The sequence below is a fragment of the Podarcis vaucheri genome (assembly GCF_965113315.1).
Source record: "Podarcis vaucheri genome assembly, chromosome: 2".
In the NCBI taxonomy this organism is placed as follows: Eukaryota; Metazoa; Chordata; class Lepidosauria; order Squamata; family Lacertidae; genus Podarcis; species Podarcis vaucheri.
The window spans coordinates 79014390-79156860 of NC_138760.1; the positions used below are offsets into that span (position 1 = coordinate 79014390).

The following is a 142471-nucleotide window of genomic DNA, read 5'->3' on the forward strand; positions in this document are numbered from 1 at the left end:
TGCATATAAATGTACACCTCCATCCACATCACGGTGCTCATCCATATCCCACCAGCCCATTTCGGTGCATGCATCCCCACTGAGGACCACCAGCAGTTGTGAGCTACGTTGCCTGAGCCTGGAGCTGGATGCATGCCAATTCTCCTACTTGATGGTTCCACCTGGTAGCTGATCATTTCTAAAGGGAGATGGCAGAATTAAATCTGAGATCGTATGCATGCAAGGCAAGTACCCATGAGCTGTGGTTGTTTTCTTTCTGAGTTCTTGGAGCCCTGCTTCAGTTTCAGCTGCAGGGTGGGGGAAGCAGTTGTCCATGGCTGGAAAGAAGGGCTGTGGCTGAATTTGAGAAAGGATCTCCACAAGCTCTCAGGAGACTAGAAAGGGGTGTGAGTGGGCATACTAATAACATTAATGAAAGAAGGTAACCTACGCAGGTTCTTCAGCCTTAGGACACACATGATTTTTCTCCCGTCCCCCATCTCCTGCCCAGTCGAGGGAAGATGGGCAACTAGAAAACAGGCCCAACTTTCCCTTGCAAGGCTGCTTTGGGCCCATCTCATGCTGAAGTCCCTTCTCCCAGGGGATGGAAAAGAGAGCCGGTGTGGTGTAGTCGTTAGGAGCGGTAGACTCGTAATCTGGTGAACCGGGTTCACATCTCCGCTCCTCCACATGCAGCTGCTGGGTGACCTTGGGCAAGTCACACTTCTCTGAAGTCTCTCAGTCCCACCCACCTCACAGGGTGTCTGTTGTGGGGGAGGAAGGGAAAGGAGATTGTGAGCCGCTTTGAGACTCCTTCGGGTAGTGATAAAGCGGGATATCAAATCCAAACTCCTCCTCTTCTTCTTTCCACCACATGCAACATGTCATAACTATGGGGGGGGGAGCTAGCAGGCCCCTTAATTAGACCCACAGACTCCTTCTCCCCATTTCAGTCAAAGAATGCCCCCAAACCGATATAGAAACACTTGCTAATGGGGCCAACTCCCTGTAAATTCAAAGATGGCATGTAGAAGAAGTCTATGTGGGGGAAATGGTTGAAGATGCTGTGACTTTGCTCAGGGGTGGACTATGTTACTACACTGCTGTGCCCAAACCGACTGACCCACCTCACTTTGCTTCATTATGGAGATTTTCTCTGAATGTTGTTTTTTTAAAAAATGGAAATCTGATTTCTGTAATTTGTTGGATCCAGCAAGCAAAAAAATAAATAAATCCAAAACAAAACTCCAACTGTTGTAAAAACAAATAAAGCATTAAATGGCTGCTGGTGGGTGATTTTTCAATGACACTTTACCTCACTCTCTTGTCTCACTTACATGATTTGGGGACATGTACCCAAATGGAAAGCCCTCTCTGGCACAGCTGAATCACTGTAACTCCACTGCTTCCATTAGTATTTGATTAAGGAGAGATTAGGCTAACAAAGCATGGCTTATCTTTGGACAGCTAAATCTGTCCAAAGTCAGATGTGTGTGGTGACTGGAAAAAAAATAAAGCAAGCTACAGTAGTTTATGGTACTTTCATTTAAAGCACGCATGGGGCCCTCCAGATGTTGCTGGATTACAATTCCCATCAACCCCGACCATTGGTCATGCTAGCTGGGGGTGATGGGAGATGGAGTTCAACAATATGGGGTGGCCCCAGGACCTCCACTCCTGCTTTAAAGCTCCTTCACTGGGAATTACACAGCCTCCCAGCCAGAGAGAGGAGGGGGACGATCCAATGAGTGACAGCTAGCAGAAACTCCCAGCAGAATATCAGATCATGCAAAGTTCTTCTATGTGTGAACTGCCAGAGCCCCATTGCAAAGAACATGGTGTCATTCTTGTCAAAATGCTGTCTCATATTATGAGTACCCAAACAAAATATGTATTTGTGGAAACAGTAAAGCTAGATTAAAAGTGGGGTCAGGAAGGGAGAATATGGAACAGTATTTCGATGAGGGTGTCATGTGGACACTGAGGGAAAAATTGCCTACATGAGGTGCACTGAGTCCACCATTGACTGTCATGTGCAAGAGCCCTGGGTGCCCAAATTCACTAACCAGGAGCCTTCCAATACACAGGCCCACCTTTCACTCATCTATCATAATCATGGGTATTCTGCCAATCTAGTTTCCTTCACAGGATCTATATTTTAACAATATTCTCTTCATTTCCCCCCCAACAGTCACCTTTGAATCAGAAGATGTGCATTGTATTATAATTGCAGCCCTTTGTAGAGATACAATTTCACCCATCAAGCTAACAAGGTCGCACTGATTATAGTAAGCCCCATATTCATAACCTTGGTCCGGTTTTGACACACTGCCCAAGAAAGGGGTTGTCTATTTATCCACTACTAGCAGCCTACGTAGCAAGATGCTTAATAATACAACAGCTGGAGAGAACATGGCCTTCAGAGGTGCCCTCTCACTTTACTTTATTATATCATTTCTTGAGCCACAGAATTTCACTTGTCTATCAGTTCTATGGAGCAATATCTTGTAAAATTCTCATGCCAAAGTTTTTGTGGATTTTTTTTTTTACTGCAATAGCCTACAGTCTTTTAGGAGTCCTGAAAGACACTTTTGGCCGGTTTATTGTCCCAGTACAGACTGCATATAGTATGGAAGTAAGTCATACTAATTTCAGATCCATTCAGATCCTGAGTGGATAAACTATTCACATGGGGATGCATAGGAGCAAGTCCCACACTTGTACCTATCCTTCTCAAATGATGCTGAATGTTCTCTTGAACTGGGTGTGTACGTGCATGCAATCTGCCCGCCCATTTTTGTTGTGGATATGCATATGGAGATGGAGAATCGTGCATGAACATAGCTGATTGCGCTCCATGTTCCAAATGCATAGGTAGGGGATGAGCTCAAGGCTTACATCTGCTGCCTCCTGCTTTGCTTTCACAGAATGTGCTTTAGGTTTAGGGGTGTGAGGAAGATAAAAGGCAGTAGTTCTTCAGATCCATGCCATCTTGCAGATCCTGTCCCCTTGTCACCCCGGATAACTCTAGAGGAATGCAATGATGCCACATACCCTTTGACCACTTTACTCCTTCCTATGATGTCCCGCCATCTGGAGATGTCGTGCTGGAGGCAGCAAGATATTTTCCCCTTCGCCTTTGACCCTGTAAATAACCGAAGCTACATTCTCGATTCCTTGCTGCTCAAAGGGCTTCAGCCAGTGCTAGTGGTTTGATCAAAGAGGTGCCTGGCTTTCATTGTCTCAGCCTCTGCTGGCACATTTATTAAAGCAGAAAGGCAGCGCACGCGAATAAAAGCTGGCTAGATGAGCACGTCCCAAGGCAAACACTGCAGAAGGCCTCTGAGTTAATAATATACAGCGTTGCAGGAAGGATTCAATTTTCCATAGCACAGTTGCAATTCAACAGCTCTGCCCTCTTCTCACCTGGGAGAGATGTGGCTGAGCAAGCAGCTTTTGGAGGACAAAAGCACATCCGTAATATCTCAGGGCCAGCTCCCCACATTACTTTTTTATACAAGCAGGCCCACCTGAGGACACAGGCATTTTTGTCACGTTGGAAGTTTTTCTAGTTTGGAAGACCAGAAGTATAACGTTGTGAGAGCCTTCTGGACTATTTTTGGGACAGAGGGGATGACAACACCCCCGAGCAGCCATTCCCATTTATTATTATTCTTTCCACAGTAGCTACATTGTACAGCTCATCCCTGTTACTATGACCGGCTATTAGCAATGAGTGGTACAGCTATGGCACAGGGATCACAGTGGTTATTGAAAGCATTCCACAGCATGTTAATGGCAGCGAACATCTATACTGGCAGAACAGCTCCATTACTACAGATATTATTTCTCTTGTAGTTTGGTTCTTGCAGCGTGATGTTGAATTTCATGTGCATGGTGCTATCTGCTCAGTGGGAGTCCCACCATCCACCCCCAGGATTTCCCTCAAGCAGAACCCACAATCAACGCATCTGCCAGGAAAGTACATCAACAAATTTGTGAAAGACTTTGCAATCTTGCTTTTTTCTTTCCACCTCTACCCCGGTCCTGTATCCTTCCCTCCCATTCTATCTGCTTGTTTGTTCATCTAAATTATATTTAGCCCCGCTTTTCATTGTTCAACAATCTCAGAGAGACGAAAAACATTAAAATAGAAAAAAAACCCAAATTTAATTTAGATTCAACTTAAAAAACAAAATCAGACAGTATATCAACACCACCAGCCAGGTAATGACAAAACTTTGGCAAATGCTAGGGTGAATAGCCATACATTGTTTCTTATTGCTGAAATGACTCCCTCAAAGTTGGTGCCATTCCCACTTGAGAGGGGAGGGCATTCTAGACATAGGACTCAGCTACATTAGTAAAGAAAAAGCATTTTATATGTGTTATAACCCTGTGACATCAGATGGCGCTGTGGAGTTCCATCTTTCGCCAATGTGATTCCCGACTTTGAGGTTTACAACACGTTTTCCTTAGGGTACTTTTGCATGCCATTCTTTCCCTGATCTGATTATTCCTGTGTCTGTTGCAGGTAGCCTGTTGATCACTATTTGTTTAGTTGCTTTTAGTTGTTTTATTAGTGATAACTTTTAGTTTGCGTTATGAGTGTAGTTACTAGGATAGACCATTCGGCAGCTGCATTCTAGTTTGAAAGGAATAAGCATTTCCTGATTATTTCCTCAAATACTGCACACACCTACAGTGAGTGGATAGTGGCAGGAAAATATATATAATGAAGCAGGAATAGCTAACCTGTGGGGCCTCTAGGTATTGCTGGACTCCAGCCCCCATCATCCATGTTGGTTGGGTCTGAAAGGAGTTGCAGCCCAGCATCATCTTACGGGCTGCAGGTTCCCCATCACATTTCTCAGCCATCTCTACTCACCACTGACCTAGCAGAAAGGAAGGCCCTGCAATTTATATCCATGCAAGTACCAAATAGTTCCAGCAGGGGATGGTTGGTCCACACTGAAGCCGCCTTCTGGCAATAGGCAGTTTTTGCAAGCTCTGGTCCACCCATGAAAACGCAGCATTCCTCTATAGCAGTGTGCGACATTATCATTTCACTCTGTCGGTTACACATGTCTGCAGCTGGCCCCATGAGCCCAACATGCTGGCAAGTAAACACCCCTTCTGCGGTTGCTGTGGCAACGGAGAGCATAAGGCAAGGGAGGGTTCCCATGTCTCTCATCCACATAGCAACAGGCTGCCCTCACTGAAGATGGCCTGGCTTAGGGCGCACTAGACACTGGCCTGCTATGCCAAATGCTCTCCCAATAAGGCAGCTGCCATTCCTCCCTTTTGCCACCTCTCCTCTCCTCCTGCTCCCACATTTCCTTTGGCACATCCATCATGGGCAAGTTATTGAGATGGTCTAAGACAGGTGGCGTGGTGCTGAAATGAGAGGAAGGTGGCACTGGCGTACGTTGGCAGAGGCTCCATAGGCAGCGTTAGGAACGTGGCAGCAACCTTGGAAGTGGTGGCCCCAGCTCCCGCACCACTACAGAACTGTTTCAAGGGGCCAGTGCAGCTTTGTGGACAGAATGTCAGACTGAGAAGACGAGGCTCAAATCCCCATTCAGCTGCTGATGTCGCTGGGTCACTCTGGGGCAGTCCACTGCCTAACTTAGTCTGTGGATCCTAAACCTACTAAACAAGGGAGGAAATCTCATTGAAAACAGTGGGACTCGCATCCAAGGGAACACAAGAAGGATTGTAGTGAGAATAACATGCGGGAACCTCCATGCATGCTCCCACAAGGTTCTTTGAGGGAGGGAGGGAGCAGTAGTAAGATGATATATAAACCAGGCCCTGTTCATTAACCATGGCATACTGGGGTTTGTGTCGATAGAGTCCTGATACGTGGATGATCCTGCTATGCTTCAGTCGCAATGGTGAGAGCCAGTGGAGCAAATAGGGAACCTTCCCACCAACACATCAGCTTGCCTTCGACCAGCCCCAGCTGTCTGCCTTCTTAGAACCAGGTTGTGCACACACCACACATTTAAAACACATGACTTTCCCCAAAAGAATCCTAGGAAGCATGGTTTGCCTTTCTCAAGAGCTACAGTCCCCAGCACCCTCAACCAACTACAGTTCCCAGGATACTTTGGGGGAAGTCATGCACTTTGAATGTATGATGTGCACACAGCATTAGGTCTCAGCGTTGCCCTTGTAGAATCCAGCAGGAGGGAGGAGGAAGAAGAGGAGGAGGACAAAATGAGAATTGGCTGACTATGGGCTCATTCAGATTTCTGTTTGTGCTGCAATTTCTGGGCATAGGTTTGGGACTTTCAGGCACAGGGCTGAGCAGGATTCTTTTCCCCCCACTGCTTTCCCTGGGAAAACCCGCAATTCACCGCTAAATTGTTGAAATTTCAATCAACAGAAAATTGTTGGGACATGTCCACTGGGTGGTAATTATTCTGAATCAATTAAAAAGTAGGAATCTGAATCATACTCCACAGTTGCTTCCCCCCCTTCCCCAAATAAGGATTCTGATTCCTCCACAACAAACAGAAATACAGTAAGTGACGTTTTCTTCAGCATTCAGTGTTAAGAGCAGAACACGTTTCACCTGCCTTTTCTTTGCTCACTGTCTTGCATCTGGTTGAAAGGCCAGGTGCCCAGCCACCAGTTGAGATGGGGGCAAGAATCTAGCTACCGCTGCTTCTTAGGCAAAACACTGAATAAGCCTTTTCTTTCCCTTTTTATTCAGTCATGCAAATAGCCGGAGGGGTGCGTGTGCATTTGCTTTGCCTAATTCAAATGTATACAAAATCCTAATCACATTACCCTCTGAGTTGACAAAGTTTGCATTTTTATTAAATCAATCATAAGTTACAAAGGAGGAAAAAATATAGAATTATATGTACAGCATTTTCAAAGACAAGCCAAAGAGGATCATGGGATAGGAGGTGGGGCATTCCTTGGAGCAGCCGAAAATAAAAAATAAAAAGGGTTAAAAAGAGATAGAAGCTTCTTTTTGCCAGTGAGTGATGCAGGGAAGTGAGAGAGATTGGGACCAGCCAGGGAACAAGGCGAAATGGACAACTGGTTAGATTGGTTTGTAGGAATAGGAAATTTTGGCTCCATTCCCCTGTGTTTTTGTGGAAACCAAATACTGGGATGCCTCAGTGCTGAATTACACCACCTGAGAATTTGACGCATTCAATGAGCATTCCCCAGCTTGGTTGCCTCTGGCAAGAATTCCTGTCAGCCCCAGCCATGATGGGAACTGTAGTTCAAAGCACCCGGAGGGCACCAGCTTGAGGAAAGGCTGCAATAAATACATGAATCTGCTGAAACTATTTAATCAGTGCCTAAACAGGCATAGATAGTCTACTCTATGCTACCAAATCAATGTGTAACTGAGGGCAAATCTGAGATCCTGTTGCTTCTTGAGATTGTAAAGATACTACTACACCAAATCAACCTCAATTGTCTCCTTTTTGCAGCCTGTTTGGCTTCTTTTTTCCCTCCCCTGACAGCTTTGGTTCAGTAAACCAGTCCCAACATAATCAGGGCTGAGTGTAGCCTGTGATTCCTGAAGGAGCACAGAGGAAGCATTGGCTATGCTGCAAAGACGTGCTTCTCATGATGAGTCCCCTGCACAAGATTCCCAGGCAGTGGGGTTTGGGTGAGGCTTCCGTACTTTTGCCCCTGCCATGTTTAGCAAATCCAGTATTATTTATTTACTCATTCATACCATTTATACCCTGCCCTTCCTCCCAAAGGAGGATTTATTTTATTGCCAAATAGCAAACAATATTATACAAAAATAGGAGAAGTATATGCACATTTGTATGATTTATGCTGGTCATAGAAAAGAGCTTTCCAGGATTTGCATCGACCGCATGCAGAATTTCAATGTTTCGTTTTTGGTATGCATTTCCTCCACACAGGCCTGTGACTACTAACCTTTGCTTATCATGAGCCAACTACTTCATGGCTACAAGCAGGGCCAGAGCCAAGTTGAGTTTTGCTGTGTTCGTCTCATCCGTTTTCTCCAGGTCTGTTCAACAATCACCTTCCACTTAATGCCTTATAAAGTGTTGACAGTGAATTGTGCAATCTTTTGACAACCTGTCAATTAGCCAACAATCCGACCCAATTTGGTGAAGCCATGCCAATTTGCAAACCAACTAAGAAATTAGCCATGGAATCCTTGGCTATATGGTACATTTAATCCATGGGGATAATTTTTGGGGTGTGGTTTGGATGAATTATATGTTGTTGTGATGGCCATCTGTTTAGGACGCAAGTGCTAGTGCCAGACATGCATGTTGGTAACTTTAACCAGAAATCACCAAGATGGGCATCTGCTTCAACCTGAGGTCTCAGGGCGCCACCTCTTGACTCTCATGGGCATGTTCTGACTAGACAAGTGCCCTTACAATACTGATACAAAGAGAGAAGGGCTGACAAGAGAACAAAATGTGGCAGAATTTACTAAGGCTGCAGTCCTATATCCACTAATGAGTGACGGAAGGGGTAGGGGCTTATTTCTGGAGCAAATATGCTTGGGATTGCACTGCAAGAGATGAGAGCAAAATTAGAAAGCACTTATTGGAGATGTCATCCCATGACAGCAAGAGATAAACCCGAAGATGAGTGGCATGGCAAGATATCGCAAATCCTGCCAGATATATATGAGGACAGATTTCTGCCATAAAGTTAAATGAGGGGAGATGTCGCCCACATACGATAAGGTGACCAGCTGGAAGCTCTTACCTTGTAACAGATAGGGAATATTTATAAAGAACTGCTCTGTTTCTCAGTGAGGAAAGACAACTATATGCCGCTGGTCTTCCCATGGGCATCTGAGTTGGCCAATGGGTGAACATAATGTTGGGGTGGATGGGGCTCTGGTCTGATCCAGCAAATTCTTGCATACACTGTGCCAGTTCATGCTAAATATTAGAGGGATGTCGGTGAAAACTAATTCCCTTCAACCACTTGTAGGTAGTCAGGGGCCAAGCTGAACAGCCATGAAAACCCCATCCTGTATTCTAATCCAGCTAAAATGGAACTCACAGCCAGCTTCATATATTAGGAGAGAAGTGCTAGGCAAAAAACAAAACAAAAAAACACTGCAGAATTTCCTTTTTGGTACATTCTGTGATTTCTAGGACATGCACAGCTTCCAGTTCTATAGAAATCAGAACCCTTTTCCAGTTCTGCTCTTGGAAATGTAACCCATGAGTGAGAGTAGCATAGCATGTTCTCTGTTAGGATCACCAAAGGTCTAACAAGCTCTAGCCAGTGCCACAGTCGAGATGGGACCTTTCCCAAGACCTCCAGCTCTATCAATACAGTACAAAGAATTTGAGTGGGGTTCCAATTATCTTTAAGTAACATGTTTTCCTTAAAAAAGAAAACATGTCAAGAAACCAGATGGAGAGAGAACCTCTTCATCTTCATTGCTGAAAGCCATCAGGAAGGTTTATGGAAGGTAAAGGATAATAACACCTTATAGTGTGGGGCAGAGATTTGTTCCACAGAAGCAAAACTATGAGGCTTGATTGCTCTTACCCATGATAGACATATCTTTAGCCAGGATCGGGTGGGAGCTCTGCAGACGCACCACTTCCCTGACTGTCTCATGGCCAGCACTGCTTTCAAGAGCTGTCTCGGTTATCCTCTCCCACATACACTTCCTTTCCTGCACATTTGGCTCCCCCCCCCTCACCTCTTTCCCCAGGTAGTCTCGCTTTGGAGCGGCCCGACGCTGATGCCATCTAACAAAGCGTGTGAGGGTCCTCCTAAGGTTTCCCCTCCCTGCCCCACCTTCCTGTTTCAGTATGGGGAGAACTTCTGCCTCTCAGCCTTCTTGCTGGCATTGGCTGTCGAGATCTTGGTCGTGTAGGTGGCAAGGCTGCCATTGTGCCCCGCGGCTGAGGAAGGCAGCGTCAAGAAGGGGACGGGTTTCAGGCCAATGAAGTTGGAGAGGGAGATGGCATAGGGGGCACCAAGCAAGGCTGGGGGAGGCGCGGCCACTGCTGTCAGCGTTGGGGCTGGCGAAGGGGTGAGGGGCTGGGAGAAAGTCATGCCGAGGTCAACGGGGGGCGTCTGGGAGGTAGATTTGGCCGTCTCTAAACTGAAGAACAAGAAGGGAGAAAGAATGAGACTCGTGCCTGCATGCACAATTTACACATACAAATGCAGCGTGTGAGGACATATACTTGGACGTATATGTGCTGTTATATGCATGTACAAGCTTGCACATGGAAAAATATGCATAGGTGTGGGCAGATATGTGCAGTTTGTATAATACATACATACAAGTATGGATATGCACACGCGTGCGCGCGTGCACACACACACACACACACACACAGGCAAGTGTTTGAGCTGACATGTGCAAAGGAATAGGTACACACAAAGAATGGAGCTAGTGAACAAGGTACTCTAAATCGCTTTTGCTTCCAGATAATGTCTTCTCCAGAGTCCTCTCCCTCTGGGACTACATTCATGTGGAGAACCTCCAGTATGACACAGGGCTTGTTTGGAACTCAGAAGTGGCTATGTTAAGGATGTTATAGCTTGTCATGGTCCCTATTTAAACAATCATGGAATTGCAAAGCATTCCAGCCACATATCCTTCTTGGCTTTTTCAGGTCATTGACAGACCACTGTGTTTTTCTGGGGAAATGAGAACCTCTTCCACGTGAGATGCATGGCACTGTTTATATATTAACTTCTCCCAGGAGGAAAAGAATGGAGATGGGGGGGCTGTTAATTCTCCTTCAACACACAAATGCAACAAAAGTTGAAATGAGTTCTGGGGTCATCACCACAGGGAAAACTGATTACGAAAACGCTTACATGCATCTGTCAATGATGGGCTCCACGCCTTGAAAACTTGCACCCTATAGTGGTGGTGATCCCTGAACCATGAATGGCTATTTCCTGCTCTAAATCTTGAAGCATCCCAAATGCCAGGTCACAACAGCGACCAATGACAAATGTTGCTCTGTTTAAGTGAGGTTATCTTTTGGACAGGACGGGAGAATTCCCTGCTGTGACACAGCAGTTCTTCCTGCACTGAACTAAGGTCACATCCACACTTGACATTTAACGCACTCTTATGTTACCTTTAAGCATAATGGCTTCCCCCGAAGAATTCTGGGAACTGTAGTTTGTTAAGGGTGTCGGGAGTTGTTAGGAGACTCTTAACATACCACTGTTCCCAGGATTCTTTGGGGGAAGCCATGATGCTTAAAGTGGTATAAGAGTGCTTTGCAGCTGCAAAGGGAACATTGATGCCCAACATATTGTAGGCAAGGATATTAGAAATCACGGTGGCTCCTGAGAAACTCAAGGCCTGGTTACTCTCATGTGTGTCAGAGACAGGCAGGCATTAGTGTGAAAGACAGACAACAAAGCAATGAGAACACTTCGTGGTGCTATGCTTAGCACTCCTGTCTCTTGAGCAGAGGGCCAAGTGTTTGCAAACCGGCAAATTCAGCCATGACAGCAAGGCACTGTCACTTGCTCTCCGCAAAGCTGTCCATCTAAGAGGCCACAGGCTTGGGCACAGCAGGAAGAAGCTGCAACGAGACGGCTGCGCAAGTGCTGCGTTACTCCCCACTTGACCTGCCCAGCAGTCCTAATGGCTCTTACCAGGCTGTGATGAGGTACTGAGCCAAAGTGATGCTGACTGGGGTGCCGGTGATGGTCACGTGACGCTCAGCAGAGCCCTCGGTCTGGTTCCCAATCTTGATGTGTGCTCCGGACATCTGCCGGATCTCGCTGATCTTGCTGCCCTGGCGGCCAATGATGCAGCCAATGAGCTAGGAGGGGAAAGGAAGGATCAGTCTTTGGAGTGGAACCGCGCTGGAAACCTCATTGCCTAAGAACTGGACAGGACTGGACAAAGCGAACAGAGAGCGCTACTCATTTTAGGCAACTCTTGAGTGAGTGGATGAGTGAACCTTCCCAAGCCTGACCTATAGTACACAATGGTCTGCTTGATTTATTGTTGTTCAGTATTGGATGAGTCTGAGCCAGAACCCATCAAGGCTTCAGGCTTATCTACACTTTACCTTTCCAAGCCTGAGATTTAGCCATTTTTATTCACTCTCAAGGGAGTGGAAAACACGAACTGAGCCATGCAGTTCAGGGTTCCTACCACACTGTGGCAGGAATTGGCCTATTTAAAAAATAAAACAGTCCAGATAGTTTCATGAGGCTTGTTCCATAAACAAAAACTTCAGAAAGAGCTACTTGTCCCCACACAGGGTCAGGGGGCAGAAGTAAAGGTCAGCGTTGCCCTCCTGCCCACTCGTTTCCTGCCTTCTGAGACGCTACAACGGCCTGCTGTGTGCCCAGCAACACATGCTGACATCTGCAGAGCAGGCCTGGGACACTGGCAGCCGGGCTGGCAAGTGGGTGGGCACAAGAAATGCTGGCGCATTCCTCTCTTATCATATTCACCCCTTCTGGGCTTCAGCTTCCACAGAAACACACAGAGAGAGCGAAGGACAGCTCACAAGGGAGTGATGGCGAAGAAGTCGGAGGAAGTTAACCTTTCCCACGGCTGATGCTCCTCTCTCTCAGAGGACTGTTTATCGCTGCCCCTTCTTTTCCCACCATTTATCTCTGGGCCATGATAAGCTTCACCTGCTTAATGTCTCTCCATGCCAGGCTGCTGTTAAAGCACAGGAGCATAAACATGTCTGTGTACATACTAATAATCTTGGGAACTGTACTTGGGAATCGTAGCTCTGATAGTTCCCAAGATTCTCTTGGGGAAGACTTTCCTTTAATGTGTTTTGAAGGTACAATGGCAATTGTGTGGAGGAGAGAAGGCTTGTGAGGGATGAACTTGAGACAGTAGCCCTTGATTCTGGAATTTGTGTGAGAGTGAGGATAGATAAAACAACCCGGGACTTTGCTGAACTTATCTTCCTTTCAAGGACCATGGCTGAGCGGCAGATCACATGCTTTGATGAAACACTGAACTTTTGCAAGCTAGGTAACAGTACTGGCAGGAGGGTTCACAGCTTGCTAGGAAACTCTACTCCAAGACTGTTCCTAAATGGTCTCTCACCAAATGAGGGAGCTTCATGGAGGGTGTCCTGATGCAAAAGTTCAAGAGTTGTACAGTGGTACCTCGGGTTAAGAACTTAATTCGTTCTGGAGGTCCGTTCTTAACCTGAAACTGTTCTTAACCTGAGGCACCACTTTAGCTAATGAGGCCTCCCGCTGCCGCCGTCGCACGATTTCTGTTCTCATCCTGAAGCAAAGTTCTTAACCCAAGGTACAATTTCTGGGTTAGCAGAGTCTGAAGCATCTGTAACCTGAGGTACCACTGTAGTTTGCATGACAAGCTACACCTGGTGAAATTTCCTCTTCTACACAACAGTTGAAACTGCAAGAGCCCTGTCCCCTTTTCCAACCTAGTTTTGACTGAGAAAGAAGCCAAAGGACTCTGCAGCAAAATATTTAGGGCTGTTCAACTTTTGTTTGAATGGAATCACTCTCTGAAGATCTCCATAAAGAGTGGAATGGGTTTGGCTCTGATTATAACCTTTTGGGGCCCATGCACACATTTGCAAACCGGGGGAACTATAATGGGCACAACGCACACAACTCAACACACACCACAACTTATTCCCTTTGGCTGCAATACAAACCTTCTTTCAAGCACCAATTGGGATGGGGAGGACCCTATGAGCACCAAGGAATACCTCTGTGGACACGTGTGTGAGCTTACTAAATGTACACCATACATTTAAAGCACGTGACTACCCCCAAAATATATTTGGGAACTGTAGTTTGTAGAGGCAAACTTACATCGTTAGGAACCAGGAACTCCTGAGAGCTATTTTGAGCGTTCGTGTCCAGTGCTGAAAAGGAAGAAAAGAAGCACAACGTTACTGGGGCTGTTCTGTCCTGGCTCTTTCTTGCCTTCCTAAAAGGAGGAGCGCTAGGATGACCACATCACAAGGCTACAGAAGAAGGGAAACCCAAAGAATCCTTTCCAGGCACTGCACGGTGCAAAGAGCAGGAGGCACGTAAACAGGACTGGACCGTTTCCCAGCTACTGCAAAGCCATCAGAAGCTCCAAGAAGAGGCTTTTGTTTTATGCCACTTTGCTTGGGTCACATTACACCGGACTAATTTTAGACTAAGGGAGACTGTGCTGCCCTCCTCCTGTCTGATGCAGACTCCCATTGGTTAATGCTGTTCTTTTAACATAATAAGAAAAAATCCTAGGTGGAAAATCTTTGGATTATTTTTCATAATGAATTAAAAAAAATCCTGTTGACAAGTATGGTGGGGTGAGAGAGAGGGGGGGGTATGTCTACATCTTTCCCCTGGCAATCGTAAGTACGTATGCGTGAATCCACATTCCCTTATACAAAAAAGTACACTTGCCTTCAGATTCTTTTGTTGTTTTTGTAACCAAGAGTTCGAGATTCTCAGAAAAAAATCATACCCACCTCCCTTATTTATGTGTGTGCACATGCCAGAGAGTGCACTCCCGTTTTTAGTCTTGTATTTATCCAGTGTTGTGCTTTTTTAAAAAATAAAATAAAAATAAAATACAGAGCAGGGATGCAGAACATGTGACCTTCCAGATACCGTTGGACTGACATGCGCATTATCCCCAAACAGTGTGGCTAATGGTCAGGGACGATGGGCTTTGTAGTCCAGCAATATCTGGATGGCCACTGCTTTTCCTGAGTCAGAAGATAAGTGCTCCAGTTCTCCTTCTGGTATCCCACTCTAGCATAGGAGTACTGATCCAGCCTTTGAAAAAAGACCAAGTGGTAGGTTCCAACAAAGCTAACCCCCTCCCTTACCTAGCAATTCTCCATCATTTCATGAGCATTTTGCTAATTTATTTAGCAATTTGAAGGTCCTGCATTCCCCACTCTAGGGCCAATTATTCGTGCACCATGTTCTTTCTGTGGAGACCTGTTGCCTAAAGGCAGCTGGAGCACAGGCTCACTGTTCATCTGAGTAAGCCCCTAGGGCCATAGTCTGCCACAGAGGATTGTGGGAGTTTAAGTGGCTTCATAGCTCTTAAGGGTTCCTCACCTGCTACTATTGACGGAGATTGTCCCAAGGAAGCGAATGAGACAGGCTGCCCAGAAAGCTGCTGCAACTTCGACACCTAGATGAGAGGAAGAAGTCAGTGGAATGACAGCAAAACCTGCGTTCCCATCTACCTGCTCACATTAGGAAGTAGATGGGTCAGCCATACACCTAGAATACAAGTGTTGGCTACTCCTGAGGTATAGTACTGAGGATGTGAAATTTAATTACCATATATTTTCATGTATAAGATGCGCCCATGTATAAGACGCCCCCTATTTTTTTTAACCCAAAATTAAGTTTAGCTGGGGGGGAGGTCACTTCCACCAATCGCTCACCCGCCTGCCTGCCATTGCCGATTACTTGCCACAGCCACTGCTGATCACACACCTCACCATGGCCGCCAATTGTCTGTCCACTCACCGCCACCAAAAGTCCACCCGTCCACTTGCCATAGCGGCCAATTGCCTGCCCAATTGCTGCAGCCACAGCCAATCACCTGCCCAATCACCGCTGCCAATTTCCTGCTTGCTGCTGCCATTAATCACACGTCCCCCCTCTGCATTCACTATACATGTATAAGATGACATCCAATTTTTGCCTTTTTCTTTTCTTTGCAAAAGGCATCATTTTATACATGGAAAAATATGGTATATGAAATGGAATAAAGTGAAAGTTACCAGTGGCGCTGCCTGCTGTCATAAATTATTACCCAACAAGGTACTCTCCAAACGTTGCTGGATTACAGCTCCCATCATCCATAGCCTAGCCATTGGCCATGCCTGTTGGGGCTGATGGGAGTTGGAGCCCAGCCTATGTCTGGAAGCAAAGATCACCAGTGTCGAAGCAATGATTCTTCAACTTTGTTGGACTGGTCGTATTGTGTGGAAGTCTGATTATCGTCTTCTAATGGAACTACTCTATTCTGAACTTTAAAATGGTAAGCGTAATCCTGGTGGTCAACAAAAGAGTTTCAAAGACTCTATTAAGGCAAATCCAAAAAATGTAGTATAAACACTGACAATTGGGAAACACTGGCCTGTGAGCGCTCCAATTGGAGAACAGCCTTTACCAAAGGTGTCATGAGCTTTGAAGATGCTCAAACTCAGGAGCGTGCTAAGAGGAAGGCACGCTTGGCAAACCCTCACCGTGATCAACTCCCGCCAGGAAACCTATGTCCCCCACTGTGGAAGGACGCGTTGATCCAGAATTGGCCTCCACAGTCACTTACAGACTCACTGTTAAAACAGTGTTCATTGAAGACAATCTTACTTGGCTATGAGTGATCGCCAAAGAAAGATGTCTGGAGGTACCAGGATTTGCCATCTGGATGCCAGGAGGGACAGAATGGGGAGGCAGAATGGCAAGTCCGGAACAGGCAAGCAGCACAACAAGACATGGGGAACAATGGCAGGTGAAGGCTTGAAGAAGCTGGTCCTAGCCATACACTGAACTACTTGGAAGTGTGAATTCAAAATGGAGCCTCCTTTTAGTTTGTAAAGCTTGACTTACCTCTGCTTGAGACATACCACTGTACTGTCCTTGCATGGAGAATCCCTGAAAAAAGGATGACAAAGGAGAACAGCGCTATCAAAAATGTAAGAGAATGAATAGGCCCAGTTCCAGATTTTGGAAGGGGGCTGGGGAAACTACCCTTGCTGCCTGCCAGTGCTTGCCACCACTCTGACCCTCTGGTAAAGGTAGCACAGTTATTAGCCACCAGCCTCCCACTCCCCCTTGTGCAGGCTCGTGAGGCATTGCTGGCAGGTAAGCGCGCATGTTTGTGAGCACTAGGCAGCTGCCAGATTCCCCCTTGCGCTTGTCCATAAGAGTGGGCTTACCCTCACAGTGCTGGTACTGAAATGAACTGGAAGCAGAGCGGCCATGTGGCTCCTGGCTCATTACAGCACAGGATAAGTCAGCTCACAAGTTAGCAAGCAAGAGAGTGGGGTTGCAGGAACACTGGTGCTGCCAGGGGCTCAAGGGCCAGCAAGAGCTCAGGGAGCCAAGGCAAGGCATCAGCCCCAGGGGGCCTTGCTGCTGTAAACGATCCTTGGCAAATGCCTACCTACACTGGGTGCTGGCGCCAGAACTGGGAATAGGAATGGATGGGCTTACTTGTCATTTGTATTTTGTTGATGGTAAATCTCAAAGGACTTAAATAAATAAGAAATTGGGCGGCGGGGAGAGAAGCTCGCGAGAAAGTAGACTTCCTGAGAACTACTGTTGTTACTGAAATGTCAGTTTTAAGGTGAGGAAAGGACTAAGACCAGTCAGAAAGAGGCTGTAGAAATTCCATAAGCAGTTTCATCACTGAGATAAATTATTCTTATACAGTTGTAATTTTATTTTATTCAGCCAATCAGCGCTTTTCAGCCTCAATTTTTGGTCATCTGGTAAATAAGTTCTGCTTTTTACTGGCTGTCAATACTCAGATGTGCTTGAGTGGCAACATTTGTTAAACCTGACTGTGTGCATCGCAGCAGGGCAGAATTTTGCAAGGATAAACAACTTTTAACAAAATAGCAGATGCTATTTTAGGCATATAGCAAAATATCCATGTTAAATCCCCACGTCCTATAAACTGGTTCACCGTAACATAGATTCTCCTTTTTCTCTGTAAACTTTAAAAGATTCCATTGCGCTATTGCTGGTTTAAGCATACAAAAAATTAACAGCAACAACAGCAACACCTCCCCGCCCCCCCTAGCCCACAAAACCCCCTATCAATACCAAGAGTCTGTTCAGCAGCCTCAGCTTTTGCAGCTGGAGTCAGTCAGGGCCCCGCCCTCCCAGGCCAGATGGGGAAAAGCCTGCAAGGCAGGGAGCAAGTTTCCTAGGACTCACAGCCAAGGTGGTCCTTGTATATATGGTCTCTGAGGGATCTGACAGCAAGTGCTTGGTCACATGACACGGAAGAAGCCAGAAGTCAAAGTGGAAAGGTAAAATCAATACCCATTAAGTCATTCTGATACTTTCTAATCTGGCTTGCTATTTGATGTGGTGGTGAATGTAGGCGTGGGGAAAACCAGTGGCTCTCCAGATGTTGTTGAACTCCAACTCTCATCAGCCCCAGCCAGCATGGCCAATGGGCAGTGAAGAAAGGAGTTGTCATTGCACAACAACATCTGGCAGGCCGCAGTCTTACCCACCCTTTGATTACAGAGTAACAAGAGAACCAAAGCCTAACGGTTCTCTCTCTTTTTAACCTCAACCGAAAAATGGTCTCCTGTGAATTTATGAGTCCCTTACCTGATTGGCTGAAAGAAGAACTGATCCCAAGGACAGGCTGGGGTGGTAGGGAATAGTGGCGCCTTTTGGTGGAGACTGAAGGAAACCAAAGGAGGAATCACTGTACCATATACACAATACCACTTCCATCCCATCCCATCAGTATCCTAATGGCCATGGTACTCTTGTTACTTCCTGTGCATTCCGATGGATTTCTTTGAGTTGCAAAATAGGCACTGGCTGGGATTATCTTTAACTAACTCCTGTTTGGTATGATATGATATGAGTAGTGCCTAGGGATGCCTGGTTCAGAGGAGAACAATAAAGGTGGCATGCAGTTTTTTTAAAAAAAACAGTCCCATGAGGAAAAGGTTGAAGGGACTAGGTATGTTCTTTCAGTCTTTCCTCATGAGCTGGTATGTTTATTTTGGAGAAGAGAAGACTGAGAGGGGGACATGATGGCACTTCTCAAATTCTTGGAAGGGCTGCCACACAGAAGAAGGCAAAATCTGGTTCTCAGTTCCTCCAGAGAGCGGTACTAGATCTAATAACTTTCAGTTTCAGGAGGGGAAATTTCAGATGGAGAAGCACCAGATTTAAATTGTTGTGGGTGGTTCTCCCGCAGAGGGCGCTGATCCAAGGGGGAACAAAATACTACTACTACTACTACTACTACTACCTATATTTACACAGGTACCTACTAAGAAGATCTATTAAAAAGCAACTGTACCAAAATAAATAATTGTGAAAATAGGAAATATTGGGGGAGTGCCAAATTTTGTCCTTGCTCAGGACACCATATTACCAAAATCTGGCCCTGATAACAGCAATTCTGCCATGGAACCAGTGACCTCGAGGGATGGTGCACCCTCCTTTTGCTGGAGATTTTCAGAGGATATTATCTGATTCTGTGATTTCACATGCATTGTGTTAAGGAGCAATGTGTGACTTCATGACACTAACAGCAAGGAAAGGGTGATATATATTCCACTGATGGAACCAACTTTTGACAGGGCTATCAGATTTACTGCAGGTGCCATTCATGCGGACTGAAGCTACCATGAGACATCTAGGGCAGAATTCATCTTCAGCTCTGCAAACAGTGTTCACTATGGGCCAAACTAGATCTGACATGTGAGCAGCCACTGAAGGAAAGGAGTGTAGGTAAGTGGCAGAGCATCCGTTCTGCATGTAGAAGGTCCCAAGTTTGATTCTCCAGGCATCTCTAGGCAGGGCCAGGAAAGATCCCAATCTGAAGTGCTGGAGAGCTGCTGGCAGCCAGTGAAGACAACAGAGATAGATGGAGCAAAGTTCAGACTTGGTGCAAGGTAGCTTCCTATATCCCACCTCCTTCCTTCCTTCCTCTTTCTTTCTTTCTTTCTTTCTGATTCAACAGTAGCATAGTAGGGAAAGTATGTTTAACCCTTTCCCCATGGACGCTTTTTTTGTAATCAAAACACCCACCCAGCTGTTCTTCATCTCCTTACAGGGGAAAAGTTACAGGGATCCGGTACATTTTCCCCTTAGAGTAGAAAGGCAGATAGGTAGGAGGATATTGGTGCTTGCAGGTATACACCCCTTCTTTGGTCAGATTTACAATGATATAAATGAATTATATTGGGCAATATCCAGCTGTTAAGGATTTACACTAGCAAAACGGAACTCCCCCCCCCCACACACACCATATGCACCCCCTCCCCAAATGTGCTTTGGAGGGTTGAAAAAATCAAAGGGGAATATCACTAATTTCTTCTGCTTTAAGGGGGGGGAGCCAATGTGACTTATGTTTGTGACATCAGCACCCATAGCACCAATCCCCATTCTCAACTGTGTCCTAACAAAGGGGGCAATGATAGTTGAGAGTGCTGATTGGTGCAATGGCAGCCGATGTCACAAAGGCAGTACTGTTCCTTACGCTAGATATGGCTGATAACCCCGGTCTCTGAACAAAGCCACAGTGATGGGCTCCAGCTGAAAGAGAAGTGCAGGAAAAGGAAGCAGGGACCCAAGATACAGAAGCATCAGATCCGTGGAAAGAAAGGTACAGCAAAACCAGCTGGGAAGGGGTGCAGCCAGCTTATAAGTATTATCACCAGTGGGGTGGCATTTTCTAACAATTCTCCATGCATGTTTGGAAGGAAATGTAGGACTGTCTAATTTGGAGATGTAGATACCCAGCCTTGTGTTGTCCTTGCCTGATGAGGTGGACCCAATGACCCATACCTCCAAGATGACAGCGCAGATCTGTCGCACACACTGGATGATGGCATCTGGTACTCCAGAGACTGTCACAGCCCTCTCGGTGGAGTTGGGGAGGAGGTCTCCAGCCACTTGGACTTGTGCTCCTGTGGTCTGTGTTAGGGGCCAAAAGCAAATTCTCAGTCTTTCTGGGCATTCTGATGAACCCTGCCCACCCAGAGAAGAGCCAGGTCAGAAACAGCACATGGATCACTAGAAGGGAAGTATTTCAGAGTCTTCTTCTAATGATTTCCTAAGCAGGGATTAATCTACATGCAATTAAAAGAATTCATGAGACCCTCTCAAAGAAATGTTTGTAGTTTAGCTCAAAATTTTGTTTATTACTATTATTTCTTATTTATTAAATTTGTATACCACCTCTTCTATTTCTCTAAAACTGTTTATTTTAAAAAAAATAATCAACTCCTCAATGTCTCTATATCCCTGCTTTCCTCAAACCTCTGCTGTTGTTTAAAACCAGTTTTCATTTCTATGACCCTCCATCTCTGCTTTACTCAAATTTCTGCCGCTGTTTGAGTACAGTGGGAAAGGACAGACAGTGAAAGGGGGGGAAATGGCAGTTTCAGATTTTTTACTCTTTCATTCGTGCCTCACGAGGGGCACCAAACCCCATTAATCAGTCTCCCCTGGGTCAGTCTCCAACCCTCCACCACACACTCATTAAGAGTCCCTGACAATATGTTATTAACAACCAACCACACACACACACACACACCACCCATCCATTTAATTCTCCCTAACTGAGCAAGCCAAATGACAGCTTTGCTCTTAAAGATGCAGTAACATATATCAGCTTTGCATACACACCCCATGCTGATAGGAGACTGCAGAACAGGAGAGAGGAAAAGGCATGAAAATGTGGGAGGTCTGTGGGGAAGGGAGATTTGTAAGTAGGAAGTAGGAAACGGGGGACAAAGGTGATGATGTTGTGTGTGCGCAAAAATGGCTGCACAATAGGAGAGCGCATAAGGCAGGGGCTGGCAAACTACAGACCGGGGGGCCGGATGCGCCTCCCCAGGCTCATAAATCCAGCCCACGGACCCTGCTGCCCTCTCGGTCAGTCCCTGTGCGCTGCGGATGCCTCGCCACGCGGGGACTGACTTCCGCGACGCTGGCACGGCTTCTGGGCAGGCGGCAATGCTAGTGCAGCTTCGGATTGGCTGTAGGAAGTTCCTGCAGCCAATCTGAAGTCTTGCCACCCGCGGCTGAGGTAAACCTGCCACAGCCATGGACAGAGGGGCCAGCTAGCCGACAGCGGGTCTGGGCCACACCATGGGCATCGTGACAGGCATGTTGCAGGACCCCTGGCATAAGGCATGGAAATGCGGGGGGGGTGATCTATGTGCAAGAAAGAATTGAGAAAAGTAAGGAGGCAGGTGGAGGGGGAAAAGGAGTAAAGGAGAGAAGGGGGCAAGGAAATGGGGTTGAAGAGAAAAGCATGAGCATGCAAGACTGCAGAATAGGCGGAGATGGTGGCTTCAGAACTAGACAGAAGGTAAAAAGGGTGCTTCATATTTGCAATGTGTGGGTGGAGGAAGAAGCAGGAGGTTCCCATGGGGGTGGTTTGTGTACAAGGGGGGGTTGAACAAAAGGAGGGGGAGGCGTGGACATGGGGGTGGAGATGCAAACAGGTGTGAAGTGGAGCTGCAGAACAGATGAGAGAAGCCTAGAAATGGGGTTGGGAAGGTGAAAAGTGAGCTTAGAACCTGCATGGGGTGAGAAGAGGAAGTTCTGGGGAGTTAATGCAGGGGAATGGCAGACCCTAGTTTTATAAAAAGTTCACTCGGGTAGTTTAGGATGAGTAGCAAATATGAAAACTAGGAAGGAAAATGGTTCAGGTACAGAAAACAAACGTAGAAGAAACAGGTGTTCTTGTCTATGGAATGGAAAGGAATGAAGGAATAGGAGAAGACCTCAGATAACTGATTTCCAAAGTTTTCACCTCTCGGATCTCCTTGATTTTGGCTCCTGCTTTGCCAATGAGTGAGCCACATTGGCTGGCTGGAATGACCAGCCTCAGTGTGACAGGTGGCCTGGAGACAGTTCCTCCATTGGCAGCTCCTGTTCCCAGATCCTGAAACAAAACCATGAGGTTCAAGATTCAGTGGGTTCCTTCAGAATCACCTTTTTGGTAGTAGTGTGCATAGGACCATTCCGGATACACCACTGCTGTTGTGACACTCAGATGGTCTGATACCAACACCTGACCAATGAGGAGTTTGTCAGCAAATGGCAGAAAACCATGGATAGAAAAGCCACCTCTATTGGTCTGTCACCCCCCCCAACTTTATTACCTGGGTTATGAAGGCACCCTAAAGACGTCAAAGCAAAGATTATGGGATAATACACACAGTGACTTGTGATCTCGATCACACACAGTCTGTATTCCGTTGGCAGTAGGAGTACAATATGGGCATGTCTTTAAGTTGACACCTTACATTAAAAACCTGACAGTACCAAATTATCGAAGGTTATTCACCAAAGCCAGACTAAATGTCTTTCCTTCTGCAGTGTTGGATGGCAGGTTGAGAGGAGTTCCCTACCAGGACAGACTTTGCTCGTGTGCTCAAGACATCGATTCTATAAAACATATTTTGCTGCACTGTGTAAATACGAGCAAGCCAGGGCTGAGCTGATATTACCCTTGCTGGTACCTTTCCTGGGAAAATCAGAAGCTCACTATGTCAGGTTCCTACTGGAAGACCAGACAAACGCTAGAACAGCAGTGGCAAAGTTTTTATCGGTGGTTGCAAGAACCAATGATCCCTATCTTTAAGTCTGAACAAAATGCTTGTTTAACCTGGAGGTAGGCTGTCTGAATTGTGCATTGCTTTGTAATGATTTGTTGGGTCTCTGGACCATAATAAAGATTGATTGATTGATTGATTGATTATTTCTTTTGGTACCACATCCTCCAGTTTCATCTGTACAAGGCACTGAAACTGAGGAGGAGACACCGCCATGTGGAGGTAGAACTGAGTGACCACCTTACCTCCTCCAGCTTGAAAGCAATCATGGAAACAGCTCTAAAAACTGCATCAGTGGATCCTGTGATAGTGGTGATCCGTTCTGGACAGGATCCCTCTGAAATTGTGATCCTGGCTGTACTCTAAGAAAGCAAACCACGAGTAATGTCATTAATAATAATTTAACATTGCTACCAAGTGCTTAGAATGCTTTGTTGATATAAGAATCCTGTAAGATGGGTTCCATATTACAGACATGCAGCTGAGAGAGAGGGAGAGAGAGAGAGAGACGCTTGCCTCTCTAAGGAACACAGGAAGCTGCCTCACACTGTGCACACATGACCATTGAGATAGCTGTTGCACATGCACAGACACTTCACTGAATAGGTGTTCAGGGGATTAAAAACACAGAGAAACAAATCAGGGAGTTTGCACCAGGCAAAGACATCCCTGCCCCCTCTCTGGTGTGTACAGCAATGCAAAAATGTGTCTTGAAAAGCAGTGAGGGAGTGGGGTGGTGGAGGAATCTCCCTGCATCTCAAGTCACTGATTTGCATCTCACCTTTGTCAGATAACAGATCGATCTAACTCTATTGTTGACAATAGTTCACAGTGGCTCCCTCTCCCAGGTTTCAGAGGAAAAAAGCCTTTCCCAAATCACAGTCCTCCCTGGAGAACCCCAGGGACTGAACCTGGAGTTTTCTGCATCCACAAAATGTTATCTACCAGAGCTATGGTATTTCCCCTCAGTAGAATAATCATGTAACTTTAAACTTCATCTGAATTTTAAAGAAATGCTGACAAACAAGGCTTGTGCACGCTGCTCCCCTCCCCTGCCTTGTGCCTCTTCACATTTCTCTGCATACTCTTCTCAATTCTCATTCAGGATACCCACTTTCCTCACAAAAAAACCTTTTACCAGATAAAATGTCCAGAATCGTATAGGCATTCTACACCATTCCATGTTTGACCGGCAGCCAATTCCAATCTAGAATGGAATTACTTCCACACTTACTTGTTCCCGTATCCTCTTCACAGTCTCTCCTTTCTGTTGGATTAAGGACAACAAAGTTCGTCAGACTTCCGCAGCTTCACAGATGCAACAAAGAAACAGCCGCCACACACAAGAGCCTACATCAATCTTACCTTGCCTATGATACTGCCAACTTCCTGCAGAAACACAAAAGACATGAGAAGTTGAATTAAGGGAGATTTACAAATCAGCAGGAGTTTGGCAATGTCTGTATACTTTCTGCCACAAAATGAGAAGGCAGCACTTTTCTCCCCCCCGCCCCCCAAGGGAAAACATGGGTCTTTCAGGATTTGACAGCTTAAATGAGAGGGATATCCCTCTTCCCAGGCATTGGCAATCTCAAGACCTTCCTTGTTGGAGCCTTTACAAATAAAAAATGTTACGGTGAATTTACATGTTAATCCAGACACCTTGGCAACGTCTTCTGCTGAGCCTATTTTGTAATTCCAGCTCAAGATTCCCCACACAGAAAAGGTATTGTGTGTAGGAAAGAATCACATCCACACGATACATTTAAAGCACATGGCTTCCCCCAAAGAATCCTGGGAACTGTAGTTTACCTATAAAAGAACTACAACTCCCAGCACCCTTAACTAAGTTGGAGGGAGAATCGTGTACATTAAATATATGGTGTGTATGTGACTAGTATTTCAAGATGCCCTCCTGATTTAGAAATAGGGTAGTGGCTCACTGAGTTTGGGGACTTAGGTTTGCATCATGGCCAATGTTCCCCCCGCCAAGGCAAACAGCAAATCTGATCCAATGAGAGGTCTGCTATGGACCCTAACAAAATCAGGACCACAACCTAATACGGGAGTCTCTTTTTACTTACCTTTCCATGCATAAGCATTCGAAGGGTGAGAGTGATGCTGAGTTCTGCTTCGTCTAGTCCATTATCTGAGCCACTCATCCTATCTGGTGATGCCATGATGTAGGAATGCATGGGTCTGCTCCTAAGGAAACCAACACCCAGGGTCTAGCAGGAGCGGAAGGCGCCAAATCTGTAGACGCAGAGAGAGAAATAAAAGAGCCTCAGAAGGAACCTTGCTTGTAAATCAGCCCAGCGAGTTGGCAGGGCTGCAGCGATGAGGAAGCAGTGGTTGAGTTTCATGCAACGTCCTTTGATGCTTCTTGTCTCAGAGTCAGGGCGCCCTGGAGGATAATGATTACAACGATGAAGAGAAGCATCACATAAGGAAACATAGCAGCCTTTCCAGATGCAATTCACTGAAAATCCTTCAGAGAAACTCAGTCAAACATTATGATTTATTAATCAGATTTATATCCCAAACTCCCTCAACAGGAGAACATACAATGATGATATACATATGCAATCTGGGTAAAAAGGTAGGTGACATTTAAGAATATCCTGCCTCTCGACAAGTTTATTTCGATAGTCTATTTGCAGAGATCTTGGATGGTATGAAGTGGGGATCCCTGGGTCAAAGCCACAGTACCATGTCCTGCTGGACACTTGATCTCCATTTTGTTCAGATATGTGATGGAAATGACCAGCTGTGTAATCCCTCCCTCACCTCCAGTGTATTGCATAGCTGGCTGCTGTTCAAGTGAGCGAAATTCTTGAATATCATAGATACCATATATATGGGTGGGGGGGTGAGGGGTGGAATATGAATCCCTGTGACCCACATGTGTGGGGTAAATAGCAAAATAATAGGCTGGGTGCCTGGATTCAAAACACAGGGCTAAACTCACCCGCCAGCAAGAGAGAGTCCCCAGTAGTAGAACTTAGACAAAAGTCAAGCAGTAGTATAGTCCTAGGAATATAGGTTGTTAGACCCTTTTATCCCATCTCATCCACTTGCAAACAGTGCTGCTCTCTTTCTACCCTTCTTACAATGAACAGTCCATACCCTGTTAATTAAGTTTAAAACACTTTACTTACAAAACATTCCAAAGGTCAGATTCATGCATTTATCCAAGCAGCAGCAAGGAGAACATAGGCAGAATATTTTTGGGTAGTAAACACAGAAATACAGCTTCAAACATGTGCCCTAAGCTTAGAGCTTGCTTAGAAACATTTTCCTTTGTCAGTTACATGGAGTGGAATGAGTGGGAACAGGAAGAGAAGGCTTCACTTTCTCATCGGAGAAGGGGGGACATAGCAGAGTCTAGGAATCCAGGTTATTTTCTTAACCCTTTGTGCGGTAATTAGCACTTATGCGTAGTTATGTTTGACTGCAATTCCCCTACTATATCTCTCTTTTCTGAATGTTTGGTAATCTGTTCTAGAAAGGCATCAGCCATGTCTTCAGTACAGCTTTGTGGTCTATAGAAGACTCGCACAGAAAAGTTGCTGTTGTTTCCATCTCCTACAATTTTTACCCAAATACTCTCAACCTCTCTTCCACCATCACTTGTGGCAACCCTCAAGACTTTTGGACTGGGCTGAGGATCTTCAGCCCCTTCCCCCTGTTGTTATTAACTTTTAAAAAGTTTGGTTTTATTTACTTTGCTTACAGGGTGGCTCTCCCTCTAAAAAAATGCCTAAATGCTCAACTATATCTATAAATTAGCATATGCAAATTTGCACCATGGAATTTTAAGGATCTAGCAACACCCCGAACCCTATTTTGATATCTATTTCTTTGTAAAGGGAGAGTCTTTGAATTAATGCAATTGCCTCAGAGATTCTTTGGATCATCTGGTTTTAATTCCTGGGTTTTCTGCAGAGTCCCCTCTCAATGTTTTAGACTAGTTGCTCCATTATAGGCTTTTTTTGTGAATCCATGAACACTACAGCTATAAAATAGGAGCAAGATTATTAACTTTCTGCAAACCATGTGGACCAGAGGTGTTCCTCCTCCTGTGTTTTGTCTTGCAACATAGAGTAGAAGCCATGTTAGCCTGTTGCAGCAAAAATGCAATTAGTCTTACGGCACCTTGAAGGCAACTGTATTATGTCATAAGCTTTCGTGGACTCAGGCCCACTTCGGCTTGCAAGGTAACTTCAGTTCACTTGAGAGGGTTAGAAATTGCAACTGACACAGAAGGGGAATTACGACACAGTTAACGCATTTTACATGTTCAGCTGGCTCGTTCACGAAGCCTCTCAAAAGGAAGATAATACTTTATTCAAGAAAGATAATACTGTAAAATTAAGGTCAACACATTCATTACAGAATGCGAGGCCTTCTGTAGATGCACAGCTCTTTTTATCAGAACAATCTACTGCCAGCAATTTACTGTAATCCTAACTAATCATTCTGGGCTAGGCAATAAATATAAACCAAAATCTGCACACACATCCTCACTGCCAAGGTGAGGCATGTAAAGGAGGGCACTCAAATGATCCAGCGCAGGCATTTAGAGACATGGCACATGCTGGATGAAAGCACAATTTGGAATTCAGATACTACTGTACCGGGCAAGTATCAGGCAAAGTCTGAAATATTCATCAAAGCTTCTGATTCTATACCTCAGCTGCTATTAAAGGTACAGCCAGACCATCGCTCTTGTCACAGTTCCTTTCACTTTTTCCTTTAGGGCACAGCAACACTCAATCTGCCACAACCAACCAACCAACCAACCAACCAGTCCTAGTATTTTCCCCAGGTCTCTCTCCTTGGTCCTAGTCCAACTTTCCAGTGGCGTAGCGTGGGGGGTGCAGGGGGGGCCGGCCGCACCGGGCGCAACATCTGGGGGTTAGGGTTAGGGGGCGCAAATCCACGGGTTAGGGGGCCCAAATCCACGGGTTAGGGGGCGCAAATTACTTGCCTTGCCCCGGGTGCTGACAGCCCACGCTACGCCACTGCAACTTTCTCTCCACTGTGCTATGGGCCCCTGCAGATTAGTGTTTTATTGCGGGTGTCTTCTGCAACATGTTATTGAGACAATAACACTGCATTAGTGGGTGGATTTATTCTGCTTTACAGTGGTACCTCTGTTGCGAACGGGATCCGTTCCAGAGGCCCATTCGCAACCTGAAAGGAACACAACCTGCACCAGCGGGTTGAGATTTGCTGCTTCTGCGCATGACGTCATTTTGCACGTCTGCGCATGCGCGAGTGGCGAAACCCAGAAGTAACCCTTTCCGGTACTTCTGGGTCGCCTCAGGACACAACCTGAAAACGCTCAACCTGAAGCAAATGTAACATGAGGTATGACTGTCGTTTGTTCTGCAATGCTTCCCCAATGTTACCACATTATTGCTGGCCTGAGAGGCTATAGCGCAACAAATGCAGGACGAAAATAAACCAGAGCATTTAAAAATAAACCAGGCATTAAATAAAAGTTTCAGGATATCAGCAGAAGATTGCAGGATATGCACTGACTGGAAATGAAGCTTTTTCCACGGTATTGAAAGCAGGGTCATGTGTCACTGCACCAAAAGCATCATGAACACAAATTATCACAAATGTACCCCCCCCCCAAAAAAAAGTCTGGACAAGCCCTACTGTAACTACACCCTATTGATTCTATTTTGGTTTGGGCCTTTTCATATTTGAGGAAGCTAGACAATAACTTTTTTGTTTCATTTTTATTTTAAAAACTTGCATTCCACCTACTTTCGAAGGAATTCAAGGCAGCTAACAAATCCAAATACCAAAAACAATATTTCAAATATAAAACAATCACTTTTTCTGAACCCAGCCATTAACATCACAAAAGTCATGGTACTAATTCGCACACAGCCAAGCATCAGGCAGAAAAATAATCAGCTGAAGGACTTTTTTAAACAGCAACATCCTCTCCCCTTGCCTGAAACCAAGCAGTGAAGGGGCCTGGTGCACTTTTCCTGCCAAACTACTTGGCAGAATGGGCACCACCACACAGAAGGCCGTAGCCCGGATTGCAATCAGCCATGCCTCGTGAAGATAAGGAATCTGCATCAGAGCCGCAAATGATGGCCAGAGCATGTGGTGAGGAAAAAGCCAGCCCTTAAGAGGTGCACTTAAAATGCCAGAGTGGGTTTGGATATCGTTTTTGTTTTATTTTTACTTAATAAGAAATTGCTGAATTATAAATATGTGTGCATACAATAATAAGTTATTGCAGCTTGCTGGAAAATTAAGTTTTTGCGACAAGGAAGATTGAGAACGGATCATGAAGTTGCTTCTAAGTAGATTTGGTTTTGGCTAAAAGAGCTTAACACACATAATTCAGTAGGTGCATGAGTACAATAATGTACATTCGCTGTCATTTAAGATATTTTAAAAAACGCTTTGATGAGGTAAGAAGATGAGGAGCAGAGTTGCTCCACACTCAATAAAAAACACACTGAAAATTATGTCCCTTTAATAAGCATTTCTGTGGCAGCAGTGGCGGGTGCTGGGGGGGGACTCAAGAAGTAGCATGCAGGAAAAAGGAACGGGATGTACACTGTACAAGCTCATACAATTTTCAGCAGTTGTGTGAAAAACTGCCAGTTTGGATGTGTCCAAAGTGTATTAATGACAGGTTTCCCATGTCTGCTTTTTGTGCCATGAATCTGTCACTTTGCTCAGTGGTCGCACAGCAAACCTTTGTACAGACGTCACCTTTTACCCTTTTGCTTCTGGTGGAGCAGAAGTGAGCACAGCAGCTGTCAAAGGCCTTCGCTCCCTTTCTTTATGGAGCAGCCTCATTCAGGCTGTCAAGTGGATTCAGAGATAGGAGGACAAACTGCAGCCCCAGCAATGGAGCCTTGTCTATCCTTCAAACGTAGGAAAGGGGAAAGCATTCCAAGCCCACTTACTCAGTATTAAAACTGTTGGACAGAAACGTCCTCTGGAGCCATTATTGCAAGCTAGGAAGTTCAGCAGGCAAGACACTCTCACCTCCATCACACTGGCAACAATAACAAGTTAATGCTCAATACCCAGGGAGCAGCCAGTATTGATTGACTGTTTCAGTGAAGACATCAGGGCTCTCATGTTCCTGGAGTACCATCCAGATCAAAGAATCATTCTAGTCTTTATAAGCACTAGGAAGGATGGGGAACATCTATCCACGTCTCACAGAACATGCTTTCAAATGAATTTTTAAGTGAACAGATACATGTTCTTTGCGTTTGATTGTCGTCAAACCATCTGATGATGCAATGTATATTCAAGAGGAGGCATGTGAGGGTGCCTGCTGCCACATGCATCAGAAACAGCAATGCTCCCATGTGAGATACGTCTCACCACAAAACCTCAACTGAAAGTTTCCAAAATTCTTCAGCAAGGAAGTCCAAGTTCTGGGGAGACCAGAATCTGATGGAACCAACATACTTTAAAAACCTTGTAGTTAAGGGCCATACGAGACCAAGCTTTTTTTGTGTGTGTCCACCCCATCTCCATATGGAAAAACGGTTAGTCTTAATTGAGCAGAAAAATGAGAACACAGGTAAGCGGTGCTGATGAACTTTGTTTGCTTCTGTGCTTTACTTCCCCTCAGGCTCCTCGCTTTTCTCTGACTGCAGTTCTGTGATTCCTAAGAGCAGCTCTACCCCATCCTTGGCAGTCCTCAAAAACAATAATAATTCACGTTGCTTAAGATTAATCAACCTGAGCTTTCTGCTTCTTTCCTCATCTTGGAAACAAGACCTTTCCAAGAGACTCCTCTCCGTGCTCTGCCTGTGTTGATTTGCCTGTTGGATCTATGTTTGGTCTAGCGTTGCCCTCTGCGCAACCTCCACCATGCTGCCTCAAACCCAACCTTCCTGCTAATAATGTGTGTGGCTCTCTGCGTCAGGCGCATCATCGGAGGCATCTGTGGAATGCAAACCCACACAGTGATGTGCCAGCCCATGTGCTTCCCCTCCCCCAACCAGAGTCCCTAATCACCCTCTTCTGAGGGAAACGAGGAGACACAGAAGCAGCAGCAGCAGCAGCAGCGGAGGGCATGGGCTGCCCCCCTCCCCTTTGGTTTCTTCAATAACCCGAGCCAAAATGGTCTTAGGTCCCTCCTGAAAATCCATAAGGAAAACAGGCTGAAAATGCTAGTTAACCCAGTGATGAGGCGAGAAGGCGACAGCTGTGTAAATGCAGACACTGGACACCCACCCCCCTTTCTGATCTTTCTCAGCTGTCCCAGGCGGCAACTGTCCCTATCAAAGAGTCCTCAGGGGGCTTATTTAGACTCCAGCGCCTTTATTCTTGCCTGAGAGACTGAGTGCCAGGAAAACCTGGGGCTTTGTTTGGGACAACAACAAGTTATGGCAGGCGAGACAACAGAAGAGAAGCCATCAGGCCTCTTCTTTCATTTGCTGGGCTTGGAGGGCTCCTCTTTCCTGTCAGACAAAGGCTCCAGAAAAAGACCCCTCTGAGGCAGAGGACAGAAGACCGTGTGTGTGTGTGTGTGTGTGTGTGTGTGTGAGAGAGAGAGAGAGAGAGAGAGAGAGAGAGAGAGAGAGTACCACAAACTTCAATTATGTAGTAATTATTGGTTGTGGGTATTAGGCTGTGTGCACAACAAGCACATTACCAGGGGAAAACATATCAAAACACTGTACAGCGGTACCTCGGGTTAAGCACTTAATTCGTTCCGGAGGTCCGTTCTTAACCTGAAACTGTTCTTAACCTGAAGCACCACTTTAGCTAATGGGGCCTCCTGCTGCTGCTGCTGCGCCGCCAGAGCACGATTTCTGTTCTCATCCTGAAGCAAAGTTCTTAACCTGAAGCACTATTTCTGGGTTAGCGGAGTCTGTAACCTGAAGCGTATGTAACCTGAGGTACCGCTGTATTCAATTTAAAAAATGCTAGGATGCACATGGATTTTGTGGCTAACACTGTGTGCATACCTCTTTGCAAACCAGCTGTGGGGGTGCACTGGATGCAGAGTAAACAGGACTACCTACACAGCCTAAGATTGGTCCTAGACACACAGGGCTTGGCTTGGCTTTGCCACTTTAATACAAAGCAAAAAGTGGGGAAGTCCCAAATATTGCAAACCGATATTTATGAAAGGACTTTTATTCTGAACCTCAGCTATTCCTTGGAAATCATACAGAAAAGTAAAGAAACAAAACCATAGGCGCTCATGCAATAGCAAAAGCCATTACATTTTGCCACAAACTCCAGTTTACACGCATAGCATATACATCGCTGCTTCATTAGTACTGAAATAAGCATTCATTAAAAAAAAAATTAAATGGAAGAAAAAAAATATGTTGTCCTGTTTATTCAGGACATTTGGTCAATTGATAACTTTTTAAAAAGTCAGGCCTCCTAGTGCTAAAGGTCAAGTGAGACAAATATGACACTCTGATGTGTTGAGGAATAATTCAAACCCACCCTTTTAATCATTATACTTTTCAGGTATTTTCAGGTCAAGTGAATATTATGAGAAACCTGTGTCTTCCTCCATTCCCAAACCTACTTCCTGTCTCCAAGCTAGGAACAGATATTTATGTGAAATGATGTCATCATTGCATCACTGCTGTTGTTTTATATACAGGAAGACAGATTTGTTTTTCGTATAGATACTATAATTAAAAATTTGTCGGTTTTGAGCTAATCAAAAGCATTTTGATTATAATTTCATTATGATCATCAAAATATTTATTATTGGCTCACAAACATCTAATTTTTGATGACAGTTCCTGAACCTGAACCAGAATTCTAGATGAGATTTGTTGTTGTTTAGTCATTTAGTCGTGTCCAACTCTTCGTGACCCCATGGACCAGAGCACACCAGGCACTCCTGTCTTCCACTGCCTCCCGTAATTTGGTTAAACACATTTTAGTAGCTTCGAGAACACTGTCCAATCATCTTGTCCTCAGTCGTCCCCTTCTCCTTGTGCCCTCAATCTTTCCCAACATTAGGGTCTTTTCCAGGAAGTCTTCTCTTCTCATGAGGTGGCTAAAGTATTGGAGCCTCAGCTTCAGGATCTGTCCTTCCAGTGAGCACTCAGGGCTGACTTCCTTAAGAAAGGATAGAATCATAGAATCATAGAATCATAGAATCATAGAATCATAGAGTTGGAAGAGACCACAAGGGCCATCGAGTCCAACCCCCTGCCAAGCAGGAAACACCATCAGAGCACTCCTGACATATGGTTGTCAAGCCTCTGCTTAAAGACTTCCAAAGTAGGAGACTCCACCACACTCCTTGGCAGCAAATTCCACTGTCGAACAGCTCTTACTGTCAGGAAGTTCTTCCTAATGTTTAGGTGGAATCTTCTTTCTTGTAGTTTGGATCCATTGCTCCGTGTCCGCTTCTCCGGAGCAGCAGAAAACAACCTTTCTCCCTCCTCTATGTGACATCCTTTTATATATTTGAACATGGCTATCATATCACCCCTTAACCTCCTCTTCTCCAGGCTAAACATGCCCAGCTCCCTTAGCCGTTCCTCATAAGGCATCGTTTCCAGGCCTTTGACCATTTTGGTTGCCCTCCTCTGGAAACGTTCCAGTTTGTCAGTGTCCTTCTTGAATTGTGGTGCCCAGAACTGGACACAGTACTCCAGGTGTGGTCTGACCAGAGCAGAATACAGTGGCACTATTACTTCCCTTGATCTAGATGCTATACTCCTATTGATGCAGCCCAGAATTGCATTGGCTTTTTTAGCTGCCGCGTCACACTGTTGGCTCATGTCAAGTTTGTGGTCAACCAAGACTCCTAGATCCTTTTCACATGTACTGCTCTCAAGCCAGGTGTCACCCATCTTGTATTTGTGCCTCTCATTTTTTTTGCCCAAGTGCAATACTTTACATTTCTCCGTTAAAATTCATCTTGTTTATTTTTGCCCAGTTCTCTAATCTGTCAAGGTCGTTTTGAAGTGTGATCCTGTCCTCTGGGGTGTTAGCCACCCCTCCCAGTTTGGTGTCATCTGCAAATTTGATCAGGATGCCCTTGAGTCCATCATCCAAGTCGTTGATAAAGATGTTGAATAAGACCGGGCCCAAGACAGAACCCTGTGGCACCCCACTAGTCACTCTCCTCCAGGATGAAGAGGAGCCATTGATGAGCACCCTTTGGGTTCGGTCAGTCTGCCAGTTACAAATCCACCGAGTGGTAGTGTCAGGGGATGGTTAGCTGCTTGTGCTTAAAATTGTGCCCCTTCAGAGTTTGTGCGACCCCACAAACCTCTGTGTGTGACAGAGCTCCTCAGACATGTCTGCTCTAGTCACTAGTAGAGTCTGACAGTGGCTGTCTGCGGAAGCGCTTCCAGCAAAGAAGTTCCTTAACGGAAACGCGTCTCCTGGACTCACGACGTGGCAGCTTCCGGCGAAGTATGGGTCTCCCTGCAGTTGCTTCTGACACCTCCCCGCTATTTTCGCTCGAAGTGTCTCTCACCCCTTTCTCTCCCCTGCTGCTTCCTGCCTGGGCTGCTGCGTCTCTCTCAGCATTACTGAGATCCTCCTCCAGAGACCCCGCGCTCCCCCTGCTGGTCCCTGCTTTGGCTGTTGACTCTCTCCCAGTCTCTGGGAGCCTTACCACTTCCCTTTCCTCCGATGTCAGTTCCCTGACATCCACCTCCCCTCCAGGGCCCCCCTCTCCCCCGCCCCTACTTTCTCCTCTGGGCGGTGAGGAGCTGAAACCCCTAAAAGAATCCTCTTCATCTTCAGACGTCTCGAACAATTCCCTCCATCGGTCTTCGTTCCGACTCGCTGAATCCTCCTCCACCTCGGAATCAGCGAACCCCTCCAACTCTTCTTCGTCGTCGGTGGTGGCGAAGTATTCCCTCCGGAACCTCGCCACTGGCTGGGGTTTTCTAGGGAATCTCTGATGAAAAGTTTCAATCAAAACCTCGTCATCTACATCCTCTGCCCTGACCCAGGTGTTTTCCGACTCCGGCTCCCCTTCCCACCTTACCAAATACTCTACTTGCTCTCCCCTCCACCTAGAATCGAGAATCTCCGCTACATGGTAGCTGTGTTCTTTTTCCTCCATAGCTGGTCCCCTATTGACCCTCCCCTCTCTGTCCCCTATATACGGTGACAGCAATGATCTGTGGAACACTGGGTGCAACTTCATGTGGTTCGGTAATCGGAGTCTGAAAGCCACTGGGTTGACCTGTTGCGTGACTTCAAATGGGCCCAGTCTTTTGGGTCTTAACTTCTTACAACCTCCTTTAAATGGTAACCCTTGGGTGGACAGCCACACCTGGTCCCCCACCCTAATGCTTTCCCCTTCCCTTCTGGTTTTGTCTGCCTGCCTCTTATATTCCTCCTTCGCCCTGTTTAAATTAAGTTGGAGCTGGCGATGGATCGCTTCCATTTCTTCAACGAACTGTTCTGCGGCAGGAACGCTCCAGTTCTCCCCCTCCCCCCCTGGGAAGGCTCGGGGATGACACCCGTGATTGGCCAAAAAAGGGCTCATCCCCGTGGACACGTTCTCTGCATTGTTATAGGCAAATTCTGCCAACGCCAGCTTCTCCACCCAATCATTCTCTCTGTCATTCACATAACACCTCAAATATTGCTGGAGGACCCCATTAGCTCTTTCCGCCTGCCCATTGGTTTCTGGATGACGGGCAGTGGAAAAATTCACCTCTACATGCAATAAGCTCATGAGCTTCCTCCAGAACCTGGAAGTAAATTGTTTCCCTCGGTCCGAAACCACCCTCAAGGGGGCACCATGCAACCTAAACACATTTTCCACAAACAATCTAGCGGTTTCTTCTGCTGTGACCGCATGTGAGCAGGCTATAAAGTGGGCCATCTTGGTTAACAGGTCTACCACAACCATAATGGCTGTCTTCCCTTTGGACCTGGGCAGATCAGTCATGAAATCTATTGCCACTGCCTCCCATGGTCTTTCCGGCGTGGGTAGTGGTTCTAATAAACCTGCCGGTGCCCGCCTCTCCCCCTTGGCTCGTTGACATCGGTCACACCCTCTCACATATTCACGCACATCTTTCCTGACCTTGGGCCACCAGAATTCCCTGGTAACCAGCCACATGGTTTTGTGTTGCCCAAAATGCCCTGCTGTGGGGCTATCGTGCAGTTGCTTGAGTACCTTTTCCCTCAATTCCCCTTCAGGTATGTATAACGCTCCCTTGTAATACAACGCCCCGTTTCTCTCCTCAAAACCCCCGGGTTTGTCTCCCTCCCTCCTGAGACCCCTGAGTTTGTCCTGGGCGTATTCATCCTGCACCGTTCCCTCTACCAGTTCCCTTTGCCCCACCAAAGCCGCCCCACACACCCAGCGGTCCTCGGGAATAACATGGGTCTCTTCGGGTGCACCCTCTCCCTCCAAATATTCAGGTTTGCGTGAGAGAGCGTCCGCCCTAACGTTCTCCGGGCCTGGTACGTAACAAATCTCAAAGTTAAATTTGGAGAACTCCTGGGCCCATCTCAACTGCCTTTGGTTGAGCACTCGCGCAGTTCTCCAATACTCTAGATTCTTATGGTCCGTGCACACTTGCACCTTCTGTTGTGCACCAATTAGTAGGTGCCTCCATCTCCGGAAGGCCTCATAAATAGCAAGAAGTTCCCGGTCGTGCACCGTGTAGTTTCTCTCAGATTTGTTCAGCTTTCGCGAAAAGAAGGCACACGGTCGCCACTCTGACCCCTCCTTCCCCGGCTGCAGAAGAAGCACCGCCCCTATGGCTCTGTCAGAAGCGTCTGTTTCGACCCTCAGCTTTTTTTGTAAATCCACATGTAGAAGTTGTTCGTCAGAGGCGAAGGCCCTTTTCAGTTCCTCAAACGCTCGCTCCGCCTCCCCCGTCCAAACAAACTTCTTTTTGCTGCTGAGACAGTCCGTGATGGGCGCCGTCAGGTGGGCGAAGTTTCGGATGAACTTACGATAAAAGTTTCCAAACCCTAGGAACCTCTGCACATCCTTCTTGGTCTTGGGTGTTTTCCATTCCAGCACCGCTTGGACCTTGCCGGGGTCCATGGCCAACCCCTTGTCTGACAAGCGGTACCCCAGGAATTCCACCTCCTTGGTATGAAACTGACACTTTTCCAGTTTCACCCACAGTCTGTTGGCTTGCAGCCTGCTCAACACTTCTCTGACGTCTCTCACATGTTGCTCCTCATTCTCCGAATACACCAACACGTCATCTAAGAAGGCCACGCAATTCTTGTAGAGCAAAGGCCCCAGTACATGGTTCATAAAGGCTTGAAAACACGCGGAGCCTGTTTGTAATCCAAAAGGCATAACGAGGTATTCAAATGCCCCCAAAGGGGTGAACATGGTGGTCTTCCATTCATCCCCTTTCCTTATACGTATCAGGTTGTACGCCCCCCTTAGGTCCAGCTTTGTAAAAATCTTTCCTTTTCGCACCCTGGTCAAAATATCATCAATCCTGGGCATAGGAAAAGCCGCCGGCTCTGTCACTGCATTTAGGGCCCGAAAGTCACATACCAGCCTCGGCTTGTCCGTGTTTTTTTTATCCACAAAAAACACTGGGCTACCCCCCGCTGCCTTGGACTCTCTGATGAAGCCTCTCTTCAGGTTCTTGTCAATGAACGCTCGCAACTCCTGCATCTCCCTGTCTGACATGGCATACAACTTGCCTACAGGAAGCTGTGCTCCAGGGAGTAAATTGATCTGGCAATCAAAGGGCCTATGCGGGGGTAGTTGGTCCGCTTCCTTCTCGCTGAACACGTCGCTGAGATCAGCATACTGTGGTGGCACCTTCCCCTTCTCCATCACTTCCGTCCCTGCTAGGGTGGCTTGGGCCCCTGCTGACCCCTTTTCCGCCCTGCAGTGTTCTAAGCAGTGTGCGGAACCGAAGGAAACCACTCTTTGATGCCAGCCCACCAGCGGATCATGTAGGGCTAGCCAGCTCATTCCCAAAATAATGGGAGCGCCTCCCAAGGTGGCCACATTAAACGCTATCAGTTCTGTGTGCCTTGCCACCCTCATTATCATTGGGACGGTCTGCAAGCTGACGCCTCCTCCCAACAGTTCCCTGCCATCAATCGTGGTCACCTGCAGGGGGTTGCTTAAAGGGATAGTCTGTATCTGGTGCTCAGCAGCAAACTCCTTGCTCATGAAATTGCAGGAGCTGCCTGAGTCCAACAGCGCCTTTATTTTTAGGGGGTGTCCATTTTGCAGCTCTAGCGACACTTCAATCACTAGAGCAGGTCGAGGAGCTTCTGGCACTGGCACTTGGGGAAGGGGCACTTTCACTGCTCTTTGGCCTGGCTGCAGTGCCCTGCTGGCAACCAGGCGTTGGCTTTTACCTGCTCCGTTTCTCCCTGCTCTTCCCCCTCAACAGCTCCCACCATCCCTTGCCATTCCTTCCTCTGGGGGCAGACTCTGGCAAAGTGGCCTGGCTGTTGGCAGAGATAGCATTTCCGGGCTCCCTTTCCCTCCTTCTTCGCCCCCTCACTGGGCTTTGAAACTGCGCGCGCGCGGGCTGTTCCGATTTCCATCGGCTCTGCCGGCGGGAAAGCTGGCTCAGGAATGTCTGGAATGCGTAACTCCTTCCAACGTTCCCCTCTCCCTTCCCGCCTCTCCAAGGCTCTTGCCTCCTGGCGCGCTCCAATGGTCAGCGCAGATTTGGTCAGCTGATCCATAGACCCCGCCCTGGGGCTCCTGGCCAGCTCGTCTTTCACAGCTGAAGAAAGACCTTCTTCAAATAGCATCTGAATGGGTGCCGCCGATAAATCCCACCCCAATCTGTGAATCAGCATGGTAAATTCAGTCCAGTACTCACGGACAGATCTGCTTCCCTGCTTGCAAGCCATTAGCTGTCTGCGTACCACCCCTTCCTCAATATCGCTGGAAAACATGATATCCATTGCACGAAAGAATTTCATAGTGTCCTTTAGGATATCGTTGTGCGTTGCCATCAGGGGTCGAACCCAGTCCCGCGCCCCCTGCTCAAGATGCCCAATTACGAACGCAACTCGCGATTCCTCATCAGGGAACTCATCAAACTGCACATTCAGAGCATATTGCATCTCAGTCCTAAAGGCATGGTAATCCTTGGGGTCCCCCCCAAACTTCTGCACCAATCCTGGTACCTTTCTGGGGAACTGAGTGGTTCTCCCCTTTTTGTCAGCATCCTGAGCCCTTCTCTCCTCGAGCCTCGCCGTCTGCAGCGCAAGTTGGACCTCCAGAGCTTGATACCTTTCTTCCAAGCTTGGACCAGCTCCAACCCCTGCGTCTCCGGTTCCGACTGGGTTGCTCATGATGCTTTCTCCTGCACAGGCAGCGTACAGAGACTGTCAGACTGCTGTCAGGGGATGGTTAGCTGCTTGTGCTTAAAATTGTGCCCCTTCAGAGTTTGTGCGACCCCACAAACCTCTGTGTGTGACAGAGCTCCTCAGACATGTCTGCTCTAGTCACTAGTAGAGTCTGACAGTGGCTGTCTGCGGAAGCGCTTCCAGCAAAGAAGTTCCTTAACGGAAACGCGTCTCCTGGACTCACGACGTGGCAGCTTCTGGCGAAGTATGGGTCTCCCTGCAGTTGCTTCTGACACCTCCCCGCTATTTTCGCTCGAAGTGTCTCTCACCCCTTTCTCTCCCCTGCTGCTTCCTGCCTGGGCTGCTGCGTCTCTCTCAGCATTACTGAGATCCTCCTCCAGAGACCCCGCGCTCCCCCTGCTGGTCCCTGCTTTGGCTGTTGACTCTCTCCCAGTCTCTGGGAGCCTTACCACTTCCCTTTCCTCCGATGTCAGTTCCCTGACAGGTAGCATAGTCAAGACCGCATTTTACCAGCTTCTTTACAAGAGTATCATGGGGCACCTTGTCAAATGCCTTGCTAAAATCAAGGTAGGCTACATCCACTGCGTTCCCTTCATCTACCAGGCTTGTAATTCTGTCAAAAAAGGAGATCAGGTTAGTCTGACATGACTTATTTTTCAGAAATCCATGCTGACTATTGGTGATCACAGCATTCCTTTCTAGGTGCTCACAGACTGTTTGCTTAATGATCTGCTCCAGAATCTTCCCTGCTATTGATGTCAGACTGACTGGGCGGTAATTATTTGGGTCCTCTCTTTTCCCCTTTTTGAAAATAGGGACAACATTTGCCCTCCTCCAGTCTACCGGGACTTCGCCTGTTCTCCAGGAATTCTCAAAGATGACTGCCAGTGGTTCTGAGATCACATCTGCCAGTTCTTTTAATACTCTTGGATGCAGTTCATCTGGCCCTGGAGACTTGAATACATCTAAACTAGCCAAGTATTCTCGTACTATCTCCTTAGTTATTCTGGGCTGTGTTTCCTTTGCTGAATCATTTGCTCCAAATTCTTCAGGTCGGGCATTGTTTTCTTTATTGGTGAAGACTGAAGCAAAGAAGGCATTGAGGAGTTCAGCCCTTTCTGTATCCCCTGTTTGCATTTCACCATCTTCTCCTCTGAGTGACCCCACTGTTTCTTTGTTCTTCCTTTTGCTACGAACATACCCATAAAAGCCTTTTTTGTTGCTTTTAACCTCTCTAGCAAGCCTGAGTTCATTCTGTGCTTTAGCTTTTCTGACTTTGTGTCTACACGTGCTGGCTATTTGTTTGAATTCCTCTTTGGTGGTTTCCCCCCTTTTCCATTTTTTGTACACATCCTTTTTTAATCTTAATTCAGTTAAAAGTTCTTTAGATAGCCACCCTGGCTTCTTTAGGCACCTTCCATGTTTCCGTCTCATTGGTATTGCCTGACGTTGTGCTTTTAGTATCTCCCTCTTAACAAACTCCCAGCCATCATGAACTCCCTTTCCTTTTAGTATTGTTGTCCATGGGATCTCACCCAGCACTTCCCTAAGTTTTATGAAGTCGGCTTTCTTAAAGTCAAGAAATTGAGTCCTAGTATGCTTGGCTGCTCCTTTCCGCTGTATAGTAAACTTCAGAAGAGCATGATCACTCGCGCCTAATGATCCTTCCACTTCTACCCCACTAACCAGGTCATCAACATTGGTTAGGACCAGATCTAAAATGGCTGTTCCTCTTGTTGCTTCTCCCACTTTCTGGACAATGAAGTTGTCTGCAAGGCCTGTGAGGAATCTGTTTGACCTTATGCTCTTGGCTGAGTTTGACATCCAACAAATATCCGGGTAATTGAAGTCCCCCATTACTACTATCTCCCTTCCTTTTGCATGCTTGGCCATCTGTTCCAGGAAGGCATCATCTATGTCCTCCGTTTGGCTTGGGGATCTATAGTAAACTCCCACAATGAGGTCTCTGTTATTCTTCTCTCCCTTAATTTTGACCCAAATGCTCTCACTTTGGCTTTGAGGATCTAAATCTTGGATCTCTTCACAGGTATACACATCCCTGACATATAACGCCACTCCTCCTCCTTTCTTGTCTGGTCTGTTTCTCTGAAATAGATTGTATCCCCCCATTATTACATTCCAATCGTGGGACTTATCCCACCAGGTTTCAGTGATGCCTATTATGTCATATTTAGTTTGCTGTACCAAGAGCTCAAGCTCATCTTGTTTATTTCCCATGCTTTGCGCATTAGTGTACAGACATTGAAGTCCATTAATCATTCCCCCGTGTCTCGTATTTAAGGATTTTTTCCTCCCACCACTAGGTCCGTGTGCTGTTTGCTCCATTTGGTCTATGACATTTGGATGATCATCTTCATTAATTGATAGGCTCCTACCTTCAGGAGCACTGTCTCCCTCCCCCACATTAGTCAGTTTAAAGCCCTCCTGATGAGGTTTCTGAGATTTTTGGCAAAAACATTTCTCCCAACCGTTGTGAGGTGCAGCCCATCACTTGCCAGAAGTCCATCTTCAAGAAACTGCAGTCCGTGATCTAAGAATCCAAACCGTTCCTGTTTACACCATTTGCGAAGCCAGCTGTTCACTTCCACTATTTTCCCCTCTCTCCCTGGGCCACGTCGTTCAACTGGGAGGACAGATGAGATGACAATTTGTGCATTTAGTTGCTTCAATTTCCTGCCGAGAGCCTCGTAGTCTCTTTTGATCTTCTGGAGGCTATTGCTTGCAGTGTCATTGGTTCCCACATGAACCAAGAGGAAGGGGTATTTGTCAGTGGGTTTTATGATTCCTTGCAGTCGTTCAGTTACATCTTGGATCTTAGCCCCGGGGAGACAGCACACTTCCCGAGACATCTTGTCAGGCCCACAGATCACTGCTTCTGTTCCCCTCAGTAGGGAATCCCCTATCACCACTACACGCCTCCTCTTGGGTTTGGTCGGGGTTCTTCCGTGAGCTGTCCATTCCAAGGTCGCCTGCACATTCCCTGAGGACTGACTTTGCTGCTCGTTTTGAGTCCATGGGACTCTCAAGAGTCCCCTCCAGCACCATAATTCAAAAACATCAATTCTTTGGCGATCAGCCTTCTTTGTGGTCCAGCTCTCAGTTCCATACATCACTACTGGGAAAATCATAGCTTTAACTATACGGACCTTTGTCGGCAAGGTGATGTCTCTGCTTTTTAAGATGCTGTCTAGGTTTGTCATTGCTTTTCTCCCAAGAAGCAGGTGTCTTTTAATTTCATGACTGCTGTCACCATCTGCAGTGATCATGGAGCCCAAGAAAGTAAAATCTCTCACTGCCTCCATTTCTTCCCCTTCTATTTGCCAGGAGGTGATGGGCCCAGTGGCCATGATCTTCGTTTTTTTGATGTTGAGCTTCAGACCAAGCTTCAGACTCATTGAGACTGAATGAGATAGATATATTCAAATCTATGGTTGCTGAAGGGCAGCAATATGGTAGGAAGCAGAGATATGGATAGAAATCATTCTTGTTTTGTGCTCTGATTGAAAAGAGCAAATGTATTTGCAAACATACTGGAAGCATGTTAAGATTTCTCATAACTTTCAGCATTTTGGCCTTGATTTCTAACATGTACTGTCTTCAGCTAAAGTTGCAAACTGGTCATAAGTACCACTGAATTTAATGGGACTTACTTCTGAATGCACATGCGTAGTGTTGGGCTTTATTCAGGAATTTTGCAAAGGTAGCTTTCTATATTTGAAATTATGTTCTGCTGTTTTCCCTAAGATAAACCTTTTTATGGTTTAAGATTTAACTTATTTTGCCCTGGGTTATTCTTACATCTCATGACAAATAGCAAGCTGTATACTACATGGCACTTTTGTTACCAGAAAATTACATTTCAGAGCAGAATGAATAGTGAGATCGGAAAGCTCCTGGATTAAAATAAGAAATGGTGCATATATGCTATGGTTCTCCAAGAATAATAAAATTGGGTGGTGCCTCAATCTAGCCTATTCCCTGACAATGCAGAAATCTACTGCTGGAGCATCCTTGATATGTGGCCACCCAATCGGCTTAGAAACCTCTAATGAAAGAAAGTTCACCACCTTCCAATATACCGTATTTTTTGCACCATAACACTCACTTTTTTCCTCCTAGAAAGTAAGGGGAAATGTCTGTGCGTGTTATGGAGGGAATGCCTGCGGGTGGCGGGGGGGATCTGCTGCAGTCATGAGCAGAGGGTCCATGGTTCCCCTTCCTTCCCTCCTCCGTGGTTACAAAACATGGATCCACATGGATCCTCAGGATTTTTGCATTGGGCTACTCCAAACTCACTGTCAGATCACATGTCTGTGGCCACAGCATGAACCACAAAAATCATATATCCACTATTTTGTTTAGAATATTTTTTTTCTTGTTTTCCTCCTCTAAAAACTACGTGCGTGTTATGGTCTGGTGCGTGTTATAGAGCGAAAAATACGGTAATTTCTGCCATTGTCAAACAGCTCTTAGCATCAGGAAGTAATTCCTCTTTTTAAGGCAAAACCTCTTTTCTGATCGTTTGTACCTGTTAGCTCACATCCTACTGTCTGGAGTAACAGAAAACAAATTTGCTCCATCATCCATGCAAAAGCCTTTCAAGTATTTGAAGACAGCTATCATATTTTCTCTTAAATGTTTTCATCTTCAGGCTAAACATACCCAGTGACTTCAGCCTTTCCCCATAGGACTTGGTCTCCAGATCCTCACCATCTTTGTTGCCATTGTCTCTGAACACATTCCAGTTTGTCAATATGTTGTGCAGCCCAGAACACTATCTCAAATCAAAGCTGACCAAAGCAAAAAGTAATGGCGCCATTACTTCTTGTGGAGCCAAACACTACATTTCTGTTGATAGAATTCCCTTAGCTTTTTAGCGGCTACATTGCACTGCCAACTCCTGTTTTGACTTGTGGCCAACTAAAACCCCTACAATCATCTTTTTTTACACGTGCTTCTGTCTAGTTCTGGCTACATCAAGATCGTTGGATGGAAGTATGCTTTTAAACTGTAATTGCTTTTAAAATGTTTTCAACTGCAACTGCTTCTAGATGTTTTTAATTCTAATTGTTTTTAGAGTGTTTTAATCTGTTTCAGAAAGTTTTTGCTTTGTTTTTGTTTTTAAATTGTGTATCTATTTGCTGCCATGGCCTCCTTAGCAAGGAAGGGTGTGATATAAATTCAACAAACAAGTCACGTGCCACCCATTCTATGTGCATTTGGTTTTTCCAACTGGAATGCAGAATGTTACATTTATCTCTGTTGAAATTCATCTTGTTTTGACCCAGTCATCCTGAATCCTGTTTTTATTTCTAAGGGATTAGCTACCGCTCCTAGCTTCATGTCATCTACAAAATGGATGCGTATTCCCTCTAATCCTTTGTCCATGTTATTTGTAAAGATGTTTCACAACACTGGACCCTGGGGTACCCCACCTGTTGCTCTGATGTTTTGTTTTTTTAAAAAATAACCTGTCTTGTGTGATCATTCTAGTGGAAGGCTATGTCTAACTGATTTTAACTAGAATGAAAACAAATAAACATTAGGAAGCAATTAATCTAGTGCTGATGATTTGAATTCGTTTAGAGGGCTATATTGCCTCTCTACTTATCTTGGGCTGTAACTTCCCTCTCTCTCTCATTTGGTCTATCTTTGCAAGGTTGAGCAGAGTATCGCTTGTGGGAGAAGAGAGGGCTGGGGCAAAGGAAGAGTTAATCAGTTCATTCTCTTTTGTTACCCACTAACATATCTCCATCTTCTCCATGCAGTAGATCTACCATTTCCCTCTTCTTCCTCTTGTTCCTAACATAGAAATAATCATCATCCCCTTTGTTATTTTCAACATCTTTCAAGCCTACACTCATTCTGAGCTTTAGCCCTTCTGACACACCTCTCCCTATAATATTTGGACATTCATCCTTGGTGGTTTGCCTCTCCCTGCATTTTATGCACATGCCCCTTTCAAATCTAAGTGCTCCTTGAACAACCAACCTAGATTTCAAAGCTTATTTTTCTACCCCTATTTCCCCGCCCCTAAGTTCACAAATTAGTTCCATTTTGCTAATTCTTCCACTGAGATTGGTTTTCTAATACATTCATTAATAGACTGTTTTCAATACTTTTTTTTACCTACAAGTCAATGGGCAGTGGGGCACACCCGTTGCCAAAATGGTGCCATAAACAACTGCTGCCAAATAACATTGTCTCCCCCTTTTGTCCTAACCAAATATTACTAAAAAGAAATAAATTCTGCCAGCATTAGCATTCTCCTGGTAGAGAGGTTTCAGTCCTTGACCTAAAACAAGCATTTATAGTAATTACTGTGGAACGAGGAGTGTACAAATAAATCAGGATTGAAATATATATTTCTTATTCCCTGGGAACAACAAATCAGCTACTACCTATGCCACACACTGGCATGCCGCCACAGCCACTCGCCTGATCTACCACAGCAACATGTTTTGAGGAGAAAATTCCTCCCTTAATTTTTCCAGAGCAGGTGATCAATATAACCCCCTGCATGTGATTGAAACACAACTTCCTTAAGCATTTAATCCCACTTATACCCTGATCCTTTGTTAGTGACCACAGGGACTCGTTCAGAACTGGCTTAGTTTGGAAGTTTCTACAGTGAAGTCAATGGTGTAACAACAGTGGGAGTCCATTTGGAATCTGGATCTATTGCTCATACAATCCTAGTAGTTATTTTTGCCCTGCCAGGGAATCCTGTTACGGCAAAGTCCGCTCTGCACATTACTGTAGGCATTTTACAGCCCCTTTCAGATTTCTGCTATAAAGCAGTAGGACTGAATTTTTGAGGTGGAAAGGATGGGTGTTTCACAGGAGGAGAAGGAACCTGAGGAGTCCTGCGTTATCTCTCGAGGGATGCAGGTTGGATAAAATTTCAAAAAGGACATCAGAGAAAACTATGAAAGCACTGCTATTGAATTCTGGGGGAATGGTAATAAATAAACAGTCTTTTTTTTTTTTAAGGGATACATGGCAACCCCAAGTCCTCCACCCTATGAAGTTCACAGTCCATGCCTCTGTAAATATCACAAACAAAAAATGCTGAACCAAAATCACCTGTGAGTTATCTGACTCCGTCCAAAATCCGAAGCCTAAGGCTACAATCCTAAACATACTTACTGACTAAGGAGTAAATCCGATTGAGCCCACTGAGATCTACTTCTGGGTAAGCATGCTTAGGATTGTGCTGCACAAATGAAAAAGTGGCCTGATTTGGCTTTCGTTTTGATGTTTAGTTGCCCTTTCGAACGACTTCTCGCACCCCTTGAAAATTAGGGCAAAGGATGGTAAACACAGCAAGCTAGATAGGAAATCCCAGCTCTGGCTGTTGCTGGGTTCTCAGAGGACGAGAAGAGCAAAGATGATACGGATCGTATGAGCAACTGGCAGCTTGAAAAGGGAGCAGATGGCATGAGTGACAATATCTGCCAATGGAAGGGATCATCAGCCCACGCCTCTTATTAGTGCCTGATCCATTGACAGCACTTCGGCTCCCAGGGCTCAGCGCAGCTCTCCATCAAAGCACCCAGATTACTTGGCAGAGGCTAGGAAGCCTGAGGAGAGGGCTATATTTTATCCAGCTGAAGAAACAAGCAGGACATACTGTGTACCCTTCCCCCAAAGCCCCCATTGAGCATGCTGAAGCCTTGGGCCAGAAGCCACAAGGAACAGCTCTTGTTTACCATCATAAAGACACTAAACTCTCCTAGTCAATGTTTTTCTGCTTCACACATTACTGGTTGAGTGTTTGCAGGCGCAGGGGTCACTTCCAGACTGTTGCTATTTTCGGATGGGATTCCGTCGCGCAAATTCAGGTTGCACAATTAAAACTGATTTGGTGCTCTTGCACAACACAAGTGTTCCTTGCACCCCACCCCAAAAAATCGGTCTTTTGTGATAGGGAATGTGATGGGAGGAAATGCACCAGGAAATATGGGATAACAATTGCTTCATGCAACATTATATTATGTCCCTGGCAAATAAATCAGAATGAATGCTCAGTAAATAGCTGACATGGTACAATCTCCCCACAGACTGTGCAAACAAATCAGGACGAATGCTTCCAAAAAAAAAAAGCAGTCATGGAAGACCAATGTGATCATCCATCATATATACACCATAAAGAAATGCAATGCAATGCACACACCCATTTACTCCATAAAGTATGGAGCAGTCCTTAGATATTCCTATGAGCTGATATAAAGCTAGAGTGACTAGAATATCCCCAAAGGAGCGACAGACTAGGATCCAAGCAATTGTTGCAGTACCACCAAATATTAGGGTAATTACTGTTCAGATAGTAGCAGTATTCCATGACATAGTACCATTTGTGTTACATTCACAGGAGGAATCCATAAGCACTGAATCACAAAGGGATAGGGTGCAGATTCCTATATGCTGAAGGGAGCAATACCCTTTCAGATCACCACCACCATATGGACCCTTCTTTTGAGGCCAAACACTGCAGGACTAGACACATTGAGGCCTACAGGAGATGGATGCACACATGCCACATTAATCCTAGCCCCCAAATCCAATATATCTAGCCCTCTTCCTTCATAGAGCTATATGGAAACCATACAGGACTCTACCCAATACCTGCTAGATAGGGCTGGGAGACAACTCAGTCTAAAAGCCTGCCAGTCTGTGTGGACAATACTGAACTAAATGGAGCAATGGCCGGGCTTGGTACAAGGCAGCTTCTACTCCAAAGTCCTGCCCCGAATGTGCCGTGAGAGAAAAGTGAGTAGTTTTTGTCATGCATGTGAATTGATATTTGCATCTCCATCTCACACCTCTATTCTGCTTCATCCTCATCTAGGGCACAAGCTGGGCATTTTGTTTCCAGCATCCCAAACAATACAGGCATGCCTATTTCCATCGCTTGCTTCATGCTGAAGGCACGTACAAATTTTACAACCTTGGTCCAGAGGGACTCTTCTTTCAAGATCTCCACACTGTACATGCAGGGGTTTGCCTTGGAGAATGTAGTTGCAGGATATACCAATCAGGCTTTGATAAAGACCTCTTTGTCACTCTTCTACAAGACAGGCAAATTTATGAAATTAAATTTACACCCCACTCTTTCTCAGGGAGGCTTAAAGCATGAAAGTAAGACAAAGAGGGGTAAAACTTAAAATATTTAAAAACTGCAACTTTCACAGCCAGGTTTAAAATAGGAGCCGCTAAATTCCGTGGTGCAACAAAGGTCTGACCAAATAAATGTTTTGGTCTTCTATCTAAAAATGGCCAAAGCTGGGGCAGGGGGCTAATTCTGCCTGGGAGTTTCATACATGGGGTTCTGCCACAGAAATGCCTTGTCTGGTGTCACTGCTCTTTGCCACCTTAGCCAATGGGACCTCCTGATCATAGCATGTAGCCGGCAGGTGTTGAAAAAGGTGTTTTGTAAAGAACTTAGTTCCCAGACCACTTAGAACTTTGTACACGTGTTCTGACCACTCGAGTTGGGACAGGTAGCTCATAGACAACCAGTGCAGTGCTTTGAGGATGAGAGTGATATGAACCCCTCTCACTGATCCAAATAACAATCAGAAAGCAGCATTCTGGACTGAGTGCAGCTTCCGGGTCATCTTCAAGGTGGCCCCATGTAATGCACATTACCATGATCTATACAGGGTTACTCTATCATGTCTCACTCTAGAGCAAGACCCCCAGCTTATTAACCTATAAAATTATCAACTTTATCAAAGTTGGGGGGGCATTGCCCTTCCTGAAACATAATAAGGCAGCAAAAGATCATTTAAAATACAGCTTCTGAGCCAATTCTACCTCTAAGCCCTATTAAGGCCTTGGGCTGAAAATGCTGAGCCCAACACTTTCTATCCATAATCCTTCAAGTAAGAGAAACCTCTGAATAAAACAGCTGTCTTCTCAAAAGCTCACACTGAGCGTTTTGTAAGAGATATAAATGTTGGCTTTTGTAACTAATGCTGAAAGTCGAAAGGATACCAGCTCTCTCTTGTCCTGGTGCTCCCTTCTAAATGGATTCTGGAGGAAGAAAACGAAGCCCCCTTTGTAATCTGATATCTGAAGCAAGTGGTTCATTCATGTGGTTTTGTGGTAAAGAGGAGTCTGCAGCACGGCTAGACCTGATCTTGGTATACTGCAACTTCATTTGTTATTTCATTCTGCAATCCTGAGAAAACAACTCCCAGTTTCACTACATCATCCACCTTTGACTAGGGGTGCATGGGGTGTTAGGGGAGGGGTATTACAGTGGGGGACACGTTGTGCTCCTTCTGGGGCAGTTTGTCCACCTTTGGTCCCCACACCCTGCACTCAGCTCTCACCTGTGACTCCTGGAAGCTGTCAGCATGCGAAAGTGGCCACACCCTGGGAATGGCTCCGACTGACTGGCTAAACCAGTTAAGGGTATCTGACAGGTCTCAAACCCTCAGTGAGTTAGGGGCTTTCTCTGAATGTGAATACAGGCTCCAGAAGATGAAGTGGACAAGACTAATAGTGGGTCCAACAGTCAAGAAGGTGGTATCTGCATATGCGGTAGAGGAAAGTGAGGGGCAGATGGGGCTTGTCCACCTGGGAAGGTGGCCCATCTAGGAGAAGGAAAACTCTGCTGCCTTGCGGGATATCTTCAGGAGAAGTAAAGGCTAAGGAGTAAACCGTACACATATCCCTAAGACAGTTGGATGGAACCTTGTACGCCTCCTTCCGGCAACTCCGGCAACCAAGCTGGTGCCAAACGTATTGCTTTCCTTTCCTTTGGACCACATCAGTGAGGCCGAGTGGGGGGTGGAGGTGGCCTTGTTGTCTGGACAGCCCAGGACCTCCACACATACTTCCCAGGCTGTGCCATGGGTAGGTCACTTTGGTGCTGCTAACGCAGTGGTTTGGCTTTGCCCCCGGAAGAACAATCCATTGTCTCTCGAGACAGATGGATGCCAGTAACAACCGCTAATGCGTATATCTATCTTCAAAGTGCCACCACACATTCAGCTAACTGTAAGGACTTTCTTCTCCATTGTAGTGAAGGAGAAACTGAAACACAGAGGTGAAACCGTTGGGCGGTCTATTATCATGGCGGCAAAACCATGATTAACATTTAGCAGCATGTTACCCCCAGCCAATCTTTTGCTATTTTAAAAGACATTTTGCAGCAAAATCCTGTGCATGTGCGCTCAGAAAGAAGTCCCTCTGCTTTCAGTGAGCGAGGTTATAGGATTGCAGTCTTACAAAAGCTTTCAGCCCTAAAGGGGGACTCAAACATGAATCCAGTCACCCATTGGAAGGAATTAAAAATAGAACTCTTTAGGGCTGCAGTAGCTTACCACTCTGAAAATAGATATCAGCAGCTCGACTTTTTAATTTTTCTTTTATCACATGGTAGTGGCGGCTATAGATCTTTGGATTTAGTTTTATTCCCACCATGGGATAAAAAGACAATAAATCTCAAAGCACTTGGTGCCTTATGTCATCTCCTCAATAATGCATGTATGGTTCCCCCCCCCCCTTGAGGTGTCTATGTTACGGATTGTATCTTAGCTTTGTACAAAGCCACTCTAAGATCTCTCCTTCCATCTCTTACAATCACATCCAGAGTGCACAAAGAATAACATAGTTTTAATAAGCCTCCAGTGGAAGCTTGCTTGCGTGGGTAGCTTTCTCATTAATCCTCCCTCAACTCACCCCCGGCTTTCGCATGAGAGGGATCTCTTACTGGAGCATAAGAACAATTCCTGGTGTGTTCCCTGAATGGTGAAGAGGAGGAGAGTGGAAGCCCTTAGAAAGATGACCTCATAGCTGCTCTGAATATTGATGCGTAGCTCCCAAACTGAATGAGCAGGGCAGAGTTGGAGGATGTGTGGACTTAAAAGGACAAAGGGGCAAATGTTTGAGGACAAACGGGGAATTTGGATAATTCAGATGGAGTTGTAAAAGCACCATAGCAGGAGGATGACTTCCTTGGAACAGGGCTGTTACTGTAGAGAATGCCCTGCGGCCTTCCCTAAGAGAAGCCCATATGGAAGAGGCTGTTGGTCACGTGACGAAGAGGGCTGCCTGGCAAGTTTTCTCCTGAATTAGGAGGCAGAATGAAGGAGGCTGCTCTATTCCCAAAAGGCAGGGATCCTAATTAAAAATAACATTTCAGCAGTTCATCAACTGCTGTAGAAGATCTGCTGGGCAATTCTGCTTTTAAATTAAGGATACACCTTTGGGGGAAATCATTCCTGTTAGGAAGGTTTAACTTTGCAACATGGTGGTGGAGTTGATGGAGGCATCATTATATGCTTTTTCTGATGCCTGGAGAAGGTCCATTCCAGCATAAAGTGACAGGGTTATGATAAATCTATTCCTTCTGAACAGCCAGGAATAGTATTTTACCTCCATCACCTCCTTCTGGCCCTGCTTTTTAGGGTCCTTCAGCTGGACAAAGGCAAAAACAACAGGCCATTTTGGCCCCACAGCTTCTCTTGCACCTTAAAACGTATCTAGGTTAGGATGACTTACACAATGATTCTTAACATGTTTACTTGGAAGTAAGCCCTGTACGCAGACTGAATATCCTTAGGACCTTAAAATTCTTCTGTGGCAGCCACGTACATTCCCCCACATACAGATGGAGCAATTACAGTATTGCACCGCAAAACTTGCCCCAATAGAGCTCAGTACTGCCACAGCAGTCATGTGCAGACCATTCCACCAAGTAAGAAAAAGCGTTCTGCATAGCCAGAGATGGAATGAGTAATTTTTGGCCGGCTGAGACAACATCTCTCGCCCTTGACTGCCCCAGGGCCATCTTTTGTCATTATTTTTGAATATTGTACCTACGTGAGGTTCTGGTCTGTATAAAGTGGCCAGAAATGACTGGGAGGGGACTGGCATTCGGTAGAGGTTGGGAACAAAAGGATGTGCATTGTGAAGAACAAATGGAATCTGCTGCCAAACTCAGGGGCGGGCTGGGGGGCGGGCAGGTGCTGGAAATGGAGGCTGTGTCACAAATGGAATGAGCTGGGCAGAGATTCATCACCCAACACGTCCCCAGGGATCTTACCACAATAGTAAGCTGAGCTCAGAAGTAGGCCATGCCAGTTTGGAGATGCAAGGGGGTGGGGGGATGAACGGGGTACAATAGGAACAGAGGGCGGCGGGCGAGCAGACAGAGAGACGCAGAAGTGTGGAGAGCCGAAACTGGGGAAAGGCGCGTTAAGTTGGCTTGAGGGCGCGCTTAGATTCGCTACTAGAAGGGTGCGGGGTGGGGGTGCAGGGGAGGCGCATAAGATCAGAAGGTTTGGAACGAACAAACACCTGAATTTTCAAAGGAACGCATACAGGAGAAACAAATGGCACGAGGCAGGTGCTGAAGGTCATAAGAGAGCTGAGAAGAAAGCGGCATGAGGAGGATCGCGGGGGGCAGGGGTACCCAGTAAGTGCTTGAGGACGTTCGTAGGGTCTGGAGCTGGGAACGAAGTTTAGGTGGAGGGGGGACAAGCGTGCCCGATCTCCTCTTTATCGTCAGCAAGGACACGCCGCTTCTTCTATCCTCGGGAGTTGCAATATATCCCCCTTCCTCCGCTGTCCCCTCAATAACTTGTCTTCAACCGCGAGAGGCTACCGCAGGATCGCTCTCAGCCGCAGAAAACGAGCGCCGAAGTTCAGGAGAGGCCTCGGGCGTCAGATCATGCCCGCCGGGTGGGTTTACAAATCTTCGCGGTTCCGGGAAGAAATGAACTCTCCCCGGCCCAGAGGAGGCTTTGGCTTTTTGGCCACGCGGGGCTTGGAGTGCGCGGGGCTGGCGAGGCATCCCGAGGCGGCGCGCAGTCTCCGAGGAGGCATTGCCAGCGCTTTCTCCTCGGCGCGCCTGCTCTGCGCTCCGCAGCAGCATCCCTTGCTCGTCGCTCCTTCGGCAAGTCGCTTTCGCGGAGGCGCACGGTCCAAATAGACGGCGGGCAAAACTTCGCCCCGCTCCCTTGCCCGGGATTCCCGCCGCTGACGGAGCGGCGCCCCCCCCCCCCAATTTGCCAGCCTCGCGGCGCATCTTGCTGCAAAGTTGCTCTCGGCTTGTAGGAAATTTGGGGCGGATGGGAAGGTGCTCTATGGAGTCCCCGACCCCCTCCCCGTGGCGGGGAGTCCTTCAGCGACCGTCCCCGCGCAACTCCCCCAAAGTTGGGTACTGGGCCAGACCCGCGCGCGCGTTCACACGCCTCGATTCCCCTTTTTTACTTACCTTCGGGGTCTGTTCAGGGGGGTCCTTGCCGTGCCTCCTCTTAGTCCCACATTGTCACCCGGAGAAGCGTCTGTGACAACTGGGAGTGACATCAGCCCGGAACAATGAAATCAAAGGCTTGACAGGCGAGGGAGGCCGAAGCCTCGGGACTCTTTTGCCTCCCCCTGCAATCCCGCCCAGCCGCCCTCGGCCCCTCCTTTGCTCGCCGGCTCCCTCCAGGATCCAATTACAGCGGATAAAGGAGACACTAAAGGAACAATGCACACTGGGTAAGACCATCTGCCAAGGACAGGGACATTCCACGCCCCCCCCCTCCCGGCAACGCAGATCGCTCACCCTCTTTTGTATTCATTTCCCGGAAAGCGACCCGCCGCGGGCCCGGGCCGCCTGGGGTCCCGCCATCGAGGGCAGGGTGGAGCTGGGAGACTGGCCTCCTCCGTTCGGGCTGCAGGACTTGCACTGCCTCGTTTCACGCCGCTTAGCGCTCGCCCTCCCTTGATTTGTTTACTCGAAATCCAGGTGGCCGCCTTTGCCTGCTTGTTGTCTGCCCAGAAGCCTGCCTGATTTCTTTTGATCGTGCACTTTGGGTGGTTCAGAGATCTTGCCCCTGCTGCCCCACTCTGTGGGCTCTCTCTCAGGTCACTGGGCGCTTGCTGCGAATTAATTGTGGGCGCCGCGCAATTCTTTTAACTCAAGAGGAGGCCAATTGTTGGAAAGTGAAAGAGCCCCTGATTATCCACGGGTCACTCTCAGTGCTTTTAAACTTACGTAGTTCATTCATTGGATTTCCTCACTGATTGAGTGCACAGTTCTGAGGCTGGCGGAGACTGAAATAATTTGCAAAGAAAACCCTATATTTTCCCCAGGGATTCGGGTTATTGCAATGAGCCTCTCCTTTCCCCAGATCCGTTGCATCAACTTCATTCAAGTTGAGCACAATAACTTGTCATTAATGTCAGCAGAGAGGAGAAACGCCATGGTGCATCTGCAGCAGCACAACTGGACACCTTAATTTGCCCCAACTGCAGCAAGACACATCTCCCACATTGGTCTCTACAGCATTATTATTTGGGTACTCTTGATATCTGTGTTCCACGCACTTCCCCAGTGGCGTAGCGTGGGTTGTCAGCACCCGGGGCAAGGCAAGTAATTTGTGCCCCCTAACCCGTGGATTTGCGCCCCCTAACCCGTGGATTTGCGCCCCCTAACCCTAACCCCCAGATGTTGCGCCCGGTGCGGCTGGCCCCCCCTGCACCCCCCACGCTACGCCACTGCACTTCCCCCATCATGGTTCAGGAGGATTTGAGGTACCGGTACTTGATTATTAGAGTAACAGGGACCCTTTCTTAGCTAAATTTGTCATTGTCCAGCCAGCAGTGGGTCTTGTAATTCAACTACCTGTTTGCAACAGAGAATAGGAGAGGACTGAGAATTTATAATGGAAATAATGAAGTGAACTCCTTAGCATCCCATAACAGCATCCTGCTTGCCATCCTGTAGTCATGCAGCTACTGTTCAAGTGTATGTGTCTAGTTTAGCTTAATATAGAGTTGTTGGTGTCAGAAAAATAAAGGCATATAGAGTTGATTCGCATGTGCAGGTTAATCACCTGGTGGCTGCAGTATCATCATGATGACATCCATGTGTGAATGAACCATCATGGTCTTCCAAGCACCACAAGCATGTCAATCATCAGTCCCAAGCCCTAAACAAGGCAAGTTGTTGGTGTTAATATGTGTGGCTCCCATTTACTCATGCAAATAAATCTGTGAATGTGTGCATGCATGCACACACACACACACAGGCACTAAGGTAAAAGATAAAGGACCCCTGGATGGTTAAGTCCAGCCAAAGGTGACCATGGGATGCTGCGTTCATCTCGCTTCAGGCTGAGGGAGCCACTGTTTGTACACAGACAGCTTTCCGGGTCATGTGGCCAGCATGACTAAACCACTACTGGTGCAACAGGACACTATGACGGAAGCCAGAGCGCACGGAAACTCCATTTACCTTCCTGCCACAGTGGTACCTATTTATCTACTTGCACTGGTACACTTTTGAACTGTTAGGTTAGCAGAAGATGGGACAGAACAATGGGAGCTTACCCTGCTGTGCAGATTCAAACCACCGACCTTATGACTGGCAAGCCCAAGAGGCTCAGTGCTTTAAAATACAGTGCCACCCATACTGAACCTTTGCAATCTATACTACATTGTCCTATAAGAAAAGACAAGGTACGTTGCAGAAAGGGATTTTCAGAGCACCTAGGTTTACTCACTGAAGTACATCTTTTTTTGGGGGGAGAGAATACTCAAGATGGTCAGTCAGTTCCCAGTCTGACTTGGACAAAAATTCTTTCTCACCCCATATACTGGAGCCAGAAAGAGGGTGTATATGTGTAGAAAGAAAGGAAAGGAAGCTGTGTTAGGCTATATCTCTATGATGCCACCCAATGCACTTGAATTTTCATCTTATGGAAATACTTGATAACTGAAGTAGTTGGGTGGAAGAGAACTGCTACAAATGCAAAAGGGTAGGAAAAAACCCCTCCCTGGCCCTATTTGTCCACAACAGAATAGAAACTGAAGCATGGGATGAAGAATGCCATTTCTATCATCTAACAATTGCCAGCACAGCCTTGGCAGAGGAATGTGACACTCGTGTGGGATGAGAGAGAAAAGCTGCACAGTAATGTGATCTGCTGCTGCTGGCTACCCAAAGAGAGGAGTTGGGTGCAACTAACCACACAACAGGTTGTGTGTGCACTTCACCACAACTGCTTCAGAGATGGTGGGGTGGGGAGAGTGAGCCTGCCATTGTTGTACACCCCATGACTACATTTAAGGCTTAGTGCCAAGCATCTATCTGTCAGGAGCAGAAATGTGCCAGCCCTGAACCTACTGTAAGGTAGGACTGCGGATTGCGGAAGCAATGCCTTGTGTTGATGATGGAGCCAAGTCAGCGTTGCACAGAAACACCCCGTGCTTGTGGACAGGGCATAGATGGATGGGTAAGTAACAGGAGCTTCTTGGAAGCTGGGAAGGGAAGGGAGAAAGTGTGGGCCTAGGGCCATGGCTAGGAGAGGCAGATTTATTAACATTCTCTCTAGCAGTCCGCTAATGGTGGGGTCAATGTGACTACTTCTGGGGCAACTCTGTGGCTGTGCAAATGTGGGGAGGTGGTTTGCCAGTCCCTCGATTGGCACCTAGATGGTTGTCATTCACGGGGCTTCAAAATTCCAGAGCATAGGCCTGTTCCTAAACAAAGGAAGTATTAGCTGCTATGAGAAAATGAAAGGAAATGGCACTCTTTTTTTGCACAATAGATACTTGTTGGGTGGCTTTTATTTCTAGTTCTATTGATTTTACGATCATGTGTGGACATCCTGATGTTTCTCACCTCGGCTTCAAAGCAATGCAGCTACCAGTGTCAGTGAAAAACGGTAAGAGGCTACTCCGCCACAGAGCTTTCCACTTTCTAAAACTACTGCAAAGTTGCCTTTTCCTTCTCAATTTCTAGCTGCCTTGAAAATCAGGTCTACCAAAGGTATGTAACTGCCTCTCCAAAATTATTTCTTTACTTATGCATACTCCATGTTTCCTTATGAAATAAGCTCAAAAGCAGCTTACCTGCCCCCAAAAGCTACTAAAATACATAAAGCCCTGAGGAAAAAATCCACATGACTAAATACATTTTGTATAATAAAACAGATTCAGCATAAAAACGAGACGGGATTTTAACCCATGCTAAAAGCTCAGCAAAATTAAAAGGTCTTAACAGCTCACCTGAAGCTTAAACAGAGAGGCTGTACAGTACTTGGGCTCTTGTGGTGCAACAGTGATCTCAAATGGAAAGCAGGGGGAGCAAAAATTACATGGGGGGCAGATGGGAAAGAGGACAGGGCTCCTGCTCCTTTAATAGTGGAGTAGAAGAGGGTATTTCAGTTGTAGTTTGTTGGAAAGGGGGGGCTTTTCCTAGAGGGATCTTTACCCACAGCCCACTCAAACTGACACCAGGCTTGCCTGCTCCTCCTCTGCTCTGATATTTGGCCTTCAGCCAGTCAATGACTTCTGCAGCCTCAGCACAGGAAGCTGCCTTATAATTAATCAGCCCATTTCATCCATTTAGCTCAGTACCGCCCATACTGCCTGGTAGTGGCTATCCAGGGTTTCAGACTGGGACATTCCCAACCCTATCTGAAGATGCCATGGATTGAGTCTAGGGCCTTCCCCATACACAGATGCTCTACCACTGAGTTATGGCCTCAGGCCCCTTTGTTCAAACTGGATTGCAGTTGTATCTAGCTAGGCTCCAGGCCTGCCACTAATGTGGTTACACCTAGATGAATGGCTACCAAGGCTGTGTGAACTGCGATCTGCAGGAAGGACTCGTGTTTTGAAGTAGAATAGCAATAATTAATTGAGCTTCTGTTCTGCTCATATTCATTTTCAAAGTTCCATTGACCATCCAGACTAGATGAGATTTTCTTCAGACATTTTAGTCTTGTTGAATGCCAGCATGAATAGTACAGTTAGAGAAAATGGATTTTCCCCCCTAGAAATAAGACACCCAGCTAGCATCTCTTGGCATGAAAATGCACTGAAGGTCACGTCACCTTGGCAGATTATATTCTTGGCCAATATAGCTGTTGCTGATCCTTGAGATTTGGATATCGCCCCATAAGAGATACTTATTTCACACTGATGGTATTCCACATATGGCTCCACTCCACATTCCATTTACTTTGATGTGTTTTCGTGCCACAAAATTTCAGTAGCGAGGAACCCAACTTGACTGACATGCCAGAGCAGAGCACTCTCCTTCCTTTGAGGTGCAGTCAATCCCAGTGCTTTAGATCCTAGCTATAGATGGAAGTTGCTGACTGTGTGGGAATCAGACTCCCGGACTTGCCAGCCCCCTGCCAGCAAATCCTCTGCCTAATAGGATAAAGTTTGTTTTTTGACAGCCATCACAGCCTTCAGCCAGTCAGGGTGCCATGTGACGATTAGAGTCCACCTCCCTACTTCTTACTGCTGGCTCCATCTGTCTGATCTCCATCTGTGGAAAATGAGCACAAAGGAACAAGACCAGGTGGCTCTGGAATAGCCGTGCGGCTGACTTTAACCTGTCTCCCATCTGTTCACCTTGGCCATTAGTATGATAATCCTCTGGGCATTTAAAGGAATCCATTTGTGCTGTTACTCCAGGGGCTGGCAAGCATTTTCTCTTAAGCTGTAGAAAGCTAGAGCATCTAATTCCATCTCATGTGGATAATGGGAAGAGACAGTGCACTGATGATGCAGGAAAGGTGGCAAGCAAAGGGACCATAGCTCAGTGGTAGAGCACATGTTGTGTGTTGGCCAGCCAGAACGGACCGTGTGAGTCTAGATGGATAATGGCTTCCTGTGTGTTCTGCACCAGTTCTGCTAGTAAGGCATTCCAGCACCTCCCATGATTTGCCTAGCTATATTTCCTATGAATCTCTTCTTCCTATACATTGCTAATTATGCCTGTGCATGGGCATGCCTAGCTAGGCCGCTTAGTATGTCTATCATTTCAAAACCCTATTACCCAAGGCTACACATAATTTTGAAGACTGCTAAGGTTGGATAATAATAATAATTTATTATTTGTACCCCGCCCATCTGGCTGGGTTTCCCCAGCCACTCTGGGCGGCTTCCATAGAAACCAAGAATACACTAAAATATCACAGATTAAAAACTTCCCTGGAGGACCCAAGACCAATATTGTTTATGCTATAGCCATGCATCATGAAATCTGAGTAAGTGCACATTTACTAAAACTAGAAATCTTTCAATAGCCCTAAAGGAAATTTTAAAAAAACATTATTAGTTCAGATTTTGTCTTTTCCTTACAACTAGATTCATCATAACTTGATCTTGACACAACTCCCAAGACAGTGCTATTTTCCAGTGTTAGGTTCAAAACCTAGGTTTTGTGTTCTAAATGGCAGATTGAGCTTTCTGGATTATAATCACATGCTCCCCATGTCTATAAGCCAACATGAAGACTAGTTCAACTAATAGCAAACATTCTCCCCAACATTCCCACATTCTCCAAAAACCTAATCCAAACTACAGTGTCAAATGTAATTGTGGAGATAGGATGATTCACAAATGTGTGGTTGAGCTATATTAAAAAAGAATACATCAACAAAATAAGCAGATGTATAAATCAATGTTTTAATTGATTAAAAAAATTAGTTTTGACAAAATGTATCATTCAGCAGAAACTCACCGGAAAACCAGGTAGAGCCTGCACAGCTGATTTAATTCATTTTCTTTATCCAACTTTTATTATTGGAAGTCTGCACTCTTTGCTAACTTGACATTCCCTTTGATTCCAAGCAAGATAAAATTGTTCAGGTATAGAGTAACAGTGGTGAGTGATGCTTCCTCCCCCAGAGCACCCCAACTCTTCCAAGGTGCATAGCAGAGATGAGGAACATGTGGTTCTTCAGAGGTAGTTGGACTCCAACTTCCATCATCCCCTGCAAGCATGGCAAGTAGAGAAGGATGATGGGAGTTGTAGTCCCAACATAAGGAAAGCCACAAGTTCCCCAACAATAGTGTTCAGTGCCATTGAATTTCTTCCTTCTACTATTGCAACCTTAGACAAACAATACTCTGACATAGAGGACACCCAGAACCATCTAGTAATTTAATGAGAGTGATAACCATAGAGCACAAGGATGTTTCAAAATAGGTAGCCACGTGTTCTTGCTGGGCTCAGGCAGAAGAGGTGATAGTATTTAACATATGCACATTGTTGATGAGCTGCAATCCTATACAGATTTCCCTGGGGGTAACTTAATGGGACTTCTGAGCAGACATGGGTACCAGATTGCACTGTTAGAAAGGGGAAGCCCTGGAGATGCTAAAGGTTTTGTCATACAAAATGATCCTCCCTAAAATCACTGAGTCAGCCTTAGCCCTGCCCTCTAATAATTGCTCACCACAAAGCAGCTGGCTGCCACCATGGCACGTCAAGAATACATAGCCTTGCCAACCCAAAGCAGGATGCAACAGATTCTGACAAAGAGACGGCGTGTACACCACAGCAGTGACATAGCAAAAGGTTCTGAAATAAACACAGATTTTCCCTTGGCAAAGATGTCAAGGGCAAAGATAGCTAAAAGTTCCACAGAGCAAGGCGGGCAGTCTCTAAAAAGACTGTTTGGTTGGGGAAACGTACATTGCCCCACCTTCATGACATCTGTTTCAGCTAACTCAGCATGCTGGCTTGTTGCCTTTTGTGTTCATTTAACTAAAAAGAGGGGGAAATTTCACAATCATGGGTGAGTGATGAGGAAGAGGTGGATTTCACGCCAGATCGTGAAATGGCAAATTTACACTGAGGTGCCAATGTGCCTGTGTAACAGATCCATATTTATATATTAGGGTGACCCAATGAATCCCATGGCCAAGGGACCAAGGGAGGGGAAATGGGGGGGATGTCACTCTGGATATGCAATTAATGGAACGCGATTCTATGATTCTATTAAGCAATGAGCATGTTTTGGATGCAGCATGATCCATCTGCTAAGTATTTTAGTTCTATAATTATTGTGTAGTCCCCAAAGGACTTGGCTCCTGTTTGATTGCCGACTGAATTGCAGAAAGAGAACCCAATACCCAGGAAGCAAACACCAGACATTTGTGGAAGCCACTGATCATTGTGGGTGGGTTGGGAGCAGGCCAGGCCAGTTTGCTCTTCACTCTATGCTCTTCAGGAAGTCTAGGAGCCCATGGTGCCACTCATCTGGCTTGTCAAGGTAACAGGCATGGCCTGCCCCTTTCATCAGCATCACCTTGTGATTAGGTAAGTTCTTCAGGTTGTTCAGGCTCACTTCCCCCAGCTGGGCATCCTGGTCCCCATATACGATGAGCGCTGGTGTCTAAGTATGGAAGAAGAGAAGTCAAGTGTGGTCAAGTCAACAAACAAGGAACTTCCCCCTTCTTGGGTGCTTTCAACAAATATCTCAAGTGAAACACAGGTTTGAGGTTGGAAATAACTCTATGCACATATAAATTGTATTGTGCACAAGTTCAGGAACTCTACAAATGCAGTCCTCAATCGTACCCATGTAGTGTCACTTTTGTGCATGTGTTGGTGGCAGAGCTCACCACCCCAATCCTCTCCCCCCCACCCTGCTCCACTTAATGTCCAATTTACCTATACTAAATGTGCAAATGTGCACATTGTGTCTGCGTGCTTCACTGTAATTGCCTTGATCTGTGCCAAACAAAAAGTTCAGGAAGCTAATATGTGCTTGCTGTCTCTTTGATCTCTGTGTTATTCAGTGTTTAAACCTTTATTAATGGTATTACTGCCAGTAGAATTATCCTTTCCTGGTTGCAGTACCTTCTCCTAGCAAGGAAAACAAACCTCTCCCACATTTTAAATAGCTCAGAATATCTGCGGTAGAGATGTTCAGGATTCACAGAAGTACAGAGAATTCCCACTGCTGTCAAAGCTATTGTCTTACAGGGTTACCAGGGCTAAAAAAAGGTCACATTTGCAAGGGGAGATTTTGCATTTGCCAGCCACATTTGCCTGGACAAAGGCACACCCCAGAGATTAATAGGAGGAGGATCTTAAAATATTAAAAAGTGAGGTATTTGGATAACAGTCAGATTAAGTGCTCTGCATTTGCAAGAGACATTACAAAGCTACACTTAGAGGTTAAGGAACGCTCAGAGATTTGCAGCAGTTACAATCTAATCCCTCTTGCTTCTAACGATGCATTTTCTCTTCTGAGTGTAGAAGCAGACTTACTTTCCTTGCTCATGTAAAAGATCACACTTACTCCATCAACCCACTAATGGGGAGAAGGCTATCAAAGCAGTTCTTTTTCTCATAATGGTGAAATGATCCCTGCATCACACTATCCTTGGAGCGGTTCTTATGAGATGATAGGCAGTCATTGCAGAAAGAAAAAAAGCGAACAAGCTTCCCTGTTTGTGTTTGTAGGCCTGATTATAGGCCTGCTTTGCATCTCTGAAAGCAGTTTTGTGCCTGAGAATGAAGCAGTAGGCACTGCCCTCTAGTGATTAGCTCAGGAACCCTTTCCCTGTTGTATGCAATTGCTGATACAGACGTACCTTGGAAGCTGAACGGAATCCGCTCCAGAAGTCCATTCGACTTTCAAAATGTTCAACTTCCAAAGCGCAGCTTCTGATTAGCTGTAGGAAGCTCCTGCAGCCAATCAGAAGCTGCATCAGATGTTCGGCTTCCATAAGAACATTTAAAAACCAGAACAATCACTTCCGGTTTTCGATCGTTTGGGATCCAAAACGTTCAGCAACTAAGCTGTTCGAATTCCAAAGTACGACCGTACTGCTGTTCTCTGTATTCCCCTCAATTATTTTTCAATGCCTTTTAATTCCCAGGGCTGGTGTCAGAAGTCTGCACTGCAAGGTACTGGCTGAGGCCCATACCCCTGCATTTGCCCACTCCAGGAGTATCAGCAGTGGCAAGACTAAAGAAGAGGAGCTGCAGTGTGGTGTAGTGGTTAAGAGGGGTGGACTCGTAATCTGGTGAACCGGGTTCGCTTCCCCACTCCTCCACATGCAGCTGCTGGGTGACCTTGGGCTAGTCACACTTCTTTGAAGTCTCTCAGCCCCACTCACCTCACAGAGTGTTTGTTGTGGGGGAGGAAGGGAAAGGAGAATGTTAGCCACTTTGAGACTCCTTCGGGTAGTGATAAAACAGGATATCAAACCCAAACTCCTCTTCTTCTGGTCAGCAGTGCCAACTGGGCATGGATAGAGAGGGCTCTGAATAAGCAGTAGTGACAGTAGCCAGGAGATGGGCCCACCCAGGTAATTTTGGCCTCGGCGCACCTCCCCCCCCCACAGCTGCAGCTGACACTGTTAAGTGTCATTGGCTGAAACAAGACCTGCCCCAGTTTTAACCTCAGAATCCCCTCCCCTCTGCATGCCTAGCCGCCAGGCGGACGTACTTTGACACCGGCATATTGTGTGGCTGAGAACTTCTCTGTGCAGATGGGTGCCACCGGGATATAGGCTTTAAGCATCTCACTGTGCTGGAAGAGGAACGGAAGCAAATACATCCCGCTGAGAGATGGGCTGATCACCACCGCCTGGTCTAGCTTCAGGGCCTCGAAGACGGACTTCAAGAAATTGGCTGGTGCTGGCTCTCCGACAGGAGCTGGGGCAGTAGCCTCTTTGGAACGACCTAATCCTGGACCGCAAGAAACAAGACACTGCACATCACACATGTTCTGTGGGAAGCATGAATACTGAATAAATTGGGTGGAGGAATGAGTAGAGGGTGGCATTTCAGTGCTAACAAAGCAATGTGGATGTTGGGGGGGAGGGACACACCCTTGCATGCACAAGCAGCACCAATCCAGCAATGAACATGTGCCTGGAAGCTCCCATTACAGTGGTACCTCGGGTTACGTACTGAATTCATTCCGTAGGTCCGTTCTTAACCTGAAACTGTTCTTAACCTGAAGCACCACTTTAGCTAATGGGGCCTCGCACTGCCGGAGCACAATTTCTGTTCTCATCCTGAAGCAAAGTTCTTAACCCGAGGTACTATTTCTGGGTTAGCGGAGTCTGTAACCTGAAGCGTATGTAACCTGAAGTGTATGTAACCCGAGGTACCACTGTACGCTCTGTTTCACATTAGGCTTGGAATTACACCATCTTACAAACTGTGATTTGAGGGGGACTGCCAAACCAGGGTCTCAAAGCATGCTTTGAGGCTGGTTTTGAAACTACAATTGTAACTAACTGTGATTTGCTACTGCTGCCATTTATTTATTTTTCATCAATAGTGTGCATGGTGCTTTATAGAGTCCAAGAGGTCAGGTGTCTGACCCAAAGAGCTTTCAAATTAAAATCTGAAATTGGGGAAACAGAGGGAGAGAAAGCAGGGGGTGAACAGGGAAGCCAACAGCTGGTTGTTTCAGTTATACGTGTTTAGGCTTAGCCACAGGCTCAGTTATGGGGCATGGGAATTAGGACAGGGATGGGGTTGCTGGACTTTGGAGGTAAATACATGCTCATTCTGGATCCAGCTGTTATGTCTGAGTTCAGGCAACGTTGATAAATCACAGTTATGGCCATTGCTGAGACTTCAGAGGACTGAAGAGGGTGCTGCTGCAGTATGGAGATGAAGCTCACCATTGAAAAACAAAAGCAGGTGAGCAGCCCTAAACCTTGGTTTGCCTGTTATACCCAACTAAGCCCAAGCATAGTTTAGGATATTTATCTTTGGTTATGACATCCACGGCTTGGCAAGATAACTGAACTGAGCCAAATGTGTATGATCAGAACCCAAAGGCACACACATGACAATTTTTGCACATGTTCTTCCATACATGAGTGAGACTTACCACATTGTTAAAAAGCAAAACAAGAACGAGGGCCTGGATGTCAGCATCAGTTTTTTAACCTTGAGGAAGGGCCATGTTCTTACATTTCAAATTATAACTGCACTGGAGTCGCCCACAGGTGTGGAAGTGATCCCTTCACCTGTCGAGATCCAGACATACCTGGCAGGTCAACAGCCACAGCGCGGTATCCGGCTTCTCCCAACTTAGACAGAGTCTGCAGGTTTAGCCATGTCTCTGATGAGAAACGGATGCCATGAAGCAGCAAGACAGAGAACCGGGGGCTCTGCTGAGCAGGCTGGACCTGCCGGTAGAATAGCGTTTGCCCGCCAACTGTGATGGTGCTCTCGGTCAGTTGCGTGGTGGTAGCAGCCATCACTGCCGAAGAGGGTATTCTGGGAAGCCTGAAAATGAGAGCACCAAATAAAAAGAAGAAAATGGAACAAATAAATCATGGGGTTTTTTTATGAGGGAGATGACACTACTTTATTTTCTGACTGACAAAGCTGGCACAAAATGGTGTGTGCAGAAGTGCTAACATTTAAAGTGTTTAAAGCCCTAAATGACTCAGGCCACAAATATCTGAAAGGCTGCCTCCTCCTTTGCAAGTCCCTCAGGTGCTAAAATCGGTGGAGGGAGCCCTCTTGGTTGTTCCACTGCCCATAAAAGCTCAGGGTGGCGGCAGCCAAGGAGAGGGCATTCTTTGTGGTGGCCCCTAAGTTGTAGAACTCCCTCTCACAGGTGAATCTTGCATCTTCATTATACAGCTTTAGGTGAATGCTTATCTTGGCTTTTGACACCTGAGGCAAAGGATCGTTCATTAGTATTGTAGGAACTGCAGGAGGAAATGCTGGCGGGGCTTTGCCTCCTCTCGCTGCTAAGCCTTTTCTGGTTAAAAATCACATTCTTGATGCTTCTTTCCTCAAACTGGCCACAGGTTTGCAATTGGGGGGCAATAAAAATGTTGAGCCACATGTGCAGATAGGTGACAGCTGTATGTGTACTGTGACACCATTGAAAAGCATTGTGTGTAGATGGAGTGGAAGAACCTTCAGATCTGTGATGGCCAAATTCACATGTGCAAATTGTCACCTGAGTTTGCATTAACCTGAGCAAGGTTTGCAGAAGCCTGCTCACAAGGCCTCATTTGTACAGTTCTTCTCCCTTCAAATCTGGGCCTATTCTAGTGTGCTCTGCAGTCCAGTTAATAATCTCCTAGCTCAAGATCTGACAGTTGTGTGAATTCAGAGGAATGCCAACAGCGCCCTTTTATGAGCCACTGCTGCCATTTCATCTCCTTACAAACTCAGAAAGCAAACAATGCTTTCACCACCTCACCTAGTCCAGCCCACTTCCTCTGGGGGTTCAAAGTATCCTGAGCAAAAGGGGGTAGAAAGGTGGTGTGTGTGTATGGATATAATCAAGCACACAGGAATAATATTAGAGAAATCAAGTGATGTGCATCGTGCTATCCTGTTTGAACCACCAGCACTTATCTTACTGCAGTGCAAATACTGCGACAACTGGGGTGTAATCTGCTGTCATATATAATTGTAAAATAATGCAAGAGGCCGGGACACCAAAGTGATTTGAGGCACTGGCAGGACTAAACTATGCAGCCCATTTTCACCATCAGTATTTATCCAGGGGACATTTTAAAGAGTGAGAAAGAGCACAAACACCTTTGAGTATCTGTAGATCATGTTCCTCACCTGGGATTAGGGAAGTGGGCGTAGCTTCCAAGCAGCCTTAGTTTCACACACTGATTTTAGTGTTTTGTCCAGATGTTATTTCCTGCCAACCTAGCAGTTCAAAAGCACATTAAAGTGCAAGTAGATAAATAGGTACCGCTCCGGCGGGAAGGTAAACGGCGTTTCCGTGCGCTGCTCTGGTTTGCCAGAAGCGGCTTAGTCATGCTGGCCGCATGATCCAGAAGCTGTACGCCGGCTCCCTCAGCCAATAAAGCGAGATGAGTGCCGCAACCCCAGAGTAGTCTGCGACTGGACCTAATGGTCAGGTGTCCCTTTACCTTTACCAGAAGTTATTAACTCATGTGTGATTATTTACACAAAGGGCATTCACATGGTACATTCAAAGAGTGTACACTCCCATCGCCCACAAAGACAGATAGTTGAGCTGTATAACTCAAGAAGCGCACACTTGGTTCCACAGAGAGGTAACTTTTGAACAAGTCTATAGGGTGGGGGAGAATTTAAGCGGCCAGGATTCATTTTATGCAACCACATTCTATATGACTTGCAAGCCGCTTGGGAACCCAGCAAGAAGCAAGGTGCTCTGCTCCTTAAACTTGCCCTGCCTGGGTCTTTCCTGCACCTTCTTACGAGTGCATGGCGGGGCGGGGAGAGACAACTTCTGAACTTTGTCCCGTTTCCTGGCAGCTGCAGTGGAATGGCCAAGTTAGCAGCTCAGAACGGAGGAAGAGCTCTTTGAGACGGCGAGGGGACAGGCAGGCAGAAAAGCGAACCCACCACCTTACCCTCAAGTTGCTCCCTTTCCAAAACAAAGACACTGGAAGCTGCAGGAATGCGCCACTGTCCGTTGTGTCCGATCGCCGAAAGAGTTGATGCTCCCCTCGACTTCCGGATCCAAAGGTACCGTCGGAAACCCGACGAAAGAGAGCAACGGGGGCGGAGGCTGGAGGGGAGGGACAAAATGTGGAAATATACAGCATTTCTAAGCAAAGCTTCGCGCGAACACTAGCGACACCTAATGGACACCAGCGAACTCATCTTGACAAGTAATGGCACAACAAGTGATCTTAGACGAGCAGCCTAAACACCGGGAGGTACGCAACACCTGGGCGTCCATGCGCACGTAGGCTGCACTGCACAGATCCAATTTTGTTCCTCTCGCGCACTTTCGTCCACATATGCGCGCTTTCCGTTTAAATTTGTCTCAGTGTTTCCCACCCACATTTGTGGGCCGTGCTTGATGGGCTATACTGGCCGTGTGTGATGTCCCCTTCTCTCAGTTAGTACAGTACTGGATACCTGAGGGCCATTAAGGGCATGCATGCAGGTGTTTTCCTGCATGGGGACACTTCTTCCTTATAATTTATCTGGAACAGCGCAACAACAAAATCCCACCAAAGCCAACATTTCAAGCATGCTCCAAGTAGGCAAAACGGCCAATTAAAAAAAAAGAAATAAATAAAAGTGCAAGAGTAGTTCCAAAATTTAAAACAAATGCATGTGTAGCTCATGCACGGCCACTACATAGAGAGTGAGTGAGCCATTGCCAGTGCAAGGAACAGCCAAGCAGGCGCAGACGGTTGAGATCTTACCTTTTTCTTCCTTTCTCCTTTTACCTGCAAGGGCTTTGTTTTTGCTTGCAATGCAGCTATTTTGAACAAACGCTGTTCTACATGAGACAGTTGTTGCTGCTGTTTTTAAAATACTGGGAGTGTGCCTTTGGCAGCAACCTGTAGAAGTGGGTGCACTGCATCTTTTTCCTTGGGCTGGTGGAAACAAGATGGCTAGGCTGCGTTCAGGACTGAGGAGACAAGAAGATAATTTGAAGTACTTTGGGATTTGTTTTTAAAAAGCACAAGCCCAGACAAACTTGTTGGTTTAAAACATGACTGTGCAGGGAGTATATGCCAGTGGTGGGAAAAGCTGACCCTGAGTGGTGCCAGAGACAAATGCTCTGGATTACCTAACCCATCATAAAGACATCCATTCATTTTTACAGCCCTTTCCGGTTGTTCTGTAACTACCTAAGGGAGGGGGGAACACTCTAATTAAAAAGCCAGGTACAATAAAAGGGAAATTAACAGGGAGGAAGAAACGCTCATGGGAAGTGTGAGTTCAGGAAGTGCAAATTGCCACATAAAATGAAGTCGCCCACCTGTGGTTTGAAACAATTAAAGATTTGAAGTGCTAAACTGAAATCAACCCCCCCTTTTTTTTTTTTTGAAAAAACAATCAACAGGTACAATATGTTGTGGAGGTGAGGGGGGGATGATTAACAAAATCAACCCTCCTGGCAAACTGGGAATATCCCCTCATTCACCCAAGTTTAGGATATTCCACCATTCTTCAGCAGAGTTTCTTTTTGTATGATAAAAATGAGTGGCTCACATAAATGTAAACTAAGTTTTAATAATAAAGAAAACTAACAAAATAGCATGATGAGAGAAACTTCTACCATTCAATTTAGGCCCCCGTGTTTTTCTTACACAATATGCTTCAGCATCATTTCCAAGCTTTTCTCTGAAACCACAGAGACTAGGAACTTGGTTGTTCTCACATGGGTTTCCAATACAAACCAGCTTGTATTGTATAATAATATCACACACCGTGCATGTATGCATGTGATTTGCTGCAAAAGGGTTGAAATGTGAGAAATACAATACTGTGAGAAAACAATACACTTTTTCATGCGAGTGTAATTTGTAACTGGATCCATGGAAAGCTTGGCAGATTTCGGAACACACATCAGAATGTTTGAAAGGGAAGGCAGAAATGGTGGCTCTGCAATATTTAAGTTGAAATACGGGAACAGCAGGGGCAGAGGAAGGACTGAAAAGGTTGGTGGCTTGTCTAGTATCTTCTGCTTGTAAATTAGAATGCTATTGTATCACACGTATGAGTGAATTCATGAAAAATTACCATACACATCATACATCACTGTTGGTGAACGTTTACATAATTATAGAGTTCTGTAAAACTGCATTCAACATGTTACATGAACTTTAAATGCTAAAGGTTTTCTCATTATGCTTCTGTCTCATCAAAGTGATGGAAGTATTATATAATTGAGATTTTTCTCCCTTTCTAGTTTGTTTTTCCCCCTGGCAAGTTTTTTTGTACCTTTCACAGCTAGACCACAGGTGGAAATTCAATAAATGAACACCTGCACTGCTTCTGTTGTCAATGAACCTGGCATTCCAATCACAAATTGGAGTCTGATAGTCACTGCAAAGGAAGAGAATCATTCCAGTGAAGGAGAAATGTATTTTTGTGCTTTGATTGAATGAGTCGTGTACACTTTTAATGCCTATTAATGTGTTCATTCATGTATTGTATAAGAAAAGCTGGTTTGTTTGTTTGTTTGTTTGTTTTTGATAACCAGGCCAGGGGATCAGACTTCAGAGATAGCATTGTAAGTTTGGGAGGGATTAGAAAGGAGAGAGCCTAAATGAGTGCAAATGTTTCTTATTTTCAGCAGGCCACGTTGTGAAACACATCATTTATTAGCGAAACTACAGGTAGATGACTTGAGACCAGAGTGAGGGTTTGGAGATGATTCATCCCTATTGACACCCACCCCTTGCCAGGGAGACCAGGCAACCTGACTGTGGATGGAGAACCACAGACTGCAGTTTGAGTAAACGGAAAAGAAACATCCAGAATTGAGCTTTGGGGTTTGCACACCAACAGCATTTGGGAGGGAGGGTCTGGTTCTCTTTCTCCTTCCTGAGATATGATCTGGAAGCAGCAAATCTTAGAGTAGGTTTTCTGGAGCTTATCTTAATGGCTAGATAATGTGTGATGTTTTGGGGTGGGTGGGAGCAGATTAGTTTACACAAAGGCTAAAGAGCATTGTATATTTAAAGCATATTAGTAAAGGTAAAGGGACCCCTGACGATTAGGTCCAGTCGTGACCGACTCTGGGGTTGCGGCGCTCATCTCGCTTTATTGGCAGAGTACAACTTCCGGGTCATGTGACCAGCATGACTAAGCCGCTTCTGGTGAACCAGAGCAGCGCACGGAAACGCAGTTTACCTTCCCACCGGAGCGGTACCTATTTATCTACTTGCACTTTGACATGCTTTCGAACTGCTAGGTTGCAGTGGCGTAGCGTGGGGGGTGCAGGGGGGGCCGCCCGCCCCGGGCGCAACACCTGGGGGTTAGGGTTAGGGGGCGCAAATCCACGGGTTAGGGGGCGCAAATCCACGGGCTAGGGGGCGCAAATTACTTGCCTTGCCCCGGGTGCTGACAACCCACGCTACGCCACTGCTAGGTTGGCATATTACTTCCCACCAAAGAATCCTGGGAACACTTAAGATTATACAACCTTCTAAAATCAGTGTATAATCTTACCCTATAATTATACAATAACAATTTAGCAATTCATGGGCAAGTGATTTTGAGTGCTCCAGTGTCTTCTTTCTGGGTGACTTAAGCTGTTTTTTCTTGACGTCCCATTGCAAGTTAACAGAGCTTGCACACCATTTTCCAGAAACTGAAGCATCTTATAATTCCAGGGTTCTTAAATGCTGAACTTTGGAGCACACAGAACTGCCCCCCCCCTCCTTGGTGTTCTTCCTGCACACCTTCTTCAGAATGACCTTAGGAGCCAATCCTCAGTGGCCAATTCACCTCCTTTCACTCTGATTAGCGTCTCAATTGCTAAAAAGCACCCCCTTCTTGCTCATTGGGTGGCTTGCTGATGCTGGATGCAGGCACCCTGCTGCAGAAATAATAGCAGATCTTGAACCCCACCATCACAACTGGACCTCAGGTTGTAAGTCGCTTTTACTTTCTGCAAAAAGTACTAACGAATAAGTGCAATTAATAATAAGTCACATTTGACAGTGTCTTTGCACCCAAGGCAGATTTGGGCTGGGGGGGGCACTCACTTGGAGTTTTGGATGCATGAGTTGGCACAGCCCAAAGCTACTGTGGGGTACACACGTACACACACACAGAGTTCCTAATTTGCCATCGCGATCTGCGATCATCGTGTATTCATGAGCATACATGCATATGAATATGCATAAGGCAAGCAGGGGATCTCCCGCCCTCCGCAGCTGACCAGGCCCCGACCACGCCTTCTGCGTCGCTCCTGCCCGAGACGCCGCGTAGTCCCTCCTCCGGCCGCTAGGTGTAGCCTTCCGCCTGGAGGAGAAGGGCAAGGCACGCAGGCCGACGGCTTCTTCTTCTGCTAGGCCCCGTGGAAGCGGGGCGGGGAGGCTTCGCCGTGGCGCCATTCGCTCCGAGCCAGCCGGGTCGAAGTGTGTCGCAGGGGGCGGGGGAGGAGGCAGGACGCAGCTGCCGCCGAGGCTGCTAAGTGAAGGTACCGTCACGGGCCGGCCGGGCTGTCCTCTGGGCGGGGGAGCAAAGCGCTTGCCGGGCTCGCTCGCTGGCTGCCTGCAAAGCTCGTGGCTGGCAGAGGAGAAGCTTCCGCCGCCGCCGCGCGCAGGGACTGTAGGGGTTGGGGAGCTCGGATGTGGGGGAGACCAGCCGGCCAGACCCGCCAGGAGGGGGTGGGGGAGAGAGAAGTGGGGGTCAGAGTTGGCTAAGAGACTCTCCCGCCTCCTCTCTGCAAGGTTTTGCATCGAAGGAGGCGAGAAGCCTAGCTTGGTTGTTGCTAAGCGCCGCGCAAACCCTTCTTTGTTTACTTCAGGAATTTTTATTCCTTTTCGTTTTAACTCCGCAGCGGCTTCACCTTAAACGGCAAAAAGCACACTCCTCCATGGCAAAGAACGCCCTCCCTTCCTTCCCGATTCTGCTATACTGTATTTAGTTTATTGGGATTTTGACCAGGCCCCCAAGACCATTGAAAATGTATACCTATTTGTTATCTCTGAGGGAGTTTTCCAAAAGAGGGATGGAGCAGGTGACATTTTGGGGCTCCCTGGTTTTGCCTCCTCCTTCCTTTTTAAATCTATGAGCACCTGTGGCTGCAACTACATGGGAGACTAGTTTGCTGAGTAGGACATCTGGGGGTTCTGGGATGTGGATGTTGGCATGCATATAATAATACAATTGCCATAACAACTGACAACTCAGTTTTGCATCTGTGTTCAGCAAGTGTCCAGTTAGGGTTTCCTCAACGGAGGTGCCTGCTTCATGCTCCTTTTTGTGTCACTGAAGGAATTGGAGGAGGGGAAAAAGGGAAGGTGTGTGTGCAAGTGGGAGGTTAAAAAAAAAAGGCTTGTAAACAAGGGTGTGTCTTGCTATACTTAACCAGGCAGGAGCAGTGGGAAGCTGTGTGCTTGTCCCGGCAGGAATGGTCTCTGCTTCTTCTTGAGGTTGTTAATGTTTCCTCTTTGCTGAGGTGAATGGCTGGGGCTCAGAGGCACCCAAGAGATAGGAGCGCTATGCTCCTGAAAGACGGTGGAAGAATCCGTCGGGTGCACCTCTCTTCGTCCGTGGCAAATTCAATACAAGAGCTGTTGGAGCAGATAATATCTGAGCGGGATGCTTTAGGTCAAGCCCTGGCTTCTCTCTCGGCTGGACTGGCCAGGCTGGAGAAGCACCTGGAAGAGACGGACCGTCGGGTAGAAGCTCTGGAAACAAAGGTGGTGTCCACGCAAAGCTGTGTTGTCAAACACTCCACTCTGATGAGGGAACTGGCGTTAGGGCGCCTGGTGGCCGACCGCAGGCTGGAGAGCCTAGAGAACAGAGTGCGAGCTCGGAACTTAAGGGTCACTGGTGTCCCAGCAGCTGTTGGAGATGTCAACCTCATTCCGTACCTAGAAAATCTGATGCCAGCTGCCTTGGATTTAAATGGGAAAGAGGTTCCCATCTGCATTGAAAGTGCATACCGTCTCCCAGCAAAGCATGCCCACGAGGGTAGTGGCAGTACAGTGCTAATAACTCTCTCAGATGTACGCCATCGGGAGAGGATACTGAACGCACCGTGGGCTTCCCAGACAACAAAGTTCAACGGACACAAGGTATCCTTCTTTCCTGACCTCAGCCCTGCCACGTACGCCAGGCGGAAGCATTTCGTTGCACTCAAGCAACAGTTCCTGAAGGCAGGAGCTCGGGCTTACGTCTTGAGCCCTGCAAAGTTAAAGGTGGTGCACCAGGGAAAAACCTACATCTTCAAGGACAGCAAATCTGCAGCCCAGCTGCTGGATAAAATCCAACAAGGTAGCTGGTGAAAGGTTATGGTGAATAAGGATAAGTCTTGAAGGATAAATTGAAATCTGAGCCAGGAAGCTATGGCCCTTCTTTCTTACAATTTTGAATTTCTCACTAGTGTGCAGCTTTGTTTTGACTATCTCTGTCCCTTCTTTATTTTGAGTAAAAAGTAGTTAGTAACTGATACAAAGGAATGAAAACTAGCTAAGATTTACCATCACCGCAAGCCTTGTGAGGTATGCAATATCTTGGGATAGCTTCTGTGAAAGTTGTTTATTCCTGTGAAGGAAGGTTGCAGCATTTGGGACTCTTCAGTTTAGAGAAAAGGCAAGTAAGAGGTGGCTTTATAGAAATATGCACAGCATGGAAAAAATGGATAGATAAAAGTTTTCCTCCCTTTCTCATAACACTAGAACTTGCGGAGATCCAGTGAAGCTGGATGTTGAAAAATTCAGGACAGATAAAAAAAGCACTTCTTCATGCAGTGCATAGTTAAATTATAGAAGTGGTGATGGGTACCAACTTGGATGGCTTTGAAAGAGGATTAGACAAATTCATGGAGAAGTCTAGCAGTGGCTACTTTCTATGGTGACTGTGCTGTGTCTCCACAGTTTGAGGCCGTACTGTTTCTGAATACCAGTTGCTGAAAATCAGCAGCACGTTTTGAAACATCTTCGGAATCTGGGGTCCTTTCCCTCTTTTGCCTCCCCCTTATCAAGGTGTGTTCTGTCTCACAAAATGTTACTGCAATTTCCGTCATCCCTGACTGTTGGTCATTCTGGTTGGGGCTCATGGGAACAGGAATCCCCCCCCCTTCCTGCCCACTGTTGAGTGAGCTGCACAGGACCTCTTGACCAGGGCTGGGGAACTGAGGGCCCACCAAATGTTAGATTCCTGCCCCTGTTTCATTGCCCATTGGTAATAGCATGTAATGATATGATTAAAATGCTGTTTTACCAGAGAATAGTGATATGACGGTTCACTCACTGACAGCTGCAATATTAGCTGTAACTACGAAATAGAACAAATATCAGTCTGCCTTCCCTGGAGAAAAGGCTCCTAAGAGTGTAGGATATAGTTTATGGTTGAATTAGCTATTATCGTTAGAATTAAGGAAAGGGAGATTTAAGAGGCAATGCATTTACTAAAAAAAAAAATGAGCCTTTTCAATGTCTACTGGAATGTTAAGAGTTTAGGATCATGTACAGCCTTAGGCACTATAAGGAGAAGTGTAACTTTGTTTTCTATGGGAACATGTTTCCTATGGGAATAACAGCCTAATGATAAACAAGCCAACCAATGAGAGTCCGTTTAGAGATACCAGCTATTCCATTTGGCTGCAAAGTTTGTATTATTTGTTACATTAGGTATATTGCATTATGCTTGTTGAACATGTGTGTTGTGAGTCAGCAAAATAAATTTTGAAAAAACCTGGGGGGATTTGGAAAAGGTATTGGGAAGAGGCAACAGAGGGACACCTAGCAGGCTCCCTCTGGACGGGTATGAGAAAGGTGGGTTGCAAACGGGGAGAGAGAAAAGAGGATTGAGTTGTCACCTTTTCACTAACAGGTCTCCTGTGCAATAATAACTGTGTGAGTCGCTGCTGAATTTCTGCATTCATTAGCATAGAAATCCAGTAAACTGGGGAGTGAAACGCATTTCTGAATTTTTGCCATTTGTGTGCTGATAAAAACACGATAGGCCAGCCTTCTAGACAGACCCTGACCACTGTGCTGGGGAAGAGGCATGGTGCAATATACATTCTTTTTATTAATGGCAGGTTGTCAGTGCCAGTTGCAGGTTTTGGAGAGCTCTCAGTCAAGTTATCATTAGTACCCTGCCTCTTAGTACAGGCCCAACCTTCTCATTGTTTCAAGCTGCTGCTGTACTTCTTTTCATTGTTACTGTGTGCCCATCTGCCATGATGTGAGCAAGCAGGCAGTTGTTTACTCTGCCCTCTGTAGGTGAGGAGCACAAGTGCAGAGCGCTTGGTTGGGGCCCATTGAAAGTGTGGCCCATGCCAGCCCACCTTTTTTCTTTGTCTGGTGTAAAATCAGAGTGGCAGCCCTTCTGAGTGCCAGGGCAAACAGTGAGGGAGTGCCATTGTGCTCATGCCCAGGTTGTGGGCTTACCAGTGGCATCTAGTTGGCCACTGCAGCAAATGGGACCCAGCAGAGCTCTTCCTGGAGGATGTACTGAAAATGTGTAGAAGCAGGCTGAAGCATTAGTAGAACTTAATTGTTCTTAAGCTGCTTGGGCAATTGCAACTTTTGGGCTCAGCCTACCCAGCTCCAGCAGGTATCGTAAAGACTTGGAGAATATCACTGATGCAGGGACAAACTTGAAGTAGCTAATGTTGAGCAAGATGGGGTATCTTGGGTTCTCTGAACCTCTCAGCAAAAGGACTAGGTTTCTGTGGTACAAAATCAGAAGAGGTTTTGGGGATATACGGTTCCCACACTGAACCCGGATCAAAGCACCACTACCCAGTGGGATCATTTTATTATTTATTTGGAGTATGCATGCTGTTACAGAGAAAGCCACATGCCCAAAGAGAGGCTACTCTGGACACAGCCTCCTTAATTTTTCCTGAGCCTTTACCCATTGTAATCCTGCAATTTGAGTTGCTGTATAGAGTTCACCTGTTTCCTTGCCCGTGTTCAAATTCTCTGATCCTAGTGGTTTCTCTTCCTTCCTTTCTGTCTCAAACTCTTTCAGAAAAGATGACTATGACTTTGATCCGCAACAGGCTGGGGCTGCTGGTCTTAGGAGTCCTTGTCACCTTCGTCCTCTACCTGTTGCTGCCGGCAATCCAGCATGAGAGATTCACATCCTCGGTAGACATTCCCAAGCCACGGGCTATGGAGGAAGAAATGAATAAGGGTCAAGGCACAGGCAACATCACCATCTTGACAGGGACAGTCCTGCAAAATCCCTCTGTTTTCTTTAGAGAAGCTGTACAGGTACAGAAAGATGGGCCACCCTTCACTGAAAGGTAAGCCCCCCCCCCCAAACTCTGACTGTAATGAGATAAAATGGCCCTTGTCACCTTAATTAATAAACAAGTTCCATGGCAGCCTGTCCATACTGACAGTTTGCAACTGCATCAGCTTAGGTTATGATTCTAGTAGTGAGTCCTCATGCAATAATATGACTACTAGAGACAAAACAAATTTTGACAAATTGTTCTTCCTTTGATCCAGCAGTGCATTCTGTGCCTCTGCAGATACGCAAGCACTTGTTGACTAAACCAAGATGGCTGTTATTCAAAGCATCTTTGAATTAAAACTATCCTGGTAGCTGCACTTCTGCTGCTAAAAATGATCCTTCAGCACTTGGGAGAATAAATACATTTTGGCTTTTCAGTTACTTTTCCACTTAGAGGTACCAAAAGATGACTGTTACGATGGTGAAGTATCCAGATCTAGACTTTACCTCTGGGTCAGCTGTTTCACAGATCTTTTTGTTTCTTTCCAGCAAAGTGCAGAAATGTTCGACGTAGCAATAGCCTGCTGAGTCTTGCTGATGCTGAAGTTTTCCTCCTATGTTTGTTGTGCTAACCTATTGGACTTTTCAGGTGGTAGCTTTATTGTGCAAGTCCTAGTACGTTATTGCAGAAGATCCAAACACCTTTTTCCTCAGCTAGCACATTTGTTGTAAAGAATCTCATTTTCCCAGCTGTCAAGCACAATATTTCAGCACTAAAGAGATAGATAGATTCCACCCTTGTCAGACCCAAAGCAACTAGATAATTTTATGTAAAGCTGCCAGTTCCCAAAGTTTTGTAAACTATTACCTCAGATGAGGAAATCCTTTCTCTTTCCAATATTTCACTAACAAAATCCTTGCTGTTAGTCATATAATGTAATCATTTCTCACTTTCTTTGACATGAGTTCTTATTGGTGAGTGCTGGTGACATCTATGGTAACGATCTGCAATCCTCATTCCCAATAATCACACCTATAAAATATTTTACTTTCATTTTTCTGTGTTGGAGAACCTGAGTACTGTTTACTATGCCACTGTATCTCAAATATGTGTATATCCTTTGCTGCAGTCCTGTGTTACTCTCTTCCTCATTTACATTTAATTCTAGGCTGTGTGCAGCTCAGTAGCGCTGGAGTGTGTATATACCCTCCCTTTCAGAAAATCTTTACTGCTTTCCCACTCCCATCCAGGCTATCATTACTTCTGTATTTGTTGTTTGTTTCTTCATTTGCAAATAGACTATACACTCTGTTTCCTTTCCCAGGTTGGCAGTGATCTTCCTGCATGGTCAGTCCTTCAATTCCAAAAAATGGGAAGAATTGGGGACACTAGCTTTACTTTCTGAGAATGGATATCGTGCAATAGCCATTGATTTGCCTGGTGAGAATAAGCTGCAGACTTACCCATGTTGGAGCTTTATGTGCTCATCAGGGAGAAATAACATAAAAATGTGTGTATCTAACTTCATCACTGGCACTTTAGTTGACAGTGAGCAAAGGTATAAGAAAAAGCACCACTTACTGTGTTCACTGAACTACTCCCACATAACTGGGGCAGGGGTAAAGGTTTGGCGTGCAAGGGTGTTTGGGGAGAGGTAGTACAGTGGTACATCGGGTTACAAACGCTTCGGATTACAAACTCTGCTAACCTGGAAGTAGTACCTCGGGTTGCAAACTTTGCCCCAGGATGAGAACGGAAATTGCGCGCCACCAACGGGAGGCCTCATTAGCAAAAGCACACCTCATGTTAAGAACGGTTTCGGGTTAAGAACGGACCTCCAGAATGAATTAAGTTCGTAACCCAAGGTACCACTGTACCTCATGGGGGGGGGGGGACGTGTCATGCTTCTCCTGGGGTAGTTTGTCTATCATTGGTCCCGACTCCGTACTCAGCTCTCAGCTGAGGCTCCTAGAAGCTGTCAGCATGCAACAGCAGCCACAGCCCAGGAGCAGCTTTGACTGGCCATCTAACCAGGTGAGGGTAGCTGATGGGTCTCAAACCCTCAGTGAGTTTGGGACTTTCCCTCCATACAAAGACAAGCTTTGGCGAATTGATCAGATGAAACCAATAGTGGCTCCTACAGTCAAGGCGGCGGTTTCTGCTCATGTTGTAGAGGAAGTGAGGGGCAGACTGGGCTAGTCAGTCTGGGAAGGTAGCCCTTCTTGGACAAGGAAAACTCTGGTCCTAAACCTTCTCTGTTTTGTGGGATATCTTCTGGAGAAGAAAAGGCTAAGGAGTAAATCCCTAAGACAGTTGAATGGCATCTTGTACGCCTCATTCTGGCAACTCCTGTAGCCAGGCTGGTGCCAAACGTAGTGCTGTGCTGTCCTTTGGACCACATCAGCAAGGCCGAGAGGAGGGTCTTGTTGTCTGGGCAGCCCAAGACCTTCACACACACTTCCCAGGCCTGCACCCTGGGGAGGTTACTTTGGTGCTGCTAACGCAGCAGTTTGACTTCACCCCAGAGGCACACTCCATTGTCTCTCAAGGCAGATGGATGCCAACAACTGGTAAAGCAGTGGTGGCCAAACTTGGGACTACAACTCCCATCATTCCTAGCTAACAGGACCAGTGGCCCGGGATGATGGGAATTGTAGTCCCAAAACAGCTGGCGGGCCAGTTTGGCCACCACTGTGGTAAAGGGATCCTTAACTCCTTCACAACATGAATGCCACAGAAATAAAGGACCTGCCAAAATCCCTGTCCCATCAATCACATTGGGGGAAAAGTGACTGAAGTACTGTACAAAGTCAGGCAGTTTTCTTGAGTTCCCCAGCCGTTAGACTATAACTCACATCATTCCCAGACAGCTTAGCCCAATGGCCATGAATAAGCCAGTTATACTGCTGGCTGGCAAATGATTGCCTAGAAGATCTTCCATGAGGCCACCAGATTCCAATGATGCTTTCAGTGTTCTTTGATCTTAGGACCCTAGATGCTGTTGGACTACAGCTCCCATCATTTCAGGGTGCTGTAAGGTCTGTGACGAATGAGACAAGGGAAAACAGCACTGCCCATCTTTCTTGGATATATTCCTCTTTCAGGCAACACTGTTCACTAGAGGGCAATGCTTGGTCCCTGCTCTGGGATTCTTTGTCATAGTTACTCATTGCCTTGGAGATGTGACAGAACTAGCCTAGATAAGTTTGGCTTGCATTAGAGCACAAGGTGGCTGCTAATTAGCAGTAAGCAGTGACCTATGATTTGAAGGTTCTTTTTGCTTAGTGGTATAAATTTTAGACAGATCGCTGCATCTTCTCCAAAGGAAGCCAGAAGTAATTGCTAGTAAGTTCAGGATGAAAATTAGTTGGTTTAGCAGCAAAGCCATGTAGTTATCTCTCCTTGAATGTTCAGCTTCCTTGAGTCTTCGTTTCATAGGAGCTAAACTCAGCTCTGCATTTTGCAGCAAACCTCAGTGCTAGTGGAGTGATTTCTCCCCCCACCCCACACACTTAATGCTGGTGCAGGTTCTTTAAATGACAATGATGCTTGCATTCATAATCACTGCATTTTTGAGAGAAGGAATCAAATATGTTGGTAATTCCTACCATAGCACTGTAAGGTAATTCAATAATATTGCTCCCATAATACTGAGAGGCTGTGACTTGCAGGAGACCACCTTATAGATTACTTGGTTGATTTGAAATGGAAGGCGCTTGGCTCATGGCTCACCCTCTTAACCACTAACTAACTAAAGAAACCACCACTGGCAAAGATCAGTTAACTCTGTCTCTGCAACCTTCCTAAGACCCTGATTGTCCACAGGATTGGACAGAGGAAAACCATCCTCTTGAGGAAAGAACCTAGATCTGTGTGCTTAACAAAGTGATGATAGTGGCCTGAGCTTGTGCAAGGCATAGTTTTCTTCAGTTTGGGCAATGGGGATCAGTTGGTAAAGTTAGTAGCTGGAATCAGTCTCATGTTTTTCCACCAGTGCATGTTGATTGTTGCCTGTGTGTGTCCTGGCTGTCTTAATTACCCCAGTTCCTTCTGTTTCTCAACAGGCTATGGGGAGTCCCCAAGCTCCAGCGCTGTTGAGACAGCACAAGGCCGTGTTGTTTTCCTGCAGCAAGTCTTCAAGGAGTTGGGACTCCAGCAGCCTGTTTTGATAAGCTCTTCCATGAGTGGTCGCTATTCTATTCCGTTCCTTCTGGCTAGTGGGGAGCAGCTGAAGGGCTTTGTGCCCATTGCACCTGTAGGCACCAAGGACTTCACTACTCAGCAGTATCAGCAGGTCAAGGTAAGAGAGAGGGAGCTGTGTCACGGTGTCCCTTCTAATGTTGTGGCCTGCAGCTCATTTGATAAAGATATAATGGGGGCAAGTCTTAGCACACGATTCTAGTGGTGGAGCGGAAAAAGTGAATGTCAGCCTAGCCTTCGTTCACAAGTGCATCTCTCATGCTTTGAAGGGAACCTGTGTAAAACCAATAATGTGTACACACAGCAGGTACAGAATTTGGCATAACATCTGGCATCCCAGGGAAGTTGACCTTCATTGTTTAGAAGGAAGCTTTAGGCCTGCTTGACTTTTTTGCAGGGGGCGGGGAATGGAATACATACTGGATTAAGGATAAGAAATTTCAGGAAAATAACAGAGTTCAGTAACTTTGAACAGCTTCCAGGCTTTTCTGCCTCCTTGGGTTTTAGTTAACCATTTTTACTCAGAGTAGATCCATTGAAATCAATGCTTATGACTAACATTATTTTTAAAGGTTCTACTCTGAGTAAAAGTTAGTTTAATACAGCCTCTTGTCTCTGTTCCTGGTTAGGCATCTTTCCCACCATTCCATTCTGTCTCTGCCTTTTGCTGCCTCAGTATTAACTCTTCTGTAGAGTGGTACCTCGGGTTAAGAACTTAATTCATTCCGGAGGTCCGTTCTTAACCTGAAACTGTTCTTAACCTGAAGCACCACTTTAGCTAATGGGGCCTCCCGCTGCTGCCGCGCCACCGGAGCACGATTTCTGTTTCCATCCTGAAGCAAAGTTCTTAACCCGAGGTACTATTTCTGGGTTAGCAGAGTCTGTAACCTGAGGTGTATGTAACCTGAAGTGTATGTAACCCGAGGTACCACTGTATATGGAAACAGTTTCTTTAGGTACGGAAATGTATGCTCTCTTGTTTCATCCGCCTGATTCTGGGTGCAACGCTTCTGCAGAGCAGAAGATGTACAGGACTCCACCCAGATTACAATGAGAACAGGTTCTTCTCTCAGTTGCACTGGCCTACCTACTCCTTATAGCAAGAGGCAGCCACTGTGGTTCCCATCGGGTGTTGCAGACAACATTCCTGACCGCTGGCCATGCTAACTGGGGCTTATGGGAGATGTCGTCCACAGCATCTGGAGGGCACTTCATTTGCTACTCTTGTACATCTTTCTTCTGTGCCAACACGTTTTGTACATTTAGTCCCTCACATGAGCGTGCAGTCATGTAAGTTTGTAATAATGTATTCCTTTGGGAGATACTTGGTTCCCAACATCCTCTTCTGCCTGAAGGTCTCTAGGTAGACTTTCTGCTTTGCATCTTGGCAACAGGCACACTTGTTGAATCAGATTTATTTGGTGTACATTGAAATGCATAATTAGGAAGGAGATGTGGAGCTTTGCAAAAGTGAAGTGATGATGAGCGTTGCCAGGCATAGCAATCACCCTGGCTTCATAATCACAAAAGAAAGAAGCTGGTGGAAATAAGCCCTGTGGCCAGTCGCTTGGCCATTGTGTTAGTCCAGATGATGTATACAGCATGGTATGTAGCTGACCATATGGGACAGTAGTGCATCAAACACCGGCTGTCCTATCTCAGTTAACTCTCTCTCTCTCTCTCTCTCTCTCTATATATATATATATATATGCAGGTTTTTGTGTCTTCGGGTGTCTTCCCGTGTAAGAGTCGGGGTGTCTGTGCGACGTTTCGACGAGGTCTCACTCGTCATCTTCAGGCTGGTGCTTTCGGCTTCTTGTTACTGGAACAGAGCCAAGCTGGAAGGTTTCCTCCCCGTAGAGGTGAGATATTTGCTTTCGTAGATTTTCACGGGTACAGGAATGCAGGTTTTTCGGCTGGTGCTTTCGGCTTCTTGTTACTGGAACAGAGCGTCGAAACGTCGCACAGACACCCCGACTCTTACACGGGAAGACACCCGAAGACACCAAAACCTGCATTCCTGTACCCGTGAAAATCTACGAAAGCAAATATCTCACCTCTACGGGGAGGAAACCTTCCAGCTTGGCTCTGTTCCAGTAACAAGAAGCCGAAAGCACCAGCCTGAAGATGACGAGTGAGACCTCGTCGAAACGTCGCACAGACACCCCAACTCTTACACGGGAAGACACCCGAAGACACCAAAACCTGCATTCCTGTACCCGTGAAAATCTACGAAAGCAAATATATATATATATATATATATGCCTTTCCATATCTGAATATTGTATGAGCTGCTGCTTTATGGAAACCCAGTCAGATGGACGGGGTATAAATAATAATTATTATTATTATTATTATTATTATTATTATTATTATTATTATTATTCTCATCAGGTGAGAATCGAGGGGGAATAGTACATCTGCAATTGTAAATCCCAATCTCAAACTTCCTACCAAGCTGATGATTGGCCCCTATAACCTTTTCACTTTCAGCTAAAATGTATATTATAAGGGTGCATAGCCTTATAGTAGTTTTCAATCTGCTGCTCTTTAATGTTCTGATTTATGTGTGCTTTTGTATGTCATCTTGAGCGCTTGCTTTGGCTGGAAAGGAAGCCCAGAAATGTTACAAATACATTTCCAGCAGAGCTTTCAAAGAAGCGTCCACAAGTGCCCATACATAAAAGTATGGCATTTCTTCATCCGCAGTGCTCCAGGGATTGTACTTCCCATGCTCACTTCCACCAGGCCTATTAGAACATTACTGATGTGTTAATGTTTTGATCTCTCTAGATTCCAACGTTGATTATCTATGGAGAGCGTGATACTGGCTTGGGCACTCAGTCTCTTCAGAGCCTTCAACAGATTCCCAAATCCAGAGTTGTCATGCTCCTTGGAGCTGGCCATGCCTGTTACCTTGATAAGCCTCAGGAGTTCCACAAAGCACTCCTGAACTTCCTCGGCGAGCTGAAGTGATTGTGGTACTCTGTATATCTGCCCTGCCCTGCCGATCTCTTCCTGGGAAAGAATTAAGACTGAACCTTTGCCATGTCGCTGGGGTACTGTGTGTTTGAATCTGTTTCTCCATATTTAAAAGGGCTGTAGGACTTGCTGACTGTTGACAGGGAATTGCTTCTCCCTGCTTGCTCTTGAGGCTGCTTTTGTTACGACTGCTCCAGGCTTGACTGTCTGAATCCTGCAGAAATATTGGAACAAGGCTACATGGAGCAGAGTGACACCGTTTTCAAGCTATTTGTTGTGACTGTGCCTGGAGAACTTGATCTGCACATCGCTGTCAGCCTCTTGCCCCATTTTTAAGAACTGATCCCTCTGGACAATGATGCAACTTCAGCACCAGTTTCTTCTTTCAGGAGCACAAGCAGCCCATGTTACATCAAGGCCGCACTTCTCCATCATCAGCTGACTACTTCAACTGGTGTGTACACTCCTGTTTTAAGGATTGAGTGTTTTCTACATGTATGTTGTTTTACTGCTCTCCTCTTTCTTGGAAGGGATCTCCTCAAACTTGCCCATCAGTGGAAGGCAACTAAGTGGGCTGCTGTGCTGAATTGTGGCACCCCAATAAGATGAAGAGAGTGTGTGTCCTTGTTTGGAAGATCTGAACAGGAACAAACCACAGCAAACACTAATATATATGAAATTGGCCAGGAGGCCTTTGAGGGACTTGGGGGAATTCTTTTTCTTTCTTTTTTTCTTTTTCTCCTCCTTTTCTTTTCTTTGGAAAAGCACTATGTTTAAATGTCTGTTCCATTTAACTTTTGGTGATAATTGTGATGCCTTGGGAACCCAGCTGTAACAAGTTGGCTGGTTGTGGGTGATTTTGTTTTGTTAGTGTTACATAGATGATCACCCAAGAAAGAGGAGGTGCGGGATAGAGGGGAAACGATGCTACAAGGTTTTCAGGGAATGTAGCCCATATGTCAGGGTTGTGGCTGATTGCTTCTATTTGGTGTCATAAGCTGTTTAGGGATACTTTTTTTTAGTGTTGCACAACTGCTAAGGGTCAATAAATAATTTGTACAGATCTTGTTGGGTGTATGTGTACACACACATGCTAGGTAGAGACTGGGTGGAGCAAGAAAGCCTTGCCTTGAAGCAGCATACAGTCACACCTTGGTTGCGAACGTGATTTGTGCAGGAGGCATGTTCACAACCCGCAGCATTCGCAACCCACAGCGCCACATCTGCGCACACGTGTGATGCAATTTGGCGCTTCTGCGCATGATGTCATTTTGTGTTTCTGCGCATGCACGAGCGCCAAAACCCAGAAGTAACCCGTTCTGGTACTTCTGGGTTCGGCACAGTCCACAACCTGAAAACGCGCAACTCGCAGCGTTCGCAACCTGAGGTATGACTGTGCATGCTTATTTGCTAGTTGTCATAGAAGATGGAAATTTCCCCTATACATTCCTGTGTGTTGGGGTCAGCTTACTCTCTGCTCATCCATGTGAGCAAATGTAGCTTGATCTATTCTTAGCTGATAACAGGATCCCTCCCCCTCCAACTCAGAGGATGCTCAACCTCTGAAGACTTTTCCAAATTAAGACTAAGAGGCCTCGCTGTTGCCAAAGACTTCAAAGCACCTACTACAAAGGAGCCACTGCCTTTGGCTTTATGATGCCTCACAAATTAAAAGCCTGATAACAGCTCTTGGGCATATTTGCGATACTACTACAACACAACTACTAAGCATGCCCCCCCCCACTCTAAGAAGACTTCACATGCCTTTTTAAAGCAACATCCCACCTCAGGTATTGTAAACTTGCACTAAACGTTAATAAATTCCCCTTAAAATATGTTCAGGTGATTGCCATCCTAATTCCTTTGCACACCAAACTGTTTAGGTTGAATTTATTTTAACTGCTGAGACGAATGAAATAAAAGGTTCTCCTTTGAGATTAAAGCAATTTAGTTGCCTACTAAGACACAGCAAACGTATGTTCAGACATCTGTGAGTAGAATATCCTCAGTGGAGTCTGAGAGTTTTGTGGATGACGTGTCACTGTGCAGACTGTGAGTGGTTTGAAAGCTAACAGTACAAAGTAGTAGGTAGCTGTTCTTTATAGAGCAAAGGATAGATCTGTCTGGTGAGTTTCTGCTTTGAAAACTAAATTCCATTGCTGAGCCCCTGCGAAGTAGGGACACTACAGAGATAGTTCTTGCTAACTTTCAGGTCTAAGTACTGGTGTTAGTTTAGCATGGTGTCTATCCTATCCTAGTTCTTTAAGAGCCAATGGCCTGTCTTTGGGTCTCTCATTCATCTAGCACCTTCATGCATTTCCAGCTGACTCCTACTCACCTTTTATGGGTAACTATTTCTGGTTGTGGTACAAGTACTCTTACTTGAAAAGAGATACTGATGGAGTGAATGTGCTGCACATTAGGATTGGATCTGCCTCACAGCCTCACTGGGAGTGGTGTGCTCTTTGAGGGATGGTGAAATTATAATTTACTGTGAGTAAAATTGACTATTACTTAATGTCTCTAGGACTTCTTAGTTGCAAAATGACATGGATGGGAATTGTCTTCTGCACTTTGGCTCTTACTCATAGAGACAGCCTAGAACTGGAAAGAATGCCAAGATTCAAAGGAGCTCGGAGGGGGGCAGGGTTAAATGGCACCAGATGCTCAAGATAATTATTAAAATGCTAGTTAGGCAACAGTGCACAGGATACAAAGTCCAACGCTTCATTTTCTTTCCTGCACATTAGATCACTATTTTACCAAGCCAGATTCCAGTTAGGAACATGGAATGCTAGGAGCAAAATAATGGATAGAGTGCCTGCTTTGGACATTACATGACAATATGTTTGCTGTATAAAATCAGTGCTTTTAAATGATGGCGTGTATTTGACAAAATACAATGGATGCAAACTGTAGCCAGTTACAGCTAATTGCCATGACATGTGTCTACTACATTCTTTTCTGTGTTTACTGCTGCAAGCACAATAAAATCTGGAGCCGGAAGCACATCCCGGTGGATGTGCAGTATGAATACACATGCTGACCAGCTCCACTGGCCAATTGTGTATCTCCTGTACACATGCAAATCTGTCTATATGCTACAAAAATATGAATTGGTCCTTAAAACATGGCCTTTTTAGTATGTAACAGAAAAAGTATAAGCTTAATTTTATAACTTAGTTTTTTTAGAAACTTAGAACACAACCCTTGCATAAATGGGGAGATTCCTGTAATAAACGACGTTCCTAGGATTCTTTAGGAGAAGCCACAACAGTTCACTGTTATAAAACCAACAAATACATTTCAAGAATAGTCCTAAAAGTGATTAGCATCCAATCTGGTTTTCAGAGTAATTCTCTTCTACTCTCAAGCTTTAAGCCATTCCTCCTACTTTGAGTTGTTGGCCAGGAGTAAAATAAGAGCTAAAATCCAGATGATATTTCCAGGGAAGGATTCTCACTCAGAAGTGGGGTTGTTGGTAGAGAAGGCTCCAACATGCTCCTTGAAACAGAGTCCTCAGCCAGTCTGTTGCTGCAGCTCTTTGTCATTCACCTAGATGGGAAATGCTTCAGGCTGCCCCCTTCTGCCCCCTGGATCTTCTGAGTAAGTATCCTAAGTGAACTGCACACCTACAAAAGGCAGCAGCAAAGCCTTGCTGGAGGAAGAGGGTGGCTAGTCCTGAGAGTCCCAAACACTGTTACAAGATTCCTGCCCCTGGCTCTCAGGAACCCTAAATAGGAGCACTCCCGTTAGGAGCTGGGGATATGTACTATTATAGTTTACTGACTCGACTGGAACAGTCATCACATTGATAGATCAAGTATCTTCACTATACAGATGGTTTGCATATGCTAACATTGATTTTAGTCAGCCACGTAAGGAACCAACTGAAACTCTTTTAACAACTGCTTTCATAAATTGGGATAGAAGCTTAGTGTTACTTAACTTTTGCCATCCTGCCTACGTCAGGTTCAATAATATGCAGAAACTTCAATGCCTGCAAATGGGACATGAGCCCATATTCTCTTTGTGATTAACATACCAAACAAATATCTCTGTTATTTTGGCAACCAACAAAAGTTGGAAAGAGATGGCCCTGCCTAAAACTATTTTATACTTGTTATAGTCCTCTGCTTTCCATTGCTACTTCTTCTTCAGGGCATTGCTCTTAACTAGTTCAGCATGTAACAAAGAGGAGCTGCTGGAGATAAACTAATTCAGTGGCTTACAATAGTGCAATGTGTAAAAATTAAATAGGAGTAATTGCTCAAGGGAGCGTTGACCCTGAGCAGGGAAGATAATGGTGGTGTGTTTGAATCTGAATGACAATAAGCCTTGAGTAAGGTTTTTAACATTTGAGGTATTACTCTTCTCAATGGAAATCTGATAGATAATACTACACATAAAAGGAGCACATTGACCCTCAGAGGAATGAAAAACATAGTATCACATTGCATATAACCTGGCTATTGAATCTGTAAATGGCTAGTTAAGAGCTAGTTAAGTGGGATCACCATTTTTATTCAGGCTTCTGAAAGAAGTGTATATGCTTGCAATCAGTGGGAAACGCCTGCCTTTTCTACACCAGTAGCTTGCAATGCCAGCATAGATGTGCTACATAGGATGGGTGAGAATGTATTTCTTTATCAACAGATAAAATGCTATCTTTGTTCTTGCTATGCCTGCTGCACCCAGCACTAAAAATCTTACACTCTGTGGATATGTGATATTTGTCAGATTGGATTTGCTACATATTCTTTGTTCTACCTGGTGTTTCAAGCACCCTGAACAACATGAAATGAATGAGAATTGCAAGCAGCTGTACCCTTCCAGAGAAACAGAACTTTTAAGAGGCCTGCGCAGACTCACCCACCCAATGGAACTGGAAATTGGGCACTGTGTGAACATGACTCTTTAGAACAAACACTCAGTCTTGCACACAGCGAGTATGGGATGACACTTAAAATTAAGAGCATGGTACAGCAAGTGCTGCAGTACTGAGTGAGGACAGTGACCTCAAGAGGTTCTGGGAAACACAACATGCAACCATAATGAATTTGGGAAGCTGCCTGAGAACTTAGGGTAATAGGATATGCACTGTCATAGCTATAGTGCCATCAAAGGACTTCGGCTGTGCAACATTCATTTGAAGATCTACTGAAGATCTGCAAGGACCTCTGCCCTTCCTGGCTGATTAAAGCCATGGTGTGGAAAGTCAGGTCCAGGGTATTACAAATGCATCATTGCACGATGTGGTGGGGCCAACCATGCTTAAAGAGGCAGTGTTGCAGCCACTGCTTTAAAAGTCATCCTGGAGCCGGTGATGTGTGATGACTACTAGCCAGTTTCCAAAAACCTTTTTGAGGGGAAGGTGGTGGCAGAGCAACCACAAGTGTTGCCGGATGACACTGGTTATCTAGATCAACTTCAATCTGAGTTTAGATCTGGTTTCGGGACTGCGTAGGCCTTGATCACCCCAATGGATGATTTGTATTAGGAGGCGGACAGGAAGTACAACCTTCTCAGTAGCTTTCGATACCATTGACAATGGTATCCTCTGATTGTGGGGTGCATATCGGAGGCACTGTTCTACAGTGGTTCTATTCCTACCTGCACAGTCAAGTGCAGACAGTACCATTTGGAGAGTGCTCTTCAGCTCCCTGACACCTGTGCCATGGTATTCCACAAGGCACTGTGTTGTCCCCATGACTGCTTAACATCTATCTGAAGCTGTTAGGAGTGGTCATTAACAATTTTGGAGCACAGTGCCATAGGGATGCTGATGACATGCAACTCTATTTGTCCATAACGTCTGAATCAGGAGAGCCTGTGCAAGCGCTGGACCAGTGCCTTAATGCAGTGGTGGACTGGATGAGGGCCCTGAGAAGACATAGGCTACATGGGGAGGGAGTTCCTATGTCCAGAAGATAGGTCAGCTGTCTCTTCTGGATGGGGTTGCACCCCCCCCCAAAGGAGCAGGTGTATATCTTGGAGGTACTCACAGATGCATTCAAGTGACCTCTGTGGCTAGGAATGCATTTTGCCAGTTTCATCTGGTACACCAGCTGCAGCCATATGAGAAACATGAGAAAATCCAGACTGAGGGAGAGGAAAATGTGGAATGGAAGTGTTTTAGAGAAAAACGTTATATGGACAACCCATAATTAATGAAGGTATAGGAAACTTAACTATCCATGTTAAACAACAGTATGGATGAGCCCAGAGTCTAGGCACCAATATTCCCTTCCTGCTGATTATCTCTATGGTATGGGCAATGGTTGAAAGAACAAGGAGTACAGGAGGGCTTGCTGATTGACTGGGGTAACTGAAAGGAAGATGTGTCTAGTGCAGACATTTTGGGCATTTTAAGTGCACCAATCTCTGCTTCATAAAGTTCAATTTATAAATAATTTAGGAGAGAGAGTTGAAGTGTCACAAGGAATTACATCTCAAAGGGTTATGTACTGTGAAAACCATTATGCATTAAATATATGCAGTAGGAGTTTATTGTGGGTTGTTGTGCTCAGTAAGGAAAAGTAGGCTTTCGACCTGCGTTCCAGGGATATAAGAACTGCATCTGAAAATGTATGCAGCAATACTTTTCTTTTTGTGAAGTGTTACTAGTGTAATATTGGCTATACACAGATGAGAAGGTAGTTGATGTAGTGGCTAAAAATGTGGGCTGTGAGCCAGGAAGTTCTCAATTAAAATGTAGCATCAACCATGAGTTGGCTAGATTTTATTATATTTGGCAAGCCAGTTAATAGCCCCTCAACCTTCATTTGCAATCAGGCAAAGTATGCTCTGAAGGAGGTGGATTTGGACAAGAAAGAGGTTTGAGGGGACCAGTGTGACTGCTTAAAGTCCCTTAATGATCAGTGACCACCCACACCTTTTTAAAGGGGAAATTACAGGTAAAACGTTTGGAAAAGCTATGAAATAGCTGAAGATGATGGTTTATTTTTAAGCCACCATCCTCTTTCCCAGCAAGGATGGGGTCTCTGTGTGTAAAGCAACAAAGAACCCAGTTTGAATCTGACTGAGAGCATAGGACAAGTAGTCATGTATTTAAACAAGCATGCCTACTGTCTCCACACCATTTAACACCCCCCCCATTCATGGGAACTGTAGTTTATCCCTCACAGAGCTATAGTTCACAGCACCTTAACAAAAACTATTCAGGAGAAAAAGCAGCATGGGGCCCCTTCTGGACTGGAGTTTTGTATCAGTTTTTGTGTGTGTGCTGCAAACTGCTACTTCCTGGCTGCTTACCTCCAAAAGTTCTGTTTATTGCAAACAATACCTTCAGGGGCAAATAGAAGTGGATGCTTTTCAGTAGAAAACCATGAGCCTGGGGCTGCTGCTCCCTCAACATAACTAGTTATGTTTATTTAAACATATGCCACATGTAGCTTGGATTGAGAAAGAAAGGAGAGTTGTAGTTTAGAGCTCTGGAAGGTACCGTTTGGGGATGCTCTTTGGGTAGTGATGTAAGAGCATGACTGGCTGGGGCACCCCAGCCAGATAGGCAGGTTATAAATAATAAAATTATTATTATTGTTTAGTAAGACTATTATGCTATCTGCCTTCACCCATCTTTAGCTTGCTAATGAACTCACATGTGGCAAAAATGCTGTAGGTTTCCAGTGATTTCTCTTTCCAAAGAAATCCAAGTTCAGGTGAGTGCTGCCCTTGGAACTACTTGCCACTTGGTGCCAGACAATACTAATTTATAGGCATTTGTAAGGTTTTACAACAAAGGTAATGTGTGAAGCACTTTGAATGCTCTGAAGTACGAGACAACGTGCTAAGCATTATTTTCAGGATAATGGCTTAATTTCATTATCACCACACCACTCTTCTGACCCTCCGTTTCTGAGCCTTAATTTTAAACTCCATATTTCTACACATTACTAATCAAACTACATATTAAAAACTCAATATAGGATATTCAGTAAACAGGCTGAGAGCCATGGCAGGTAAAGTGAGTATAAAAATATGCTGCTGTGTCGGTATTCTGCCTCCTGGTTAAGCCTAAGCTTGAACTCTGCCCCTTTTCTTTTTGGAAGGGGCAGGAGTTCAATACAGCATAAAGAAAGTGATTAACTGAAACTTACACATATTTATGCAGAAGTAAGTTCCACTGGCTTTTAACAGAACTTACTTCCCCCAAAGGACTTGCGCCCTTAGTCACGAGCTAAAACTTTTCTCAGCAAAAGGTCTGGTGGGAGTAATCCAATATCCTTTCTTCTGCACCAGGGGCGCATTTTAGGTGCCCTCAGATTGTGGGAAGTTTTCTGAAAAGGACAATAGATTGATGGGCTCCCAAAGATTCATAGGAGCCAAATCCTAGGAGCCAAATAAAATGAGGGGACCAGGGTCCCCAAAGTTAATGGGCAATACCTTTCAAATAGTGTGTGTGAACCGCGTCATGTGATCGATTCTGCGGGGCGGGGCTTACCTGCCCCTCCCCTCCAATGCTGTATTCAAGTTGGCAACTTTGCAAAAACACTTGGTGGATGTTAACTTACTTTCCCCTGCCCCAATATTTTCCACCGGGGCACCCACCCATTATGTCCATTAATACCCTCACCTACCTCACAGGGCTGTGGCAAAAAATTGCAAGGCGATGTATGTTGAGCGTTTGAAGGCTCTCTTAAAAAGGGGCTGGGGCGACTTAAGAGTTTGGAGTTTCTTAGCTGGGCTGCGAGTTTCCGCTAGCGGCTCGCGCTGCCACCCTCTAGCCAGCCTGCTCAAGAGAAGAGCCGGCGCTGGGGAGCAGGAAGTGCTCCCTGTGGAAGGGCCCTGGACGTGCCCAAGCCTGCCGTTTAAAACCTGGCCTTTGCGCGCGCGCTCTCTCTCTCTGGTTGGCAACCAGGGTTAATTCACTCGGGCCCGGGCGACGGGAAAGGGGTGTTAAACCCCGGAACTTGGCGCCAAGGCCAGCCCTGAAGGCGAGAGGACAGGCGGGACCCCGCTGCAAAGGTGCATTGGCGCGCTCGGCTCTCTCCTCCCTCCCTCCGCAGTAACCCTAACCAGCTCCCTCCCTCCCAGGAAGTCCTGAACCAGAGGCGTCTTCTGCCTCTTCCCGAAAGCCCCCCCCCCGCTCGGCCACGTGCGCCAGAGCCCCCTCCTCCCACTCGCCCGGCTTGGGACGGAGGCAAGGCGGCCCAGCTGCCCCCCGTGGGATTGGCCCCGCCTGAGGCCGGCGGGCGGGCTGGAGGCAGGACTGTCCCCGCGCCCAGCCTTCCTCCGCCGCCGCTGCTGCCGCGAGTGCAGCAGAGCCCGGCAGCAGGAGGAGGGCTGGAGGCAGGCAGTGGCTTCTGCGGCGACCGGAGAGGTGGGTGAGCGGGGCAGGGCGCGACCCGGGGAGGCTGCCCGAAAAGGTCCCCTTTGGGCGGCCCGGGCGAGGCAGCGCCAGCGCCTGGCACCGCCGGCCCTTGCGCCTGCAGGGAGGAGGGAGAGAGGTTCCTGCGGAACTACTTGTTTACTTAGCAGCCGGGGCGGGAAGGCGCGTCCTGAGGGGGCTGGGGAGGGGCGAGCTGGCTCGGCGCCCCTCGGACGCCCCCGCTCCTGACCGCTCTCCCCATAAACGCGCCTTGCTCTTCTCCACGAGGACGACCCCCCTCTTCGGAATCGACTGCGGCTTCCCAGTCCCGCTGCCTGCGTTGTGTGGCCGGCCTTTCCCCTTGTCAAGTGCAGCCTTGCTTCCACAAACGCGTTCTCTTCTCCCCTGCCCTCAAATGCTTCATTTAAAAAAGAAGCGAGAAACGAAAGCCGCAGCATTTTCCAGCACTCATCATACGCTGTCATGCCCCAAACTTCCCCTGGCCAAATCTGCCACTGCTCGTTTTCTAAAAGTTTCCCTCTCGATCCCTGCTGCCTTAATAACTTGCTGCCCACAACGCCCTGTGCCTGTTTAACACGAATCTAGCTTTGCTAAGCAAGTCCACCGAAGTTACAACCTCTCGCGAACTTTTTTGCTCGCCAACTGTACCTGCCTATGCCTGCCTATTTGAAGTGCCTGGTTGCGCTGACTGTGGTAGATAAGCAACTCTACAAGCCTTCCTTCTTGCCACACAGGTATTGCCACACAGCAGTGTATTGTGGACTCAGTGCTGCTCATACATTCAGGTTTTTTGGGTGTTTTTTTAAAAAATGGATAGCATCAATGCTGTCCACATGAAACTGCCACCCCATGCTATTTTCCGGACTAATCAACTATGATGTGTGGATGTTATGAAATATTTCCATGCTTGAGCAGCACCTTCTTCACAATAAATCCTGCTGGGCAGAAGTGTCTGCAGTCTTTCTCCCCATACCTTTTCTTTCAAAACAAAACAAACGCCCCCCCAAAACCCTACTTCCCATACTTGCTCTTGCCCACTTAATTCTCCCTTTCCCAATTCTATACTCACCAGTTTCCTTAACACCTAATCACCAGAAATTTCTCCTGTGCTATTAATTTTACCAGCCTCCCTTCTATTCTAGTCACTACCATGATGTCTAAAAACCCCCAATATTGAATCTTCAATATCCTACAGCATTATTGTCTTAGTAAAAGGAGAACACAAACTGTGGATCTTCATATCATAGAGTTCCCTCAATAAGAGTCTTGAACCAAGTGCTTTTTTTCTTTAAAAAAACGTTTAGTGGTACTCTCATTTTCCTACTCGTGTTGAAATACTGCCCCTCAATGAGGCCAAACTCAGATTCACAAAATGTTTCAGGGTATGCATACCCCCGCGTCCCCCCAGAAAAAAGCACTGCTTGAACCCATCTGTTAGGAGCAGCTACACATTGATAATGCAAGTTGTACCCATTTACAGCTGTCTGACTGGCAGTAATTCAATGGATGCAGCTTTCTTCACACCTGTAGGGCATGGCTATCTATACCTGTGGAGTTTCTGTGGTGAATGCAGGACACAGTCAGCAGGGGGTGTGTGGAGGTGGCAACACTACTCCCAACTTGTAGGTCAGTTTCGCACCCTTCTGTGTTTCCAGCACCTTTTGCTAAGCTGCCTGTTTGAATGCTTCCATGTAGGTGTTAAGAGAACACATCACCCGTTACTCTTGCCATTACTGTACAGTCATTTCTCATTTCCAGCAAAAGTTGCCTTGTGCTCTAGCCCAAGAGCTCTGTAAGAGACACAATACCCAGAAGAAGCTGTTGTAGAAAGTGCACATGGCCATGCTCATTTTCAGATTAAACCTTGTGACCTTCATAGTAGTAGGTGTAATTGAGTTGAAAGAAAGCCTTGATTGGGATTTTTTTCCCCACTTGGGTGCAATGATGATTTCCCTCAAGTGCTGAGCTCAGCTTTCATAGCTTTGGATGTGTGTTTTTTGAACCATTACAATTTTGGGAGCGAATCCATTTCGGGGAAGTTTTTAAATCACCAGTCAATTATTGGTGCCATCTGGCAATTTCCTCCTGTTGCTGCAGCCTCAGGAAAGCGAGAGAAGGCACAGCAGGAATTAAATGTGGTTATACAAGTTAGTACCTGTAGCAGCGCAATTCCACTCTGAACAGTAAATAAGGGAGAATGATATTCTTGCTCTTGCTCTCTGCATTTCCTATGTATTCACTTCTTAATTTCACAGAGGACTCTAATATCCTGTGTCCAGAAGGCTAACATGCTGCCAGAGAAAGACCCTAAAAGGCAAGGGGAGAAGGACCCCCAAGAAGATCCATCAGTCACCCTCTTCCGGGAATATCTGAGAATCAAGACTGTCCAGCCAGAGCCTGATTATGGTACGGAGGGTGTTTTCTTTTTCCTCCTTCATTTTAAAAAGGCGAAGTTCTGCTGCTGTCTACTTGACTGGTGTCACTGCTGGAGCTTTGCAGAAACATTACATAATCAGCAACCAATGGGAGTCCATTCGGAGGCTGGTTACTTTAGCAGCTGGAGGTAATGTTCCTGCATCATTTGCCAGAGTGAACAAAACAAATTGATTTCTTGAGTTCATTTGAAATGGTTTTATCTCACCTGTTCTGGCTAAGATGCACTGAATGCATTTGTAACATACAGCATAATTTAAACAGGAAAAACCATCTAGTTGGAATTATGCATTCCTGGATATATTTACAAAGACCTATGATTATCTGTGCTGTGCTGTGATCATTCGGTCCATATGAATTATTCTGAGTACAGCTTGTAAGTATCTATCTAGCACCACCACCCCATGTTTCATATGTATTATTTTCAATATTTAGCCTTTATAATCACATGGATAAGCCTGACTTCCATTGCCCCTCAGCACTAAAACTGTGCTATAAAGAGTGAGGAGAAATATCTTTCCTCTCACTTTATAACATGCATTTCATTGCTTTCTTTTTTAAAACAACATCCCATCAGAGTTTGCCAGGACCTGATTGGTCTGCTTCTATGCCACTGTTTCTCTGAGAAGCTCAGAACAACATTTTAGCCTTATTAAACACACACACACAAACACACCTGTGACCAGGGATATTTTTGGGACAATTTTTATTAAATTGTTAATTAAAATATCCAGATAAGATATGTAAAATTGACAAGAAAATTAACCGTTATAATACAATCCAGTACATTTGCCATCTTTTCAATGCATCATTGCATTTTCTACTTCAGAGTCAGAACATTTCTCTAGCCTCCTTTTCCAACTCAATCAAATCATAACATAAAAATACTTTCAGACAGGGTATCTTGCAATAATGGTAACATGTCCCATGACATTTTCCCGTGGTTTGGTTTGCTGCCCATAGAAGACTAGAATGTAAAGAAAGGGGTTATGCTAGAGCATTTTCCGCTGACAAAAAGTTTTATATGTGCGAGCAACATTTTATATGCGGAAATGTTCAGCCATGTTAGCCTGCCACCATCTTCAGTCTGAGTGATTCAGATCAGACACAAACTTACTATTTCTGAACTAGGTCAGTAAAATTTCCTGAGGACTAGATGCACAAAATTCCTTACTACGCTGAAGAACCAGCACAACTTGGTTGGAGACATTCTCAGCATTAGGAAAACAGGGAAGCCACAACTGATATGGAGTAGGCCGATGAAAACACAATTCAACACAGTTAAATAAGGCGACAGACAGCCCTGTACTCACTTCTGTGAGAGTAAGTCCCACTGAGCCCAATGGGGCCTGTTTCAGAGTGGAAGGGTGCACATAGGATTGAACTATTAACCGCTTAACAGGTTTATGCATGAGTCTCTCTTTGTTGGATTATAGCCTTCTGCCAAAATCCAGAGAACAATTTTAGAAGAACACAAGGTCTTGAATGCGCCCAGTCGGACTTCTGCCCTTTCCCACTTTGAACAGCAAATCACCATACTGTAGCACAAACAACTTTTGACACTTTCTTGAGTTTCGGAAATACTTGGCTGGAACTTTTGAAAGCTACTGCTGGAGAAAGGCACATCAAAAACCCCAGTGGTCCTCAGTAGGCAGAGGAGCAGAAGAAACTTGCTAGACCAGAATGGAATGTTTCATAAAATGCAAGTCACATAGAAGCTCCAGTTTCAGGATGTGTGTGTGTTTAAAATTTCTGTTCCTTGCATGATTCAGTCTATTCCTCAAAAGATTCAAGTCACATTTCCAACCCATGTACGTTGTTTCAGCAGACTTAACCTTTCTACCTTCACCTTCCTAACCATGATTCCTTCCCAGTGCAGATGAGCACAGTATAGGCCAGGGATGAGGAACCTGTGACCCTCCCAGAGATTTTTTGACTCCAGCTCACATCAGCCCCAGCCAGCAAAGGATGTGGGAGTTGTAATATCTGGACGACCCTAGTTTCCCCACTACTGATATAGAATGCAAGTTGTACCTCAGCGGACATCAGATAGGGATGTGATATCCCTTTCTCTTCCTCCACCCCCACTCATGCCTGGTGGACAAATCCCTACATACGGCTTTTTGAGTTGCCATTTGAAAGAAATAATGTGTTCCATAGCTGTCAGATCAGAAAGTAATTTGGAGGGGTTTAATAGTGATATTTTGCACCCAAAGCTACTCAGAAGTGTGAAACAGCAGATGTTAATAGTTTATCTAAGAAACACTTTGCTGCTTTTCGAACTTTGGTGCTGAGTGAAGTCCACATTCCAGAGCTTACTTCAGACAAATATTGCCCCTCTGTTATCCTGAAGTATTAATGAGTCACAAAGTGAGAGGATTTAAGCCTTGTTTTCATGGCAACAGGAGTAAATCTGTATGCACTGGGCACTCAAGTGAGTTAAGCTGGAAGAGAATTTTTTGTCTGTCGTATACATTGGCTCTCATCCACTTCGTTCAGGCAGACATTGAGTTGCAGTCATGTGAACCCTTGTCCTCAGTGTACTCAGCCTAAAGTTGGCAAAGTTAGCCTTTCTAAGTCACCTTGTAACTTAGGCTCCTGTTCCCATACCACATAGCTTGAAGTAAGGCCATGGAAGCCAGTAGGACTACAGTGGTACCTCTGGTTACGAACTAAATTCATTCCGGAGGGCCGTTCTTAACCTGAAACCGTTCTTAATTTGAGGTACCACTTTAGCTAATGGGGCCTGCTGCGCTGCCGCTGCATGATTTCTGTTCTCATCCTGAGGTAAAGTTCTTAACCTGGGGTACTACTTCTGGGTTAGCGGAGTCTGTAACCCAAAGTGTTTGTAACCCAAGGTGTTTGTTACCCAAGGTACCACTGTACTCTGGAATGAGTGGCTTAAAGTCTGCAGTCCTAGCCTGCCTGGTGTATCTGAATTGCATTACATTGGCCTTTTTGAGCTAGGGTCAAAATTCATATGAGAAGCGAGATTGTGTATTTTAATTGAAAATACATTGTATGGGGGGCACCCTTGCATGTCCACCTACTGCATGGCGTCCATTGGAAAGTTGTTGAAAAGAAAGCCTCTGTGTGGTAGCCCCCTTATCTACCGCCTGGCCTTATGTACCTGCCACATGCTTGCAGCGTGTGCTGGATATACCAGAGGGGGAAATGGCTCTTGTGTAATGCACACTGAAAATCAAATCCCAGGCATGGCAGAGGGTACACATGACAGGATTGCTATGGGCAACCTCATTCAGTCTTTTGTTCACACTGTCACCAACTGTGTGTTTGGCTGGTTCTGTGAATAGTCTAAAGAAAACTGGCCAAGTCATTTTGGGAAAAAATAAAAATGATTTTATTATAACAAACCTGCACTGGATTACTATTTGCATTTTACTTATGTCAACTTGCTTCAGTTCAAGCAAAGCAATGGCTTACTGCTCCACCGCTTTGCCAGAAATAGCACTTATAAGCACTTTTGTAACTAAGAATTATTGTCTTAGCATGCAATCCACACACACACACACCCATCTGCTGCATGCGGTGATGGTCGGGGGGTGGTGGTGGATTGCATAGATCATTGTTCAAAACAGCTCCTTTGGCCTTTAGCCTGGCCTGGGATTCACTAGATCAGGCATACTGTAGGCAAACTCCAGCCCTCCAGATTTTTGGGACTACAGTTCCCATCATCCCTGACCACTGGTCCTGTTAGCTAGGGATGATGGGAATTGTAGTACCAAACATCTGGAGGGCTGGAGTTTGCCTATGCCTGCACTAGATCCTGAGCTACCCACCCTGTAGCTGTATAGGATATGCTGCCTGGGATGCATCCCACTTTGTGAATGTTAGTGGGAGGAAGAAAAGTGCAAGAGAGCCATAATTAGCTGTTGTGCGTTTTTCACTTACAGAAGCAGGAGAAGCCCATTCAAGTGTTGCTTGTGAAAAAGTCTCAGTGGAGAAAGTCTTGGCTTGGGTCCATGAAGAGGGCATCACCTCTTCAATGATGAAACCATTAGGTTCTTACTGGACTATCATTGTTGCACACTTTTGAGCTAGGCAGAATGAAACTGTATGAATTGTTTCCTGTGTCCAAGGAGAGAAGGGCAATAGGAGGACTGCGCCAGAAAACTCCAGCACAAAGCGTTTGCAGGGAGAAAAGATTTGTTGTTGAAATCCCCCCCACCCTCCCCTGTTTTGCTGGAGGGGCCCTGCAGGGAGAAGAATCCATCAAAGGGGACTTAATAAGGTCTGTTTCCTGTTTGCTTGGCCAAGTAAACTCCTGAGAGGAACCACAGAATGAAAGCAAAAGATTTTTACCCCCCTCCGTTTGTTTTGCCCTACTGGGTCAAGGAGGCCCACATAGAAGGTTCTGAAATAGAGAGGGGCTGCCAGAAGGAGAGGGCTAGCTTTGCAAAAAAACAACAACACTTAACACTCTCTGGACACAGTCAGTAGTATGCAGTTGACCCTGTAGTCCTTGCAGAAATTGTACTTTTTATTTCATCTACAAGGAAAATTAGGCAACGCTGCTCCATGCAGGCCTACCATCTTTAGAAAGCTTTAACTTCTCAACATGCCTTGGCTAGTCCCTGTCAAACTGGCTAGTCAACTGGGGGGGGGCAGGGAGAATGGATGGATATAAAGTGTGCAATGGGAAGCATTTGAAAGTAGCAGCACCTACAAGACTTGAGAACCTTTCCAGGATAAATGACAAAATATGTCAAAATAATCCTCAGAGCAATATTCAGCCAGAAGAATAGTGGAAGGGGAGGGCAAGACAGTCCTTTTCTTTACTTGACACACTGAGCTTCAGAGAAAAAAAATGAAAAGGTGCAAGTTGCTCTTCTTGCTTCCCCCTTGCCCAACAACTGTGCCCATCTGCAAAAAGCAGTGTGGAGTGAGAGATCAGCCTCTGCCCTGAAGCCTCATCTTCTGCCAGTTTCAGGGTTGCATTATTGCCACTGCAATATAAGAGAGCCTTCCATAGAAGCAAATGCTGGAATGACACCCAAAAATTCTACGCTTTTTTGGGAAATATTTCTTGTACATAGAAATATTAGAGGTTTGAACACCCCTTCCCAGTGATGGCATTCCAGCGTGCTATCAGAAGGCAAAACAGGGGTTCACAATTTTGGACAAGAAAAAGGAGAATAACTATGATCCAGCTGGCAAAGTGCTGGATGGACTTCGGAAAACCAGTGTACCAGGTGATTTTATGCTTTCGGCTGTGTGTCTTTCCAAATACCTCTTTCTACATCTCTTTACCCTGCCTTTTGACATGAGGTGTATGTTTCTAGGACCATTCTTATGTCTGTAATTATAAGTTTTAATATTGTGCTATGCTGTGTTTGAATGTTGTAACCCACCTTGGGGTGAAGAGCAAGTAATAAATAAGAATATAATACAGTAATGCTTGCTATTATTCAAAACGTTCAATGGAAAATACTTAAGACAAAGAACTGCTTTAGCTAATCTGAAACAGAGGGCTCAAACAAGAGGCCTCTCCGACATTCTGCAAAAAAAACATGTAAAAGCCAGAGTATGCAAACAAGATGTATTCCCAAAAATATTTTAAAACCTTGTCCGATGCTTCAACTCCATTTACTGTCCACCTCTGGGGAAAAGTTCTACTGCTCATACTGCATTAGGTACAATGGATGTGCAGCTTTTTGTAGAGGCTACACTGATGATTTGAGTAAGTTTTAATGAATTGCTTCATGTTGTATGCTGCCTTGGGTGTTCATCAGTATGCGGATGATACCCAGCTCTACCTCTCTTTTAAATCAGAACCAGTGAAGGCGGTGAAGGTCCTGTGTGAGTGTCTGGAGGCGGTTGGAGGATGGATGGCGGCTAACAGATTGAGGTTGAATCCTGACAAGACAGAAGTACTGTTTTTGGGGGACAGGAGGCGGGCAGGTGTGGAGGATTCCCTGGTCCTGAATGGGGTAACTGTGCCTCTGAAGGACCAGGTGCGCAGCCTGGGAGTCATTTTGGACTCACAGCTGTCCATGGAGGCACAGGTCAAATCAGTGTCCAGGGCAGCTGTTTACCAGCTCCATCTGGTACGTAGGCTGAGACCCTATCTGCCTGCGGACTGTCTCGCCAGAGTGGTGCATGCTCTGGTTATCTCCCGCTTGGACTACTGCAATGCACTCTACGTGGGGCTACCTTTGAAGGTGACTCGGAAACTACAACTAATCCAGAATGCGGCAGCTAGACTGGTGACTGGGAGCGGCCACTGAGACCATATAACACCGGTCTTGAAAGACCTGCATTGGCTCCCAGTACGTTTCCGAGCACAATTCAAAGTGTTGGTGCTGACCTTTAAAGCCCTAAACGGCCTCGGTCCAGTATACCTGAAGGAGCGTCTCCACCCCCATCGTTCTGCCCGGACGCTGAGGTCCAGCACCGAGGGCCTTCTGGCGGTTCCCTCATTGCGAGAAGCAAAGCTACAGGGAACCAGGCAGAGGGCCTTCTCGGTAGTGGCGCCCGCCCTGTGGAACGCCCTTCCAGCAGATGTCAAAGCGATAAACAACTACCTGACATTCAGGAGACATCTTAAGGCAGCCCTGTTCAGGGAAGTTTTTAACGTTTGATATTTTATTGTATTTTTGTTTTCTGTGGAAGCCGCCCAGAGTGGCTGGGGAGGCCCAGCCAGATGGGCGGGGTATAAATAATAAATTATTATTATTATTATTATTATTATTATTATTATTATTATTATTATTATTGGTAATTTATGGTTTTATGTATTTATTATTGCATTTCTATGTTGCCTTTCCTCCAAGGAGCTTGAGGTGGTGGGCATGTTTCTTCTTCCTCCTCCCCATTTTATCCTTACAGCAGCCCTGTTGAGGTAGACTAGGCTGAGAGTGAGTGATTGGCGCAAGGTCACCCAGTGATCTTCATGGCTAAGTGAGGATTTGAACCCTGGTCTCCCAATCTCGGTCCATCACTCTAAACACTACACTGGCTGTCTCTTAAGGCCAATTTATAAATGCTTTTAGTAAATGCATAAGTAAAATAAATGCCATTGACCGAAAGGTGGTTAAAGCGATGTATTTCATTGATATGTGGTTTTTACAGCTGCTTCTCCTCTCTCCTTCCAGACACAGCAGTGAAATTCTTGGAGAGAATAGGCTCTGAACTTGGCCTACAGTGTCAGAAAGTGGAGGTAATTAATGAGAAAGCCATTGCCCCAACTCAGTTCTGTCAGGATGTCTGATCACCCATCTCCAATTTACTGTTACATAGTCTCTCAAAGCTTATGACTTGGTAAAGGAGGTGCCATTAATCTCCTGTCATACAGGAAGCTTTGGGCTAAGGTAAATGGTTCCTGGCTCTCAAGAACATTGTTTTGTTTGTTCATTTAAAGTACTTCTAAGCCTCCCTTGACCAAGACACATTTCAGAGCTGGGTACAGTGAGCATGAATAAAACTATTCATACCAGATGCAAAAACAACATAACATCACTATTAATAACGAGCTAGCAAAATGAGAGGCATAAATAAAACTGTAAAACTATACTGCCTAAAGAATTATAACGCAGAGCTCTAGTTCCACCACCACAGACTCAAATTTGATAATCACAATGGTACATGTCTTTTAAATTCCGTCTCATCTGCTTATTCTCTTAACATCTGCAAGAGGGATATTTCTTAACATTCTTGGATTGTTGTCACTGTCAAACTTCCATCTGTTTTAAGTACCAGGAATAAGAAGATGGCGTTGGATTCACAGGAGCAAAGTGTCCACAAAACTCCTGTTAGTCATGGGTGAAATGCAGACCACAATTTTAGATTCCTTAGTTGGAATCACTGCATTAAGTTTACAACCCCTTATTATTTCCTTGTGGCCAAAAAAAATGTACTCTTTAACACTTCTCCAGAGAAGACTTATTATTGACAGTTTGGGCCTGAGATAATCAGTCAGTCCTAGTGGTGAAATAATGTTGGCATTCCTTATTTGTTAATTGTGTAAATCCTCTCTGCTGGTGGTGATAATGTTTTACACAAATGATCACCGGTTCTGTTACAATACTGGTGTCCAATACCAGCACCTAGTACGGAGGCTGGAGTCAGAGCCGCAAATTAATGACCCCAAAATAGTGCCTAGCAGAGGTTCCAAAGAGACTGAGAGCCATATTCTCCTAATGAGTCCTGCCAATGCAAGGATTTCCACTTGCACAATGGGACTTCCCCTCTTCCCTCCCTGTGTGTGCCTTGAACCCTCCCCCAAATCTTTTCCAAAGGGTTGGGGGAACCCCTAGAACAGATTTAGGGGATGTGCAGGGGGAAAAACATTGTAGAAAGAGAAATCCAGAGTCTCCCCTCCTATCCAGAGTCAGAGGCACTAATGCTTCTGAATATCAGTTGCTGGAAACCACAGGAAGCTCTTGGGCTTGGGTCCTTCTTGCAGGTTTCTCACAGGCATCTGGTTGGCCACTGTGAGAGCAGGATGCTGGACTAGATGCTAGACAAGGAGGCCATGGGGAAGAAGAACTGAGGATCAAGGGAGGACTTGGGATGGAGCCAAATGGGTTTTTTGGTGGGGAAGAGAGAGGAATTCCCGAGATAGGGCTCTTCAGGACCACATGTGTTGGCCTGACTTGAAGGGTGAAATAGAAGCATAATAAATAAATGGCAGTCTTGAACAAGTTTTGATTAATTATGCCCTCTTGATTTGTGTGGTGCAAGGTAGTGGTGGTGGTCTTCAGATTTATTCTCAGGCAACCTTCTGATTAAGCCACGCTGTGGGAAGCATTCTGATAATGCTGGTGCTCATATTGGCTGTTTTATAATTTGTTGCAGCCCTCGTGCAGCCTATAATCTCTTCATGAGCTGGCTATCCCATTAATCTCTTATTACCATGTTCTCAGGCTATTCTTGAACAGATCCAGCCTGACCTTTCCTGCATTGGGGCCTGTGTTTAGACTGATTATTGGTACAAATTAATGCCATGCAAAAACGAAAACTTTTTTTTTTTTTAAAAAAAGGAGTGATTTGTGTTCTTTTCTCTATTCCTATGTATAGTTAAAGGCTAATTCTCCCCCAAAATGTTAAAATTTAAATGGGTCAGTTTCAAATATTTGAGTTTGCCTCTACCTCAGTCTTTATCGTGATAGTCCAGGGTACTTTAAAAGGACTAGCAACCATAAGCCTATATGAATTTCCCAGAGTCCTGTATCTGTTCCGGACTCCGTCTAGTGATTTCTGGAACTTCTCTGTGTTGGAAAGTACTGCATTTTATTATGCCGTTGGAGGACTGCAGGTGTGGACCTGGATCCGCAGAAGCAGTTTGGGGCTGCCTGATTTCGCCATAAGGAGACACTGTGTTTGCCTGAATTCCAAGGCTCATTTTGATTCCGCCTGTGGCACTGTACCTCACACCTGTTTCTTTAACTCACAATGAGCAGGGTTGTACCCAGTGCCGGTCCTACTTCGAGTAGATCCATTGACGTTAATGGACCTGAGTGACTCGGATTTATTAATTCCAGTAGGTCTACTCTGAGTAGAACTTGGTTGGAATACAACCCAACCTGTGCTCAGCCTTGCAAACAAGTCTACAGAAACTACTCACCTATAATGCTTCCCTCGCTACCCATTTGCCCCACAAGTGGCAGTTTCAAAACGTTTTTCCTGCCTCGTCACCTCACGGTGATGCTTATTTCCCACAAGTGGCTACTGCAGAAACCTGAATTGAGACAAAGCCACCTTAAGGCTCCAGTGTGCTTGCTGTCCGTCGAATTCTCCCTTAATTTAATGGAACAATTTGCAGAGAAGAAAATAAGACCCTATGGAAACTCAAAAATGACTATAAAGCCCAAGCCGCAATAAGGTAGAAGAGTGTGAGCCAGAACAGGGCTGCTTCTCTCTCATCATCATCCATCAGCCCCTGTTGCTGCCTCTCTGGATTGCACACCTTTAGAAAAAAAACCGTTTCCAAGCACTTGGGAACCATCTGCGGAGCTTTTTGTCCATACTGATCTAGCGACAGGACGAGCAACCCACAACTTGACTTGGTGTTCTTTTGCAGGTCTGCCCTGGCCGTGTGATCACCATCCTGACCTGGAAAGGCACAAACCCACATCTCCGCTCCATACTGCTGAATTCCCATACAGACGTCGTGCCGGTGTTTGAGGTTAGGAGGGGATTCAGGTCTCTGCACCTTGCATGTGATGTTGCTGTTCAGAAAGGGTGTTGGTAGTACAAATGTGCCCCCTCCTTCAGAATGTTTTGAAAGACCCAGGGAAGCGTGATAATCCTTGCTTGCTTCATGTTTTGAATATATAGAGGACACAGGTGACGGTGCTTATATTGGTGTGATGCATTTTCATACACATCAACACCTGTGTCATCCTGGGGGATTAGTAATACATACCACAGAGTTCACACGTTCTAGGACGACAACAGTTGAGGGATGAGATGCAATATACCTTTGAGTAAGCCCTATAATTTAAACTCAAGGAAACTCTGCCCTCTTCGTTATTCTAGTCCCCAGCTTTATATCAGCAGAGTGCCACCTTCAGGGAGAAATAAATAGCTGTAGGCATTTAGATGGTTTCTTTAATACAGTGGTACCCTGTGGTAGTACCTTGAGTGGTACCTCTCAAACTTAATGTGTTCCAGAAATCTGTTCCAAAACCACAGTGTTCCAAAACCAAGGCATGCATCCCATAGAAAGTAATGCAAAAAGGATTAATCCGTTCAAGAGTTTTAAAAACAACCCCTAAATCAGCAATTTAACATGAATTTTACTATCTTATGAGATAGTAAAATAGTAAAATGAAAGCAAGAAACAATGTACTGTACTATAAAATACAGTGGTACCTCGAGTTACAAACATTTTGGGTTACAAACACTTCAGTTTACAAACTCGGGATCCCAGAAGTAGTACCTCGGGTTGCGAACTTTGCCCCAGGATGAGAATAGAAATTGCCTGGCGGTGGTAGCGGGAGGCCCCATTAGCGAAAGCGTGCCTCAGGTTAAAAACGATTTGGGGTTAAGAATGGACCCCCGGAATGAATTAAGTTCATAACCCGAGGTACCACTGTAAATAAAACAGCATTGTAGATGATAAAAATTAAAATCATTTTTTTTTCTTGCCTGGTTTTATCCTTCTCTGCAGTCACACAATCAATCAATCAATCAATCAATCAATCAGTAGCTGAACTGGGATCCACACGGTCTCAAAAACAAATTAACTGAAAAAGCCTCAAAGCAAAAAACACAAAATTAATAGCAGAAACAAAAGCACCCATTATAAGCTCCAGATATCACCTCAGAACACTGCAATCGGAAACAGAAGGCTTGAATTACAATGGGGGGGGGGGCAAATTAGCAGTGCAACAGGAAACACAGGGGGACGCAAAACAGAGCACATTCGGCTTCCGAAAATAAGTTCGAAAACCGGAACACCTACTTCCGGTTTTGCAGCGTTCGGGTTCCAAGTTGTTCGTGAACTAAGCGGCTCGGAAACTGAGGTACCACTGTAGTTAGTCTCCCACAGTGTTGTTTTTTTAATTGCACTTGTAGTGGCATCAGAGTGTTTCAAGCAGGCACACATGCCAAATCACATAGGGTGACAAAGAAGATATGGATGGATTCAGCGCCTCATGTCCTCCCATCACTCCTATCTTCCTGAGGTGCTCTGTGCTGTTTTCCTTCCCACAGGAATATTGGCGCTATGATCCGTTTTCAGCCTTCAAGGATTCTGAGGGAAACATCTATGCACGTGGAGCCCAAGATATGAAATGTGTTTCTATCCAGTAAGTCCATCCATGGTGGAGGAGAGGACACATGACTGAGAAGATTATCTCATCCTATCATAGTTCACGTGGAGTGATCATTTCAGTTAGTGCACTTTAGTGAGTGCAGAAGTCAGCGGTAAACTTAATCCTGATTGGCCAGTGTGCCTTGGGTTAAATGGTAATGGGTTCAGTGCCCCAAAGGTAAACAGGAATAGATAGACTGCTAATACACACAAATGCTGCCTGCATAGTATGTGGGTGGTTAAATCCTGCAAGTAGCAAAGTTTTGTATAACTTTTGTAGCCATCTTGTTTTTATTTTATTACATTATGTGCTGCTTAATTACATCATAAGCAGTATACAAGTAACTCAACATCATAAAAATAAAAATCATCTAAAACCATAAAATCAGAATTCAGTTAAAATACCTGCTTGAATAAAAAAAAGTCTTCAGTAGTCATCGGAAGTCCAGCAGGGAGGGGAACCTGTCTGATCTCAACTGGAAGGAAGTTCCATAAAATTAAGTTCACAGTACTGACGCATGGGCATAGCCAGGATATTTGCTGCGGGGGGAGGGGGGCAGGACTGACGTGATTGGTCAGTTAGTTAAGTATTTCTATTGTTTTACTTGATGGGGGGGGGAGAAGCTGCCCCCCTGCCCCCTCCTTGGCTACGCCCATGTACTGAATGCACAGCTTCTGGTAGATACAAACTGTGCGTCTGAGCCATGGGGGATCCCTGATGGTGACTCCCTCAAATACATCAGTGGTTGGACACGAATCTATGGAACCAGGCAGTCCTTGAGGCATCCTGGATCCAAGTTGTAAAGGCCTTGTAAATTAATATAAGAACCTTGAACCTCTCCCAGTAGCATATAGCCAGTCGCTGCAAGCTTTTGAGCATTGGAGTTATGTGTTGGCGATAGTCCGTCTGCATCAACACTCTAGCTGCAGCATTTTGTACTAGCTGGAACTTCCAGAAAAGGCTCAAGAGTAACCCCACATAGAGCAAATTACCAATGCATGAATTACCGTGGCCAAACTATGAGAATGGCCATAGTTGGCAGACTAGCGGTAGCTGGTAAAAGGCATTCATAGCCACCAAGGCTATCTGTGCCTCTAACAATAAAGGCAGAACCAGGAGCACCCCCGAATTCTTATTAATGTGTGGTTAATACAAATTACTTGTCTTGCTCTGCCCTGTATGGTGTATCTTAGAAGTCAATGGACTCTGATCCAGGCTTCAGCTAGCTTCCAATCGCCACCCCCACAAAACCCACCCTCTCTTTCCCTCCTTTGTCATTCCTGCACCTGTGCATGATCCTGACTGGGTGTAGGCCAAGCATCTCTGGATTGTCCCAGGGGTATCATCAGCCACTAAATAAGGCTCCTTTACTTCCAGGTACATAGAGGCCATCCGGAAACTGAAAGCCGAAGGGAGACAGTTCCCACGTACTGTTCATATGAGTTTTGTCCCAGGTGAGTTAACCAAGGGCTTATTCTTTCCCATTTACTTGTATTTCTTGCCCTAATAGTTTCTCCTCCTTCCATATTTCTCTCAACCCTTTTGAATGAACTTTAAAAGGCCCAGCCCTCCTCTTTCCTTAGATCTCCCTCCCAAAAGACAGTTGAAGTAGTAGGAGTTTGTGTCCCTCCCCTCCCCTCTCAGCTTGCAAATTACACCAGGCAAGTCAACCCAACCTTTTAATCCCTGCCATACAAACCTTCACTGTATTGACTGCCCTCAATCCCCTCTCAATAACCAGACTCACCAAAAACAAAAGAAAATAAGTCGCCACCATCTCCTTTGGTAGTTGTCTGTTTAAGAGATGCTATAGGAGGTGGCTGAGGGGAACCAGAATTTAATATCTGGTAGTGGCGGCGGCTGTTCCTCCTCCACTGCTGGAGGCTGTATGCCTCTGAATACCAGTTGCTGGGGATCACAAGTGGGGAGAGCGCTGTTGCACTCAAGTCTTGCTTGCAGACTTCCCAGAGGCATCTGGTTGGCCATGGTGAGAACAATGTAAGTGGGCCTGTAGCCTGATCCAGCTGGGCTTTTCTTTATGTGGTCTTTGTAGCTGCCCAAAACAAGGTTTTTGCTTGTAGATCCTTTAATAGACAGCCATTCTTGTTCCATCCTTGGAACACTAGAGGGCACCTGCAGAGGATGCATGTACCACAACCAAGGATTTTGGGCCTGACTGGATGTAAATGGAAAGTCTGTGTTCTCTCCTTATGCCCTTTTTGTGGTTAAAAGCAATCATGGTACCTCCCAATTTGGGTTGAGACCATGCCACTGGAGGGGTGGGTGTTTAACCCTTTCCCTTCACACTACTTCCATGGCTTAATCACTCCCCACATCCCCACAGACTGCTGCTATTAACTGCAATATAGGTTCATGTCCCCCTCCCTTCTCTGCAGCATATAACCACATAGGTTTAATTCAATAAAAATACATCTGAGGGGATCCAAACACCGTTCTCCCATAGAATGTTTCTTCTGGCCCTCTGTTGCAGCCCAGGTAACCAGATACTGATACCTGCCATTTCTGCAGCCTTTACAGTATTAGTACAGTCTGCAGTTTCCTGGCTCTCCTGAGCAGACTGACTGGCTCCTGCTACACAGCAGGAAACAATTTGAACATCACAAATCTCTGTGTCATTGCTAAGGTGGATCATCACTGTGAGCTGAGTCGCCACAAGTGAAATCCCTCCAGGTTCCCATAGGGAACTGTGAGTTGCCATAAGCTCTTGGGCCTGTTTTGACTCTCAAGTGCAGAGAGAGATGTGGTTGGTCTCTGGAGATTGAAAGCAAAGGTGTTTATGTGGCAATTGGTGATTCACTTACCTGGTCTCTTTTCCCTCCCCTGCAGATGAAGAGATTGGGGGCCACAAGGGGATGGAAATGTTTGTGAAGCGACCTGAGTTTGCAACGCTTAATGTTGGCTTTGCCTTGGATGAAGGTGAGGCTCCCATCAGGGAAGCTATTTTGGACTTGAGTGTATGAGGGAACCAGCCCATACATTTTGCTTTACCCTTGCTTCAGTTTATCCTTGGTGATTACCTGGGCATACTTCCTCTCTCACTGCCAGAGAGAGAGAGGGAGAGAGAAAGAATGAGATTCTGTTAGGTCACAGGCTTAGTGTCAAAAAGGGGCATACAGTGGTGAAGATTCTTTGTTTTACTGGTGCAAGGCTAATGATGAACTCACTTGCATGAGATTAATGAATCCCCAGCCACTTTGCTTTCCTGGTCAAAAGGCGCTTCAGAAAGCCTACTGTGTCTTCTAGCTAAATGTGTTGTTTCCTAATTCCATTCTCTCTCTTCCCCCAGGCCTGGCAAACCCGACAGACACTTTCACTGTATTCTATGGCGAAAAATGTCCGTGGTGTGAGTACAATCCGGGATTCCTTCTATGTTTGTGTGTTTGGATTTTTGTCTCTGTTTGTGGTTCCCTCATGGCTACTTCTGGTCTTACATTATGTTTGCTTGCATTTTCAATACAGATCTTGGGAGAGATAATGTCTTTTGAAAGAAAGAATTGTTGAGCCTCTTTCACAGGGAAGTCACGAATTCTTCTGAGTAGTTTCTGGAGTTTTGCCATACCCATGTCTTCACTGTAAAATAGTCACACATGTAACACTTCCTAGAGCTTTCGGGGCTTTATGGAGGAGCCAGAGCAGATAATGAGACCAGCATCCTGTTGAAATTGGTTTGGGACTTCATAATTCTTAGCCACAGCTGTTTTTCACTTTCATGGTAGATTCGAATCTGTGGATTTTTAGTCACAGTTAACATCACTGGAATCAACTTGGAATTTTAAGCCTCCTTCCTTGATTGGTTTTTTAAACCTTGGGATTTTCAGTAAGGGCTTGTAACTTGTGAGTTCAGATAATTTTGCAGTGAATGTCTGAAAGTCGGCATTCACATGTGAGTGTTAACAGACCATATAAGTGTGATTGCCAGCATCCCCTGCCTTATATCTGTAAAAGGGAGTGGGGATTCATGTCAAGGTAACAGGATATCCACCATTTGTTGGATATACGAATGGTAACATTGCCATAAAGCTGATTTACTATAGTTTGCTGCTTTTATTCCCCTTCCTATATGGCTTTGCCTCACATTTTCTCCCCTTCACCCATGCTTGCTTTCTGGCTCCCTCTCTTTGGGATACTGCCACAGTCCAATGTCTTATCTGCTGCCTTACTGCTGTCTCCTTTGCTCTTCCTCAATTTATTCCTATGGTGCTCTAGCCCATCCCTGTTGCCTTCTTGGTACGATGCCCACAAATGGAAAGAGTTTTATCATTCACCCATTGTTGTGGACAACTGCTAGAGAGATAATGGAGGAAAATCTTATAGGGTCTACTCCATGACAGTAAAAAAAAAAAACTACTTTCCCACCACTAAGCATATCCACTCAGTATTACACAACAGAGCATTTCTGAATAGTTAGGGGCTTTTTACAACTTGGAAACAATTTTTTTCTTGTACCTACTCTTGACATGGATTCAGGTTATATGGAAACTAGGACAGAGGTATGCATCCCACCCTTCCTACTCCATTTGTAGGAATACCAGGGGTCAGCAACCTTTTTCAGCTGTGGCCTGGTCCACTGTCCCTCAGACCTTGTGAGGGGCCGGACTATATTTTGGAAAAAAATATGAACGGATTCCTATGCCCCACAAATAACCCAGAGATGCATTTTAAATAAAAGGGCACATTCTACTCATGTAAAAACACGCTGATTCCCAGACCGTTTGCGGGCAGGATTGAGAAGGTGATTGGGCCGGATCTGGCCCCCGGGCCTTAGTTTGCCTACCCATGGAATAACCTTTCTGTTTGTTCTTTGAAAATTCACTGTAACGCAAAACGTTGCACTACAGTTTGCATGCAGTTTTGTTTTCGTTTGTTTGGGCGCACTACGTTTTAAAAATGGGGCTCTTAAAGTATAGACTATGCCATTTCCCCATATAAGTTGAGAAACAATGGATGCAATATGGATGCAAATGATGTGTGCAGCTAGGTTGCTGCGGCTTTAGCAGCAACAATTCCTGCTGCTGAAGAAACAAGCCCACTATTCAACTGCAGAAGCCGTTTGGCTCATCAGCCATGGGGGTCTGTGCAACACTCCGGTACTATTCTCTCTTCTTTGTGCATGTTGATCCTTTGGATCATGGCACACTTCCTCTAAAAGATGTGTTGAATGTGGTTCTCACTTACTGTAGGAGTTGGGCATCAAGGTGTTGCTTGGACTACCTTGCTTACCATTCATGTTTTGTGCTTCCTCTGAATACTTTGCAGGGATTAAAGTGAAGGTAGAAGGGAACCCAGGACATGGATCCAGATTCATTGAGAACACAGCTGCTGAAAAGATGGTAAGAGATTAGGAATAGGGGCGAAGTGGCGTGGGAGGCGAGGCTGCTTTTGTTTGGCAGGGAACAGAATTGTTTGCTTAGATCTAAAAGCAATGCCTTCAGCCATCCAAGCTGAGGTCTGTTTTCATAGACCTTTCTTTACACAAGCCTTTGAGCCTGGTACCATCCAGCTTCTGGGCCACCTTGAAAAACATTTGCTCATTAGAATATGTATCTATGTTTCCATATTGTTGCATTGACTTTTCTGCTTTCTTGCCCATAGCACAGAGTGATTACTTCCTTCCTGGAGTTTAGAGAGCGTGAGAAACAAAGGTGAGGAAAAAAGAAGCCCCAATGGGAAGCCTGACTGTGTTGGGAAGGGAGCTTCTCCTGACCTTCTCTATGGCTCACTTTTGTTTGCTATTTATTTGGTGACCATTTCTAATGTGCAAAGGCCTTTCAGTCCTTAAGTTTGTCCTTGTAACTGAGATAGAGCCATCCCTTAGGACTGATGCTAGCATTATTCATTGGGCCACACGGATGCATGACTCGTTGCCATCTGTGTGGGTTGAGGAACATTCAGGTTGTTGTAGAGCCCATGAGCAACAGCCCTGCTGGGCAAAGGCAGAGAAGCTTTATTGCAGGGAGGGAACTGACCTATGGCTCTCCAGATGTTGTTGCACTACAACTTCCACCAGCTCCAACCAGCATAGCCAGTGGTGAGGGATGGTGGGAGTTGTAGGCCAACTACATCTGGAAGAATTCTGGTCCCCTATCCCAGCATTAGTGGCACTCATTGTTCCTGAGACAAGAGGCTTGCAGTGGAACGTGTCTATGTTTCCAAGACCACTTGTAAGCTGCTGTATGAGTCACCTGTCATTTGGACTCCGCTTCTTATGGGCGGGAATGTTAGCTGCTCTGACGATTGAAAATACCCACTGTTCCTGCCAATACTTGGAACAGTGATGTTAACCTCCTGTTTCTTCACCCTTGGGACTTAGGGAACAATTACGTGCAGCGTTTCAAAGATGTGGGGTGAAAGTCTTTCTCCCTTGTTTCTTGCAGGTTGAAATCAGAGAAGCACCTTACCTTGGGTGACGTCACTTCTCTCAACCTGACCATGCTCAATGGGGGCATCTCCTTCAATGTGGTCCCTTCTGAGATGTCTGCTGCCTTTGACATCCGCATCCCTCCCACAGTAGATTTAAAGGTACAGTATCTGGCTACTGACAGAAAGGAAGGAGGTAGGGGAAAGGAGACTAATCTTCAGGCTGTGGGGTATTGCCTGGAATATGCTTACTGGGAAATGGCTGGGGAGTGTATGTTTACTCTTCCTGCATTGGACTGTGTCACCTAGAGCTCTCGTTCCTAGGCTTCTTACGTTAAAATTGTTTGAGACATCCTATAAAATATTACAAAATGTAATTTTTTTTGTCTTGCATTGGTTATCATTGATCACATGAAAGCACCTTGCAACCCTTTCTGGTTATGATTAGGAGAATTGAAGGGGTGGATTTCTTTGTCTGTAAGGTACCTCCAAGAGCCCTGCTGACTTTCCCGTTCCACTTTTCCTCCTTGCCCTGAAGGATCATCTCCAGTTGCAGGACCCGCCTTCAGAGGCTGCAAGAGAGGAAGGAGCCAGTTGGGGAAGCAGTTGAGGGAAGCCTCTGAGGTTTGGCATGGTTCTAAGCCAGCATGGATCCTTGGATCAGTGGTTAAGCTTAAGGAGCATTTGATATATTTTTATATATATTTGTGGGGGTAAGAATGGTGGTTAACCATGGCAGGAAGGAGTGCAGAGGATTCTGGGATGAGTTAGAAGGACTGTGGGATAAATTGAAATCAGAATCATTCTGAGATCAACTAACCCCTTTTACACCCAGCTGATCACCTGCAGAAGAGAACCCTGTCCAGATACCGTTTCATCAGGAGGTCCTTTCTGTACAATGTACATTGCCTTTAGTGTGGCAGTACTTACCCCTTGGACCTCCTTTCTGCTACGTACAGATCAGAGAGGTTCTATTTTTCCAGCACCTATTGAAGACTGTGCTTTCTTAAACAAGCCTTATAAGTTGGGGTTTTTTTTAAAAAAAAAAAATCCGGTCTGTTATCTGTTATTACATCTGAAATGACTTTTATATGTTTTTGCTGATGATGTTTTTATTGTTAAACAGATTCAAGATGTTTCACAGGAAGCAGTTCCTGGATGAAATAAATAACCATGTTTCTTTGTTTCTGCTCTGCAGGCATTTGAGGAGCAGCTCACAGCCTGGTGCCGGGCGGCTGGAGAAGGTGTTAGCTATGAGTTCCACCAGGTAACTGTGGAGACGAGGGAATATTCCAGCAGCCTGTTGCCACCCCCTTAGATCTAGGCGCATAGCTCAGTTCCTGGCTTATGGCTACATGGCCGCCTGTGCTGCTGCAGCTGCTGCTGCTGCCACCTCTCTCTCTCTCTCCTTCTCTCCTCCATCTCCCTCTTGGGCCTCTCCTCTCTCAATATGGCTGCCCTTCTGTTCTGCCTTGTCTCCCTCAACCTCTCGCACTCCTGCTGCCGCTTCTGCCGAGCCCTTGCCACAAGTCTCCTGCACTGTAGGTGCCCTGTTGCCTCCTCCAAGCTTCACCCTCTACCCTTTTCTTTGGGCTAGAAATACACGGATCAGTCGGTGACCTCCACAGAGGAATCTGACCCCTGGTGGAAGGCGTTCAGTGGCACCTGCAGGGACATGTGAGTAAGACGCCTCATTCCCCCCATTCTCACACTCACTCTTCTGAAGACCCCTGTGGAGGCTGGTGGCTGTTTTCACCTGCCGGACGCAGAAGGAACTGTAAACACGACATCATTTTGGAGGGAGGGATGTGTGAGGGGGGAAACCTAACATTCAAGGCATTCAGAAAAAGACTCCCCTAGGGATCAGTATGGAGAACAGGAGAGTGGCCCAGTTAGCCTCACCCTTCCCAACGTCTCCCATTCTGTTCATCCGAGGTACCCTGTGCTCCATTTTTAAAAATTCTCACCATCTGAATCCCGCCTTCAGGCAGGTTAGAGCCTCCATGGCAAGAGAAAGATAGCCTAGCTTAGCAATGGGAGCTCCCCTGTCATAGTATCTCTGTCTTTGTCAGGAACATGAAGCTGCAATGCGAGATCTTCCCTGCTGCCACAGACAGCCGCTATATCAGAGCGGTGAGTGCAAGTGCGTTTCCTGTGTGCATTTACCTTGTCAGTTGATTTCTTCCAGTACTTTGGTTGAGCTTCTCTTGTCTCCTCTTCCCCCCTCCTCCTCCCACTGTCTTGTAGGCAGGACACCCGGCTATCGGCTTCTCCCCAATGAACCGCACCCCTGTGCTGTTGCATGACCACAACGAGTTCCTGAATGAGCAGGTCTTCCTTCGCGGGATTGAGATCTACGCCCATCTCATCTCTGCCCTGGCCAGTGTCCTTCCACTGCAAGCAGAGGCCTGAATAGGGGCAGGCAGAGCAGAAGGCAGCAGTCCGAGGGAGAGAGATACCAAAGAAAGAGAGAGAGAGAGAAGCTGAAAACCTGCATTGCTTCCGATTTTGAGACGGGAACCCTGCTAGAGGGGACGTAGGCCTTAGATGTTTTGATTGAGGGCTAGGGCTTGCTGAGATCACACCCAAAGCAGACTGTTGCATTCCAGCATCCCTGAGTGGTACACAAGGGGGGCAAAGCATGTTGGAAGCAGAAATGTACACTTACACCAGTACATATAAAGTGGGGCTCTGTAGGCGTCAGCAGCTGTTTCTCTGCTCCTTACCAAAGCACTTACAGTCAAGACCCTTGTTTGCACAGTTCCTGCATCAGGTCCCAGAGCTCCAGCTCTTTATCACCACCAGCTAACCATGTTGCGTTTTAAAGGATAATCCTCAAGCACCAGGTTTGTAGGACTGAGGTTCTCACCACTGAGGCTTCTTGGGTTTTGTGGCAGAACGTTATTGCCTTGTCACTGGCTCCTTTCACCGCCTTCTCCCCTTAACACCAATGCTGCACCCTTCTGCCACGTGATTCCCTTCACATATCAAACCCAAGGCCAAAGCAACCGGAAAATCAGGGTAAGTCCTAAGCTGCAGGATTAATCAAGCTCCCCCCTGGTTCCTTCTTCCCTTTTGCGGGTTGATGCTCTTGACACCTAGCTGGTTTTCACTGCTACAAGGCATGCCTAGTTCTCAAAGATCCAGCAATCTCAAATTTTCAGTGGGAGTCCAGGCACCATGGAAAAGCCCCAGTTTTCCCTCCATTATATGCTGTATGGTGTTGGGCAAATCTACACACTCTCTCCGTGCCCCTCACTTGTAGAGGGGCATGAAATGTTGCCACGGGTGCTTTGCCACATGAGATCTTCCTACAGAACTTGGTGAAGATGAAGGAAAAGGCAGGTTTGCTGAGGGAGATAGTAATTAATATTGCCTTACTTGGAACCTGCCTTCCCCACACACCAAAGTAGGATTGGCATGGGGATGGGTGTCTCTCTGGATATTCACTCTTTGGGACTTAACAGCAGAGGTGCTGGCTGCAGCATGGTGCCTTAATTTTCTGTTGGACTGTACCGAGTTACTGCTGACACTTGCCATTCCCATGCAGGTAAGAGTTGGGTGAACAAGATTCAGCCATAAAGGACAGCCATCTCCTCCCCGCCCCAGAACGCTCCAAGGGAACAACACTACTTTATGATGCTTTTAGCAAAACTTGCCCTTGCTTGGAAAGATCGTTTTTCACATTATGCTACAATATAATTCCTCATCCTCAGGTTTACATGATATTTGATAACATCATCTGGAATTGCCAGCAAATTCCCTAGAAACTATACTCACAATCACTGACATTGTAGATCAACATGTACTTAAGCAATGAGGAATACCTGCCCCTTCATCTCCCTGTTACCAGCATGCGGCTTGAGCAATAGATTGGATAACAGCATGATGCTTTAATCTGACATGTGTCCTTGCTAGTATCAGTAAAATATCATCCACTGAAGTATAGTGAGGAAGAAAATGGGTTTCACTTTAAGTTTTGTATCCCAAAATTCCCCCATGCCAGAGTAGGCCTATAAACCAGGATACTTTTAAAAAGCCTAAAGCAAAAAACCTGCAAGATGCTTGTTTTACAACTCAATCCTAAGCATGTTTGGCAATAACTCCTACTGTTTTCAGTGAGGCTTACTCTTTGGTAAGTGTGCACAAGATTGCTGCCTTGGACAAAGAGTTGAATGGCTACCTTTATGAATGGCAATATGAGAAGTTAATGAATGACTACAAGGGAGAGGGATACATAATGTAAATATCGTGATACAACCCTCCTCTTGGCAAGTGGAAACTATATCTACATCTGCATTGGTAAACCTATGTTTATAGAGCTGCCTTTATGTTCATCCCCATAACATCACCTCTTTATGGAGGTATATTTCCCCTCCTCTCAAATAAGTTTAGTGAAGAAGAAGAAAAAAACAGCAAGTGGTTGTTTGCATCCCAAAGGGGTGTTGCCTCTGGGATTCAAGGTGCCACATCCCATCCCAAGTAAATGCATTTGACAATTTTAAGCACTGCTTCTTTGTGGAGCGAAAAGCCTTAATAGTGGCACAGACTGCATAGTCAGCAATGCCTGCATTGCACAGGAGGAGGAGCCTGCCACTCCTGCAATGTTGTTTTTGCTCTCATTTGAGAAAGAGGTACACCCCCCCCCTCAGTCATCCTGGGAAAAGTGCAGGGAGCATGGAGCTCCCTGCATTGCACAAGCTGCTTCCTCTGGTGGGGAAAGGGAGGTGCTGCTTGCAAGATGGAGCATCCCTGCACTCCTCCCTCTAGGTTAGCAAGTAAGGTATATGGAACCTGGCAGTACAGCATATATAGTGTGTCACATTGAATAATGCTTAACTTGAAAGTGCGCAATCAACCAGTAAGTTCTCCTCTGCAAGTGCCATTAAACTTCCTGGTGGTTTGTGCTGATGGTGTCTACATCTCCCTATCACCTCGTAAGCACACCTTTTCACAGGTAGAAACCCTAAATGTGCATAGCTTCCACCATAAGATGCATATCTCAGCATATATATATATTTATTCACATTGAGAAGATTAAGTACTGCAGGCCAACAAAAAATGTAAAGGTGTGTAAGGCATGAATATGGAGATAATGAACATGATTGTTGAATCCTGAGAGTTGTTCTATATTCCCCTGCGGATTATGTCTAAGGGCTTATTTGTTGGGGTTTTGAGGATTTGACACCTGGCCCTCTGTAGTCTTAAATTATCTAATCTGCTTGCTGGCGAAATGAAAATAATAACAAGCTTGTTCCGATTTAGAAACATTAGAAAACTTCAAATATGCTTACAATGTTTCCATGTCAAAAGGCCAGAAATATACAAACATGATTTTAAAACAAAAATAGGATGAAGGTATTAAAATATATTCAGATTTCAAAAACTCAAAATGTGTTCAGTTTTGTTGATGTGATAAAATGTTCCTTGAGGAGGATGTGGGACTATAACTTCTTTGTTTTCCACCAGATGGCGCCCTACACCTGACTATCCTCTGGCAAAGGCTGATTCCCACTTTACAGGGCACTATCTGCATTGTAGTGTTTGCTGCAGTTTGGTGCAGAAAGGGGCAATGCAAATCCCTAAGTACTTGGCTGCTGGCTGCTGCTGTTTTATCCATTTCTTTTTGGTTTCAGGATTCACGTTGGCAAACATGCTCAAAGAAGAGAGTTTTTAGAGTACGTCACAAGTTTCAAAGCACAGATAGCATTTATCCAGCAATTTTGAATGAATGTGAAATGATCGAACTGATTAGTAGTGTGCTTACTAATTAAGGAGGAGGTTGAGGAAGAAAGGGATGCACCCATGGCAGTTATAAAGCCCTTCTCTGTGCTGCAAATATGTAAGGGGTGTTGGGGAAGGCCAGAGGATGATCTGCTATACTTCCCACTTTTCCGCTGAGAAGCCCATGCAGGGAGGCATATGCCCACTGGACTAGAGGATTGATTTGGTTATTCCTGTGTTTGCAAAACAAACAAGCAGAAAATCCTAACAGCGTGTCCTTGAATGGACATCAGTGGCCCAAAAATGGATGGGGGGGAGAGAGGAAATACCTTTCATCTGAAATGTTCACATTGTGAGATAGTCGTAACATAAAAGAGTGTGCTGAATTGGTAACAAAATTTGGTTCCAAAAAAAGAAAAAAGCTGCCAGTGGCTGGTTTCAGTGTGAAATGTACACAGCAGAGTATGCCCTGTGTCCTGCCACATCTGTATTAGGAACCTGGAAAGGGATGTGAAGGTTGGCAGAAGCATTAAGCACTGGTCCCTCTAAAGCAAACTGGAAAGAACTTCAGCAAAGATGTCGCAAGGCTGAAAGAAGCAGGCAGTGGACGTTTCACATTGGTCACTTCGGTAGCAGTGGGGAGAATCCAACTACGATTATATCAGGGGGGTGGAATACTTCTCGCTATACACGTACAATATTCTTGAGATCTGAATTAGTTGAAAACACTTGGAGGAAGGGGGAAAGATCCTGGAATAACTGTGGTCAGCTTGTGGGAAACATCCACTCAATTTGCTGCAGCTGTCAAAAAAGCAAAACCAAATGTTGGGAGACCACTAGGGAGGGCTTGGTGGAGAACCACAGTACTCTTGTCTTGTTGCTCTGTTACAATTCCTCTGATCTACGCATCTGGTACTGGCTAAAGAAACAACTGTGTCTTAGGGAGACGGCTGGTTTGACTCGGTAATGGTGTTCTTGTATATTCATTTGAATCTGCTTCTCAAGACACTGTACAGGTAGACAGGGCATGCTCAGAACCCAATAATATCTGGTGGGGGGTGTTGTTCCAAGAATATGAAACACAGGTGTGATCAAAGCCTCCTGGAATAGACACAGCCCAGTCACATCTGGGATTTGACCTGGATCAAGTTGGGCCCCAAAGCTTGTATGTCACGCTGGACATTTTCTCCCGCCAGATAAATCAAGCCAGGTGTGGAGTGGCATAATTCTGATTTGCACTCCTTACGCCACAGTGCAAACATCCACATGGTGCAATGAGATGTTTGGGGAAGGGCATCACATGGGAACAGCATGGTTTCCCTCTTTGGAGGGAAAGTTGTTTCCACAACAGCCTGTTGAGGTTGCGTGCAAATATTTGCAGAAGCCCCCTTACTCTGCCGCCCTGCTGTCTCCTCTCCACTCAAAACACAACAGCAAGCGGAATAACTTAAAGGCAGCCGTCAAAATTGAAATCAGATGAAATGCAAAAATATTATGCTTTGGGTCTGAACTTTCCCTCTCCTCACAAATGAGATCCACGTCTCCCAAGGCAGGGGCTCTCTCTTGGGGGCCCCAAACCTGCTCAACCTGATAGAAAATGATGAGTGAGCAATTGCGATGACAGGCACAATGGGGTGAGATGGATTAGCAGTGGGGCAGGTCTCAATAGTTCAGTTCAGTTTCTTGAAGTCAAGATCTTAACCCCTTAAGGAGATGGCACAGGGTCTATCGCCAATCTGTTTCTTCCTATGCCAAAGATGCAGTTGGCCAATAACTAATCCCATTGCCTGATTATTGCTGGGTCTTAGGAGGCAAAATGAGAGATTTCCAGGGGGAATTTGCCGGAACTCAATTCAGGCACCTCTCAGGTGGGTGCCATTGCCATTCCAAGAGAAGAAGGCATTCATGGTGAGTTCTGGCACCTCTTTTCCTAGAAAAATAGCACTGGAGATGAGGATTCTGGATTAGTCCTGTCTCAAAAGAAGCCTATCCTAGCTGAAAAGTTTAGTGTTTCAGCTTCCTCTTTTCACATTGGCAAATCTGTTATGGAATATTAATATAGAAGAATGCTATAATTTGAAGTTGAGCCAGTGGTGCAATTCTCAGGGCCAAAAGCAACCATTAATTTGATTAATAGATTTATATTTTGTGACATAGTGGTATCCAGTGAATAGAGGGCTTTATTGCATTATGAAGCATCTATTAACATTTCTTAATCCAGGCAATGTGCTGAAGTTGCTTTCACAAAAAGAAATTATTTATCCGTATTACTGACAAAGGAAATTATTTTCATCCAGCAGTTTAAAAATGGCACCTGTGTTCGGAGTTACTGGGAACTGGATAAAAAAGGATATAACCATATTTACTAAGGAATAAGCTGCACCAACACCTTGGGACTGACTTCTGTGCAAACAAGCATAGGATCATATTGCATATTATTAGTTAAAAGCAAGTCAGTTTACCAACTTAAAACACCACCATTTTGTCTTTCTCAGATTAAAGATGTTCATTTGTATTTGTTATACATATTAGTTCCAGGCATGGCAGGAGGAGGGTACCAGATGTACGTATGGAAGCAAGCATGGGAGTGGAGACTGAATCCAACTCAGTCTCTACAGCCCACTTTTGACATGTGAGTGAGGCTGCCTACCTGTCTATCACCTGGTGTCATACGAGGTCAGGTGATACCTCCTCTGCAACCCTGGTTTGAATCCAAGCTGTGTCTTCAAAGATTCCTGCTGAACGTTGGGCTTGCATTTATTGATTGATTGATTGATTGATTGATTGATTTAGCACCAAATACAAGCTCTGCTTTCAAGAGGGATTGACTCCACTAGTGAACTTGGCTTGGGAGCCTCCTTGGGAGCCTTCATTTAAGCAGCACCAAATGAAGCCTCGTTGCCAAAGGAACAGTCGATGCACCTGTGCAGTCCCAGTGGTTCCTTGGCAGATGCAGCGTTACCTCTCCTGAACCTGATTAGTCAGATCATGTCAGGTAAGTGAGAGGGGGGTGTGGCCATCTGAAAATAGCTGCATGGCATGCATAGAGTGGTGGCTTACAAGCTTCAATGGTAATCTACTTAACCTGTTTCTTCCCACCTATCCTGCTTCTCAATTAGTTGTTGGCTCTTCTCCAAGCATGACTGGCTAGCTGACTCCTAAGGAGCCCAGAGAAACACGCAAATGTGGGAACAGGGCAGTATTCAAGCCCTGTGGGTTTGGAGCAAACGTGATCCCATTTGCCCTGAAATTAGTGAGGTTTTTTAGCCATGAGAAACGAGAAGTTTTTGAAAATACAACATTAACTACAATGCCTCTAGCTTCTCCTGTTTCACTTGGTGACCAACACCACAATAATAAACAACTTTTTGAATTGCAGCAAGTACATTCATTCCATGTAATTTATGGTGACTGCATGGATGCTGAGGAAGTCAGGCCCTTACACCTTTAATAGTTTGTAAAAGTGGAAATTTCAGCTGGTGCAGTGTTTCTACCCCCACACCTTGCCTGATAAAATTCCCTCTTCTATGCAGTGATTAAAAGTACAAGGACCCTTTTCATCTGGTCTACCCAGCGGTGATTGCTGAGCCCTTTTTCATCCCCACCTCGCTTCCAGAAGTGTATGTGAAAATGGAAGGTAATCTCACATTACATTTAATACTAAATGCCTCATTGTTGCATATGAGGATTTGTTTGTTTATACTGCTGTTCTGTGCTCTCTTGCCTCATTATAGTGTTACGACTCATCCCTGCTCCTTCACCGTACTTAACCACAGACTGCTCTGTTTAAGCTTCCCTGTAGTGAATATAAGCCTCACCGATTGACCAGTTCAGACCTTATTCCTTCAGCCTATTGAAATAAGGCCTCTGGGCAATAATTCTGAATGCAAGAGCTTCTAGTGTGCCTTAGCCATCTCTTTGGTATATATTTTGCATATTAGCTTGTTTTTGGATCACAGTTGAGTATAAGGCTGATGATTGGGAGCAGGAAACATTTTGAAATATTTCATTGATTCAGCAGGGAAGAGAAACCTGAAGAAAGTTGGGGGTAGGAACCAGCTGGCTGCCAGATGACTTTACCACCAAAGCCACAGGGCCCTGCCTCTGGAATTACTAGCCAAATAAACCTCTGGCTTAGAGCACTGGTGATTAGCTAGGCCTAGCATTGAGAAAGAGTTGTTAAGCAGTGAAAAGGGCATTCACCAAGAATAACAATTTACCAACTGGGAAGCTAACCTCTCCCAGCTAAAACTAACCGTGAGGGATTCCATGCTGTGAAGGTGGCAACTAGATTAACCGTGTAGATAATGGTTGTGTGTAGTTAAGCAACTGTAGCTCATCTCTGTGAACTGAATGAGTTTGCTCTCTGTACATGGAAGATAAGCTATTGTGCCGTTTGTAAACGATGATGCCTAATGTGGAAAAGGTGCACACAATTCACAAAGATGTAAGAAATTTAAGCAGCCTCTGTCCAAGGCGTTAACATCCCAGTTACAGTGGTACCTCAAGTTAAGTACTTAATTCGTTGTGGAGGGCTGTACTTAACCTGAAACTGTTCTTAACCTGAAGCACCACTTTAGCTAATGGGGCCTCCCGCTGCTGCCGCGCCGCCGGAGCACAATTTCTGTTCTCATACTGAAGCAAAGTTCTTAACCTGAGGAAATATTTCTGGGTTAGCGGAGTCTGTAACCTGAAGCGTATGTAACCTGAAGCATATGTAACCCGAGGTACCACTGTACTGCTCTCCAACAGTACCATCTAGCTGGTTCAAGAGGCCAGGGCCGGCCCAAGACATTTTGGCACCTGAGGTGAACCACCAAATGGTGTGCCCCTCCTCCCTGCAAGTGAATATGGGTTGAGTGAAGATCTACATCAGAAACAAGGACTGGGGAATAAAGATCTACATTGGGATGTGCTGCCCCTGTGGATCCTGCCGCCTGAGGCAGTTGCCTTACTTGGCCTCATAGGTGGGCTGGCCTGCTTGCCTTCCTACTTGCTCCATGTCCCACTGCAGTACATTGCTGCTCCTTTCCACCACCTGAGTTCTGACTGATCTGGCTGCTGGATTTGAATGAGGAGACTGACTGACTGATGAGAGCAGGTAAGTGGATGTTCTGGCAGTACTGTACAGAGATTATAGCCTATTAGAATCTCCCATGCTTTACATGGAGAGATTCCAAGTTCAGTTCTTTGACATCTCCAGTTGATCTTTAGTAGTAGGGACTCAGTCTGAATCAACACATGAGGTTGCACAATGGATTGTACCACTTCAGCCTGCAAGTGGGAGATATGCAGTAGATGATCTCCTACATATGAAGGGGTGGGAATATCTTCAAGTAGAAAATTAGCTCAGCAGGAAGTAGGTTGAGCTAAAGCTTTATTCATTACTGTGCTAGTTTTCTACTTGCACTGAATTTCTGTACACAAGAGAGCATTCAAAAACTAATTCCCCTCCTTGCAGTCTGAAGTGGTACAGTCCACTCTACCACTTCAGGATTTTAGCACCTCATTCTGTTGCATGTTAAGATCCAGACTACGGCATAGCTGACCTTAAAGTTGCCTGCAAATCTATCAGTGCAAAACTTGCGGTGAAAACAAATGGGAAAGGAATTTCCAAAGATAGAGTAGATGAAAGAGCAGCTTAAAAAAAAATGGGGTCAAACAGACAGTGTTAAGTGTGAAACCTAACGTAGTGATAGTCCCCATAGCTTGCTTCAAGTGGGGATGGTAGATTATCCACTTTGTGACCATAACATTCACTACTCTTTAAAGCATGATGTTCTAATGAAGAAACAAAGACCTTTTGTGTCAGCGTCCCCTACCTAAAGAGCTTTGTAAATACTATGTTACGGTAAGTTGCCATGTTAGTCAGGCCCGTTCCAAGCAAAACACCAACTAGTCTTCGTTTCAGTAAAACCCAGAGCTTAATGGGATCAGAGAGAATGGAACAAGGCCTTTGATGCTAAGGAGAGTCTTTGTGTTGACCTTTGCTTCTTGGCACAGAATGAAGCATCTATCTGAAGTACCGCAGGCCTACAACTCCCATGTCTTGAACTTCCAAGAAATATAAGGCATTGCCATAGAGGTTACATAAAGAGTACTTGGGAGAAGAGTTGACTATTCCTGGGACACTGTGGAAGAATGACTGAAAATGACAGCTTTCGATTCCAAGAGGGAAGCTAGCTTTTATTGAACTTAAGAATGGACCAGACTGAAATGCATCTTGTCCAGCATTCTGCTTTTGATAGTCAACAGCTTCTGGGAGTTCACAAGTAAGGCCTTATCACAATGGCCTTCTGCATCATCTGGTATTCTGAGGTAAACTGCCTCTAGGTGGGCTGCTATAGTGGACATCTAGTAAGACAGCTTGATGGATTAAGAGTTAAAAACCAATGGCTTGGCATGAAAGAGAAGATAGTACCTTCCCTCAGGACTAGACTTTTTGCTGACAGATCTGTGGAATGAAATTCTACAGCTACTCAGAAAGAGACTGAGCAGTGGTATCTGAGGAGCAAGTTTCCTGATCTCCATACAAATATCCCAACTTTATTCTGGAGGAATGCTCAGTAGCATTCAGTTCCTTCATCCTTAAATACTGGGGGAAAGGTCAAGAGCCAGGGGTGCTGGGGAGAGGTGAGGAAGTGAAGGTTATCTCGGGCGCACATGACACTTTTGAACCACCAGCTATGTAGAGTTAATCTGGCTGCAACCGTCCTAGGCTAGATTCCAGTCAGAAACAAACAAAAATAATTTAGCTCCCTGTATAATAACAAAGCCTGACTTGTGAATAGTGGGTTTTTATTATTCCCTGGCAAACTTCAGCTTTTGATTCAGTGACATTCCTATCACTGAACTACACCAGTCCTCTCTCACTGATGCCTAACTCCAAAACCCCTTTCCCTTTAAAAGCCTCAGCTCGAACCTTGGTCACTGGTTCTTAGTGGAGCAGAAAATTCTGCCCTGGCATCTGCTTCCCACTTTCCTCTCCTTTCTCCGAGGAAGCCACTGAATGGGGAGCAAGTGGATGTGGGTGAGGGAGATCTGACCTGAGGCGTGTGTGGCGACAAAGGCATTTTGAGCAAGCTCAACGTGCCTGGAACAATAAGGCCATTGGTAGTATTGCTTATATTGGGGTGTGGGGGGTGTGGGCTGTCTCTGGATCACTGAGTGGCAATTTTAGGCTTCGTTGGTGGGTGAGGAATGTTAATGGAAAGGGCGGGAGCCTCTGCACATGGTCAATCACCTTCCCTCCTTGAAGGAGCTGAAGCTCTCTCATTGCAACCAGAAACTGACCCTTTCTCTGCTTGTGCCTTCAGACAGTGAGAGGAAACGAGGCACCCCCTTGACAAACAAAGCTTTGCTTTCATAGCTGTGACCTCCCTTTCTCCCTCAGTTCAGTGCTGAGGTGTGACTGCTTGCCACACTATTCTGCCAACACAGTACAGACTTAAAACTGCAATTCCCTCTCTCCCTCCTTTCTAATCTACACAACTTTTCTGGTGCCTTTCAGTTATGATCAGCAACTGCTGCCCCTGCTCTGTCATCTGCTGGCTTGGCCAATCTGTAGTGTCTTCAGGATGTGACCTTCCTTGCTGTGTAACTTGCTCTTGCCCATCTCACTCTTTTCTTAATAGTTTGTGCAGTGATGACAGATTTATTAACACATGAGGACCCCAAGAGTTTACATATATATCCTGAGGGTTTGCATATCCTGAGAGTTTACACACACATATATATCACCCACTTTATTCCTCCCACAAGAAGTGAAGACTTGGATTTGTGAAACAGACATCACACTTTAAAACGCCACAGACAGAGCTTTCGTATCACTTGGGTGACCTGAATCCATGCCCAACACTTCTCAGCTGAGGCAGGTCACATGTTCAGTTGCAAGTCACAAGTCACGACATAACAAGAGACATCCGTGCAGGCGCAAAGCTGCCCTTTATCTGCCTCAAGTAACTTGCTCTGTCAATAGATGTGGCTGGTATGTATAAGCTCATAATTCCTTTGCCATTTTAAGGTGGTGAGATTTTTCATATTCAGTCCTGTAGGACTCGTAGATGCTGTCTAGGGCTATAGGTATGAACTTGAGGCTCAGGTTCTTGGTGGATATTAGGACATTTTTTAAGTGAGCGAGACTAGTCGGAGTTTAAAATTTCATTTTGCACCCTGAGAGATAACAGTTGTACTTTCTTACAATGCATTAAGTGGAACCTTGTTCACAGTGCTTAGTGAATATGCAGGCATTGTGCTCTTTGCAATGTGCACCTCAAAGACCTACCCGAAATAGAATCATGTAGACACTGCTGAAGAGAACCTTATTGAGAACAGCCAAGCAGCAGCATAAGGAAGATGATAATGGTGGAACCTAACCATCACTGTGCGTGGTCTCCCAACAACATGGTACATGGCTACCTTTGGCTGGATTTGGTTGCACAGAAGCTGGTCAGAGTTTAGAATTCCACAACACTTTATTTGGCAGCCGGTTATACAACACTATTGTTCTTCTACCCTAGGCCATAAGGAGAGTGCAGAGTTTTCACTGCCTCTAAAAGCCATGAGGATGAACGGACCACTTCTATGCCAAAGCATCAGTCAAGCATCACTAGGGAGTGACAACAACCCTTCCGTTGCCACCATACTTTTGCACAGCGTGGCCCTGGCACAGGGGCATCCATCTTTAGGGTCCTGGGTGACAGCATCTTTGGTCTGGACTGTAACAAATAGCATCTCTGCTGTTTGACTGACTCCTTGCCCCTGCAGAGCGCATCCCATTAAATCTAACAGTAGGGACCATGGTGCTCCCGCAGAGGAGATATGCGCTCAGACAATAGAGCCAATGTGTGCTGCTTAATGAAAGCATCTGACTCCAATTACAGCTCCCTTGGATTTGCATTTCTGCTTAATTGAGGAAGTGAGAGTGAAGCTGGCATGACTCCTTGCAAACTCCAGCAGCCTTTTATCTGACTATAATGTGTGTTTAATTAGCCGGCAATGAGTTGGCTACAGTTATCCCCAGAAGGACTTAATGAAGTCATTTCCCAAGATGCATTGCCACTCTGTAGGGTCTCTGGGAATAAGTCCCAGGGTAGGTGATGGAGCATACACGATGCCCATCCTTAGGTGCTGGGGACAAGAGTCTTGGGGAAGTATGGGTGGCTGGTGCATGAGTTTTGCACAGGAAAAGGATAAGGCCTGCACATTTGAAGTTCAGCTTCTAAAACAAAGAAATGTGAAAGTCTGGTTTGTTTCATGCTGCATATAGACTCACAACATATATAGTTACTTATCTTCATGCCTGGTAATGTGGTCATGATCAGTTAGCACTTTGTACTCTGTATGCACAAAAGCAGAAGGCAGGCCAAGACTCTCCTGGCTTTAATTGGTGTCTCACTTTCTTCAACTAAAAAAAAAAAGTGTAAGTGGAGTGACTTTATTTTGCACTATGGGCCTTTCTCCTCTCTCCTTCCCCCGAGCCTGACCTCAGCAAAGTGCCATTTAGTGGTACTGTTGAGTACAACCCAATATAACTCCTCATAATACAAACTACATAAATGTATGAATGTAACTCAGATGTTACATTAGAAGCATAAAGAGGAAGTACAAATCACCAGCTCATCTTCTCTTTGCCTTTCATGATATTTTGCTGCCTGAGGCAGAACATCAAATGGTGCTCCTTCCCAAGTCAAAGGAGCTTTGGACCAAAGCTATTTTGGCACCTGAGGCAGAAAATTCCATAAGCATCTTGACTGTGGGCTGTAAAAAAAGCAATCATAATTAATTAAGTAACTAGCAGTTTGCTGCATTTTCCTGACACTGCAAATCAGCTGCCTAAGGCAGCTGCCTCCCTCTGCCTAATGGTAGAGCCCAACTTGTACTATTCATGTAATGTTTGCTGTGGGGGTTTTTTGTTGCTAGAATGGCTTCTAGCTAGTACTGCTGTGCTGCAGTAACTGTCTTTCTGAGATCTAAGACAGGTAGCCAAAGTGGAGCTGTAGTATAACAAACGATAAATTCTGTCTCCTGTTATTATGGGTTAGAGCTAAGATTCTACATGATAGCTGATTCTTTTAGTTGCTTTATTTCCCTTTGCCTATTGTTATCTATTACTACAAAGTGAGTAATCTTGCCTTAAATAAGAACTTAAGAGGTGCCCTCCAGATGTTTTGTATGATAACCTCATCAGTTCCCCTCAGCATGGCCAACAGAGACATTGGGAGTTGTATCCCAAAACATCTGGAGGGAACCACTTTGGCTACCCATGATTTAAGAAGTAGGAAATTAAATTGTTGTTGTTGTTATTTCCTTGCTGGTGTGGGGTGACCTGTACTGATTATTCCTCCAGGCCTAATCCACTTGTCCCCTTGGGATCGGTCTGTTGCCAAGTAAACTGTTGCCCAATCTCAAGTCTAAAAAATGAATCGTTTCAGGCTATAGGTTGAGATAGTCATGCTTTGCTTATCTATAGCAGCACTCAGAAGGCCTGGCTCTGGGTCATGTCCAGACATTTTACACCCTACTGTAGTCTTCTGCCCCCGCTGCACTTATAGGGTCTTATCGCACTCTTCATAAATACCTTGAGGGGAACCATATCTCCAAAAGCAAGACCTGCTGCGCTTGATGGTTTCCTCCTGTGTGCTTATCTTTTGGTATGCTCCTGTGATCCCAGCTCAAAGGGATACAAACCAGGGGAAAGACCAAAGGGCCTTCCTAAGAACCCCACTTCAAAGTCTCATCAGATTTGGGACTTTCTGCTGCTGCAGGGAGATTATGAACTGCAGTTGTTCCTGATGCACTAGGCACATCTGGTTCTTTTACCCTTGCCCCATGCCCAAGGTCATAAGAAGTGCCAAAGCACCTTCTAGTGCACTAGACAGTCAAGGGGCATCTCACTTGCACTTTTCTGAGATGGCCTACTCTCTTCCAAAAGCATTCGATAATTGGAAAAGTGTTATCAGCTGTTGCCAATAACTTTTCAGATTTGCCCCGAAAACGGATTTTTGCTTATTGAAAACAACCCCATGAAATTAACTAAACCAAGGATTTTCATTTGTAATAACCCATTTTATTTTAAATTAATGTGTTGTTTGTCCTACAGACAAAGCTGACACGGAGGACGTTCTGAATTGTAGGGTCTAGGCTGGGGCTAGCCAATGTGGTGCTTTTCAGATATTGTTGAACTCCAACTTCCATTGACCTGAACCAGCATAGCTAACCGTCAGGGATGATAGCAGTTGGAGTCCAACAACTTATGGGATGCACCATATTGACAACCCCTGGGGTAGGCAAAATTAGGATCTTTTTCTTGGAGAGGAACTGCTGCCTCAAATAATCCAAGTATGGTATGTGCCAGCTTCATCCATGTCTGGCACAGCACTGGGTTGACACGTGACACTATTCCCTCCCCCCAGGCATGGGGGTTATGTGGGTGGCAGAGAAGAGATGTGTTTCCCCAAAAGATTTCTTATCCTTTCAGTGTCTGGCTTTAAAAGCAAATTCTTAGACTACAGACCAGAGTAAGTAGTAGTTGTTTAGTTTTTTAGTCGTGTCCGACTCTTCGTGACCCCATGGACCAGAGCATGTCAGGCAGTACTTCAGTATAAAATAAAAATCCAGGTAACATTAGAATTTCCAGGCAGTACTTGCTATTACTATGATAACCTTTGAACCCTCTTCTTACTCTCAAATGGAGAAGAAAACAATATCTTGTAGAGGATGCTATAGACAACTAGGATGAGAAAAGGACTGTCTTTGTAAAAGAAGGTAGATGGGATGTGTCACCATCTTGCACAATATTATAGAGGGACTGGCTGCAACAGGTTTGAGCTTCTTAACTTGCAATTAGGAGATGCTCCAGGTTTTGTGTTGCTAAGGAGTGGATCTTGTTGAATTACAAACTAGAGTTAGGCAACCACCTAGGAATCCTCCTTCCTAGCCTCTTGTCTGTTTCCCCCATGCTATCCCCACATAAATCAGAACACATGTTTTCTCTTAGGTTACCAGCAAATCCAATTGCTTCCAGACCCATTAATCAAAATATTAGTTTTCTGAAGCTAGAGATCTCCCTCTTATTTAATCATCAGAAATGTTCTCATTAGGAGGGGTAATGTCTTCATTCACACTCTTCCTGCATCCCAACATGACATCCCAGTCAGGGTCATTGCATGGGATAAATTTAGCCCTGTGCAACATTTAGGCTTCAACCCTATGCATGCTTACTTTGGGAGCAGGCTTCATTGGCATCAATGGGATTTTTATTCTTCATTCATAAAACACCTAATTTTTTGTAAGTACTGTACAGATAATCCCGCCTGCTGGCATGCAATTGAACATGCATAATGTAAAATGAAAAGGGAATGGGGAGTGAAGGGGAACGAAGACAAAATAGGTGTGCAGCCTTAAAGCTTGATAATTGAACTTATAGCGTCCAGATGAGGAGACAGTTCTGCAAGAGGAAAAGTCAAAATGGCAGTAGGTCCAGTCCTAACAGAGTGAGCATGGCTGTCTGTCCAAACTAACACCCATAGGATTGTGCTGTACTTGGTGTCTGTTCTGCAGAGAGCATAGGCAACAGCAGACTTAGAAGCCAGTCATCTTAGCATACCAGAAAGTGCCTTTTCCTACTTGTTTATGATGTCACTAGTTGGGCTGTCCTACCATTAGACAGAGTGAGGCAGAGAGCACAGCCCCCCCCGATGCCCTGATTTAATTGGGCCAGTTGAAGGGGTATGATGTAATGCACAGCGTTCCACACTTTTCATGTTGGTGACACACTCTTAAGACATGCATCATTTTGCGGCACAGTAATTCAGTTTTACTAGCCAAACAGAAGTTAAACTGACCCCTTTTCAGCCCCAGGAGGAGCTCAGGGAGCTTTCTTGTGACACACCTACACCCTGCAGCTGACACACTAACGTGTCGCAACACAGAGTTTGGAAAGCTCTGATGTAATCAATATGGAACCTTTTTCTGTATCCCTTTTATAGGCTGGAAGCCATCGCATGTATGCCCAAAAGGACACGTATAAGAATTCTACTAACCCAGAGGACTTTGCAGACCCAGCTAGGTTTTCAATAGGACTGCCTGTGTGCATGTATACTCAATATATGCCCAAAAGCTTCACTCAAGCTGCCTATGTTTGGAGTTTCCCTTTTGGCGCCCCAGACAATGAGCCCTGGGCTAAGTTTCTCCGTCAAAGGTTATACCAGTGTTGGTTAGGAATCTGGTCCATTTTCTCCCTGCAGATTTACAGAGATATTTTAGGTATTGCTGCCTGCAGGATAGTTTGATGGAGAAAGATGATGCCAGGAGTGTTGTGGACGAAATGAATAAGGATCAATCACGTGTCCTTGTTATAAACGAGGTAAGGGACATGTAATGAAATTAACGGGAAACAGGTTTGCAACTGGGGAAGTGCTTTTTCATACATCATCCAACAGATCTGAGAAACTTCAAAGAGTTATGTGATGCCTGTTAGGTTAACCAAGATCTCCAAATTATTGAATAAATATGTAGAGGATAGCTTCATTCATGGCTATTAGCCAAGCATACAACTCCATTCCTAAGGTATCAGTAAATCTCTGAAAGATTTTTGATTTTCTAGTTCCATGGCTCTCTTAATGGAATGCAGGCTCCTTTAAAAGCCCCAGAAAAAGTCAGGGGCAACTGTTTCCCTTCTTTGAACACCTCCAGCCCAACTACCTCAAACTTGAATTTTCTGATTAAGAATTTCAGGGTTACTAATTCACCCTCATTTTTGGAATAGAATGTTTTGTTTTTGTTTTGTTTTTTTGCAAAGACTTCTGGATTTCAGTGACAATTTGCCCTTTTGGGGGAGCAGAATAAAGACTGCTTCCCCCTCTTATTTTAAGATTTGGGAAATGGAACAAGTACCAAAAAGGCAGGTCCTGAAATAACAGTTTAATTTTTCAAAATAATCATATTTAATATGTAAGAGGAACAAGATGGAAACAAAGTATTATTTGTTTATTATTTATATTATATTTTATTGTTTATATATATTTGTGTGTGCACACACACATACAGTAGCATGTCATATACTATGGTAGAATCTACATACATATAAAAAACGTTCTGAAAATGTTTTTTAAAGCGTTTTTTTAAAATACATTGAATTTTCCATAAGGCTCACCATCACTATCTAGTGTATATTGCACTCAAAACACACTTAAAACATTTTATTTGCAGCTGTATAGCTGAGTCCTATGTCTTTGGGGATAATAAAGGCTGTGGTCAGTATTCAACTACTGCATTCTGTCAGTGCAAGGATTTCCGCTTGTGCAACGGGACTCTCCCACTGTGTGTCCTGTGTCCTCCCCAAATCTGCTCCAGAGGTTTGAGGGTATAAAGCAAATTTAGGATGGACAGAGGGAGGAGATATAGAGAAGCAGAAATTCTTGCACTGATGGAACATTCACTTAGCGTTACGTTGGATACAAGTCCATTGAATCTCATAAAGCCTCATTCCCCATACTGTAATCTTATGCCTTGATTTTCACTACAGTTCGGTTTGGAGCATGTGAAGCAACAGGAAGAAAGAGAATGCCCTCAGCATTTACAGTGTGGCTTTTTCCTCACAACCAGTTGACAAAATTGTATAGGTCATTGGGTGATAGAATATTGAGCCTTTGCAAACATCTTCCCCCTGATATAGATGCTCTGTTTAAAATCTCACATTGGTTATATGGTTTTGATTAAAATTTATAAAGTGACATTTCCGGGAGAATTTTAAAAAATGGTTTTGCAAAATTGTAAACACATTTTATAAAACACCAGACTAACTGTTTTTATTTATTTATAAAAAAACCCAAACAATTTTGGAATTTAAAGAGTGGGGGAATGTCCATTCTATGTTAAAATACAAAGAGGGATTGTATTAACATTGCATCAGTCTGTTGAACTGAATGTTTGACAACCTGTTTGCTTTTGTCTAGAACTTCACAACCTCTCCTCAACCCCGTAAAGTATGAGTCATCCATAAACTGTAGCTGCATGTGTTAGAATTTCTTTAACACACCATTTCAGTGGCACTGTGCTCAGAAACCTTTTGGCAATTACCAGCATGGGATCAAATGCAACACATGTACCACTGTTTTCTTTTTGTTTTAAAGTACAGTATCTTGGCTTTATTTGAACTTGAGGGTTCAAATTTCTCCCAAGAAAATTGACCCACCTGATCCTATGCATGCTTACTCAAAAGTGAAGGCTACGGAGTTCAACGAAACTCATTCTCAAGGATTGCAGCAGGTCTGAAATATCAAATCTGTCTCTACTTTTAGCTTTTAAAATCTTGGCTCTTAAATTACCCATATTTATGAAGAAGAAAAAGCCCAAACCTCACATATGCTAGAAAGGCAAGGAACAGAAAGTTTAAATTGATTCAACCTTGAAACGTTTATGGATGCAAATTAGATCAGGAAAAATGTAATCTTGTTACAATTATCTTGTTTGTTCCCAATTTCATTATTACATACAAAGGGGACCATAGCTAGTGAAATTTCTTTTGCTATGATAACCAATAAAATAAAGCAAAAAAACCCCCCGCAACATTAACTCCTTCAGTGCTGTTTTCGCTGTAATACCTGAGAAATAAGGAGTTATGACTCATGAAAGGTACCGTAATCTTAGCTGTGGAGAACTCCTCCCCCCAAACGGGCAATGTGAAGGGTGTTAAACAACCTCATAACACTCCTCACTATAATTTACTGTCTAGAGGGGAGGTTGTCAATCTTTGGGGCCCTATTTTGAATTTTGAGAAAGTTTTGTAGGTGCCTGCTACAAAATGGCTGTCATGGGGGCATATAACTCAAAATGGCTGCTGTGTGGGTGTGGCATAACAAAAAATGGCTACCATATCTAAAACAGTAAAAAAGAGATGGGGCTATAAAATGGTGAAGGCATACCCAGTGGCAGAGCAACATGCTGCAGCCCTGGAGCAGAGAACAGGGGGGAATGGTGCGCATCCGGGGTTGCGCTGCGTGTGGCATGTGTCTCTGGGTGTGGGTGGGTGTGGCTGCGATGGCACCCTTTCCCCAAATGGTGCCCGGAGTGGTGTGCTTCCCCGCCCCCCTTCATACGCCAGTGGGCATACCCCCCCCCACCATTAAGCTCCCTATCAGCCCCATCCCATCAATGGGGAAAAGGCACCTGCGCCAGCCATCATTGCTCTCACTCTCAGAGAAAAGCTCTTTGCACCTCTCCTTTGTTCAGGATGAAAAGTTTGGTGTGTGTCCAGTCCTGACATCCAATGAAATGTGAGCATGTTTAATAGTGCATGTTCATTGTAGTAGCCAAGCCAGTGCAAACAAGATGTGAGTAGGAGCAGCAAACAGTCTCACACATCGTGAATTTTTGATAAATTATTTAATGGGAGCATTCACGGGTGCCATTCAAGGTACTGGGCAGGCACACTGGTGCCCATGGGCACCACAGCGGGCAACCCTGGTCTACAGCTATCCTTGTCCTGCTCATTAAAGTTGTTAGTTTCAGAACTTGATCAAGTTCTTGTGCCTGTTAAGGGCGGCACAAAATAGAGAATTCTGCCAAGCTAAGAATGGTTGTGGTTCTGATGACAGCACTTTGATTCCAAAGGGTTTACCTGGAAAAAAAGTGTGGTGGGCCACTCCTTTCTGTGTGCTGACAGGGTATAAGAAGTTTGCCGGGGCTCTTGCTTGCCTGAAGAGGGAGAGAGGTGTGTTTGTGTGTAGAAACTTCTGACTTTGCCTGGCCAGATTGCACCAACTGTCATGTTCTGTTGTGGGTCCTGTGTATGAAGGCAGACCCTCCATGTGTCCCTATTTTCCAGGGGTGTCCCTGATTTAGAGAAGCCATCCCAGTTTCTGGTTTGACCCTGGAATGTCCCACTTTTCCTTAGGATGGCCCTATGTTCATTGGAGAAATGTTGGAGGGTATGGGAAGGAGCAGAGAGAATAAGAGATAACACTTTGCTTTCTTGGGCAGATCTTGTATACCTCTAATATCACTAATGCTGACTAATGACATTGATTGTAAAGCCATTTCCCTTCTCCGGACTAATGGAGTTGTGGGCTGGACACGAGCCCACCCCATGCGCGGGGGTGTGGCTAGCCCCCGCGTCATAGGGAGTCCCCTCCGTGTCACGCCCCAAGCCGACCAATCCAGTTGGCCAGGGGGCATGGTGTGCTCTATTTAAGCAGCCTGTGGGGTGTGAACTCACCCCTTTTTCTGGTTCCCGCTATTTCAAGGATATTCCATTAAAGGAATCTGGAGGGTGTGGCACCATCCAAAGCCCAGGCGGGGACTAGGGCCCTGGCACGGCCCCTATTGGTGACCCTGGGGGGAGTTCCTAGTTGATGTGCATCAACAGGGCTCCCCCTACTGGTGGTTAACCCTTCTGAGTCTTCCTGCAGGCAGGCAGGAGTCAGATATAGTCAGTTCAGTTCCAATGCCTAAGCCAATGGGTAGGCAAACTAAGGCCCGGGGGCCAGATCCGGCCCAATTGATTTCTAAATCCGGCCCGTGGACAGTCCGGGAATTAGCATGTTTTTACATGAGCAGAATGTGTCCTTTTATTTAAAATGCATCTCTGGGTTATTTGTGGGGCATAGGAATTCGTTCATTCCCCCCCAAAAAAATATAGTCCGGCCCCCCACAAGGTCTGAGGGACAGTGGACCGGCCCCCTGCTGAAAATGTTTGCTGACCCCTGACCTAAGCCAATACCACTTACATTCTGTAACCAATAAAGTTCTGGCCTTTTTTAGCCCATTAACCTAAAATACTGGTGTCAAGTCTCTTTATTCCAACAAAGAGAAGGGTTTGGGGCCTTGCCATGCAACTGCGCTTACTTTACGACTGCCAGATCCCATATATTGCACGCTGCTGCACCAAAACTTCAACATGGGGGAATTCGGCCCTTGGACTGCAAAAAGTTTCCTCACCCTTAGAGTACAGAATCAAGTACCTAGCATCACATCTAAATTGGGTCGCTGGTTCTTGCAGGTGCAATTTGAGCATGCCAGCTCAAGGCCGTACCTTGCTGAGCCCGGAATCCTTGCACAGTTGCAGGTCAGACTAAATGTGGCACAGGTGTGTGGGATGCTGCTGCAGGGGCAAGCTTTTAACACATGGCTGGAATCATGTTCAAAGTGAGTCTTAGCTGTACAGGTTTGATGGGGTTGAGTAATAGTGGGCAGAGCCGAAGTGGGATGGGTAGGAGGGTCACATTCTGGCTGGAAGTGGGGAGAGCAGGGAGGCATTTTGTCTCTGGAGCCCGGCTGGTACTGTCTGCGCAGCATTGGCAGTGCGTGAATGTTGCTCTAAATGAAGAGGCCCTTTCCTCTCTCGCTGTGATTCATTTCCAGCTGGAGTTCAAGCCTAAGAAACACTATCCAGAGATAACTCTGTTAGTGTGTGATTTATGGGGCTCCATTCTCTTCACTGACCTGCCTTTGAGCACCTAGATGGAGTTCAGTGTATTGGTTGGGAAGCTGCTGTGCTTAGAGGAATTCTGCATATGCTTGCACTGATAGGCTCGAGGGAAGGAGCCTAGGAGCAATGGCCTCGTTTCTTGGACTGCTGCAATTTGTTCTATGCTTGGAGGATGACAGCCAAGAAAGTTCCCCCTCTCCTCGACCTTAGCCAAGATGCAGATGAAAAGCTCGTGCACCTCCCAGCTGAGCTATGGAGTGGAAAAGCTTAGGAGGAAAAATGTGGACGCCCCCCCCCCCCCGGGCAGCTTGCTCCAGTGCTCAGATGGGCACCCAAAGGCCTCTTGTTACCCATTCTACTAGTCCCTATACCTGCTGCAGTGAGAATGGGTTGACCTTATGACAAGCTTCTGACTTGGGGCAGTGTGTAACAAAACCAACCCAAATAGGACTATGTACATTCCCATCAGTTCCAGCTAGCCTAGCTAGCAAACAACATCTGGAGGACATCGGGTTGCAGAAGGCAGTGTGGTGCAATAGTTAGACCAGTACCTGAGAGACAAGGGTTCAAATCCTCACTCAGTCTAACCTACTTCACCGGGTTGTTGGGGGGATTAAATGAGGGGGAGAACTATGTTTGCTTCCTTGAACTCCTTAGAGAAAAATGGGGAGGGGTCTATAAGTGCAACAAACAAACACAACAAGCAATGCTGGGAATTCTTATTTTAGTGCTTATAATCTTTTGTTAGAAGAAATTAACCTGGGGTGAAATTATTTTTATTTTTTAATCCAGTTCTTTACATTTAAATGGTTGTTAACCTGGTCTACATTTGTTCTTGTAGATAGGCCTAGAGAATAGCACTTGGCTCTAAAATGTCATGTCTCCTTCTATATATAACCTGTGTGTCAGAATGAGGGTGCCACTCCTATTTACATTTGATAGTCATACTGAATTATAGCATGAACAAAACCAGCTTGGAGAAAAATACCTCATCAGGTTGACTTAAAACATATTCCTTTTTTTGGCCATCCTTAAGCCATTAAACCCCTAAATTAAATATATTGAAAGCTATGGAAAATTTAATGCACTCTGGAAAAATTATAAAAGTATAGCCAAATCTGATCGTTTTTATGTTTCTGAAAGAATAACCAGCACCAGGAAGAGACATACTTTATAATCTAGATCTGGGGTGGATCTGGGGTTACTTGCTGAACAAAGGCATTTGAAGCATTCAACAACCTAAACAGGAATGGAAAACCAACTGCTAACAAGAAATCACACACACACCCCTCATCCCCAACCATTTCTCTCTTTTAAGTTCTCTTCAAATCACAGTCTCCTGTCTCTTTTGAAACAGCCAGCCAGCCAGCCAGCCAGCCAGCAGGATCAGAGGCAGTTTTCGCTTGCTCTGTACAGCTGTGAGAGCAGGATGGATTACAAAGGCAATATTAGGAAATTTGAGAGGAAGGTGGTGGCGTTAGGTGTGGAGAAAACAGCCTCTGGGAAGGACGACTCAACTGGGGCATTGCTCCCTGCTTGGGAGGCTGACACACCATCACTCAGTGTCCATCCAAGATCTCACAAGCCAGACATGAACCTCATGCTTTTGGCTTCTATTTTAATTAGGAGTCTTGAAACCCTAGAGCGGGGAGCTTGGAAGGGGATCCTCTAGTATTAATGAGCCTTTCATGAAGTCAGTGGCCTGGAGAACTTGCCCCCAGAGAGAGGGGAAGGTCAGAGAAGCCTTGAGTGTTTTAGGGAAAGGGAAGCCTTTTGTTTTTCCCTTTGACCTTGCAGGCTGGAAGCTTTTAATTATGTCTCTGTTTCCCCTCCTGGGGCTCAGCCAGTTAGACATCTAGCTTGTCAGGCAAGAAACGCTGGCCACCTTCGATAACGGCACTGCTGCCTGATGGTTGGGCACAGCATCTGAGAGAAAGAAAATCCAATGCCACGTGCAGCTAGTAGCTTCACAGAGAGATTTGGTGGGAGGGCTGGAGAACCATAATCATGGTTTTGTCCTGCCATGGCCTCTGGTTAAACTAGGGTTGCCATATTTCAAGAAGTAAAAAATCGGGACACTAAAGAGTTGTTGAGCTTCAAAAACCCAGACATTGCGCCAATTTTCCAAAATTTCCTCCAGACCTATCGCAACCCCTGCTAAACGGGTTTTGATGTTTTTTAGCTGAATTCTGCAAAAGGTGAAGCTGCCTCCCACCAGTATCACTGCAAACATTATGCTGCAGACTGCATCACTCCCTGAGTGACTGAAAAGTTTGCAAACTTTCTGTGGATAATGCATCAGTTCAGTCAGAGGTCTCCTGCAACAAACACAGTACTGTATAGCAACTGCTACATTCACCCTATTTATACCAGTGGTGTGAAGTTCCAGGGACGCAGTGCTGGCTTACTTACTAGGTTTAATTTCCTTTGGAAGGATGTTTATTCTGTTTTGTAATATCTGAGTTTACTTACGCAGATGGGTAAGTACCCAGAGTTTATCCTTCGATAGGTTGGGGGGAAATCAGGCTCCAAACTGTTCCTCTCAGGGTTGCAGATTATTTATTCTAGTGTTTTTGGGTGAGTAGCTCCGTTGTCACTTTTTGCTACTCCCGTTTCCGTGTCCACTACAGTGGTACCTCGGGTTAAGAACTTAATTTGTTCTGGAGGTCCGTTCTTAACCTGAAACTGTTCTTAACCTGAGGTACCATTTTAGCTGTGCCGCCACCCGATTTCTGTTCTCATCCTGAAGCAAGTTCTTAACCCGAGGTACTATTTCTGGGTTAGCGGAGTCTGTAACCTGAAGTGTTTGTAACCCGAGGTACCACTGTGCTTTCTCAATGATTTAATCCCCCCCCCCAGTGCTCATAACTATTTCCAGTGTGCTCCTGAAATACACACAAACATACAAACAAACACATTTCTTTTGATCCATCAGATTTGCACAAAATCAGAAAACTGTACAAGCAAACCACATTGAAAATTTCTACATTTGCAGCAATCTGAAAAGTGTGTAGTGAGAATTTACCATTACTTTCCTTTCTCTTCTGGCTCTGCTTGTAACTATTTCCAGCATGCTCCCAAAGGAAGGACTGTAGGCGTATATATTTTTGCCCTTTAAGCCCTCAGATATGCGCATACCCAAAAACCTGCACAAGTAAATCTACAGCTGCCTGACTGTGTGTTTTTGCATATTTCTTGGGTGGGGAAACCTATTTTTTTGAAACACACACGCCTTAAAATAAAATCAACAAATTGGAAGGCAGGAACAAACACAAAAGAGAATGCTGACTGGTATGAATGGGAAAGGCTGATGGTGCTCCTTGTATACAAATTCAAATACAAGCAGGTGTGAACAGTTCCAGTCTAAGTAAAATGCAAGGGACGAGAATGGATTAACAGCTAAATATTGCCCAAATGTGGGAAAGTCCTAGGCATGTAAAAATTGGGACCAATGGGTCCCATTCTCCCCTCTTTACCCAGACATTTTCCAAAGTATCACTGTTTCCTGTGTCTGTCTTTAATAGCATTCTGTATATATTAGAAATCAAGCGTTTTTATTTCTTCAAAGGTTTGTTTTTCAAACTGTGTTGGTTGTCTTGTACTCCCCGCTTGTTATATTCTAGTTTGCTGTGAATTTATGTAGCTGATATATCATACCAACGTTGTTTTCCAACATTGCTAAATAATAGGTGACACATCAGGTTGAGCAATGCTATTGATGGCACTATAATACCCATTTGGACGTTCCAAATCATTTTGGTAAGTTGGTGGTCCAGCTTATGCATTTGTTTCTATTGCTTTCCACTCACAACCAGCTTGCCGCCCAATCCCACCAGCTGGTAAGAGTAACAGGGATGAATCATCTTCTCCAGATATCTCCTAGCCTTCTTGGGCCATTGACCTGTAGTTTTCCTAACAAAAGGTGTGCCAGCAATTTCAGCACTGACTATTAGGGAACCTCCAGACAAACTTTCGGGTCTGTCAGCCTTCTCTTGTCCAAACAGCCATTTGTACAACCATAAGCAAATTATGTTTAGCTCTTTATTAGATTGCCCTTAGAACAGGTCAACCTAGGAGACTCGCCAGGACTGTGTGTGCACAGTGTGTGCCATTTATAAAGGTCTTGATGGTACAACTAAACTCCACTTGTATTTTTGTTTTGAGGTTGTTTGTAATGTTGCCACGATGGTGAGATTGAGGTACTTTTAAACAAGTTTGCTGCAGGAATTGTG

The 142471-nt window shown here is 45.4% G+C and overlaps 4 protein-coding genes and 1 long non-coding RNA gene across 11 annotated transcripts; 3 read left to right on the forward strand and 2 right to left on the reverse strand.

Moving 5' to 3' along the window:
• Positions 1 to 6785: 6785 nt before the first annotated feature.
• PCBP4 (poly(rC) binding protein 4) lies at positions 6786 to 54713 on the reverse strand. Of its 2 annotated transcripts, none has more exons than XM_082214564.1 (13): positions 54145 to 54713; positions 25352 to 25520; positions 24633 to 24656; positions 24502 to 24534; positions 23513 to 23629; positions 22463 to 22594; positions 20485 to 20613; positions 18283 to 18357; positions 16543 to 16587; positions 15034 to 15109; positions 13783 to 13835; positions 11608 to 11777; positions 6786 to 10081 (listed from the first exon to the last, which is right to left on the reverse strand). In XM_082214564.1, exons 2-13 carry the CDS (start codon positions 25460 to 25462, stop codon positions 9781 to 9783), a joined length of 1266 nt encoding a protein of 421 aa, XP_082070690.1. In that variant the 5' UTR covers positions 25463 to 25520; positions 54145 to 54713; the 3' UTR covers positions 6786 to 9780. The 2 variants fall into 2 exon arrangements, with proteins under 2 accessions (XP_082070690.1, XP_082070689.1); XM_082214563.1 differs by lacking the exon at positions 54145 to 54713 and adding an exon at positions 53809 to 53979.
• On the forward strand, positions 19621 to 46659 carry LOC309527728. 2 transcript variants are annotated; one of them, XR_014217307.1, is made up of 4 exons: positions 19621 to 20302; positions 23439 to 23648; positions 25823 to 25866; positions 46569 to 46659. It is a non-coding gene; the product is annotated as an uncharacterized lncRNA (long non-coding RNA). The 2 variants fall into 2 exon arrangements; XR_014217308.1 differs by lacking the exon at positions 46569 to 46659 and adding an exon at positions 32763 to 32921.
• Positions 54714 to 60622: 5909 nt separating the features above from the next.
• LOC309527714 (putative protein-lysine deacylase ABHD14B) lies at positions 60623 to 68697 on the reverse strand. 2 transcript variants are annotated; one of them, XM_082214613.1, is made up of 5 exons: positions 68499 to 68697; positions 67692 to 67849; positions 65357 to 65598; positions 63794 to 64035; positions 60623 to 61726 (listed from the first exon to the last, which is right to left on the reverse strand). In XM_082214613.1, exons 3-5 carry the CDS (start codon positions 65568 to 65570, stop codon positions 61544 to 61546), a joined length of 639 nt encoding a protein of 212 aa, XP_082070739.1. In that variant the 5' UTR covers positions 65571 to 65598; positions 67692 to 67849; positions 68499 to 68697; the 3' UTR covers positions 60623 to 61543. The 2 variants fall into 2 exon arrangements, with proteins under 2 accessions (XP_082070739.1, XP_082070740.1); XM_082214614.1 differs by lacking the exon at positions 68499 to 68697 and having other exon boundaries at positions 67692 to 67854.
• Positions 68698 to 72043: 3346 nt separating this feature from the next.
• ABHD14A (abhydrolase domain containing 14A) lies at positions 72044 to 85206 on the forward strand. Of its 3 annotated transcripts, none has more exons than XM_082214600.1 (5): positions 72044 to 72235; positions 76750 to 77026; positions 78285 to 78400; positions 81025 to 81260; positions 83954 to 85206. In XM_082214600.1, the coding sequence occupies exons 2-5, from the start codon at positions 76755 to 76757 to the stop codon at positions 84134 to 84136; spliced, it is 807 nt and encodes a 268-aa protein (XP_082070726.1). In that variant the 5' UTR covers positions 72044 to 72235; positions 76750 to 76754; the 3' UTR covers positions 84137 to 85206. The 3 variants fall into 3 exon arrangements, with proteins under 3 accessions (XP_082070726.1, XP_082070725.1, XP_082070727.1); XM_082214599.1 differs by lacking the exon at positions 72044 to 72235 and adding an exon at positions 72459 to 73061; XM_082214601.1 differs by lacking the exon at positions 72044 to 72235 and adding an exon at positions 73878 to 74040.
• Positions 85207 to 92780: 7574 nt separating this feature from the next.
• Positions 92781 to 119478, forward strand: ACY1 (aminoacylase 1). 2 transcript variants are annotated; one of them, XM_082214566.1, is made up of 15 exons: positions 92781 to 93130; positions 95750 to 95900; positions 103043 to 103107; positions 105970 to 106074; positions 107607 to 107701; positions 109085 to 109161; positions 110555 to 110644; positions 111015 to 111071; positions 112985 to 113058; positions 113321 to 113370; positions 114103 to 114247; positions 115284 to 115352; positions 115683 to 115762; positions 116158 to 116218; positions 116333 to 119478. In XM_082214566.1, the coding sequence occupies exons 2-15, from the start codon at positions 95783 to 95785 to the stop codon at positions 116495 to 116497; spliced, it is 1251 nt and encodes a 416-aa protein (XP_082070692.1). In that variant the 5' UTR covers positions 92781 to 93130; positions 95750 to 95782; the 3' UTR covers positions 116498 to 119478. The 2 variants fall into 2 exon arrangements, with proteins under 2 accessions (XP_082070692.1, XP_082070691.1); XM_082214565.1 differs by lacking the exon at positions 92781 to 93130 and adding an exon at positions 93324 to 93485.
• The last annotated feature ends 22993 nt before the right edge of the window (positions 119479 to 142471 follow it).

Coding starts and splice junctions, on each gene's coding strand:
- PCBP4 (XM_082214564.1), bottom strand. CDS start 25,462: ATGCATTCCTACATCATGGCATCACCAGATAGGATGAGTGGCTCAGAT. Junction 23,630..24,501: donor TGAAGAGGATACGGGAACAA/GTAAGTGTGGAA, acceptor TTGCTTTCTTAG/AGTACAGCCAGGATCACAAT. Junction 16,588..18,282: donor TTCTTCTTTCAGCCAATCAG/GTAAGGGACTCA, acceptor TCCTTTTTTCAG/GGATTCTCCATGCAAGGACA.
- LOC309527714 (XM_082214613.1), bottom strand. CDS start 65,570: ATGGCTGCTACCACCACGCAACTGACCGAGAGCACCATCACAGTTGGC. Junction 64,036..65,356: donor TGTGGCTGTTGACCTGCCAG/GTATGTCTGGAT, acceptor CTTGCGGTCCAG/GATTAGGTCGTTCCAAAGAG. Junction 61,727..63,793: donor CACAATATGCCGGTGTCAAA/GTACGTCCGCCT, acceptor TTCCATACTTAG/ACACCAGCGCTCATCGTATA.
- ABHD14A (XM_082214600.1), top strand. CDS start 76,755: ATGACTATGACTTTGATCCGCAACAGGCTGGGGCTGCTGGTCTTAGGA. Junction 77,027..78,284: donor GGGCCACCCTTCACTGAAAG/GTAAGCCCCCCC, acceptor TTCCTTTCCCAG/GTTGGCAGTGATCTTCCTGC. Junction 81,261..83,953: donor AGCAGTATCAGCAGGTCAAG/GTAAGAGAGAGG, acceptor TGATCTCTCTAG/ATTCCAACGTTGATTATCTA.
- ACY1 (XM_082214566.1), top strand. CDS start 95,783: ATGCTGCCAGAGAAAGACCCTAAAAGGCAAGGGGAGAAGGACCCCCAA. Junction 95,901..103,042: donor CCAGCCAGAGCCTGATTATG/GTACGGAGGGTG, acceptor CTCTCCTTCCAG/ACACAGCAGTGAAATTCTTG. Junction 103,108..105,969: donor TACAGTGTCAGAAAGTGGAG/GTAATTAATGAG, acceptor GTTCTTTTGCAG/GTCTGCCCTGGCCGTGTGAT.